The 117,500-nt window shown below is 40.5% G+C and overlaps 4 protein-coding genes across 8 annotated transcripts in view; 1 reads left to right on the top strand and 3 right to left on the bottom strand.

Annotated features, from left to right (window-relative positions):
* Positions 1 to 38,759: 38,759 nt before the first annotated feature.
* On the top strand, positions 38,760 to 55,993 carry LOC133553506 (integral membrane protein 2A-like). Its single transcript, XM_061901777.1, has 6 exons — positions 38,760 to 38,971; positions 39,173 to 39,310; positions 47,369 to 47,554; positions 47,635 to 47,745; positions 52,086 to 52,230; positions 54,458 to 55,993. The coding sequence occupies exons 1-6, from the start codon at positions 38,903 to 38,905 to the stop codon at positions 54,550 to 54,552; spliced, it is 744 nt and encodes a 247-aa protein (XP_061757761.1). The 5' UTR covers positions 38,760 to 38,902; the 3' UTR covers positions 54,553 to 55,993.
* gpr174 (G protein-coupled receptor 174) lies at positions 49,433 to 85,079 on the bottom strand. 3 transcript variants are annotated; one of them, XR_009806928.1, is made up of 5 exons: positions 83,793 to 85,079; positions 72,171 to 72,222; positions 71,668 to 72,086; positions 61,818 to 62,798; positions 49,433 to 51,455 (listed from the first exon to the last, which is right to left on the bottom strand). XR_009806928.1 is itself a non-coding variant. In XM_061901775.1 (4 exons), the coding sequence occupies exons 3-4, from the start codon at positions 71,860 to 71,862 to the stop codon at positions 61,998 to 62,000; spliced, it is 996 nt and encodes a 331-aa protein (XP_061757759.1). In that variant the 5' UTR covers positions 71,863 to 72,086; positions 72,171 to 72,222; positions 83,793 to 85,079; the 3' UTR covers positions 54,490 to 61,997. The 3 variants fall into 3 exon arrangements, 2 of the variants coding, with proteins under 2 accessions (XP_061757759.1, XP_061757760.1); XM_061901775.1 differs by lacking the exon at positions 49,433 to 51,455 and having other exon boundaries at positions 54,490 to 62,798; XM_061901776.1 differs by lacking the exons at positions 49,433 to 51,455; positions 72,171 to 72,222 and having other exon boundaries at positions 54,490 to 62,798.
* A 776-nt stretch (positions 85,080 to 85,855) lies between these two features.
* p2ry10 (P2Y receptor family member 10) lies at positions 85,856 to 103,803 on the bottom strand. Its single transcript, XM_061901770.1, has 4 exons — positions 103,531 to 103,803; positions 94,389 to 94,575; positions 94,117 to 94,297; positions 85,856 to 90,291 (listed from the first exon to the last, which is right to left on the bottom strand). Exons 2-4 carry the CDS (start codon positions 94,568 to 94,570, stop codon positions 89,509 to 89,511), a joined length of 1,146 nt encoding a protein of 381 aa, XP_061757754.1. The 5' UTR covers positions 94,571 to 94,575; positions 103,531 to 103,803; the 3' UTR covers positions 85,856 to 89,508.
* Positions 103,804 to 109,673: 5,870 nt separating this feature from the next.
* The window catches only part of lpar4 (lysophosphatidic acid receptor 4), a 50,332-nt gene continuing 42,505 nt past the window's right edge, over positions 109,674 to 117,500 (bottom strand). For all 3 annotated transcript variants that reach the window (XM_061901774.1, XM_061901773.1, XM_061901772.1), the window contains 2 exons: positions 114,034 to 114,779; positions 109,674 to 110,624 (listed from right to left, as the gene is read on the bottom strand). In XM_061901774.1, coding sequence (XP_061757758.1) covers positions 110,136 to 110,624; positions 114,034 to 114,609 — 1,065 coding nt within the window. In that variant the 5' untranslated portion in view covers positions 114,610 to 114,779 and the 3' untranslated portion in view covers positions 109,674 to 110,135. The remainder of the gene's footprint in view (positions 110,625 to 114,033; positions 114,780 to 117,500) is intronic.

The raw sequence follows: 117,500 nt of genomic DNA on the forward strand, positions 1-117,500 counted from the left end.
TATATATATATATATATGTAACAGGGTCCATTACGTCTTGTAAATAATGTATTTTTTATGTTTTATTATTGTTATAATTACACAACATATGTAAGTTACATGTAAATACCTGAATATTGTTTGATGTTTTGTCAATGTAGAACCATTGTCTCGTTGTCCCTCCTACTGCAATAATTACTGTGACACCTGTCTTTTTATATGCGTTGGACACGCCCTCCAACTTCCCTTTTTGTCTACGATAAGGGGAGAGGGGCTCGACAATGGCAGGAAGTTTTTGATGACAATTGTATTCTGTTTTATCAGGTATGTTTTCATTTTACTGTGTATGTAACTACAATAAATACACTACATACTTTCTTGGCAAAGAAAACATCAAATATTGTTGTGGCTTCATAAGATTAAGATTAACAATAGTTTATTTCAAAGGGGACAATGCAATTTCATAAAACACATGACTACACACGTTTAAAAAAGCCAGAATTAGCCAGAAGGCTAGTTTTTATCTGTAGTCCTCTCAGCCATGATGTAAAAAAGATAGTAAAATTACAATAAAAAAAAAAAAGAAAACAAAGACGGCGGTCCGCTCCCTGTACGATCAGTGTCAGAGCTTGGTCCGCATTGCCGGCAGTAAGTCGAACACATTTCCAGTGAGGGTTGGACTCCGCCAAGGCTGTCCTTTGTCACCGATTCTGTTCATAACTTTTATGGACAGAATTTCTAGGCGCAGTCAAGGCGTTGAGGGGTTCCGGTTTGGTGACCGCGGGATTAGGTCTCTGCTTTTTGCAGATGATGTGGTCCTGATGGCTCCATCTGACCGGGATCTTCAGCTCTCGCTGGATCGGTTCGCAGCCGAGTGTGAAGCGACCGGAATGACAATCAGCACCTCCAAATCCGAGTCCATGGTTCTCGCCCGGAAAAGGGTGGAATGCCATCTCCGGGTTGGGGAGGAGACCCTGCCCCAAGTGGAGGAGTTCAAGTACCTAGAAGTCTTGTTCCCGAGTGAGGGAAGAGTGGATCATGAGATCGACAGGCGGATCGGTGCGGCGTCTTCAGTAATGCGGACGTCGTACCGATCCGTTGTTGTGAAGGAGCAGCTGAGCCGGAAGGCAAAGCTCTCAATTTACCGGTCGATCTACGTCCCCATCCTCACCTATGGTCATGAGCTTTGGGTCATGACCGAAAGGATAAGATCACGGGTACAAGCGGCCAAAATGAGTTTCCTCCGCCGGGTGGCGGGGCTCTCCCTTAGAGATAGGGTGAGAAGCTCTGCCATCCGGGAGGAACTCAAAGTAAAGCCGCTGCTCCTTCACATCGAGAGGAGCCAGATGAGGTGGTTCGGGCATCTGGTCAGGATGCCACCCGAACGCCTCCCTAGGGAGGTGTTTAGGGCACGTCCAACCGGTAGGAGGCCACGGGGAAGACCCAGGACACGTTGGGAAGACTATGTCTCCCGGCTGGCCTGGGAACGCCTCGGGATCCCCCGGGAAGAGCTGAACGAAGTGGCTGGGGAGAGGGAAGTCTGGGCTTCCCTGCTTAGGCTGTTGCCCCCGCGACCTGACCTCGGATAAGCGGAGGAAGATGGATGGATGGAAAACAAAGAGAGAGAAAAAGAAAAAAGCACACAATACATATACGATATGATACAAAATAAAATACAACATGATAACATAACATTTATCTTAATATCAGAAGAGGCTCATCTTTTACTGCTGGCAGCTGAAGGCATTCATAAGCCACATTTTACATTTTTTTGTGAAGGCCTTGTAAGTTGTGACCAGTTTAACTTCCTCAGGTACTGAGTTCCACACATTTGCCTTCCTTACTGACCTTAGTGAAAGTAGTGCTTCTGCGCAGAAGAATATACAGTCGCCTCTGACAGAGCCTCGAGTGACACCTTCACGGCTGTTTCTCTGGCTGATGAACTCTACCAGAGGATCTGGAGCCAATTCATGCAGTACTTTATAGGTCACTTTTAAGTCTGCAAATGTGTGAAGACGGCCCCAGTTTAAAATACTGTATTTTTTTTTAGAAAGGCACAGTGGTGATAGTGCTTAGGCTTTTTTTATACATGACCTTAATTGCTTGTTTGTACAAGATTTCCAATGTTTTTTGTTTTTTTTAACTCCGACCAACCTGAGACCAGCTGGTAAGGCAATAGTTGAAGTGGCTGAAAATCATCAAATGCAAATACAATTTTGCAGCTTCAGTTGACATTTCATTTCGAATTGCACAAACATGTGCGAGATTAAACTTGACTATTTTACACAATTTGTCAATATGGGCTTTAAAGGAAAGATCAGAATCTATTATTAACCCAATCTCAGGACTCGGACTATGGAGCGGTTTGTTTTCCCGTGGTGCAAAGCGACTGGACTGGACAAGGCGTGAAGGTAAAGACATCTTTTAATTAATCTATGAAAAAGTCAATCAATCAATCCATCAATGTTTATTTATATAGCCCTAAATCACTTGTGTCTCGAAAGGCTGCACAAACCACAACGACATTCTCGGTAGAGCCCACATAAGGGCAAGGAAAACTCACACCCAGTGGGACGTTGGTGACAGTGACAATGATGACTATGAGAAACCTTGGAGAGGACTGCATATGTGGGCAACACCCCCCCCCCTTTCCCCCCCAGGGGACCAAAGGTAATGGATGTCGACCGGGTCGAACATGATACTGTGAAAGTTCAATCCATAGTGGATCCAACACAACCGTGAGAGTCCAGTCCAAAGTGGATCCAACACAGTAGCGAGAGTCTCGTCCATAGTGGAGCCAACAAGAAACCATCCCAAGCGGAGGCGGATCAGCAGCGGATCAGCAGCGCAGAGATGTCCCCAGTCAATACACAGGCGAGCGGTCCATCCTGGGTTCCGACTAAAACAAAAGGGGCTCACAGCGGAGTTACAAAACTTGGCTAAGAAAACAAAAACTATTACTATAACGTAAACTATGGGCATGAAACATCAACTAAAAAACTCACTAAACTGTGGCTTGAATAAACAAAAAAGCTTACGTGGCAAGAAAAGAGCAGCATAAACTATGACCTGGACAGAGTACTCAGAGTGTCAAGAGTGCAGAGCATGAATGTGATGTCGCCAGGCTGACTGCCTGGCAACTGCAGGCTTAAATAGTGGTGATGTGATTAATGACAGGTGCGTGAGTCCAAATGAATCAGGTGTGTGACATGAGGACAGGTGAAAACTAATGGGTTGTCATGGAAACAAAACAGGGAGTGAAAAAACAGGAACTGACAGAGTGCAAAAACCCATCCATTTTCTACCGCTTGTCCCTTTTGAGGTCGCGGGGGGCCGCTGGCGCCTATCTCAGCTACAATCGGGCGGAAGGCGGGGTACACCCTGGACAAGTCGCCACCTCATCGCAGGGCCAACACAGATAGACAGACAACATTCACACTCACATTCACACACTAGGGCCAATTTAGTGTTGTCAATCAACCTAACCCCAGGTGAATGTCTTTGGAGGTGGGAGGAAGCCGGAGTACCCGGAGGGAACCTACGCATTCACTGGGAGAACATGAAAACTCCACACAGAAAGATCCCTAGCCCGGGATTGAACCCACGACTACCAGGACCTTTGTATTGTGAGGCAGATGCACTAACCCCTCTGCCACCGTGCTTCCCGAGTGCAAGAACCAAACAGAACATAGCCAAACTAAACATGATCACCAAGACATGACACCCTAGATATTTATATTCGCTGACAATTTGTATTCTTTCTCCATTAATACGTATGTCGGGGTCAGATGATACTTTTTTTTTGTTTTAGTTACATACATGCCCAATGTTTTAGAAACGTCTAGCTGCAGACAGCAACCAAGTTGTAACATAGGATATTGTTTTAGTGAGTTTAGCAGCAACAATGTATTTGACATGACCATGAATTTTTATTTTAAATTGTGAAGTGGGAACAGTTTTTCACTTCCGGTTTATGTGACGTTGCGCGAGTTCACTTCTTGTTGAACGGAGTCAGTTTGTTTTAACTTAACACTGTCAAGTTTATTGATCACTTAGTGCAATAAAAGCACATCCTTCATGTTTATTGTGATTACTGTCGCTCACTCCATTAAACAGTAATGTGGTTGTGTCATGTCTTGGTGATCATGTTTGTTTTGGCTATGTTCTGTTTGGTTTTTGCACTCTGTCAGTTCCTGTTTTTTCACTCCCTGCTTTGTTTCCATGTTAACCCATTAGTTTTCACCTGTCCTCATTTCACGCACCTGATTCATTTAGACTCGCACACCTGTTGTTAATCACGTCACCTCTATTTAAGCCTGTAGTTGCCAGGCAGTCAGCCAGGTGACATCACCCTCTACACACCCTTGTTATTCATGCTGATGATCAATACTGAGCTTTTTCATGCTCTTTTCTCGTTCTAAGTAAGTTTTCTTTATTCATGCCATTGTTTGCAAGTTTTGTTTTAATGTCCATAGTTTTGCCTTTGGGGTAGTTTTGTTTTCTTAGCCAAGTTTTGAACCTTTGCTGAGAGCGCCTTTTGTTTGTTCCTTTTTTTCGAGTTAAGATAAAAATCATGTTTTTACCTTCACGCCATGTCCAATCCAGCCGCCTTGCACCATGGGAAAACAAATCATACCATAGTCCACGTCTTGACAGGTTGTACAAGTTAGAGAAGGATGTTTTGTAACGAGGAAAGACGAAAGTGCAGTTAGGAATGACGGTTCTTCGATCATTTTAATTTAATACGGTAATACTAACCGTCTGGAAAACTTACGCCTGTACTGGCTCACCTGCACTGGCTTCCTGTGCACTTAAGATGTGACTTTCAGGTTTTACTACTTACGCATAAAATACAACACGGTCTAGCTCCATCCTATCTTGCCGATTGTATTGTACCATATGTCCCGGCAAGAAATCTGCGTTCAAAGGACTCCGGCTTATTAGTGATTCCCAAAGCCCAAAAAAAGTCTGCGGGCTATAGAGCTTTTTCATTTCGGGCTCCAGTACTCTGGAATGCCCTCAGTTCGAGATGCCACCACAGTAGAAGCATTTAAATCTCACCTTAAAACTCATTTGTATACTCTAGCCTTTAAATAGACACCCTTTTTAGATCAGTTGATCTGCCGTTTCTTTTCTTTTTCTCCTATGTCCCACTCTCCCTTGTGGAGGGGGTCCGGTCCGATCCGGTGGCCATGTACTGCTTGCCTGTGTATCGGCTAGGGACATCTCTGCGCTGCTGATCCACCTCCGCTTGGGATGTTTTCCTGCTGGCTCCGCTGTGAACGGGACTCTCGCTGCTGTGTTGGATCCGCTTTGGACTGGACTCTCGCGACTGTGTTGGATCCATTATGGATTGAACTTTCACAGTATTATGTTAGACCCGCTCGACATCCATTGCTTTCCTCCTCTCCAAGGTTCTTATAGTCATCATTGTCACCGACGTCCCACTGGGTGTGAGATTTCCTTGCCCTTATGTGGGCCTACCGAGGATGTCGTAGTGGTTTGTGCAGCCCTTTGAGACACTAGTGATTTAGGGCTATATAAGTAAACATTGATTGATTGATTGATAATACTAACCGTCTGGAAAATTTACCGACTTAATTTTTATTTATCGTAATTCAATGCCTACTCATTGCCTAAGTCTGTACCAGCTCCGACGTAGCCCAAAATATTTCCTTGTGCAACAAATCAGTAGGGAACAACTTCACACAAACGTTCAAAAAGCCTCTGCAACATAATCCTAATCTACATGCTGACGTCCCTCCCTTCCGACCACCAACACTGGCGATCCTTCAGCGTAGTATCATTGCATCTCCCTGAGGGATGCCAAGCACTGAAGATGAAAAGAAGGAGACAGGCAGTGCTAGAAGAGAGCGAAGGTAGCTTTTGAAGCTGATACTTACAGGAAAGACTCATTTGTCACCCTTGTCTGAGAGCCATATGTGATGTCCAACAGTGTGTGTGTGTGTGTGTGTGTGTGTGTGTGTGGTGGGGCCATCACATGCGCACAAAGATCTGTCCATCTATGCAACCACAGCATCTTCTCCGCAAAGAAGCATGCAGTTTATAGTGGTTCCACATGAAGACATGTCAGTGATGTCATTCAGCACCGAGCACTTTCCAACATGTTTGGCCTGCATCCCGCTTTAGCATGTAAAGCATGTGCTTCATGTGTGTGTGAGGAATGTCACGCACAAAATATTTTTTCCGCGCATGCTGCGTGTGTTGGTACGTTGGCACAAATGTGTGTGTCCTGTGGATTTGATTGCTTTCATTGAACTTTTACTGCAGACCACATAGATATCAATCAATCAATCAATGTTTACTTATATAGCCCTAAATCACTAGTGTCTCAAAGGGCTGCACAAACCACTACGACATCCTCGGTAGGCCCACATAAGGGCAAGGAGAAATTCACACCCAGTGGGACGTCGGTGACAATGATGACTATGAGAACCTTTGAGAGGAGGAAAGCAATGGATGTCGAGCGGGTCTAACATGATACTGTGAAAGTTCAATCCATAATGGATCCAACACAGTCGCAAGAGTCCAGTCCAAAGCGGATCCAACACAGCAGCGAGAGTCCCGTTCACAGCGGAGCCAGCAGGAAAACATCCCAAGCGGAGGCGGATCAGCAGCGCAGAGATGTCCCCAGCCGATACACAGGCGAGCAGTACATGGCCACTGGATCGGACCAGACCCCCTCCACAAGGGAGAGTGGGACATAGGAGAAAAAGAAAAGAAGCGGCAGATCAACTGGTCCAAAAAGGGAGTCTATTTAAAGGCTAGAGTAAACAAATGAGTTTTAAGGTGAGACTTAAATGCTTGTACTGAGGTGGCATCTCGAACTTTTACCGGGAGGGCATTCCAGAGTACTGGAGCCTGAAATGAAAACGCTCTATAGCCCGCAGACTTTTTTTGGGCTTTGGGAATCACTAATAAGCCGGAGTCCTTTGAACGCAGATTTCTTGCCGGGACATATGGTACAATACAATCGGCAAGATAGGCTGGAGCTAGACCGTGTAGTATTTTATACGTAATTAGTAAACCTTAAAGTCACATCTTAAGTGCACAGGAAGCCAGTGCAGGTGAGCCAGTACAGGCGTAATGTGATCAAACTTTCTTGTTCTTGTCAAAAGTCTAGCAGCCGCATTCTGTACAAACTGTAATCTTTTAATGCTAGACATGGGGAGACCCGAAAATAGTACGTTACAGTAATCGAGACGAGACGTAACAAACGCATGGATAATGATCTCGGCGTCTTTAGTGGACAGAATGGAGCGAATTTTAGCGATATTACGGAGATGATATATTGGTATTGAAGCCAATAATCGTAACGCACACTGCCGTTCCAGAGAGCGCACCGGTATATAAGCCACACCCACTAAATACAATTTTAAAAAGTTTTCCATATATTAGCCGCACTGCAATTGACCCTAGTGTGCAAATGTGAGTGTGAATGTTGTCTGTCTATATGTGTTGGCCCTGTGATCCCATCCCCCCCCCCCCTCCCCCCCCCCTGGTTACCTGTATCTTGTCTATTTTGTAAGGGGCGCCGTCAGCAATCCTGTTCTGTCTTCCTGTAATGTTTGTCTGATCTTGAATGGGATTGTGCTAAAAGTTTTAATTTTCCTGAAGGAACTCTCCTGAAGAAATAAATAAACTACGATCTAATCTAATCTAATCTAATCTAATAAAAGCAGTACATTGTAAAATACATAATATTACAAGACGGGACATTACAGGACACAGAACACTAATCACTGGTTAAAAGCAGATCGGGATAGGTGTGTTTTGAGAAGGCTTTTGAAGGTGGGAAGGTCCGAGCAGTCACGGATGGGTTTTGGAAGACAGCTCCAGAGTGTGGGAGCAGCGATGGAGAAGGCTTTATCACCCCAGGTCGGGAGCTCGGTTCTGAGTGATGGGGAGAGGAGGTTCGCATCAGAGGAGCGTAGCAGGTTGGTGAGGTAGCAGGAGGCCTGGTTGTGGAGGGCTTTGTGGGTGAGGAGGAGGATTTTAAAGTGTATCTATTGAGGATATATAAACATAATTTAAAAAATATATTTAAAAAATCCATTAATTAGCCGCACAGTTGAATAAGCCGCTGGGTACGAAGCGTCTTAAAAAAGAGTAACTGTTTATAGTCCCAAATGTACGGTACTTTTGAGTGTGTCTGTAGGAATTATGTTTCGATTTTAGTCTGTGAAACAAAGTGCATCAAAGACGTCATGTGGAGGGATGAGGAGTTTAATCTGCTGTTAGTCAGCTCCTCGGAAAACCCATCCGAGCATGAGACTGTGTCCTGGCCAGTCATCACTCCCATACCGCACTCCCATCCAAACTCCATCTTCTCCTCAGCTTCCGCCTCCTCTTCCCTTCCTCTGTTGTGTGTGATGCTGAGAAGCCCTCAGGATTAAATCTAAGTCTTTTGTTTATCATCTCAGCTATTACTGTTAATGTTGGCTTTCCCTCTGTCCTGCGGCGTATGCGTGTGTGTGCATGTGTGTGTGTGCGTGTGTGTGTGTGTGTGTGTGTGTATGTGTGTGTGTGTCCATGCATGCATGTGTGGGCAAGCTCACAGATCAAACACGGCGTAAGACGAGCCCATAAACAAACCTTCGGGATCATTTAGGCTTTTCAGAAAGAGTGGTGAGGGCGAAGTGGAGAGGGAATTTGGTACAGAAATCAGCTGCACTGTTTATGTACCTTTCAGTGGTGATTACCGGTCCAATCTGTCTGCTTAGCAGAGGAAATGTCACAGCCTGGCGGAGTGCGTGTGTGCTTTATGCTTATGGTTGAATTTCATAGAGACCTGGAGAGGTGCCACAATATTGCATGGAACTGGAGCGTAGATGCAGCAATAAGTGTTTATTTATTCGTACGTACAAGCCTAACTGAGTCAAGAGAGTGGAAGCGGAGGACCACCACCGCCTAGAGGATTGAGGATATGTGTCAGGCGTACTGCGTCACGGCTCTGACCAGCACTTCCACGCAGTGCAGTGAAGACCGTGTGTTTGTGTGGGCAGGGACGCTGGCAGGTAGCGCACAGCCAGCTGGATGCAGCACTTTTGCAGAGTGGAATATTCATTCCGAAGATGAATAGGCTGTATTATGCTCGCTAAGTGGTTGTTTAAATTCATTACAGAGTACAAGATTGAATCGTTTTTACGTACAGCTGCTTTCAGGAGACAGAAAGTGCAACACAGCCTTAGTTTTGTGGATGGTATAGGGATGCGTACCTTTCACATTGTAATCGATACGGTACCAATACCTGGTACTTTTCTCATAGTCATTCACATTGACATCCCACTGGGTTGTGAATTTTTCCTTGCCCTTATGTGGGATCTGAACTGAGGATGTCGTTGTGGCTTGTGCAGCCCTTTGAGACACTTGTGCCATAGGGCTATATAAATAAACATTGATTGATTGATGACTTGAGACTCAATGGTACCAATTGTTGGTACTTTTGTGTGTGTTGAAATGTGTTAATAAATGTTCATTATTTAGAAAAAAATCTGCTGCCTCTGTGTTGACTTGTGCCTTTACACTTCTGTGTCTCATTTGCAATACTGTACTGCAGTGGTTCTCAAAGCTTTTCCACCAAGTGCCACCTGGCTCCCCAAGTACCACCTTAATGACCAACAATATGTCAAGCCTGTAAATCAGGTTTATGTTTGGTCATGCTATGTTTTGTTTTTTGGACGTTCAGTTCTTGCTTTTACACTTCCTGGTTTTGTTTGTTTCCATAGATACTCATTAGTTTCCACCTGGCCTCCAAGTCACGGCCTTGTCCTCAGCCTCACACCTGTTTCTAATCATCATCATAGTCACTATTTAAGTCATTTGTTTTCTGTTCCTCGGCCTTGGAACTTTGCTACTTGCCTGCCTGCCTACCTACCTACCTACCTACCTACCTACCTACCTACCTACCTACCTACCTACCTACCTACCTACCTATGCTGCACATCCTTCATGCCCTCGATCACCTGCCACGCACCTTGCTATTCATGCCCCTTGTTTTTGGTCACGGTAGGTGTTTTGTTTTAGTTGTTCATAGCCATGCCATCGTGCTGCTTTTGTTTATAGTTCATTATTATTCATGCCATTGAGCAAGTGTTTTGGTTTCATGTTTATAGTTATAGCCTCAGTTCTAGTCTTTTGTTTCATAGCCCTGTTTGTAATCTGCCACTGAGCGCGCCCTTTGTTTTCCCTGTTTGTGGATTATAGTGTGTAAATAAATTAATCATGTACCTTAATTTAATATATTAAAGATGGCGGCGCCCGGACGGGCTGCGACACTGCGGTGCTCTTGCTAAAGATGGAACATTTGGCGGAAATGCCGGACAGTTCTGCAGACTTCATGGCTGGCTCGCATCGTGGTCACTCCGTGATCACGTACGACCGCCAGACACTTCTGGATATGGACATATTGGGCCGTTTTGGACTGATAGACGCGGGCGTGCTAAACATGCTAACTAGCATGGGGATTCGTCGGCGGCTACGTCCAGCGGCCTGTGAAGCAGCGGAGTCTAGTAGCAGCGGGGGCCGTCTACGGAGCAGACGCCAGCGGTGTGATCGGAAACGCGGATGTCGAGCGGGGCTAAAAACAAAGCAGAAGGCTAATCCCCACAGAACACCACTTTCCTCCATCCCGAAGACGGATTTAGATGGAAAATGCGAGACTACTGGTCTGGGTAAGGAGTCTGTTAAATTAGAACAAGTTTTTTCTGCTTTGAGTGTTTCAGAGTTGGACATGTGTTTTACTGAGGTGGCTAACTATGATGCGTGCAGTTTATCAAAGCAACAAACAAACAATCGGAAAATCCCCGTTACTGAGGTGGCTAACCATGATGCGTGCAGTTTATCAAAGCAACAAACAAACAATCGGAACATTCCCGTCGTATCAATTCCTAGATATGGTCGTAATTATACTGAATGCACTGGGCATAATAAACACAACATTATTAATATTGCTACTACGGATAATTTGATCAAAAATTCCCTAAAACAGCCCACTACCTATAATATAGGTTTTTTAAACATAAGATCATTGTCTCCCAAAACGTTGTTAGTTAATGATATTATCAGAGACAACAATCTTAACGTCATCGGTCTCAGTGAAACCTGGCTTAAACCAAACGACTTTTTTGCGCTAAATGAGGCATGTCCTCCTAACTTTACACATGCGCATATTGCCCGTCCGCTTAAAAGGGGTGGGGGGGTCGCACTAATATACAACGAAAACTTTAACCTTAGTCCTAACATAAATAATAAATATAAATCGTTTGAGGTGCTTACTATGAGGTCTGTCACACCGCTGCCTCTACACCTGGCTGTTATCTACCGCCCCCCAGGGCCCTGTTCGGACTTTATCAATGAATTCTCAGAGTTCGTTGCTGATCTAGTGACACACGCCGATAATATAATCATAATGGGGGACTTTAATATCCATATGAATACCCCATCGGACCCACCGTGCGTAGCGCTCCAGACTATAATTGATAGCTGTGGTCTCACACAAATAATAAATGAACCCACGCATCGCAACGGTAATACGATAGACCTAGTGCTTGTCAGGGGTATCACCGCTTCCAAAGTTACGATACTCCCGTATACTAAAGTATTGTCCGATCATTACCTTATAAAATTCGAGGTTCAGACGCATGTTCGTCAAACTAATAATAATAATAACTGCTATAGCAGCCGCAACATTAATACGGCCACAACGACAACTCTTGCTGACCTACTGCCCTCGGTAATGGCACCATTCCCAAAGTATGTGGGCTCTATTGATAACCTCACTAACAACTTTAACGACGCCCTGCGCGAAACCATTGATAACATAGCACCGCTAAAGTTAAAAAAGGCTCCAAAAAAGCGCACCCCGTGGTTTACAGAAGAAACTAGAGCTCAGAAATTATTATGCAGAAAGCTGGAACGCAAATGGCGCACGACTAAACTTGAGGTGCACCATCAAGCATTTAGTGATGGTTTAATAACTTATAAACGCATGCTTACCTTAGCTAAAGCTAATTATTACTCAAATCTCATCCACCGTAATAAAAACGATCCTAAATTTTTGTTTAGTACGGTAGCATCGCTTACCCAACAAGGGACTCCTTCCAGTAGCTCCACCCACTCAGCTGATGACTTTATGCAATTCTTTAGTAAGAAAATTGAAGTCATTAGAAAGGAGATTAAAGACAATGCGTCCCAGCTACAACGGGGTTCTATTAACACTGACACGATTGTATATACGGCGGATACTGCCCTCCAAAATAGTTTCTCTCGTTTTGAGGAAATAACATTAGAGGAATTGTTACAACGTGTAAATGGAATAAAACAAACAACATGTTTACTTGACCCTCTTCCTGGGAAACTGATCAAGGAGCTCTTTGTATTATTAGGTCCATCAGTGCTAAATATTATAAACTTATCACTTTCCTCGGGCACTGTTCCCCTAGCATTCAAAAAAGCGGTTATTCATCCTCTTCTTAAAAGACCTAACCTCGATCCTGACCTCATGGTAAACTACCGACCGGTGTCTCACCTTCCCTTTATTTCAAAAATCCTCGAAAAAATTGTTGCGGAGCAGTTAAATGAACACTTAGCGTCTAACAATCTATGTGAAACCTTTCAATCCGGTTTCAGGGCAAATCACTCGACGGAGACAGCCCTCGCAAAAATGACTAATGATCTATTGCTAACGATGGATTCTGATGCGTCATCTATGTTGCTGCTCCTCGATCTTAGCGCTGCTTTCGATACCGTCGATCATAATATTTTATTAGAACGTATCAAAACACGAATTGGTATGTCAGACTTAGCCCTGTCTTGGTTTAACTCTTATCTTACTGATAGAATGCAGTGTGTCTCCCATAACAATGTGACCTCGGACTACGTTAAGGTAACGTGTGGAGTTCCCCAGGGTTCGGTCCTTGGCCCTGCACTCTTCAGCATCTACATGCTGCCGCTAGGTGACATCATACGCAAATACGGTGTTAGCTTTCACTGTTATGCTGATGACACCCAACTCTACATGCCCCTAAAGCTGACCAACACGCCGGATTGTAGTCAGCTGGAGGCGTGTCTTAATGAAATTAAACAATGGATGTCCGCTAACTTTTTGCAACTCAATGCCAAAAAAACGGAAATGCTGATTATCGGTCCTGCTAGACACCGAACTCTATTTAATAATACAACTCTAACATTTGACAACCAAACAATTAAACAAGGCGACACGGTAAAGAATCTGGGTATTATCTTCGACCCAACTCTCTCCTTTGAGGCACACATTAAAAGCGTTACTAGAACGGCCTTCTTTCATCTCCGTAATATCGCTAAAATTCGCTCCATTCTGTCCACTAAGGACGCTGAGATCATTATCCATGCGTTTGTTACGTCTCGCCTCGACTACTGTAACGTATTATTTTCGGGTCTCCCCATGTCTAGCATTAAAAGATTACAGTTGGTACAAAATGCGGCTGCTAGACTTTTGACAAGAACAAGAAAGTTTGATCACATTACGCCTGTACTGGCTCACCTGCACTGGCTTCCTGTGCACTTAAGATGTGACTTTAAGGTTTTACTACTTACGTATAAAATACTACACGGTCTAGCTCCATCCTATCTTGCCGATTGTATTGTACCATATGTCCCGGCAAGAAATCTGCGTTCAAAGGATTCCGGCTTGTTAGTGATTCCCAAAGCCCAAAAAAAGTCTGCGGGCTATAGAGCGTTTTCCGTTCGGGCTCCAGTACTCTGGAATGCCCTCCCGGTAACAGTTCGAGATGCCACCTCAGTAGAAGCATTTAAGTCTCACCTTAAAACTCATTTGTATACTGTAGCCTTTAAATAGACTCCCTTTTTAGACCAGTTGATCTGCTGTTTCTTTTCTTTTTCTTCTATGTCCCACTCTCCCCTGTGGAGGGGGTCCGGTCCGATCCGGTGGCCATGTACTGCTTGCCTGTGTATCGGCTGGGGACATCTCTGCGCTGCTGATCCGCCTCCGCTTGGGATGGTTTCCTGCTGGCTCCGCTGTGAACGGGACTCTCGCTGCTGAGTTGGAACCGCTTTGGACTGGACTCTCGCGACTGTGTTGGATCCATTGTGGATTGAACTTTCACAGTATCATGTTAGACCCGCTCGACATCCATTGCTTTCCTCCTCTCTAAGGTTCTCATAATCATTATTGTCACAGACGTCCCACTGGATCGTTATTGTCACCGATGTCCCACTGGGTGTGAGTTTTCCTTGCCCTTATGTGGGCCTACCGAGGATGTCGTGGTGGTTTGTGCAGCCCTTTGAGACACTAGTGATTTAGGGCTATATAAGTAAACATTGATTGATTGATTGATTAATTCACGCCTGGCTCGTCCCAAATTCCCTCTGCGTCGAAGAAGCAAAACAAATCCAAGTCAAAGTCCTGACACAATAAAATACAATAGCGTAGTAGGCCTAAGTATTCAATAAAAACGAAGCAAAGTTTTAGTACATGTAACATTGCACAACGATTGAACAGTAACACTGTTTGAATGTAGGAAAAACTGATGCACGCATCTGTGCGATAGCTGGGGACCTCTCTGTGCTGCTGACTTGTCTCCACTCAAGATGATCCCCTGCTGGCCCAACTATGGACTGGACTCTCACACTATTAACTAGATTCACTCGACGTCCATTGCACCGGTCGGCCAGGGGGGTACAGGGTCCCTACATCTATGGTCCCCTCCAAGGTTTGTCATTGTATCCCATTGAGTTGAGTTTGTTCTTGCCCTGATGTGGGATCTCAGCCGAGGATGTCGTTGTGGCCTGTGCAGCCCTTTGAGACACTTTTGATTTAGGGCTACATAAATAAACTTTGATTAATTGATTGATTGACTGGGTCCTATGTTACGTTACGTTCCACATATAGTTTATTCACTGTTCAACAGGTGTGTTACATGCAGCTTTCTCTGCCAATGTTTGTCTTTGTTTACATGTGTTCTGCATGTTGACTGGCTGGGAGGCTGGGGAAGGGCAGACGTGAGCGGAGAATGTGGACAACATTCAGTTGCCACGCGAGTTGAAGTATAGAAATGACGGAGGGGGACTGTTCTGTTTGTGACCTAAATGTTTATTTTGGTCTTGACTGGCGACTACGGTAGTCAGATTGTAACAACTTCCCATCTTCCCATCTTGAACAAATCACTACAACGAGCAGGACCAGAAAACATTGGCTGTCTCAACCCTGAATGATCAGTTGCTTTGACTCCGGTAATCATGAAATGCATGGAGAGACTGTTACGGTCACTTATCAAATCCTGCATTTCTGCTGGTTTTGATCAGCACCAATTTGCTTATAAAGCCAACAGATCTGCGGACGACGCCATCTCACTAGAGCGGCACATGACTGCCCTCACCCACCCATGGAACAACCAAGCACCTACGTCAGAATGTTGTTGGTTGACTTTGGCTTCGCATTCAACTCCATCCAGTCCAGCACGTGCTGCCACCAGGAACCTCCCTCTGCTTGTGGATCCAGGATTTCCTCTCCCACAGATCCTAGCAGGTCAGGCTGGGAGACAGGACCTCTCTCCACCATCATCCTAAGCACCCGGGTACCCCTGGGCTGCATCCTCAGCCCAATGGCTGTCATCATCATCGGCGGTCACTCGAACGAGTATGACGATCCTCCTTTGATTGATTGATTGATTGATACATTTATTAGTAGATTGCACAGTACAGTACATATTCCGTACAATTGACCACTAAATGGTAACACCCGAATAAGTTTTTCAACTTGTTTAAGTCGGGGTCCACGTTAATCAATTCATGGTAGGGGTGTATCCCTTCATGGAGGATGCCTGTGCGTGACTTTGTTTTACGTGGGGAGACTGGTGCACAGACAGTCACCACACAATCCTTGACAGAATCAGGTCAGGGTCCAGTGGCATGGAGTCCAAGACGACTGGGGAGCCTTTTCTGCTGCAGCCTTCTTACACCATCGCAGCCATTGTGGTAGTTCTTAAATCTACCGTCTTCCGTCTGCTCCGCCTTTGAGGTCTTCACCATATCCCTGGCTAGGGGGCAGTCAGGTACTAGGCCTTTGCAAAGGGCCACCTGGGGTAACAGTAGTAAAGGGGTTAACCTCCTACTGCCCCAAGACCCCATAGAGGAGCCTCGACTGCCGGATGCACTTTAAAGGGGAACATTATCACCAGACCTATGTAAGTGTCAATATATACCTTGATGTTGCAGAAAAAAGACCATATATTTTTTTAACCGATTTCTGAACTCTAAATGGGTGAATTTTGGTGAATTAAATGCCTTTTTTTTATTGCTCTAGTAGCGATGACGTCAGAACGTGACGTCACCTAGGTAATAAAGCCGCCATTTTCTCAAACACATTACAAACACCGCGTCTCAACTCTGTTATTTTCCGTTTTTTCGACTATTTTCTGGAACCTTGGACACATCATGCCTCGTCGGTGTGTTGTCGGAGGGTGTAACAACACTAACAGGGAGGGATTCAAGTTGCACCACTGGCCCAAAGATGCGAAAGTGGCAAGAAATTGGACGAAATTTGTTTAAAATACGAGGGTGTGGGGAAAGCCGACAAAATGGTCAGTCGTTTGTTCCGCACACTTTACCGACGAAAGCTATGCTACTAAAGAGATGGCAAGATTGTGTGGATATCCTGCGACACTCAAAGCAGATGCATTTCCAACGATAAAGTCAAAGAAATCTGCCGCCAGACCCCCATTGAATGTGCCGGAGTGTCCGCACATTTTACCAGCGGTGCTAAGGCAGACATGGCACAGAGATGTATGGATAACCTGCAGATGCATTTCCAACGATAAAGTCAACTAAATCACAAAGGTGAGTTTTGTTAATGTTGTTGACTTATGTTCTAATCAGACATATTTGGTCGCGGCATGACTGCCAGCTAATCGATGCTAACATGCTATTTAGGCTAGCTGTATGTACATTTGAAACTATATTTGCATCCAGTGTTTCCCTCCACCCACATTTAATGCCAAACAAACACTTACCAATCGATTGATTTAAGTTGATCCAGTGTCACAAGAAGCGAAACTACCGATCGTTGGCCTACACATTTTACCGGCGATGCTAAGGCAGACATGGCGGAATAGCATCAATAGCTATTCGCTCAATAGCTTCAGTTTCTTCTTCAATTTTGTTTTCGCTATCTGCCTCCATACTCCAACCATCCGTTTCAATACATGCGTAATCTGTTGAATCTTTTAAGCCGCTGAACTCCGAGGCTGAATCCGAACTAATGTCTCTATATCTTGCTGTGCTATCCGTATTGGCATCACCGGATGACGTTACAGGAAAATGGACGATGGCTTAACAGATAGCGAAAATCAGGCACTTTAAAGCTTTTTTAGGGATATTCCGGGATGGGTAAAATTTGGAAAAAAATTTCAAAAAATAAAATAAGCCACTGGGAACTGATTTTTATTGGTTTTAAACCTTCTGAAATTGTGATAATGTTCCCCTTTAACGTCATGCCTAGGACAACTCCCAGCACACCTTTGACTGCACACTCACCCACAGCTCCAACACCTTCTTCAAATTTTGCAGATGACACCACCATTGCAGGACTGATCTACAACGATAACAAGGCGGCTTACAGAGAAGAAGTCCAAACATTCCCTGTGTAGTGTAAAAACAACAACCTGCATCTGAATACTAAGAAAACCAAGGAAATAATAGTAAAGTACAGGACAAAAAACCAAACAGTCTACACATAAAACCAGGAAAAGGTGGAACACGTCTCCATCTTTAAATTTAGGTTAAAGAATGTTAATTTTGTTGACAACATTTTATTGACTTAGTTATCGTCAACGACCCATTTTCCCCTGACTAAAATAAGACGATAACGAGTCAAAACAAATGTGTGTTGAAAAAAAAAAACAATGAAAAAGTTAATTGGTGAAATCCAATCATATTTAATTTCATCTTTAGGTAGGTTGGACAAGTTAGGAACTGCCAACAACAATCTGTTCACATTTTGTGACATGAATATTATTAGTTAAATTGTTATTATAAGCATTATTGCAGACAAACTATTTATAGTGGTGCCATTCTAACATTACCCAGAGGCAAAATAGCTGAGTCTGCTACGAGTGCTTTGTTTCCCGGCCAAATGCTTGAGCCTCTGCCGGGTTTGACACTGGACGTGTTATGCAACAAATGTATCGAAATATGGCACAGTTTGATTTTGTGTCATTTTTTTGACTTCATCCACTTCATATAAAAGTACCTAATTTTGTGCCCGTCCCTCAGGCTAAGTGGTGGCAAGTAGTGGTCATGCTGTAATCCTAAATGTTTATTAAAAATTCAAAAAGCTTTTATTTCCTTACATTTTTGAACTGTGTGTCATTTCTTCTCATATTTAGTGGCTGGAACAACTAAAAAAAATTGAAGCAAAAGCTCTCACCGCAGTGCTTACACTTAATGAAACATGATTATTTGAGATGGTTTCGGAAAGTACAGGCTCAGCCGGTAAAAACAATCACAGCAGAGTGAATGAGCGAGCCAATTCTAGGTTTTCGTTTGAGGACAAAGAGGCAATGAGGCACACAAGCGATGAGTTGTTTCTAATCAGACATCTTCTTCCCTTTTTTGTTTACATTTTCTTCACTTGGTGGAGCAGGGTGTAGTTTAATGCAGCACTGTAAATACAATAAATTATATTAATGTCTACATTTTGTTCATTATAGGCAAGGGAGGGGCACCGAATCGGTTCCTTTTTTTTGGCACTGACCGAATCCCGCCTGTTTTACAGGGCATTGATTCATGGAAAATCCAACTGTGCCATGTTACCAAACCGAGGTAGCGCAGGCGTCAGGAATAGTACTTTAGCAGAGTCAGTCGGCTCTAACTAGGAATACAGCGATAAACAGTAACAATTAACTTAATAAGACAACTTCAGCCGGTAATATTACAATTTTAAATCAGTTTGAACGCTTTAAACCGTGACTGATAACCACAACTTTGATAAACTCACGGACCAATGAGCACTAGCCCGCTATCTGAAATGCTAGCATGAAAGCAAGAGACATTAATGTCTTTCCCCAATGAAAAACAACACACCTCAATCCAAACTTGTATCAATCAATCAATCAATGTTTACTTATATAGCCCTAAATCACTAGTGTCTCAAAGGGCTGCACAAACCACCACGACATCCTCGGTAGGAAAACTCACACCCAGTGGGACATTGGTGACAATAATGACCCAGTGGGACGTCGGTGACAATGATGACTATGAGAACCTTAGAGAGGAGGAAAGCAATGGATGTCGAGCGGATCTAACATGATACTGTGAAAGTTCAATCCACAATGGATACAACACAGTCGGGAGAGTCCAGTCCAAAGAGGATCCAAGACACAGCAGCGAGAGTCCCGTTCACAGCGGAGCCAGCAGGAAACCATCCCAAGCGTAGGCGGACCAGCAGCGCAGAGATGTCCCCAGCCGATACACAGGCGAGCAGTACATGGCCACCGGATCGGACCGGACCCCCTCCACACGGGAGGGTGGGACATAGAAGAAAAAGAAAAGAAACGGCAGATCAACTGGTCTAAAAAGGGAGTCTATTTAAAGGCTAGAGTATACAAATGAGTTTTAAGGTGAGACTTAAATGCTTCTACTGAGGTGGCATCGCGAACCGTTACCGGGAGGGCATTCCACAGTACTGGAGCCCGAACGGAAAATGCTCTATAGCCCGCAGACTTTTTTTGGGCTTTGGGAATCACTAATAAGCCGGAGTCCTTTGAACGCAGATTTCTTGCCGGGACATATGGTACAATACAATCGGCAAGATAAGATGGAGCTAGACCGTGTAGTATTTTATACGTAAGTAGTAAAACCTTAAAGTCACATCTTAAGTGCACAGGAGAGAAGTTAAGTCCCTACCTTTAGTCAAAAGTGATTTATGACCCCCCATAAATCAATGATTTATGACCCTCAAGGTCAAAGGTCAATGATTTATGAGGGGTCAAGTTCAAAGGTTAATGATTTATGAGGGGGTCAAGGTTAAAGGTCAAAGTCAAAGGTCAGGTTCAAATGTCAAGGTCAAGTGGGTGTGGCTTACCCGGAAGAGGGTGGAGTTAAGACCTGCGGTGGGAGTGGTTAAACCAGGAAGAGGGTGGAGTTTTAAACAGAAAGAGGGCAGAGTTAAGACCTGCGGTGGGAGTGGTTAAACCAGGAAGAGGGTGGAGTTAAGACCTGACAGGGAACAGAGGAGGGTTCAGTTTTTTTAAGAAAGCAATGTCATCTGAGCAGCATGTGACCATATATTTGATAGTTTAAATGTTTACGATCGTTTGAAACAACTTCCAGATTTCGATGTATTGATGGCTGGGAATGTTACGTGTGGAGATGTGGACACGCACGCACTTCACACACACACACACACACACACACGCAGAGGAGGGGTACAAAAGGGCGGTGTAAGGCTTAGTCATTATTTGGAGCTTTATACGTTAGCGTAAAGACTTTGTTCGATTCGGTCATGATTAGTGAAACGCCTGTTCGATTTATAAAAATAATAAAACTTACATTGACGCTCCGCAAAAAAGTCGAGTGTTTCTAAATCGTATTCAGATGCCGCCGACCGAGTCTTTGCGTGAGAAATGGGACTTGGATGCGTACGGGATGGAGGGATCTTTTGGATTTGTATTCAGATACGAAATGGGTGATATCTGCTTATTTCAGCTAAAAGAAAGAAGAGACGGAAGCCCTTTCTCGATATTTTCATCGTTATCTACCGTGGATTGGGAAGTTTTTGGTGGACACGCACACACACACACGCACACACACACACACACACTTCACACACACACACACACACACGCACACACACACACACACACACACACACACACACACACACACACACACACACACACACACACACACACACGCACACACGCACACACGCACACACACACACACGCACACACACACACACACACACACATTCATACGCACTGAAACAACTTCCATACCTCACGAAAACATATTTAAACAGATGGAAAAAACTATCGCAGAACACAGTGTCACGTAACAACTGGTCTTTACGGTCGTTTGAATCAACAGGTCAGTTTGGGGTACAAAGGAGGGTTCAGTTTTTATGGGAGCTTGAGAATGTCGTATGAATAGCAACTGGCCACCCATTTGACAGTTTAAATGTTTACGATCGTCTGAAACAACAGGACACGCACGCACGCACGCACGCACGCACGCACGCACGCACACACACACACATACACACACACACGCACACACACACACACACACACACACACACCATTACCTCCGTTTTTACCATGTTATTAGACATTGGTTTAACTCCATTTAAGCATTTAAACGTTAAAAGCATTGCACTTGTACGACGTTGTAATACTTTTTTTTTTACCAGCCGATGACGACGAAGTGAAAGACGATGAACTTTGCTTAAACGGTCTTACAAAGTTGGAAGATGATTATCGAGGTGTGTTTAAACCTTCGAATTATTTAATATTGTGTGTATTCATTATTTTGTTTTATAGAGGATTTGCCGTAAGATCCTAACGCGATCGTTTTAACACAATCGCAGTCTGGTGAGTCAAATGATTCTCATTTTACAAGAAAAAAAACATGCGGTATACGATACATATATACATATATTTACTTACATCTCTTGCTCACTGGTCTCCCTTAAAGCTGGCGGGTCCGTCAACGGCCGTTCCAGGCAGAGGAGAAGGCTTGATTGCGCCAAAGACTCCAGACATCGAATCCTTGCTCCGAGGGGAAATCATCGAAAACGACGGTGAATGTCCGACAGGCACCCGCTGTAAGTTTTTCTCGTTTTCTGTAAGCTTTTTAAGATTCTCAGGAGCTTTAAAGAGCTCCTCTCATTCCAATGTCTTTCGCTCAAATGAATTTCGCGCCTAAGGGGAATGGGCGGGGACTGATTCCGGAGGTGGGCGGTTGTTTCCGCCAAGCAACCTTCTGGTTGAAATGGAGTGTGGATCAAGATGGATCCCTACTCTATATTCTTTTATTTAACCCAATGTTTTTTAAATACGTGTATAATGCTTTATATCCTATGTGTTGTGAATTCCATCCTACAATATCTTCCAAGGAACCCAAAGAAATGTTACCACACCTCCCGCTTTATTTATTCTATAGATTACCTGAACTATTTCATAAACTAAATCTTGTCTTGTTTCTGATGCTATGTTTTTTTATGCTCATCAATGCACTGTTGGACTGCGAGCACACAACTACTTTCCTTGCTTTGTTTTCCTCTATCCAGTTAACTGCCATATAAATTGCTACCAATTCCCCCGTAAAAACAGATAGTTTATCACTGATTATTTTATTTAATACTATGTTTCCTTGTGGGATAACTGCTACAGCTCTTACCTTTTTTTTTTTTTATATATAGTTTTTGATGCATCCGTATATATCATATCTCAATCCATTTTTCTATCCGGTAACTATTTAAATTTCTATTCTTTAGTAATTGCATGTTTTCTTTTGGGTTATCAAACATCCACGGTGGTATTGCAGGCATTGGTACCGTAGGACTAACTTTAATATTGTCAATTTTAACTTTATTACATATGTCTCCTATAATCCACCCAAAACTATTCTTTTTTGTTTTCTCTTTTTCTTGGCAGATTGGTAACACTGGACAAGTCGGATATCCTTGCTTGGATCCTTTTAAAGTTGCCCGATAAACTGCTGAGAGTTGATCTCTCCTCTTGTCCAAAGGTTTTTCGTTCATTTTTACTTGTAATACTGCCACTAGGGTTGATGTAGTAGCTCCACAACATAACCTTAAAGCCTGTGACTGGATCCGGTCTATTTTCCCAAGTCATGTTTTTGAAGCAGATTGGTAAATAATGCATCCGTAATCAATAACAGATGGAATTAAAGTTATAAATATATACATGTATTGTTTTCAACGTTAACCTATCAGCCCCCCAATCATTACCCCTCAAAGACCTCATTATATTTAACACCTTTTTACTTTTTCCCCTATTTTTTTATTTTCCGGAAGGAACACTCCTGAAGGAATAAATAAAGTACTATCTAATCTAATCTAATCAAATCTATTTTGCTGATGTGGGTTGACTAGTTCATATTTTTATCAAACCATATTCCTAAATATTTAAATACTTGTACCTCTTCTATATTTTCACCTTAGAGTTTTTATTTGGAGCTTGTTTGGTACTTTTGTCTTTGTAAAATGTATGACTTTTGTCTTTCCAACAGAGAATCTTAAACCTCAAGCCGTTCCCCAGTCTTGAACATTATTTACCACTTTGTTAGTTTTTTGATTATTTCTTTTGACTCTAAATAATATACTAGTCTTTCATTAATCTTTTTTTTTTTTTCCATTACTTTTCCCCAAATTTATAATTTCCTGCCTCTTCCGGGTCTTACCCTGACTTGCATATTGGAATTGTTACCGCTAATTTTCCCCTCTGCCGGTCATTCTCCTTCTTCATATATCCTGTCATATCATTTCAAGACCACTTCTTTGACGATGCCACCTAAGTTTTTGATCATTTGATAACCCGCTAGGTCTTTCCCCGGTGACGTATTTTTAACCTTTTTCAAAATTCGAACCATTTCATTCAAAGAAAATGTCATATCCATAGTGTTGGTAAAGCTATTAACGTTGTCTTCCATCATTTCCCCAATATTTAAACTCATTGTTTTTTCTCTCTTTTGTTTTTCCACATTTCTCAAATTATCATTACTGTGCACTTCAACAAATGTTTTTGCTAAAGGTTCTGCTGTTTCTTTACCCGTGACTACATCTTCTTTGATAAATGTGGCACATCATCCTCTTTACCCTTCATTCCTATCTTTACGAATCGTTATATATCCTTTTATTATAAAGTTTAATTTTGGCTTCAGCCCTGTTTCTTGAATACAAATTATACGTGGTTTAGTTTTCATATTTTTAATATATCCCTTTAATTCATGTTCGGTTGCTATCAAACTTCTGGCATTCCACCGGACAATTAACAGGGTGTTGGAATGTGGTAACATGACTCCGTCACGTCTACTCTCCGTAGTACAGCTTGCACCCGGTACCAAGATAGTTCTTTCAACAACTTTGATGCTGCTTTGACAATTATTTTGATCTTCTCAGTCTTATTTTTACTTTCATTTTGTATCAAAGCTGAGTTGTGCTCTCTGGTTTATTTTGCAAATGAACCGACAGAACATGATCATGTACAAGACTCGCCTACCCACAATGCACTGCAACCCAACGCTCCTGGTCGGATGTTTTTTTCGGGGTTCATGGAAAGATGCGGTAAAGAGTGGTAGCCAAGACACACGGTCACACACGGTCACACACGGTCACACACGGTCACACTCGGCAATTATTTTGACCTGGGGAGCAGATATAGAGGAAAAAATGTGTCTGGGGGGCCGGGATATCTGATTTTCAGGTACAAAAAACTTCACAATGACCCAAAATAAACACAACAGTTAAACCTCACACTAAAAACAAGACATTGACTTGTACGTTCAAAAGACAGAATAGAACAAGTCAAGACATGCAATGCCATCTACAAAATGTTATGTAAATGTTAGTCATTACACACGCGGCTATGGTTTTGATGTATTTGTTACAGACATGTTTACGTCAAGTAACATCACATGGTTCCATTTGCACCTTTCAACAAATCTGAAAAGGAATATTAAGAAGTAAAACTTATATTTAATCCTACCTCTTCTCCGAGCACACGGTGACTGTACATACGGGTCGAAAAATGTTGACCTAATTCAGCATTTCTCAAAGTGTGGGGAATAGAGACATGACAGGTGGGGCGCGAGGAAAGGGAGGAAATTTTTATTTTTGATTTTTTTTTACTATGCTTTCATTTTCTATACACACTGTAAATCACTTTGTGATTCTGTCTGTGAAATCCGCCGTATAAATAAATGTAAATTACTTATTTTTCCTGTAGGCTTTAAATTTCTCGGCAGGAGCGAAAGTTTGACAGACATAGCAACAGTAACTTTTGCAGGCAGGGCTAAGAGGAACAAACTTTCGCGCGGATGGGTAGCAGGCTAATGTGCGGACCACAATTACACAAAATGGATACATTTGCAACTCGCACCTCAAAGGTCTGCGGAGAAACAAAAATATGACGGGTCTAATCAACCAAAAAGTCAACCTAAAAGAAAATATGGCGAAGGGTATCTTGCTCTTGGATTCACGGCAGCGGAGGTGGGGGCAGAGGAGAGACCCCTGTGTGTTCTTTGTCTAAAACGGCTAGCAGCAGACAGCATGAGGCCCAACAAAGTAAAGAGACAACTCGAGACCACACATGATGTCCAATAAATTGTTTTGTTGGGGCGATGGGGTTAGGTGGGCCTTGAGTCTAAAGTGGGGATGGCAGAAAAAAAAAAAAGTTTGAGAAGCCCTGACCTAATTGTACGGATCTCACTTTAAACGGCAAACCGATCATTTAAATGTTTTCACTTTGAATATGAAACGAGGAGTAAAATGTACAATGTACAATATTATCAATTATTTCACAAGGACATGTTTTAAGGATATTGTACAGTATAATTAAATCTAAAATGAATGTGATCACTTTCAGGATCATTTTATTTTTAGCCAGTAAACAACTGTTATGTACTTTTGAATCGGGTTTTCAAAAAAAAAAAAAAAGGGAGGGACAATCAAGGATCAACAATGGCACGACTTTCACTAACTTGCGTGAAATCAAAAGACAAGAGATTTTAGACCAATGCTGCTTTGGATCTGTTCCTGCTAAACTAGTAAGTGACTTTCAATGCTCAAATCAGAATAATAATACTAATTTTAGCTACTGGAAATTTGTGTGGTAGCAATAAATACCCACCAGCGCGATACTTTGCAGTTCCACACTGACCAACCACGCAACAAACTCAAAAGAACTGTACAAGGAAAAAACAATGCAGTGACTTCAAACTGCAAATATAAGGTTTGAGTAAAATATGTAGGTTGGTGTGAATGTTGTCCGTCTATCTATGTTGACCCTGCAATGAGGGGGCGACTTGTCCAGGGTGTACACCTCCTTCCACCCGATTGTAGCTGAGATAGGCGCCAGCGACCCCCACGTCCCCAAAAGGGAATAAGTGGTAGAAAACTGTGGAAAGTTCAGTAATACAGAATCATTGTGGCATTATCGTGTCAGTTGGACGCTATATGCGCTAGTCCTCATGGTAAATGTCGTTTTCCTTTTGGGAAAACGCCATCGCTTTGGTTCACTGGTGCGGCCAATATAAACCAAAACTGAAAGTTCTTAAGTGGGGGTTTAAGTAGACTTTATAAATCTTGTATCTGTGCCACATATAGCCTTATTTCAGTGTCAACAGTCTCCAGCTTACTTGCTACACATGTTTTGGCTCTGCCCATCCCTGTGCAGTTATTGGACCGATATTTTTAATACTTTGTCTGTTGTTGTAATTACCTACTAGGCCTTCTTTGCCTTTATTTGTTGTTGTATCTTTATGTTAGCAATTGGGACTTTTTGAATGAAATTGTCTGTGGCTCCATGTTAACGAAGTTGCCTGTACTATTTGACTGATGCATTTTATTGATTGATTTATTAGCAGTAATTGCACAAAGGCATTCTTCTTCTTTTAGTTTTCTGACAGCACGTAGGCGTTCGCATCAACTTTCGTCTTTTTAACAAATGGGTAAAGGGGGGATGATGTATGCCGTAAAACTAGTTGGCACATTTAATATTTAATAATAATGAATATTGTAAAATTCTATAATTTTTGTTATTTAAAGGGGAAAACCCGATTCAAAAGTACATAACAGTTGTTTACTGGCTAAAAATAAAATGATCCTGAAAGTGATCACATTCATTTTAGATTTAATTATACTGTACAATATCCTTAAAACATGTCCTTGTGAAATAATTGATAATATTGTACATTGTACATTTTACTCCTCGTTTCATATTCAAAGTGAAAACATTTAAATGATCGGTTTGCCGTTTAAAGTGAGATCCGTACAATTAGGTCAGGGCTTCTCAAACTTTTTTTTTTTTCTGCCATCCCCACTTTAGACTCAAGGCCCACCTACCCCCATCGCCCCAACAAAACAATTTATTGGACATCATGTGTGGTCTCGAGTTGTCTCTTTACTTTGTTGGGCCTCATGCTGTCTGCTGCTAGCCGTTTTAGACAAAGAACACACAGGGGTCTCTCCTCTGCCCCCACCTCCGCTGCCGTGAATCCAAGAGCAAGATACCCTTCGCCATATTTTCTTTTAGGTTGACTTTTTGGTTGATTAGACCCGTCATATTTTTGTTTCTCCGCAGACCTTTGAGGTGCGAGTTGCAAATGTATCCATTTTGTGTAATTGTGGTCCGCACATTAGCCTGCTACCCATCCGCGCGAAAGTTTGTTCCTCTTAGCCCTGCCTGCAAAAGTTACTGTTGCTATGTCTGTCAAACTTTCGCTCCTGCCGAGAAATTTAAAGCCTACAGGAAAAATAAGTAATTTACATTTATTTATACGGCGGATTTCACAGACAGAATCACAAAGTGATTTACAGTGTGTATAGAAAATGAAAGCATAGTAAAAAAAAATCAAAAATAAAAATTTCCTCCCTTTCCTCGCGCCCCACCTGTCATGTCTCTATTCCCCACACTTTGAGAAATGCTGAATTAGGTCAACATTTTTCGACCCGTATGTACAGTCACCGTGTGCTCGGAGAAGAGGTAGGATTAAATATAAGTTTTACTTCTTAATATTCCTTTTCAGATTTGTTGAAAGGTGCAAATGGAACCATGTGATGTTACTTGACGTAAACATGTCTGTAACAAATACATCAAAACCATAGCCGCGTGTGTAATGACTAACATTTACATAACATTTTGTAGATGGCATTGCATGTCTTGACTTGTTCTATTCTGTCTTTTGAACGTACAAGTCAATGTCTTGTTTTTAGTGTGAGGTTTAACTGTTGTGTTTATTTTGGGTCATTGTGAAGTTTTTTGTACCTGAAAATCAGATATCCCGGCCCCCCAGACACATTTTTTCCTCTATATCTGCTCCCCAGGTCAAAATAATTGCCGAGTGTGACCGTGTGTGACCGTGTGTGACCGTGTGTGACCGTGTGTCTTGGCTACCACTCTTTACCGCATCTCTCCATGAACCCCGAAAAAAACATCCGACCAGGAGCGTTGGGTTGCAGTGCATTGTGGGTAGGCGAGTCTTGTACATGATCATGTTCTGTCGGTTCATTTGCAAAATAAACCAGAGAGCACAACTCAGCTTTGATACAAAATGAAAGTAAAAATAAGACTGAGAAGATCAAAATAATTGTCAAAGCAGCATCAAAGTTGTTGAAAGAACTATCTTGGTACCGGGTGCAAGCTGTACTACGGAGAGTAGACGTGACGGAGTCATGTTACCACATTCCAACACCCTGTTAATTGTCCGGTGGAATGCCAGAAGTTTGATAGCAACCGAACATGAATTAAAGGGATATATTAAAAATATGAAAACTAAACCACGTATAATTTGTATTCAAGAAACAGGGCTGAAGCCAAAATTAAACTTTATAATAAAAGGATATATAACGATTCATAAAGATAGGAATGAAGGGTAAAGAGGATGATGTGCCACATTTATCAAAGAAGATGTAGTCACGGGTAAAGAAACAGCAGAACCTTTAGCAAAAACATTTGTTGAAGTGCACAGTAATGATAATTTGAGAAATGTGGAAAAACAAAAGAGAGAAAAAACAATGAGTTTAAATATTGGGGAAATGATGGAAGACAACGTTAATAGCTTTACCAACACTATGGATATGACATTTTCTTTGAATGAAATGGTTCGAATTTTGAAAAAGGTTAAAAATACGTCACCGGGGAAAGACCTAGCGGGTTATCAAATGATCAAAAACTTAGGTGGCATCGTCAAAGAAGTGGTCTTGAAATGATATGACAGGATATATGAAGAAGGAGAATGACCGGCAGAGGGGAAAATTAGCGGTAACAATTCCAATATGCAAGTCAGGGTAAGACCCGGAAGAGGCAGGAAATTATAAATTTGGGGAAAAGTAATGGAAAAAAAAAAAAAGATTAATGAAAGACTAGTATATTATTTAGAGTCAAAAGAAATAATCAAAAAACTAACAAAGTGGTAAATAATGTTCAAGACTGGGGAACGGCTTGAGGTTTAAGATTCTCTGTTGGAAAGACAAAAGTCATACATTTTACAAAGACAAAAGTACCAAACAAGCTCCAAATAAAAACTCTAAGGTGAAAATATAGAAGAGGTACAAGTATTTAAATATTTAGGAATATGGTTTGATAAAAATATGAACTAGTCAACCCACATCAGCAAAATAGATTTGATTAGATTAGATTAGATAGTACTTTATTTATTCCTTCAGGAGTGTTCCTTCCGGAAAATAAAAAAATAGGGGAAAAAGTAAAAAGGTGTTAAATATAATGAGGTCTTTGAGGGGTAATGATTGGGGGGCTGATAGGTTAACGTTGAAAACAATACATGTATATATTTATAACTTTAATTCCATCTGTTATTGATTACGGATGCATTATTTACCAATCTGCTTCAAAAACATGACTTGGGAAAATAGACCGGATCCAGTCACAGGCTTTAAGGTTATGTTGTGGAGCTACTACATCAACCCTAGTGGCAGTATTACAAGTAAAAATGAACGAAAAACCTTTGGACAAGAGGAGAGATCAACTCTCAGCAGTTTATCGGGCAACTTTAAAAGGATCCAAGCAAGGATATCCGACTTGTCCAGTGTTACCAATCTGCCAAGAAAAAGAGAAAACAAAAAAGAATAGTTTTGGGTGGATTATAGGAGACATATGTAATAAAGTTAAAATTGACAATATTAAAGTTAGTCCTACGGTACCAATGCCTGCAATACCACCGTGGATGTTTGATAACCCAAAAGAAAACATGCAATTACTAAAGAATAGAAATTTAAATAGTTACCGGATAGAAAAATGGATTGAGATATGATATATACGGATGCATCAAAAACTATATATAAAAAAAAAAAAAGGTAAGAGCTGTAGCAGTTATCCCACAAGGAAACATAGTATTAAATAAAATAATCAGTGATAAACTATCTGTTTTTACGGGGGAATTGGTAGCAATTTATATGGCAGTTAACTGGATAGAGGAAAACAAAGCAAGGAAAGTAGTTGTGTGCTCGCAGTCCAACAGTGCATTGATGAGCATAAAAAAACATAGCATCAGAAACAAGACAAGATTTAGTTTATGAAATAGTTCAGGTAATCTATAGAATAAATAAAGCGGGAGGTGTGGTAACATTTCTTTGGGTTCCTTGGAAGATATTGTAGGATGGAATTCACAACACATAGGATATAAAGCATTATACACGTATTTAAAAAACATTGGGTTAAATAAAAGAATATAGAGTAGGGATCCATCTTGATCCACACTCCATTTCAACCAGAAGGTTGCTTGGCGGAAACAACCGCCCACCTCCGGAATCAGTCCCCGCCCATTCCCCTTAGGCGCGAAATTCATTTGAGCGAAAGACATTGGAATGAGAGGAGCTCTTTAAAGCTCCTGAGAATCTTAAAAAGCTTACAGAAAACGAGAAAAACTTACAGCGGGTGCCTGTCGGACATTCACCGTCGTTTTCGATGATTTCCCCTCGGAGCAAGGATTCGATGTCTGGAGTCTTTGGCGCAATCAAGCCTTCTCCTCTGCCTGGAACGGCCGTTGACGGACCCGCCAGCTTTAAGGGAGACCAGTGAGCAAGAGATGTAAGTAAATATATGTATATATGTATCGTATACCGCATGTTTTTTTTCTTGTAAAATGAGAATCATTTGACTCACCAGACTGCGATTGTGTTAAAACGATCGCGTTAGGATCTTACGGCAAATCCTCTATAAAACAAAATAATGAATACACACAATATTAAATAATTCGAAGGTTTAAACACACCTCGATAATCATCTTCCAACTTTGTAAGACCGTTTAAGCAAAGTTCATCGTCTTTCACTTCGTCGTCATCGGCTGGTAAAAAAAAAAGTATTACAACGTCGTACAAGTGCAATGCTTTTAACGTTTAAATGCTTAAATGGAGTTAAACCAATGTCTAATAACATGGTAAAAACGGAGGTAATGGTGTGTGTGTGTGTGTGTGTGTGTGTGCGTGTGTGTGTGTATGTGTGTGTGTGTGCGTGCGTGCGTGCGTGCGTGCGTGCGTGCGTGTCCTGTTGTTTCAGACGATCGTAAACATTTAAACTGTCAAATGGGTGGCCAGTTGCTATTCATACGACATTCTCAAGCTCCCATAAAAACTGAACCCTCCTTTGTACCCCAAACTGACCTGTTGATTCAAACGACCGTAAAGACCAGTTGTTACGTGACACTGTGTTCTGCGATAGTTTTTTCCATCTGTTTAAATATGTTTTCGTGAGGTATGGAAGTTGTTTCAGTGCGTATGAATGTGTGTGTGTGTGTGTGTGTGTGCGTGTGTGTGTGTGTGCGTGTGTGCGTGTGTGCGTGTGTGTGTGTGTGTGTGTGTGTGTGTGTGTGTGTGTGTGTGTGTGTGTGTGTGTGTGTGCGTGTGTGTGTGTGTGTGTGTGAAGTGTGTGTGTGTGTGTGTGCGTGTGTGTGTGTGCGTGTCCACCAAAAACTTCCCAATCCACGGTAGATAACGATGAAAATATCGAGAAAGGGCTTCCGTCTCTTCTTTCTTTTAGCTGAAATAAGCAGATATCACCCATTTCGTATCTGAATACAAATCCAAAAGATCCCTCCATCCCGTACGCATCCAAGTCCCATTTCTCACGCAAAGACTCGGTCGGCGGCATCTGAATACGATTTAGAAACACTCGACTTTTTTGCGGAGCGTCAATGTAAGTTTTATTATTTTTATAAATCGAAACAGGCGTTTCACTAATCATGACCGAATCGAACAAAGTCTTTACGCTAACGTATAAAGCTCCAAATAATGACTAAGCCTTACACCGCCCTTTTGTACCCCTCCTCTGCGGTGTGTGTGTGTGTGTGTGTGTGTGTGTGTGTGTGTGTGTGTGTGTGTGTGTGTGTGTGTGTGTGTGTGTGTGTGTGTGTGTGTGTGTGTGTGTGTGTGAAGTGCGTGCGTGTCCACATCTCCACACGTAACATTCCCAGCCATCAATACATCGAAATCTGGAAGTTGTTTCAAACGATCGTAAACATTTAAACTATCAAATATATGGTCACATGCTGCTCAGATGACATTGCTTTCTTAAAAAAACTGAACCCTCCTCTGTTCCCTGTCAGGTCTTAACTCCACCCTCTTCCTGGTTTAACCACTCCCACCGCAGGTCTTAACTCTGCCCTCTTTCTGTTTAAAACTCCACCCTCTTCCTGGTTTAACCACTCCCACCGCAGGTCTTAACTCCACCCTCTTCCGGGTAAGCCACACCCACTTGACCTTGACATTTGAACCTGACCTTTGACTTTGACCTTTAACCTTGACCCCCTCATAAATCATTAACCTTTGAACTTGACCCCTCATAAATCATTGACCTTTGACCTTGAGGGTCATAAATCATTGATTTATGGGGGGTCATAAATCACTTTTGACTAAAGGTAGGGACTTAACTTCTCTCACAGGAAGCCAGTGCAGGTGAGCCAGTACAGGCGTAATGTGATCAAACTTTCTTGTTCTTGTCAAAAGTCTAGCAGCCGCATTTTGTACCAACTGTAATCTTTTAATGCTAGACATGGGGGGACCCGAAAATAATACGTTACAGTAGTCGAGGCGAGACGTAACAAACGCATGGATAATGATCTCAGCGTCTTTAGTGGACAGAATGGAGCGAATTTTAGCGATATTAAGCTATTCAATTGTGCACATTGAATCTAAGAACTGTGCTGTTATGGCACAGAATTACTGGGCTGAGATATATGCTATATGCAGGTGGTTATACGGTCTGTTCAAAGACCGCTAAAAAGAGTAGGACAACCTAAGAGAAGATTAATCACCAGAAATAATAATAAATGAAATTGCAGCGCAATTTTCCTTTGTAAAAAAGTGCCCAAGTACATACCACTATTCAAAACATTAAAAGTTTAGCCATTAAAAAATATACAAAATACTAAAATACTAATACTAATAAAACATGAAAAATAGTGTGACTTTTGACAGTTTGTCTTTTTATTGTAGATTTTTTTTTTTTTTAAATCGAATGATTTCAGTGTCTATATGAGTACTTTTTTTTTCAGCACATTCAACAATATTGCAATTTTGGTCACATTAACCCTGATATAAAATATTCACATTGTTATATCTTAAACACCAGCACATGGACATCACTCCAGCAGCACTGAGAGCTAAACTCGGTTAAACTGCAACCTCTGTAATGTTGTAATCACCAATAGCAACAAAAAAATGGACTCAGAAATGTAATGAAATAACAAGTTATAATAACTAAACAGCAGCTATCATAATCAGTATTTTGTTAAATGTTCCAATAAAAAAAATTGTATAATTGAAAAAAATTAATATTTTTTTAGTACCAAAAATTGGTACTGTTGATTACTAGTATGCATTTTCTGGTAAAGGGAATTAGTACCATATCTGTTCAAATCCCTAACAGGCATATTAATTTCCAATAAAAATTGGTTTCATAATATATCCATCCATCCGTCCATTTTCTACCGCGTATTCCCTTTGGGGTCGCGGGGGGCGTTGGTGCCTATCTCAGCTACAATCGGGCCGAAGGCGAGGTACACCCTGGACAAGTCGCCACCTCATCGCAGGGCCAACACAGATAGACAGACAACATCCACACTCACATTCACACACTAGGGCAGACATGGGCTAACTACGTATACGGCCCGTTGAACGTTTTAAGCCGGCCCGCGGAACTTGTCCAAATTATTGGAAAAAAAATAAATAAATATACATATATTTTTTTTAAATAAAAAACTCATCAATTTTAAGGCTTCTGCCTCCCATATGTGTTTTCAGCACTTGACTATCATTAAGGAGGAGCCACCCATTAAATTATATTATTAAATTACATTTTGTATTATTATCGTCGGTAAACCTCGTTCATTTCACCATATCCCTGTAATACCGCGTTTCCCCACTACATGGCGCTCATTGACCTTTTTGGCCTTTGGATATTACCCCCTTCTTCTCTTTAGCTTTGTCCTGTGAGCCCCTCTGAAAAAATGAGCTTATCAAAGCAAAGAAAAGTGGACAGTGAGTGCCGAGTATTTAATGCAGAGTGGACAACGACATTTTTTTTACTGAAGTCCGATCAAAGGCTGTGTGTCTGATATGCCAAGAAACTGTCGCGGTTTACAAAGAGTACAATATCAGCCGCCACTTTGATACAGAAGATGCTAACTTTGTTTGGCTCGACCTACGTCTGTGAGCAGACATTCAGCGTCATGAACATCAACAAATCCCATCACAGATCCAGGTTAAATGACCATCATCTCGAAACTATCCTGAGAATTGCCACAACCAAACTCACTCCAGACTTTGATGCATAGGCCAAAAAGGGAGATCAACAACACTGTTCCCACTGAAACTGTGAGTTTCTCTTCTGTTATTCTGTTATTTTGTGAGTTCTTCCGAGGATGTTGTAGTCGTAATGATTTGTGCAGTCCTTTGAGACATTTGTGATTTGGGGCTATATAAATAAACATTGATTGATTGATTGATTCTGTGATAATCAAATGTAAATAATTCAAGAAAATATAATGTATACTTTGAATCTCTCAACTGTTTATTCTTAATCAAATGCATTTGAAAAAAAAACTGTACAATGAGCTTTGCCGCCTACTTATGATATGAAACTTACATGTTTGTAGGCCAAATCCTCTCACTTAATGGCTTTTACATGTAATTTATATTATTTCACACAAACACTCCATCCATCTGTTCCTGGCCCGGCCCCCCTGTCAAATCTTAGAACCCAATGTGGGCCTCCTGGCAAGAAGTTTGCCCACTCCTGCACGAGGGCCAATTTAGCGTTGCCAACCAATTTATCCCCAGGTGCATGTCTTTGGAAGTGGGAGGAAGCCGGAGTACCAAAAGGGAACCCACGCATTCACAGGGAGAACATGCAAACTCCACACAGAAATATCCCGAGCCCGGGATTGAACCCCAGACTACTCAGGGCCTTCGTATTTTGAGGCAGACGCACTAACCCCTGTTCCACCGAGAAGCCCTGCATAATATATAACAACAGAAAATGACCACTGAAAACTTCTGTAAGTCAAAGGTTAAAAGTCCTGCTTTGTCTGTAAAGATGCATGTTTTGGCCGCTAAAATTGTATGCACTTCTTGTCAGATGTGGTTTTCAAATACTGTATATCTCCATGATTGAAAAGTGGTTTTGAATATGTACTGTTTTCTGTTCATCTCTAAATTCCTTCAAAACCGCTCTAAAACAACACCTCCAGGCAACTTCAACCCTTTACTAATACCCTCCTCCATTCACATCCCATCTCCCTGGATTATAAATAACCTAATGTAAATAATCAAATGTACTTCTAATGTATTTACTTGCTCTTATGCTATCTGAACTCACTATGTTCTCTGCTGGCTGTACATATCCTACTAAATAAGACCTACACTGTTTCAATGTCCACATTTCTCTGTTGATGCAATTGTTGATGACTGAAGTACTGATATCAACCAAAGCTCCTCATCCCACCCCCCGGATTGTAAATAATGTAAATAATTCAATGTATATACTATGATGATTAACCTGTGTGATGACTGTATTATGCTGATAGTATATATTTGTACCATGAATTGATTAACGTGGACCCCGACTTAAACAAGTTGAAAAACTTATTCGGGTGTTACCATTTAGTGGTCAATTGTACGGAATATGTACTGAACTATGCAATCTACTAATAAAAGTATCAATCAATCAATCAATCATCTTCATTATATATATGCGGGTGAGTAGATCAATCCAAATATCGATAACGTAGCCTCCGAAGCGTCCGTAATCACTCTTTGTCAGACAATAACTTTTTCAGAGGGAACATGCTGACGTTTATTTAACACACATCTTAACATACAACAGTCGCTTTAACCTGACGTCATCCTTGTGCCTCACTCTCCAGGCTTATCAACATCTGCTTTATCAAAAAATATTGATGTGAAGGGTAGTGATCAGTTTCGGATTGATACCAGCTGATGAGATCGATGTTTTTCAGTTCCCATCTCAGTTTATGTTCCCAAACATCTGTGTGGTTATTGGGTTGTTAATTGTTACATTGTTGATATTGTTACACAGTGGTACCTCGGCTTTGTAGTTTTTCAGGACACAGGCTGTCTCTCTGCTAATTGTTATGCTTCCGGCTGAGACCAAAAATTCCAATTCCGTAGTGAATGCTACAGTGAACCCTGTATGATCCAACCAAAGAATCCTGTGTTTTACTCAAAAATATTAGCATATAGCTAGAGCTTGGCACACGAATGGATGATATTCATTGAATTTAGGACAGCACTGCTCGCCTGCACCGTTCTAAAGCAGAAGGAGGATGGAAAATGAATAGTTAAACCGTGGACATGAACATATGGAGAAGCAAACGGAAGTAGATACCATGGAAGTTGACTCTCCATAGATGTGAAGTGAAGTGAATTATATTTATATAGCGCTTTTTCTCAAGTGACTCAAAGCGCTTTACATAGTGACACCCAATATCTAAGTTACATTTAAATCAGTGTGGGTGGCACTGGAAGCAGGTGGGTAAAGTGTCTTGCACAAGGACACAACAGCAGTGACTAGGTTGGCAGAAGCGGGAATCGAACCTGCAACCCTCAAGTTGCTGGCACGGCCACTCTACCGACCGAGCTAAACCGCCCCATTATTATTACATGACTTTGCAGTACATTCTATTAAAATATGTTAATACACCATTTAATGGATTTTTTTATTTTTAAAACACAAGCTGCAAGTTAAATTGGTTCTATTTTGTGGGGGCCGATCACGTTGGTACTGTAATTAATTTCAATGCGCAACTTTGTTTCGCCATGAAAGTTTTTCAGGATAAGCGTTGCATCACAGTACCAATCAAACTCCTATGCTGAGATGCCATTGAACTTAACATTATTAGATTGTTTGCAAACAGAGAATAAATTTAAAAAAAAAAATAATAAAAAAAAATAAAATAAATATATATATATATATATATATATATATATATATATATATATATATTACAATTAGAGCTATTAATAGTGTTTTCTCTATTGTTGAAGTTGCTTACATTTTTTTGACTTTCATTTCTAAAACTAATGTATGCAGCCTAATAAAAACAATGCTTGTATGATGGTGTTGATATTGTAGCACTGTAAATTGTATAGGTATTTATTGTATTTATTCATTGTTAGAATGTTCACAATTAAGTACCATCCCTGTTGTTTGATTTTTTTTAATCATCTCTCTTAGAAGGTTAATTTCTGTTACAAAAGCTTTTCTGACAGTGAATGTGTGTCAATAAATTGTTTTGTCTTTTAATTGTTTTAACTTTTTTTTTTTGTATATTGTATATTAAATTATGCTGACAATCGCATTGACTTTTTGTGCAAAATGTGTGTGTTTAAATCTGCGATCTCCTCCAAGGTTTCTCATTGAATCTCATTGGGTTGAGTTTTTCTTTGCCCTGATATGAGATCTGAGCCTATTGGCTCAGAATGTCATTGTGGCTTGTGCAGCCCATTGAAACACTCGTGATTTAGGGCTATATAAATAAACTTGGATTGATTGATGATTTAAATATTCAGTTAGTTAAAATACAGTTTTTTTAATTATTTGTACAAAAAAAAATCAGTGTAAGAAAACAATTGTGTAAAATTTCAGTGCATAAAAATGCAGGCTAAAACTTTCTGTATGTAAAAATTCAGACTCGCTTCTGGTAAATTAACACTGAAGCAATCAATCCCATCTCAGAACCAGTCGAAGAGATTATTTAGTCTTAATTTACTGCAATTGGGTGTTTGTTTGTTTTTTTTTTAATTACATTGATTTGTTTTTTACAAAGAATTTTTCTTCACGGAAATTTTAGCACTGATTTTTTTTCACAGAATTTTTAACACTACATTTTGTGGACTGAATTTTTACACACATATTTATTTTAACTGAACACTAAATTGGCCCTAGTGTGTGAATGTGAGTGTGAATGTTGTCTGTCTATCTGTGTTGGCCCTGATATCAGAGGGTGACTTGTCCAGAGTGTATAGCGCCTTCCGCCCGAATGCAGCTGAGATTGGCTCCAGCGCCCCCCGTGATCCCAAAAAGGGAATAAGCGGTAGAAATGGATGGATGGATGAATTTTTATACACAATTTTTTTACACTGACCTTTTTATTCAATTCAAGTGTCATCCAAATTTAATGTGCAAAATTCAGTCCACAAAATACAAACGAAAAAAATGTAGTTGCATAAATTCAGTGTCTAAAAAAAGGTAAAAAAAAAAAAAAAAAAGTAAATTAGCCTTCATATTTCTACCATTTTCTCCACATAATGTTGGTAGTGTCCACTAGCAGCCAGTAGATGGCGCCAAACACAGTTTATGTTTATTAAGAACACGAAAAACTAAAAGCAACTAATAGTAAGTAACTTATTTGAGTGGAACTATAAATATCACCAGGGTTGCAAAAATAAAAAATAAAAATATACCATACATGCAGTTTTACGCGTATAGATTTTTTTAAGGGTTTTGTTTTGGCTGCCATCTTTAATCCCTCGGCCACCGGAAGTTGTCGCTAAACCGAGGCTGCAAAGTGCGTCACAACGAGGATCTTGCAGATAACACTGAGCCGGACAGCGTCGCGTGCAGACATCTCCGCTTCCCTTTTTTTTTCCTACGTTTGGAAATAAAACCATTTTCTTCGCGGAAATATGGTGAAGATTGCTTTTAACCCGGCGTTGGCGCAGAAAGCTATCGGAAAGGAGCCCGTCGCGGTGAAGGTGAGCACACGTCTAACGGCTGATACTAAAACTGCTAGCGGGCCTGCACCGGCTGCAGGGACGAGATGCGGTCAGCTTGGCGGCTTTGCACTTTCATGCAATGTGCACGAATGTGCAAATGTCGAGCATTGGGCTGTGAACAGAGATGCATGCATGGAACGTGTTTGATTACAAAATGTGTGTGTGTGTGTGTGTGTGCAGGACCCGGAGCTGGGTGCAGCTCCAATAGGCATCGCAGGTTCCACAGGTCGCTGCTTGGTAACACTGCTGGGCATCGCCTTCATCCTTAGTGGACTCATCGTGGGGGGAGCTTGTCTCTATCGCTATTTCACCCCCAAGGTACATTTGTATTTCTCTATACCTGTATTCTCTACCTATCCCATACTCATACTTGCCAACCTTGAGACCTCCGAATTCAGGAGATTTGGGCTGGGGGTGTATATAGTTTCAAGTATTTCTTATACATATATATCAGGGGTCGGCAACATGCGCCACCGGAGCCGCATTCGGCTTTTTGGTCACTCTAATGTGGCTCAGCTGCATAATCAACGACCCCCCGATTATTTCGAGAGGTTTCCGGAGTTTGGTGCCTCTCCCGGGAATCATTTGGGGACAACATTCTCCGGTCTACATTATTGAGTGCGTGCTGGATATACTTTTAACTTCCTCTTTAACATGTTGTCGCGCACGCTTTTACACGTGATATACGCAGCTCATGTCAACGCACGCACATACCTGCAAGGCATTCTTGTTCAACAGCCATACAGGTTACACTGAGGGTTGTAATATTAACAACTTTAACACTCCTACTAATATGCGCCACACTGTGAACCCACACCATACAGGAATGACAAACACATTTTGGGAGAACATCCGCACTGTAAGACAACATAAACACAACAGTACAAATACCCACAATCCCATGCATCCCTGAGTCTTCCTGGCTACGTTATACACACCCGCTAGCATCAAACCCCAGGGTTTGAGTCAGGGATGCATGGGATTGTGGGTATTTGTACTGTTGTGTTTATGTTGTCTTACAGTGCGGATGTTCTCCCAAAATGTGTTTGTCATTCTTGTATGGTGTGGGTTCACAATGTGACGCATATTAGTAAGAGTGTTAAAGTTGTTTATATTACAACCCTCAGTGTAACCTGTATGGCTGTTGAACAAGTATGTCTTGCAGCGTTGAGCGTGCGTCTGCAGGAGCCACATACAACGTGTAACTGGGCTGGTAAGCTGTTTGTGCATGTTGTAGAGGGCGTTAAAGGCAACGCTTTCATAGCACGCCCTTATTATTAATGTGTGGATGAACATCATCAGATATTCGCGAGAATAGATACTTTGAGAATTCGGGAACCTCCGGAAAATATGGGAGGGTTGCCAAGTGTAATGCTTTTATTTATAAATGGTTGATTTTATAAAGGCTAGTAAGGTACCTTACTAGCCTTTTTAAAATCAACCATTTATAAATACATGTCAGTAGGCTAAATGAACCTCTTCAACGTAAGTGTAATGCTGTCAAGCGGCATTCATGTAAAACTCGCGGGCCGCACTAACATTAAATTTTCTCATTAAAGTGTGGGCCGCGTGTCTGAAACCCCTGGTTTATACACAGCACAAATAAAAATAAAAAAATCTGTATGCAGCATTATTTAATTTTAAATTTCAAAAGAGTTTTGCGGCTCCCATTGTTTTCTTTATTTTGTGAAATGGGTCAACATGGCTCTTTGAGTGGTAAAGGTTGCCGACCGACCCATATATATATATATATATAACAGTCACTGTTCTGCGTTGTCTTTTTTCGTGATGAACACACAGGATTCGAGTTGAGGATTTATTCACCAGCTTTTTTATAGGGACAAAAAGAAAAGGGTGTCACATACAGTCCACACTATCTCTCTCCACAGCTGCAAGAGTCAGTGCTCACTCACGCTCAAACTCAACTTATGCTTACATATGGAAACAACAATAATAATAAAATAATAACAATAATAAAAAGGCAAACAAAGCAAAAAATTGTCCAAAAACAAATTAATTGAAATAAAAAACAGTATATAAAGTATATACATCAGCAGACAGCAAAAATATACATTAGGAAAAAAAAAAGGTCCTCACCTCTTTTTTCCCCAACTCACATTAACTCATTTTATATTTTTTTACTACAAAAAACAATGCCAAAACTTATTAAAAGACATACCTTTTTCATAGGGAGAAAAAGAAAAGGGCGTCACATACAGTCCACAGTATCACTCTCCACTACAGAATAAAGAAAGATGAAAAAAACACACACACATTAATGGCACAGCAGCACACATGTCCACACAAACTCAGCAGAGTCCCCTCGACCCGTGCACAAACTCACATGACCAGGAAACCCCGCAGCAACTGCTGCTAGCATTAAGCTAATCCACACATCATTTAGCAAATAAGTCCGTTTTTTACAACACTTTAATAAAACGAAAATTTGGGAATTTAACCCGCATGCTTAACAGCATGCCACAAAACAGTGTGCACTTTAAAAATACTTTAAAAGTGACAAGCAAAAAGTTTATAAAAAAATAAAATGAGAGAGACATAAACATGAATTACCAGCTGCAGGAGTCAGTGCTCACTGAAGCTGGTCACACAGGTGCAACGCCAAATCACCCCCCCGGGAAACAAAATAGAGCGGAACCTATTTACAATGACAGACACTTTTGGGGAAGTCAATGGATAAGTCTGATCTACAAAAGTTGCAGGCAGCATACCCCTTCTCCTTAGAGCTGTCCTGGGTGAACTGAAATTATTTTTTTCCAATCATTTTGGAACTTGCAAGCTACTTCTTCTTCTTACTCGTCGTCGCCATGTCTCTTCTTCGTTTTTCTGCTTCGTCTCTGTTATGTTTTTGGACATTACTACTTGCCGTAGTTTTGAAGCAATGCGCAATGGGAGTCAGATTGTTGTGTGTCAGTGTATTAACGTGCCGGCTGGAATAAACACACGCTGAGAAATAGCTCTGTGCCTGCCTGCTTTATGGGTTATAGATACACCTATGGATAAGGCAGACATATATAATAGACTCTTTTTCAGGTGAGAGATGATGCTAAATGAAGGCCTTTAGGCACGCCCCCAATATTGTTTTCCGGGTGGAAATCGGGAGAAATTTGGGAGAATGGTTGCCCCGGGAGATTTTTGGGAGGGGCACTGAAATTCGTGAGTCTCCCGGCAAAATCGGGAGGGTTGGCAAGTATGACCTAACTCCCTCCTGTCCATCATATCACTCAATTAGTATGTGTATTAGACCAGTGGTCCCCCAACCGCCGGTCAGTGACGCATTATCTACTTTCTACTATACATTAGTATCGCGGTATTATACTAATACCGGTATAGCGTACAACCCTAATGTGATGTATCACCTATAACCCATTAGACACTAAAGCCCCAAATAAACTACCACTTCTAGCAAAACTGAGTAAAATCTAAAGTCTATGGAGAGCTTTTTTTGCAAAGGGAAAAGGCCAGGGGCTCCCACTAATTCAACAGTATGGTGAATTTTTTTCTGTATTATTTTTTCATGCACTTATTGGCTATATTTATCTGGCACAAGTGGAAGGCCGGTCCGTGAAAATAATGCCTACAATAAACCGGTCCCCGGTGCCTAAAGGTTGGGGGCCCCTGTATTAGACTATAAGGGTGTTAAATGAAGATAATATCAATGCAAAATGATAAAGAGAATTTATATTACATTTCCTTGGAAAAGTGTTTCCTATTTTAAATACATGTATTGTTGCCTGCAGCAAAAGCATCTTAGTCACAACTACTTTTTAGGTTTATTAGTTGTTTTTTTTTGTTTAATTAGTTAAGCTGTCTAACAAGGGAATGGGGAATGCACAACAATAACTAAATATGAAATAACGTTTTTTTAATTGGCATTTTTTTCAAAGATAATATTTTCTTTTATTTGTTGATCCCTTTTATTGATCCTTTTCGGGAAATTAAGGTCCCAAAATTAGCAACACCAAAACATTACACAGGACAGTGGACATATCAGAATAGCACAGAGTTAACAAATAATGAAAAATAGAATGATAAAAAATGTATACATTTTATTTCCGTGTTGGGCAGAATATCTTAATATTGCACATTGTATTACATTGTCTCTGTGCCCCGATTAATTATAATTCAAAAACAGAGGACAGATTTTCGGCACACATAAAACACAAAAAATATCACAATTAACATATTTGTGAACAATTCAAGGATTTTTATTTTTAATTTTTCAATGATATTTGTAACAACATTACAGTATAAGACAATGTCACAATATCAACAGAATACTTTATACTTTAATGCAGTTAGTGCCTTTTATGGCCTACTAAAAAATAAGGTAAAATAGTGCCAAATAAGTAAGCACAAGTCAAAATACTACTGCCATTTAAATCCATAGTCCTTTTGTCCCCCAAGCCCTACTTTGCCTAATAACCCTTTCTAAACAAGATTAGATTAGATTACATGCTTTTATTGTAATTGCACACGAAACACAATGAAACTTAGTTCAGAGTTTCATTTCTATTTGTCGCAGCATTGGGACATGCTTAAAGAAATGCTATACACATATATATATATATATATATATATATATATATATTAGGGGTGTTGGAAAAAATCGAATCGAATACGAATCGGATCGAATACGTTGTGCGATTCAGAATCGGTTCTCATTTTTAAAAATTTGATTAAAAAAAAATATATATATTTTATTTTATTATTATTTTTAATCAATCCAACATAACAATACACAGCAATACCATAACAATGGAATCCAATTCCAAAACCAAACCTGACCCAGCAACACTCAGAACTGAAAATAAACAGAGCAATTGAGGAGACACAAACACGACACAGAACAAACCAAAAGTAATGAAACAAAAATTAATATCATCAACAACAGTATCAATATTAGTTATAATTTCAGCATAGCAGTGATTAAAAATCCCTCATTGACATTATCATTAGACATTTATAAAAATAAAAAAAAGAACAATAGTGTCACAGTGGCTTACACTTGCATCGCATCTCATAAGCTTGACAACACACTGTGTCCAATATTTTCACCAAGATAAAATAAGTAATATTTTTGGTTCGTTTAATAGTTAAAACAAATTTACATTATTGCAATCAGTTGATAAAACATTGTCCTTTACAATTATAAAAGCTTTTAAAAAAAAATCTACTACTCTGCTAGCATGTCAGCAGACTGGGGTAGATCCTGCTGAAATCCTATGTATTGAATGAATACAGAATCGTTTTGAATCGGAAAAATATCGTTTTTGAAACGATAATCGAATCAAATCGAAAAAATCGATATATTATCGAATCGTGAACCCAAGAATCGATATTGAATCGAATCGTGGGACACAAAAAGATTCACAGCCCTAATATATATATATATATATATATATACATATATATATATATATATATATATATATACACACACACACACACACACACACACTGTTGGCGTTAACACACTTTTTGTGTCTTTTTACGCATTGAAATCAGATAGGACGTGCATTTCCGGAAGTCCACGCGTGCCAGGATGCAGATTTGTAACTTTTTTTTACCGAAGTTGCCTTCTCTGTGTCAAAACTCCGTTTTAATTTTTTATTGATTATCGCGTTCCGCCGGTGCTTTGTTTATATTTGCCGGGTCAAATTTCCGAACCTGTTTATTGCGTTTTTATTGGTCGGCTTCAAAGTAATGAACGTTCCGGTTTAATTTCCGAAATCTTGGTTTGCCAATAGTTTTATCAATTACCTCAGTTTGCACTTGGACAACTTTACCGTGAGGGTCTGTCAAAAGAAAGACTTCCTGGTAACCACTGAAGTGAGTGTTAAGTCAACCTTTTTAACTTTATCCTGTGCCATGTCTCCAGTAAATTACTTGTTTTAGTTTTCGTGAGTCCAAGGAAACTTCATCTTTATCTCCCGCTGGATCGACATTGTTCGAGGATGGAGACAGGCTAGCTGTTAGCTTCAAGCTCACCAGCACCAGACCAGACTTCTCCACCCCAAAAACATTCTTTGAAGGTCAACAAACGGGGCAAATATGTGTCTTTTGAAGTGTTAATGTGGGAGTGTTCAAAAGGAGTATCTTGGACAAGTGGCTGACAAGTTAGCAAGTGTCTCTGGCATCGCTGACAGTGATGTCATCATCGTCATTGTTTACTGAAGCAAAGATGCGGACTGTGGGTTATGACGAACGCGCATGCGTCGCCAGGCTGCTTTTTATCGATAGACTTATTAGATAACATTTTTTATTATCTATAATAGGATGTGTCAAAAGTGTGGCCCGAAAGCCATTTGCGGCCCGTAGCTAATTTTTTAAAGGCCCATGGCGCATTCTAAAAATACTATTTAAAATAAATAAAAACATTACAAAAGTTGAATGAAAAAGCTTAAAGGTGAAATGTAATTTAGAAAAAGTTTCAATGTTGACTAATAAAACAAAGCTGTTTTTTTCTTTAAAACTGGCATTGCTCATAACATAATATATATAATCAAAATCAATGTTTTTATCAATTATTGACCTCTGATTACTTCACATAAAATATGTGAAGTAAGTCGAGAAAATAAGTATTTGAACACCCTGCTATTTTGCAAGTTCTCCCACTTAGAAATCATGGAGGGGTCTGAAATTTTCACGGTAGGTGCATGTCCACTGTATGAGAGATAGCCTAAAAAGAAAAATCCAGAAATCACAATCTATGGTTTATTAACAATTTATTTGTGCGATACAGCTGAAAAAAAGTACTTGAAGACCAACATTAATATTTGGTAGGGTAGCCTTTGTTTGCAATTACAGAGGTCAAACATTTCCTGTAGTTCTTCACCAGGTTTGCACAGACTGCCCACTCCTCCACACAGATCTTCTCTAGATCAGTCAGGTTTCTGCGCTGTCGCTGAGTAACACAGACCCCACCATGATTTCTAAGTGCGAAAACTAGCAAAATAGCAGGGTGTTCAAATACTTATTTTCTTCACTGTGTGTATGTATATATATATATATATATATATATATATATATATATATATATATATATATATATATATATATATATATACATACACATACACGGGACGGCGTGGCGCAGTGGAAGAGTGGCCGTGCGCAACCCGAGGGTCCCTAGTTCAAATCCCACCTAGTACCAACCTCGTCACGTCCGTTGTGTCCTGAGCAAGACACTTCACCCTTGCTCCTGATGGGTGCTGGTTGGCGCCTTGCATGGCAGCTCCCTCCATCAGTGTGTGAATGTGTGTGTGAATGGGTAAATGTGGAAGTAGTGTCAAAGTGCTTTGAGTACCTTGAAGGTAGAAAAGCGCTATACAAGTACAACCCATTTATATATATATATATATATATATATATATATATATATGTATATATATATATGTGTGTATATATATATATATATATATATATATATATATATATATATATATATATATATATATATATATGTATGTATGTATGTATGCAAAATATGAAATGTGTGTATATATATATCATATTTTGCATATGTTGTGTGTTTGCCATAAAAAAAAACAAAGTTTTGTTTAACAAAAAGGGCAGAAAACTAAAAAATAAACAGCATAAAAAAAATAATGATAAAAACTTAGAATTGACAGATCTGAAGTTGATGTAGACCAGGGGTGTCAAACTCATTTTAGCTCAGGGGCCGGATGGAGGAAAATCTGTGGACACGGGCTGGACTAATAAAATCATGGAATTAAACCAAAAAAATAAGGAAAACTTCTTTGTCTTATTTGGCCAAAAATAGAACAAACACAGTATGAAACTATGACAATAAAAATATAGACCAAAAATACTGGCAGCGGTAAAGTTTAGATGCATGAAGGAAAGAAGAAAGTGAATGAATGTTTCTAACTGAATACATTTAACACATATGCATTTAATACAAAAGACAACACACATGCATATGTGTTGTCTTTTGTATTATTTTTTTAAATAAATTAACGTTTTCCATAACATAATATATGATGTGAGATATAACAGGATAATGCATACATTTATGATTTGTTTTCAAAATGCTTACAAAAAATTGGGACCCCATTTTTTGCGCCAAGTTAAACAGTTTATGAAGCAACCACCCAATAAGCATGTTGGGGTCAATTAGGCCTTATTTAGAGCACTCTGGCTCCCCCTAGTGGCCTAAATAATACATGCTGTAAACACATTTGAGTTAATGCGTAGACTCCCTGCCACTGTGCATACTTACTGACACACACTTGAAGAACCCCATCAGTACCCAATGATTGATACCTCTTAACCTAAATCTGCTGTCTTTTATGCACTCAAAGATGCTATTTTTCTCTCACCTGTGTCGTCCAGAGGCTGTATCACGGGGCTATGCAGTTCAGTGACGTGTCTGCTGGGGGCGATGTCGAGAGCCGGCCATACTATCTCCCAAGGGTGGAGGAGGAGGTGGAGATTTCGGACAGCATGGCCGTCATCAGCGTCCCTCCGCCCCGCTTCAGGGCCGGAGACCCCGCCTACATCCTCCACGACTTCAACAGGGTGAGGGAGGGAGGGAGGGCCACACCTGTCAATGTAATGCTCCAATATGGTCCTGATGTGTGTGCGTGTGTCTTGTGCAGAAGCTGACCGCGTATCTGGACCTGACTCTGAGGACCTGCTTTGTGATCCCACTGAACACATCGGTGGTGCTGCCCCCACAGGATCTCATCGACCTCTTCTCACAGTTGATGGCGAGTACAGACATGAACACACCGCCTGAAACTCAATCTTACCTGCGCTAATCCAGAGATTTAAAATCATTTCAGATAGTGTGCTTTAATCCCGGCATGTCTGTCTGTAACAAAATACAAATGAAGCACAAATGACACGTCTCTATGCCCAGGCTGCACTTGTATTAATGTTGTGTTCAAATGCTCCGTGTCGTGATCGGCCATCTGGCCGTCATGGGTCTGCCGAGAAAAAATCCTGCCCTTTGGCAAGTCAAAAGTAATTGAGGACGTCTGCATGGAGCATATTTGCCAACCTTGAGACCTCCGATTTCGGGATTTGGGGGGTGGGGGGCGTGGTCAGGGGTGGAGGCGGAGGTGTGGTTTAGGGGCGGGGCTGGGGTGGAGGGCGTGGTTAAGAGGAGAGTATATTTACAGCCGAAATTTTTATATTGGCTGTAATTAATATATATATATATATATATATATGTATATATATATATATATATATATATATATATATATATATATATATATATGTGTATATATATGTGTATATATATATATATATGTATATGTATGAAATACGTAACTTTCAGTGAATTCTAGCTGTATATATTTATTTTATTCTATATATAAGTAAAATAAATACTTGAATTTCAGACGGCACCTATCAAATACACAGTAATAAAAAAACAGTACTAACTGTACTGTGCTTGCTGTTTACTAAAAAAAACAACAACAACAACACTTACCTTTCACTATTTGAGTAACGTCACTTGAGTTTCCAGAAGATGGCGCCAGTATGTGCTTTGCCCCTTTCCCACTGATATGATCAACTTCGACGTTGGTTTTTCGACGTCCCAGTCAGCTTTTTCACCTGGTCGGATTCCTGCCTTCCTTTCCCGCCTCGTGGCTCCTCTACCCCGCCGCCTGCGGGCTGTGTGTCGGGCCCCACCTGGATTAGCTGCGCCCTTGGACGTGCTGGCCCCAGCCAGGTTCGGTCTTGTGAACGCAAGATCTTTGACAAACAAAACGTTTATCCTGAAGGCGGACTTGACTTCCTCTGTGTGACGGAAACATGGCTGACAGCCGGTGAGTCCGTCCCTCTTAATGAACTTCTGCCTCCGGAGTGTTCCTACTTTAATTCTCCGCGGTTGTCCGGTCGAAAAGGAGGAGAATTAGCAGTCGTTTTTAAAAATGACTTTAAATGCCTTCAGATCCGCCTGCAATCCTCCTTTTCAAGCATCGAATTGTGCATGTTTGGGCTGGAGAGGGCGTGGCCTCCAGCTCCTGCTGAATTTCGGGAGATTTTCGGGTGGTTTTTGGGAGAGGCGCTGAATTTCGGGAGTCTCCCGGAAAATCCGGGAGGGTTGGCAAGTATGGCATCGAGGGACCCTCTAATCCTGACATTTATACATATTTCATAGTTTTGCACCTAAAAGTTTACAGGTAGAATAGACACAGTAGTGACTCTAGTTTGGTTTTCTAACGAGTTTCAGCACATTTTGGAACGCCCACTTTTATCTCCCAAATGCATCAGCCGGCTGACGTCATTTACAGCAGTGGTCCCCAACCACCGGTCCGGGGACCGTGACGCTACCGGGCCGCGCAGAAACATTTATTAACTTCTAAACTACCCCATTTGGTCCAACTTGTCTTTCGCCTGTCCCACTAAACACACCAATAATATTCTTAATGGATGTATATTACAACTCCTCTCTGGGAAAATGCACTTTAATGGACATAACCAAATGTTAATGTGCCAGATTGTAGCCAAAGGCTAACTTTTCTTGCAACTTTTTTTGGGGGGTTTTTATGTGCCGCAAGTAGAAAGCCGTGTAAACGATGCATATATTAAACAGGTCTCTTGTGGAAAAAAGTTTGGGGAACCCTGATTTACAGAAGACTGTAGGCAAGTTCATATGTGTTTTGGTAGCATCTTGATCCCAAATTAATGACTTTGTGCGCAGGATTATTGACAAATGGCGGGGCGGTATAGCTTTGTTGGTAGAGTCGCCGTGCCAGCAACTTGAGGATTCCAGGTTCGATCCCCGCTTCTGCCGTTGTATCCTTGAGCAAGACACTTTACCCACCTGGTCCCAGTGCCACCCACACTGGTTTAAAGGCCTACTGAAATGATATTTTCTTATTTAAAGGGGATAGCAGGTCCATTCTATGTGTCATACTTGATCATTTCGCAATATTGCCATATTTTTGCTGAAAGGATTTAGTAGAAAACATTGACGATAAGGTTCGCAACTTTTGGTCGCTAATAAAAAAGCCTTGCCATTACCGGAAGTCGCAGAAGATGACGTCACCCGTGTGAGGGCTCCTCACATCTTCACATTGTTTATAATGGGAGCCTCCAACAAAAAGAGCTATTCGGACCGAGAAAACAACAATTTCCCCATTAATTTGAGCGAGGATTAAAGATTTGTGGCTGAGGATAATGATAGCAAAGGACTAGAAAAAAAAAAATAAAGTAAAAAAAAAAAAAAAAAAGGCGATTGCATTGTGAGCGATTCAGAAGTATTTAGACACATTTACTAAGATAATTATAGGAAATCCCTTATCTTTCTATTGTGTTGCTAGTGTTTTAGTGAGATTATATAGTACCGTAAAGTCGGAGGGGTGTGTCCACGGGTGTCTTGACGCCCGTCTCTGAGGGAATTAGTCATGGCGGCATCAGCACGACAGAAGTTCCGCTGATCTCCGGTAAGAGGCGACATTTTACCACAATTTTCTCACCAAGTGGTCGGGATCCGTGTTCGTTTCACCGGTCTGATCCATAGTAAAGCTTCACCTCCGGGAATTTTAAACAAGGAAACACTGTGTGTTTGTGTGGCTAAAGGCTAAAGCTTCTCACCTCCATCTTTCTACTTTGACTTCTTCATTATTAATTGAACAAAGTGCAAAAGATTCAGAAACACAGATGTCCAGAATACTGTGTAATTGCGCGATGAAAAGAGATTACTTTTAGCCGCTAGTGGTGCTGCGCTAACATGCCCCCTCCAACTTGAGACATTAAGCGCACACATCATCATTCCGTGACAGTTTTAACAAGAAACTCCGCGGGAAATTTAAAATTTTAATTTAGTAAACTAAACTGTCCGTATTGGCATGTGTTGCAATGTTGATATTTCATCATTGATGTATAAACTATCAGACTGTGTGGTCGGTAGTAGTGGGTTTCAGTAGGCCTTTAAATGTAACTTAGATATTGGGTTTCACTATGTAAAAGCGCTTTGAGTCACTAGAGAAAAGCGCTCTATAAATATAATTCACTTCACTTCACAAATATGTCTCCTAGCTGCATTGTTGGAGGTTGTAGCAAAACAAGAAAAGAAGGGATCAGCCTGCATACATTACCAAATGATAGAAATATGAGAAAAGTATGGACCTCTCCATTCAATGGTTGGATGGATTTTAATGATCCTGACTTCAACGAAGGAGGTTTGGGATGGAAAAATAAATGATAAATGGGTTGTACTTGTATAGCGCTTTTCTACCTTTCAAGGTACTCAAAGCGCTTTGACACTACTTCCGCATTTACCAATTCACACACTGATGGAGGGAGCTGCCATGCAAGGCACCAACCAGCACCCATCAGGAGCAAGGGTGAAGTGTCTTGCTCAGGACACAACGGACGTGACGAGGTTGGTACTAGGTGGGGATTGAACCAGTGACCCTCGGGTTGCGCACGGCCACTCTCCCACTGCGCCACGCCGTCCCTAACAAGAGGAGAAAGACTAAGTCAGAACCTACAGAGAAAGAAGGGCAGACCTGGCACTCAAAAACGCCAGTATTCTTTTTTGTGTCCTCTTCTGCTGATGTTTTCCCTCAAGATGCTTGAGGAAATGCTAAAAGAGCATGAGGGAACACAGGCTATGGTGTCTATGGAATGGCAGGAAAGTCCAAAAAATAATATATTTATTTCCTGCTCAAAATGTCAACCATATCAGTTATGAAGTATGGACTTGATCCACACTGTCTACGTGGATAAATGGGTTCTCGTTCTGTTGATGACGTCACAACAAAAGGGGGGCGGCATTTTAAATTTGACAATGGAAAGGGGGTGTGTACAGGTATTTATTAATATTAAAAACATAATTTATATTATGGGAAATCATTGCCAGATTTATTTTTAGACACATAAGATACATAAAGAGAACTTGTTAGTGAAATGTTGATTATCCAGACGCCATGGATCCCAAGTACGAGAAAAATCAAGGTATATAGATGTAGGGTGAGACTGATTGTCGTTGTCTACACCATCTAGAAATGTAAGAACTGTAGTTTTTTCGTATTAAATTGGAGTGTGTGCATCAGCTGTTAGTACAATCTCCTGTACTTCTGTCCAGTCTGGCTCGTACCGCAGCTACCTGGTGCACGAGGACCTGGTGGTGACCGAGCGCATCGACGACATCAAACCTCTGGGCTTCTACATTCGCCGACTGTGCAACGGCAAGGACACCTACAAGATGGAGCGCCGTGCCAGCCTCCCAGGTCTGCATGTGACCGTTTCTTTTGACTTGTTTTGACAGTTGCGTAACTACAGTGGTGCCTCGGTTCTAAGTCAGTGATCCTCGACTCCTTGGTAGCTATTAAACTGTGTGACATTATCACTGGAGGACGAGGAACAGCTAGAAATGCTACACTACACAGCATAGGAGGATACATAAAGCATAGTTAACCGCTAAACTAGAACTCTTGAATGTAAACAGGGTTGAGCGGAGCCATACCAATTTTAACAAAAAATGTATTGTATAGTGTAAGTATTGTATCAGTATGTGTTTGCTTAATGATCACATATGTTTTTATTGCCCTTGTTGTTAACAAACTCAAGAAATAAGAGCCAATAGTATTGTTTGCTTTTGTTTAATAATATTCTAATGAATTTTAAAAAATGCGTACGTAATAAAACAATTTAAATATTTGATATTGTTACATCACCATTCTGTGATTTTTCAGATTACAGCTGTCATAAAAAGTCAAATAATTTATTGATCCGGAAAAATTTGTATGTGATCGGTATGACCAATACTGCCCTTGTAACTACTTGGTATTGGATCGATACCCACATGTGTGGTGTCGCACAAAACTAATGTAAAGTATTGATACAGAAGGATAAGTGCTTATTGCATTTTAACAGGAGTGCAGGAAACCATGTTACAACAAAACATAACCAGCTATGAACAGTAAATTATCAAGTAGATTGATAATACATTTTAGAAAGTAATCCAACTGCAGATGACGCATCATGTTCCTGCATCCTGTACGTCAGAAGCCATATAAGGAGCCAGTGTGAAATGCTTCTTCACTATTTGTCTGCCAGACACAGTCATTTTCAGCTGTATTGATTATACAACGTATACAGAAATATGGATTTCAGGCCGTATCAATGTGGCCAAACATAGTTAAACATTAAAAACATAAATATTGATAAAATATGATGTTGTTGCAGGTACCGAACCACACCAGTTTCATAAGCTTATTCACCGAACCCTTCTTTAGTGAAAAATAAAATGCCATCCATCCATCCATCTTCTTCCGCTTATCCGAGGTCGGGTCGCGGGGGCAGCAGCCTAAGCAGGGAAGCCCAGACTTCCCTCTCTCCAGCCACTTCGTCTAGCTCTTCCCGGGGGATCCCGAGGCGTTCCCAGGCCAGCCGGGAGACATAGTCTTCCCAACGTGTCCTGGGTCTTCCCCGTGGCCTCCTACCGGTTGGACGTGCCCTAAACACCTCCCTAGGGAGGTGTTCGGGTGGCATCCTGACCAGATGCCCGAACCACCTCATCTGGCTCCTCTCGATGTGAAGGAGCAGCGGCTTTACTTTGAGTTCCTCCCGGATGACAGAGCTTCTCACCCTATCTCTAAGGGAGAGCCTTGCCACACGGCGGAGGAAACTCATTTCGGCCGCTTGTACCCGTGATCTTATCCTTTCGGTCATGACCCAAAGCTCATGACCCTAGGTGAGGATGGGAATGTAGATCGACCGGTAAATTGAGAGCGTTGCCTTCCGGCTCAGCTCCTTCTTCACCACAACAGATCGGTACAACGTCCGCATTACTGAAGACGCCGCACCGATCCGCCTGTCGATCTCACGATCCACTCTTCCCCCACTCGTGAACAAGACTCCTAGGTACTTGAACTCCTCCACTTAAAATAAAATAAAATAAAATAAAATGTGTTTTTTTTTTTTCAAATTCAAGACAAAGTTATATGTTTTTGGTACAATGTGGCTATACCGCGGGGCGGTATAGCTCGGTTGGTAGAGTGGCCTTGCCAGCAACTTGAGGGTTCCAGGTTCGATTCCCGCCATCCTAGTCACTGCCGTTGTGCTCTTGGGCAAAACACTTTACCCACCTGCTCCCAGTGCCACCCACACTGGTTTAAATATAACTTAGATATTGGGTTTCACTATGTAAAGCGCTTTGAGTCACTAGAGAAAAGCGCTATATAAATATAATTCACTTCACTTCACTTATTGTCAGTTAAATAGTCAAAGAGAGAATCACACGCTCAACCCCAACAAAAAGCTCCTAAAATACTCCTCAAATGTCTTCCAAGCCAGCAGGTCAGATAATCATTGTTGAAAATAAATTTGACCGCATGTCTGCTGTTAGCAAACAAATATTGCACTCCGTTTTGTCTCAGTTGCTTATAATCCCCACATTGAGACAGAAACATCCAATCAGCTTCATCTCACTAACTGACTTGTTGTCTCCGCCAGGTGGAGGCATCCATAAGCGCTCCGCAGAAGAGTGTTTCACCATCCATCACTTTGAAAACAAGTTCGTAACCGAGACCCAGATCTGCAAGGCTTGAAGGGAAAAGTGTCTCCGAGTGTGACGGGCGTGCGAGCAAGAGGGAGAGAGTTGGCATAGGATGAAAGTGGAGGAGGAAACCCCGTTGAGCCGAGATTTCTGTTTTTATTTGCATTCCCCTGCTTCATCCCCCAGTGACTTGTGGATTTCAGTTCTAGCCTCCTCTGCTACGTTCTCCTCAACCCGTATTGGTCTTAGCTCTCAAGTATTAGTCTCGTGCTAACAAACGGCATTCCTCCTGTTAGCTGGGGATTTACTTAGGTTTCATTTCCTCTGTTGTGTTGCTGTACTTTCCTGCAGACTCAACTCATCGTTATGCATCTGGTGTTCAACATCTGACATTACAGCAGTGTGTGTGTGCGCGCGCGCCCTTGTGTGTGTGTGTGTGTGTGTGTGTGTGTACGTGTTATTTCGAGCAGCTTTGCAAACTTACAAGGAGATGTACAGAATTCTACTATGTATTCTATTCTTATGTTATACTACAATAGCACTAATCACCGTGGAAATGTCAGTTGCTGTCGTACGCTGTCCTTTCCTGGAAGTCTGCTGTCCTGCTGTATGATGTGTTTCTAATGATGAAGTATAGCTCCCTCTAGGACTAAGTGCTTGTGTTCAACCTCTTTTTTTGTCCAAATGCTCACTTAAAAAGTGTGATATTGTTTTCTTTTAGTCAGATCATTTGAACTACTGTATCGTGTCCCGGCAGTCCTCACAAGGCGTAATAAATAAGTTTGTGTATATTCAGTATTCCCTGTACGCAGGGCCGCCCCTCCCTAAACGCAGATAGCCAACTGTGCTTAGGGCCCCGCGATCCATGCAAGCGTGAGTGAGTAAGCTCATGTAAAATGTCAGGTAATGACTGACAAATATTCCGAGCCACTTCCTGCTCTGTCACCGGTGAGAGTATGTTGGCAAATTACCCCAGATAATCTCATTGACCCCAAGTGGTGCACAGAGTTTAAAGTGCTGGGCTGGTAAACAGGGGAGCTGTTTTAATCATGTTATATTTTGCACTTTAGAAAAATAATAATTGAACAACTTATTTCCCATAAATTAATTTTAGTATTAAACAGCTTTCAAGTGAAATTTAAGTTTGATTAAGGAAAGTATAAAGATGGTTTCACATGAATAAACCAGTGAAACATTTTTGTATTTGGGGGCCCCCAATTTAGGTAGGAGCGGCCTTGCCTGTATAGATATTGGAACCTCCTATTTGCATTGAGTTGTGTCAGAAATGTAATAATTTGGACTTTAATAAGAATACTTATCGGTGTTTGGCAGTGACAAACGAAGAGACCCATCACAGGAAGACAATCACACAGGAAGTGTGCGTTTTATCCCAACTTTGTAACAGGAGTGATTACATGAATATTAGATACAACACAGATGTGTAGATATGATCTCACTTTGTTTGGTGAATAAAGTAGAATTGACCTACTTAATTCCGTGTTTTCTTGTCGTCATTGTGCACATGAAAGATGCATGTTGGGAAGCTGACACTAACTTTGGCGAAGTGGGCTCTAAATGCTGCTTCAGTGACTGTTTCCTCGCCAACTTTTACTTTACTTTTTGGAGCCAGTCGGGATGTAAAAACCTTTTTAAAGGCCTACTAAAATGAGATTTTCTTATTTATAATGGGATAGCAGGTCCATTCTATGTGTCATACTTGATCATTTCGCGTCATTGCCATATTTTTGCCGAAAGGATTTAATAGAGAACATCCACGATAAAGTTCGCAACTTTTGGTCGCTAACAGAAAAGCCCTGCCTTTACCGGATGTCGCAGACGATGACGTCACCCGTGTGAGGGCTCCTCACATCCTCACATTGTTTATAATGGGAGCCTCCAACAAAAAGAGCTATTTGGACCGAGAAAACAACAATTTCCCCATTAATTTGAGTGAGGATGAAAGATTCGTGTTTGAGGATATTGATAGCGACAGACTAGAAAAAAAATAAATCAAGTTAAAAAAAAAAAAAAAAAACCCGATTGCTGGGACGGATTCAGATGTTTTTAGACACATTTACCAGGACAATTCTGGGAAATCCCTTACCTTTCTATTGTGTTGCTAGTGTTTTAGTGAGTTTAATAGTACCTGATAGTCGGAAGGGTGTGTCCATGGGTGTCTTGTGGCCAGTGTCTGATGGAAGTCGACGGCAGCTGTACGGACGGCGCAAGCTCAGCTGATCTCCGGTAAGAAGCGACTTTTTACCACAATTTTCTCACCAAAAACTGCTGGTTGACATTTGGTCGGGATCCATGTTCGCTTGACCACTCTAATCCATATTCACCTCTGGGAATTTTAAACAATGAATCACCGTGTGTTTGTGTGGCTAAAGGATAAAGCTTCCCACCTTCATCTTTCTACTTTGACTTCTCCATTATTAATTGAACAAATTGCAAAAGATTCAGCAACACAGATGTCCAAAATACTGAGTAATTATGCGGTTAAAGCTGACGACTTTTAGCTGTGTGTGTGCGCAGCGCTAATATTTCCTGACAGTCCGTGACGTCACGCGTACACGTCAGCATTCCGCGAGGTTTTCAACAAGAAACTTCCAGGAAATTTAAAATTGCAATTTAGTAGACATGTGTTGCAATGTTAATATTTCATCATTGATGTATAAACATATCAGACTGCGTGGTGGGTAGTAGTGGGTTTCAGTAGGCCTTTAAATGCAGTCTCACATTAAGTTTTGCATGAAAATTGCTTGTGCAGATGTATTTATTTATTTGATAGTCTGTGTTGTGGTGCATCTGCACTCATCCGATGGTGAGCGAATCTAATGTCAGGAAGATTACATTTAACAGTTTTAGAAACAGATTATGCTCCATGATGTTTTGTGTGTGTGTGTGTGTGTGTGTGTGTGTGTGTGTGTGTGTGTGTGTGTGTGTGTGTGTGTGTGTGTGTGTGTGTGTGTGTGTGTGTGTGTGTGTGTGTGTGTGTGTGTGTGTGTGTGTGTGTGTGTGTGTGTGTGTGTGGCTTCATGGTGGAAGAGGGGTTAGTGCGTCTGCCTCACAATGCGAAGTTCCTGCAGTCCTGGGTTCAAATCCAGGCTCGGGATCTTTCTGTGTGGAGTTTGCATGTTCTCCCCGTGACTGCGTGGGTTCCCTCCGGGTACTCCGGCTTCCTCCCACTTCCAAAGACATGCACCTGGGGATAGGTTGGTTGGCAACACTAAATTGGCCCTAGTGTGTGAATGTTGTCTATCTGTGTTGGCCCTGCGATGAGGTGGCGACTTGTCCAGGGTGTACCCCGCCTTCCGCCCGATTGTAGCTGAGATAGGCGCCAGCGACCCCGAAAGGGAATAAGCGGTAGAAAATGGATGGATGATTTCAGCATGGTTTAAAGTGGACCTATGACTTTAATCTACATTTAAAACACTTACTTCTTTGTGGTCAAGATTAAATATATTGGATATTCTTTGGTGTAAATTTAGCTTCTTTTTTTTTTTTTTTAAACACACTTTTATTGGAAGTTATTTCACAGGTTACAACAGTGGTTCTCAAACTTTGTTCAGTGATGTACCCCCTGTGAACATTTTTTTAATTCAAGTACCCCCTAATCAGAGCGAAGCATTTTTGGTTGAAAAAAAGATGTAAAGAAGTAAAATACAGCACTATGTCATCAGTTTCTGATTTATTAAATTTCTGTATAACAGTGCAAAGTATTGCTCATGTGTAGTGGTCTTTCTTGAACTATTTGGGGAAAAAAAGATATACAAATAACTAAAAACTTGTTGAAAAATAAACAAGTGATTCAATTATAAAGATTTCTACACATAGAAGTAATCATCAACTTAAAGTGCCCTCTTTGGGGATTGTAATAGAGATCCATCTGGATTCATGAACTCAATTCTAAAAAATTTTTCACAAAAAAAGAAATCTTTAACATCAATATTTATGGAACATGTCCACAAAAAATCTGGCCGTCAAAACTGAATATTGCATTGTTGCATTTCTTTTCACAGTTTATGAACTTACATTCATATTTTGTTAAAGTATTATTCAATAAATATATTTATAAAAGATTTTTTCAATATTTAAAAAAAATCTCACATACCCCTTGGCATACCTTCAAGTACCTCCAGGGGTACGCATACCCCCATTTGAGAACCACTGCTCTAAATCACTCCAAAAATGTATGCAACAACAGCCAACCATACTTCATTTACCTTCCAAGACCTGTATAACAACCAAAATATTGTGACATTATTGTAAGAGCAAACACATAGGAACTGTTTTTGTTGCGAAGTAACTCATTGACATACTTTTGAGTTTTTAACACACAACACAATGCCATAGGACACCAAATTTGTCAACACTGAATATTTCATTGTTGCATTTCTTTTCACAGTTTATGAACTTACATTCATATTTTGTTGAAGTGTTATTCAATAAATATATTTATAAAAGATTTTTGAAATGTTGCTATTTTTAGAATATTTAAAAAAAAATCTCTCGCACCCTTTGGTATACCTTCAAGTACCCCCAGGGGTACGCGTACCACCATTTGAGAACCACTGTGTTACGACATACCATTGTGACTTCCATTGTAATGTTTTCCGCCTTTTTTCGACCTCACCACCAATAAGAAACAAAATGTGAGGCAGCACGGTGGAAGAGGGGTTAGTGCGTCTGCCTCACAATACGAAGGTCCTGCAGTCCTGGGTTCAAATCCAGGCTCGGGATCTTTCTGTGTGGAGTTTGCATGTCCTCCCCGTGAATGCGTGGGTTCCCTCCGGGTACTCCGGCTTCCTCCCACTTCCAAAGACATGCACCTGGGGATAGGTTGATTGGCAACACTAAATTGGCCCTAGTGTGTGAATGTGAGTGTGAATGTTGTCTGTCTATCTGTGTTGGCCCTGCGATGAGGTGGCGACTTGTCCAGGGTGTACCCCGCCTTCCGCCCGATTGTAGCTGAGATAGGCGCCAGCGCCCCCCGCGACCCCGAAAGGGAATAAGCGGTAGAAAATGGATGGATGGATGGATGGAAACCACTTCCCACCCTTTCCAAAGTACACTGTTTAAATACCTTGAAATCGTCACCGCTATATTTTTTCAGACACGGTCGAAAATAAACTTCATAAACATTATATAGATTCACCTGATCAGTGGTCACAACATTAGGTACACTTGCCAATGGATTTACACTTGGTATTTACAGTATGTCACTGCATCCGTGTTGTACGCACGTCAAGATTTTTTGAAAAATAATTGTACAATTTCGGTTATTTCTCATAACCTGAATTGATGGGGGGGGGGTTTTCTTTCTGTCTGGCTAAGAGTTTGACTTACCGTATTTTTCGGACTATAAGTAGCAGTTTTTTTCATAGTTTGGCCGGGGGTGCGACATATACTCAGGAGCGACTTATGTGTGAAATTATTAACTCATTACCGTAAAATATCAAATAATATTATTTAGCTCATTCACGTAAGAGACAAGACCAGGGGTCGGGAACCTTTTTGGCTGAGAGAGCCATATATTAATTTTTTTTAACAGTGAATACAACTATATGCATGCATTTTTAAAAAAGACCAACAAGTACAATAAGTCTCTTATTCTTTTTAGTAACATTGTTATTCTGAGGCTAACCAAAAATAAATAAAATACTTCTTACCATTGGTCTGACTTCTTGAACAGGTGCGGTAGAAACCAGATGGATGGATGAAAATGCATGAGAAGGTTTTGTATTTTGAATGTTATTTTTGACACGATAAGTAATGAATAATCCCAGCGGAATTATTCATTACTTATCGTGTTAAGCAATGTCAGCTAAGATTTATCTGAGAGCCAGGTGCAGTCATCAAAAGAGCCACATCTGGCTCTAGAGCCATAGGTTCCCTACCCCAGGACTAGACGTATAAGATTTCATAGGATTTAGCAATTTAGTTCAAGTAGCTAGGAGTCTTGTTCAGGAGTGGGGGAAGAGTGGATCGTGAGATCGACAGGTGGATCGGTGCGGCGTCTTCAGTAATGCGGACGTTGTACCGATCCGTTGTGGTGAAGGAGGAGCTGAGCCGGAAGGCAAAGCTCTCAATTTACCGGTCAATCTACGTTCCCCTCCTCACCTATGGTCATGAGCTTTGGGTCATGACCGAAAGGATAAGATCACGGGTACAAGCGGCCGAAATGAGTTTCCTCCGCCGTGTGGCGGGGCTCTCCCTTAGAGATAGGGTGAGAAGCTCTGCCATCCCGGAGGAACTCAAAGTAAAGCCGCTGCTCCTCCACATCGAGAGGAGCCAGATGAGGTGGTTCGGGCATCTGGTCAGGAGGTCACCCGAACGCCTCCCGAGGGAGATGTTTAGGGCACGGGGAAGACCCAGGACACGTTGGGAAGACTGTCTCCCGGCTGGCCTGGGAACGCCTCGGGATCCCCCAGGAAGAGCTAGACGAAGTGGCTGGGGAGAGGGAAGTCTGGGCTTCCCTACTTGGGCTGAAGATGGATGGATGGATGGATGGATGGATGGATGGGATTTAACAATTAGGAGTGACAGATTGTCTGGTAAACGTATAGCATGTTCTATATGTTATAGTTATTTGAATGACTCTTACCATAATATGTTACGTTAACATACCAGGCACTTTCTCAGTTGGTTATCCGCTCGACATCCATTGCTTTCGGTCCCCTAGAGGGGAGGGGTTGCCCACATATGCAGTCCTCTCCAAGGTTTCTCATAGTCATCATTGTCACTGTCACCGACGTACCACTGGGGGGAGTTTTTCCTTGCCCTTATGTGGGCTCTACCGAGGATGTCGAGGTTTGTGCAGCCCTTTGAGACGCTAGTGATTTAGGGCTATATAAATAAGCATCGATTGATTATTTATGCGTCATATAACGTGCACTTGTTCAGCCTGTTTTTCACTATTCTTTATTTATTTTAAATTGCCTTTCAAATGTCTATTCTTAGTGTTGGGTTTTATCAAATACATTTCCCCAAAACATGCAACTTATACTCCAGTGCGACTTATGTTTTTTTTCCCTCTTTATTATGCATTTTCGGCAGGTGTGACTTATACTCCGAAAAATACGATAATGCCTCGATAAGTACGTCCACCTCGCAGTGACGTCACAACAGAGCCAGACTGCAAAACTCTGTGAACAGAGGCATCCAAAACCGTATGCAAGCTCATGTCAAAATGCATGAACATTAGGATTTTTAAGCTTTGTTTTAAATCAAAATCCAACAATTTTAGCATTTGTGAGTCAGAAAAGGTATAGGTTTAGGTTCTCTATAGGAGAATGGACAATGGACATAACATACCTTCTTTGTGTTTGCTGTGTTATTCCAAAAGTTCTGCTATGAACTGATGGATTCTTCTGCACTCATGCTCCATGGAGTCCTTTAATATCTCAGGGTTTAGTGGCTTGAAACACTCATGAAGTCTTCCACTCGTGGCAATCTTACTAGGCTTACTAGTCACTCCTGAAGTCCTTCGATCCGTCAAGAGTCATGCCTGCTGGCAGTCAAACTCTCCGGAACCAATATGTCTGGCTTGCTCAGTCGCTTCCAGAATTCATTAGTGGTGAAATAATACATGATGGGATCCAGGCAGCAGTTGAGGCTGGCCAAACAGAGTGTGACAGGGTGACATCTGAGAATCAGGTCCCTGAGGGCACAGCTGCTCAACACATTGGCCTTGGCCAAGAAATCCAGTGGCATGGTGAGGTGGTAAGGCGCAAAGCACACCAAGAAGACGGCGGCACAGCTCAGCACCATCCTCAACGCCCTGCGCTTCTCCCCTCTGTCGGGAACGGCACCAGCTTCGGCCCGGCGAAGGCTCCCGGCGGTCAGGCAGGTGCAGGCCAACACCAGAGTGAAGGGGATGATGAAGCCTAAGAGCTCCGCTATGAACAAGATACCCCAGGACGCTGATGCACCGACCATCTGCATGGGCAGCTCCGAAAAACACACCCTGTCAGGCCCAAGCATGGGAGCGCCCACCTCCGGGGGCAATAGAGCAGGGTTAGCGTCCGAGTGTCTCAGCAAGGGGAAGGCCAGGCAGCCCAGGTAGACCGAGAGCCAGCCCAAGGTGCATAGGACCACGTCCACCTTTCTCCTCGATGTGTTGTACCTCAGCGGCCGCATGATGAGCTCGCAGCGACGCAAGCTCACGCACACCAGGAAGAAGATGGAGGCGTACATGTTGACGTACTTCAGATAGAAGCAGATCATGCAGAGGGGGCGACCAAAGGGCCAGCTGTTGTTCAGGTAGTAGTAGATCCTCAGAGGCAGAGAAAGGACCTGAAGAGAGTGTTAGGAGTTGTCAGACCTGCATCATTCATCAAGCAATCATTCATTAAAGGGGAACATTATCACCAGCCCTATGTAAGCGTCAATATATACCTTGATGTTGCAGAAAAAAAGACCATATATTTTTTTAACCGATTTCCGAACTCTAAATGGGTGAATTTTGGCGAATTAAACGCCTTTCTATTATTCGCTCTCAGAGCGAATCACCTAGGTAGTCAGTCCGCCATTTTCTCAAACACATTACAAACATCGAGTCTAATCAGCTCTGTTATTTTCCGTTTTTTCCACTGTTTTCCGTACCTTGGAGACATCATGGCTCGTCGGTGTGTTGTCGGAGGCCGTAACAACACGATCAGGGATGGATTCAAGTTGACTAACGTGGAGTGTTCTTCGATTAGCACGGCATGCTAATCGATGCTAACATGGTATTTAGGCTAGCTGTATATACATTTGTAGCTATATTTGCATCCAGCCTTTCTCTCCACCCACATTTAATGCCAAACAAACACTTACCAATCGACGGATTTAAGTTGCTCCAGTGTCACAAGATGCGAAAGTCCCAATCGTTTGGTCTGCACATTTTACCGGCGATGCTAAGGCAGACATGGCACAGAGATGTATCGATATCCTGCAGATGCATTTCCAACGATTAAGTCAACGAAATCACAAAGGTGAGTTTTGTTCATGTTATTGACTTATGTGCTAATCAGACATATTTGGTCACAGCATGACTGCCAGCTAATCGATTGCAACATGATATTTAGGCTAGCTGTATGTACATTTGTAGCTATATTTGCATCCAGCCTTTCTCTCCACCCGCATTTAATGTCAAACAAACACTTACCAATCGACGGATTTAAGTTGCTCCAGTGTTATAAAATGCGAAAGTCCCGATCGTTTGCCCTGCACATTTTACTGGCGATGCTAAGGCAGACATGGCACAGAGATGTATGGATATCCTGCGACACTCAATCGAAGGCGATAGCCGAATAGCGTCAATAGCTATTTACTCAATAGCTTCATTTTCTTCTTCAATTTCCTTTTCGCTATCTGGCTCCATACTCCAACCATCCGTTTCAATACATGCGTAATCTGTTGAATCGCTTAAGCCGCTGAAATCTGAGTCTGAATTCGACTTAATGTCGCTATATCTTGCTGTGCTATCCGCCATGTTGGCATCACTAAATGACGTCACAGCAAAATGGACGATGGATTTAAAGATAGCGAAAATCAGGCACTTTAAAGCCTTTTTTCGGGATATTCCATATTGGGTAAGATTTTGAAAAAAACTTTGAAAAATAAAATAAGCCACTGGGAACTGATTTTTATTGGTTTTAACCATTCTGAAATTGTGATAATGTTCCCCTTTAAGGATAGGGATGTTACGATCAGGGTTTTAAGCTGACGATTTTAATAGTGTTCATCCATTAATGGGAGTGGACGATACCGATCACATGACTTAACTTTAGGGGTTTTTGCTATACCAATTCTATCAGTGAGATCGGCCGATACCAATACTGGTCACATGTATGAACTGTGCATTTGTTGAGCGCTAGTGACAGTTTAACAATATGGACACAATATTTCAACAAAGTCCCTGATTTTCTTCTACTGGATACAATAAATTAAGCAAAATAAAGTAAATAATTAAAAAGAAGTGAAAACTATTATCTACTAATTCAAATCCTTCAATGTCCTACTGTGTCTAGGGAATTATTAACTGTGTTTGTGAAGTTAAAAACCCCCACAAAAAATGATTTGGACAAAATAAAAATATTGACCTAATCACTCTAGTATCGATCACTACCCTTGGTATTCACACCACCAATTGATGGATCAAACCGCCCTCCTCTTACATGTTGTGTAAACATTATCCTCTCTCGACTCTTTTTAATCTATGTGTGAATTTCCTACTATACAGCAGGGAAGGGATTAGCTGGGCCCCATTCCAGAGTGCGTCTCGCATGAGAGAAAGGTGAGGGGTTACTCATTTTGTAATGCAGTCTGCTGAAAATGATGGAAAGTGCCACACTGTGAAGTTGGAATTGCCACAAAACACATTTTAAGCCATCTAACACTCTACTTCCATCTGGCAACTAAAGTGGATGGTGCTCTCATAATTCGTCACATTTCATGTGTCAGGTAAAATGTGACAAATGGGGCCATATGAATCCCCTTCCTCCTGTATGCTACTTTCTTTCTGCTGTAACGTGGTTCCATCTACATTGCTTAAGCTTTACCAAGCACTTACTGTGGGGCAAAAAAGTATTTAGTCAGCCACAGATTGTGCAAGTTCTCCCACTTAAAATGATGACAGAGGTCTGTAATTTTCATCATAGGTACACTTCAACTGTGAGAGACAGAATGTGGGGAAAAAATCCAGGAATTCACATTGTAGGAATTTTAAAGAATTCATTTGTAAATTATGGTGGGAAATAAGTATTTGGTCAACCATTCAAAGCTCTCACTGATGGAAGGGGGTTTTGGCTCAAAATCTCACGATACATGGCCCCTTTCATTCTTTCCTTAACACGGATCAATCGTCCTGTCCTCTTATCAGAAAAACAGCCCCAAAGCATGATGTTTCCACCCCCATGCTTCACAGTAGGTGTGGTGTTCTTGGGATGCAACTCAGTATTCTTCTTCCTCCAAACACGACGAGTTGAGTTTATACCAAAATGGATACATGGATGATACAGCAGAGGATTGGGAGAATGTCATGTGGTCAGATGAAACCAAAATAGAACTTTTTGGTCGTGTTTGGAGGAAGAAGAATACTGGGTTGCATCCCAAGAACACCATATCCACTGAGAAGCATGGGGGTGGAAACATCATGCTTTGGGGCTGTTTTTCTGCTAAGGAGACAGGACAATTGATCCATGTTAAGGAAAGAATGGGCCATGTATCGGGAGATTTTGAGCCAAAACCTCCTTCCATCAGTGAGAACTTTGAATGGTTGACCAAATACTTATTTTCCACCATAATTTACTAATACATTCTTTAAAATTCTTACCATGTGAATTCCTGGATTTTTTCCCCCTTATTCTGTCTCTCACATTTGAAGTGTACCTATGATGAAAATTACAGACATCTGTCCTCATTTTAAGTTGGAGAACTTGCACAATCTGTGGCTGACTAAATACTTTTTTGTCCCACTGTATGTCTTGGTGTTGTTCAAAGCGAGCTTTGTAGTTAGCTTAGCTCTTAGCATCCCTGCTCCTGGCTTGCATCTGGTGTGCAACATGTTTAGCCTCATCCTCCAATGATAATATTAGTCAATAATGATACTTAAGACACTAAGAAAATCAGTTTATTTGCCATAATGGAGGTGATTAGGATTAACGAAGGGCAGAGACTCCACATTTGAGACACATAATTAGCTGCGAGCTGCTTGTCAGCTGGGGGACTAAAAGTTAAAAGTTAAAGTACCAATGATTGTCACACACACAGTAAGTGTGGTGAGATTATCCTCTGCATTTGATCTATTACCATTGATCACCCCTTGGGAGGTGAGGAGAGCAGTGAGCAGCGCTCGGGAATCATTTTGGTGATTTGACCCCCAGTTCCAACCCTTAATGCTGAGTGCCAAGCAGGTAGTGGGGGCCCTTAGGGAGATTTTAGGGTGTGTTCGTTCACTTTTGTCTAAAAGCGCCAAATTTGGCACAGGTGTAGCTCAGGGTGTACTTAAATGATTTGGCTAGGGCGATGTCACGCCAAATTTCTTCTCTTTACAAAAACCTCCCCTCCGCCCCATTTACTTCCGGGGTCATGATTAATACAGACGTTTTGTTAACGCTATATTATAAAAATATAAAGCTATATTATAAAAATAGAGACGTTTTGTTAACGCTATATTATGAAAACATTTCAAAAACAATTTACCAACACAAGCTATGGGATGACATAAGAGGAAACGTGACCCCAGAAGTAAATGCGTCATCCCATAGCTTGTGTTTGTAAATTGTTTTTAAATTTTTTTTATAATATATCCATCCATCCATTTCCTACCGCTTATTCCCTTTTGGGGTTGCGGGGGGCGCTGGCGCCTATCTCAGCTACAATCAGGCGGAAGGCGGCGTACACCCTGGACAAGTCGCCACCTCATCGCAGTTTTTATAATATACCGTTAACAAAACATCTGTATTTTTATAATATAGCGTTATATTTTTATAATATAGCGTTATATTTTTATAATATAGTGTTATATTTTTATAATATAGCGTTATATTTTTATAATATAGCGTTAACAAAACGTCTGTATCAATCATGACCCCGGAAGTAAATGGGGGGGGTTTGTAGGGGGGGAAGAAATTTGGCGTGACAGCGCCCGCGCTAGTGACCTTTGGGGTCGCCACAGCGACTGATCCAATATGGCTACCACCTGAACACGCTTTTGCCTTTACATTTGAATCAAATGAGCTACAAATCCAAACTTGGTGTCTATTTCATGTTTTTTTGACAATTAAAATATGATGGAAAAATCATCTTTATGATTGGGTGTGTCTGGACTCCTAATTAGCATATTTCCAAGATGGCGGCTATGTAAAAATTAGGTGTACCTTAACTTTTGGTACCTTTGGCAAACTATTTTAGGTTTATTGAGCATCTGAAACACACTGGAATGATCAGATTTATGATCATTTATTTATTAGAGCACTTTAATTTCCATATTAACAACGTAGCCTTTATCTACCAAAATGTTTTGCACATATATTTCAAAACAGATAGAATGTAAAGATAAAGATATATTTCATTGTAACATTCGTAAAAGTAGAGCAAGTCAATGTTCTTTCTCTACTTTTAGGTTTCTGTTTCTGTTGAAACAGAAACCTAAAAGTAGAGAAAGTCAGTGTCTCCCCACCCCCCTGTATTATTGGTTTCTTTTTCAACAAAAACAAAAACCTATATTACGGAGAAGGCTCTGACACTGTTATCCACACAGTGTGATAATAGTTTGGTCCCTCGACAGGCTACTCTTGTGTCTCCTGACTTCTCCTGATGTGAAAATCATACAGAAGAGCTTATCTATGTACAGTCATTCTACTGCATAATCTAACATTGTGAAAATCATCAACTTTATTTTCATGTAATGCATTTTTCAGTGTAGCTATTAGAGATGCACGGTTTGCGGTCCCAGCCGCGGAGTCCGCGGATAAACCGCGGGTCGGGCGGGTGACATGACAAAAAAATTGATTTTAAATAGATTCGGGCGGGTGGCGGTTGAACCATTCGGAAATATTTAATATACATAGTTCAGGGAACGGTAACCTTTACCACTCAAAGAGCCATTATGACCTGTGTCACAAAGGAAGACAATAGGAGCCGCAAACATTCTCGGGAATATCTGTTGGCGGTCACCCAGATAATAAGAATAAGGGCGTGCTATGAAGCCATTGCCTTTGACGCCTTCTACAACATGAACAAACTGCTTGCCAGTCCAGCAACATGTTGTATATGGCTTCCGCAGACAGACGTAAACAAATGCAAGGCATACTGGGTGATACAGAGTACACTGATGGTTGTGATATAAACAACTTTAACACTCTTACTAATATGCGCCACACTGAGAAGCCACACCATACAAGAATGAGAAACACAATTCGGGAGAACATCCTCACAGTAACACAACATAAACGCAAGACAACAAATACCCAGAATCCTTTGCATCTATGACACTTCCTGACTATATTATACACCCCGCTAGCACCAACCCATAACCCCCCCCCCCCCCCACACACCCGTGCGTCGGTAAGGTGGGCAGTGTTGGGGGCGCGGGGGTGTAAAATATAGTCAGGAATAGTCATGGATGCAAAGGATTCTGGGTATTTGTTGTGTTGCGTTTATGTTGTGTTACTGTGAGGATGTTCTCCCGAAATGTGTCATTCATGTTTGGTGTGGCTTCACAGTGTGGCGCATATTAGTAAGAGTGTTAAAGTTGTTTATGTCACAACTATCAGTGTACTCTGTATCCCCTACTATGCCTTTCAATCTTGTACGTGTATCTGCGGAAGCTGCATACAACATGTTGTTGGACTGGCAAGCAGTTTGTACATGTTGTAGAAGGCGCCAAAGGCAATGGCTTAATAGCCCGCCGTTATTCTCGTTATCTGGATGAGCACCAGCAAATATTCGCGAGAACGGTTGCGGTTCCCATTGTCTTCTTTACTCTGTGAAACGGGTCAAAACAGCTCTTTGAGTGGTAAAGGTTGCCGACCCCTGATATATAACAACGGGCGGGTGGCGGGCGGTTGCGGTTTTGATAAAATGTTGGTTCTGGTGGATGACGGGTGGATGACGACTTTAGTGATGCGGTTGCGGATGATATAATTGCCTATCCGCGCAGCTTTAGTAGCTTTTATCAAACAATATGGCCTCCACATCATCTGATAGTAATAGTAACAGCAACAGCATCAATTGGGACTTATGTTGTCTCTGCCAATTACGGTCTGATGACCCCTTACACACAACCAAAAGCGAAGGACCTTTGTTGCTAAAAAGGATCTCAAAGATTTAATTGAAATTGCGAATGCTTTACCTTCATGTACAGTATACATGGCACAATTGATTAATTGAATGACGGTTCAGGTATTGCATCAACACTTGTCTTAAATAAGACCTAATACCACTAACGCTGCAAACGCTACTGTAGTAGTTCTTGTGTTAAAAGGGCTCGAAAGCATGAGGATCATTTTGTCCCCTCCTTATTAAGTCCTAAAAAGTTTTGATCAGGTCATCCCCAAACCAGTGGTATTCATTATTTGATATGTGAAGGGGAGGATATGAAAGATCTCCCTCCGCAAGGCATTAACAAATATTGTTGATTCCAAAATGGAAAGCTGGGCAGAGTCTAGTTAAGATTTTAAACTTCTTGGGAGATCAAGCATCTGATGTGAACGCAGCAGATGTGTACTATCATACCAAATGTTATCTGAACTTGAGATATGCAGCACAAGTTGCAAAACATAAAACATCTTCCAGCATATCAGAAGAAGAAGGGTCTACCAGTGAATCCAGGGAAACCTTTGACCCTCTGACTATATCACAAATTGTTGGGATTCAGATTGCTCTTTCACATTTTCAAATTTAAGGCAACTCTATAGATCCCTTATGAATGAACGTGGGCCTGTCTGTTGTTATTATGAAACTCACAAAACAAGATTCAAGACACATCACCTCTCTTTTCTGCCTGCCTGGAGTGAACACCAGAAAGGGAGGGAGACGTACATTGCAAGCAAGTAAAAAGTGTCAGACAGTGTAGCTAGAGGCCATGATCCCAAACATATTGATCAAGATGAGGCACTTTTGTTAACAAGGTTTGCCTTGGTTTTACACAAGTATTGTTTACAACCAGGGCGGCACGGTGGGAGAGGGGTTAGTGCGTCTGCCTCACGATACGAAGGTCCTGGGTAGTCCTGGGTTCAATCCCGGGCTTGGGATCTTTCTGTGTGGAGTTTGCATGTCCTCCCCGTGACTGCGTGGGATCCCTCCAGGTACTCCGGCTTCTTCCCACCTCCAAAGACATGCACCTGGGGATAGGTTGATTGGCAACACTAAATTGGGCCTAGTGTGTGAATGTGAGTGTGAATGTTGTCTGTCTATCTGTGTTGGCCCTGCGATGAGGTGGTGACTTGTCCAGGGTGTAGCCCACCTTCCGCCCGATTGTAGCTGAGATAGGCACCAGCGCCCCCCCGCGACCCCAAAGGGAATAAGTGGTAGAAAATGGATGGATGGATTGATGTTTACAACCAGGACACACACATTTGATGGTACCTTGCCTTCCAACAGTCTTATGGTATCTTTTCCTGAACCTTTAAGAGTATTCAATGACATTGTCCTTCAAGGACCAGGACTCCTTAAAGCCTTCAAGGCTTTGAGGAGTCCTGGTCCAGATGCCAGTACAGCCTGGGCCATCCTTCTTCACTGCGGGTGCAAGACGTCTTGTAGTGGGCACTATGCTTTAAATCTGGGGTCTGTTGCACCTCATTGTGTGGATGTGAGGGTGCATGCACCAACAATGAGGGTCCAGCACACTAACCTGGGTGCGCACACTCGGTGCAGCTTTTGTCAAATAATCGGGGAACAAAAACAACAACAACCACCCCCTCCCCCCCGACATTTCATATAAACATCAGAATGGAATCATGCCTGTTGCACCAGGTTTTACTCATAATAATGCCCAAGTTACGTCCAATGTCTTCAAAATAGCAAAACTCAACTTGGAAATATGCAATTTAGGGGTCTGGACACATCCAAAAACAAAAATTAGCATTTCTAATTATGAAAACATATGAAATAGACACCAAGTTTACATTTGTAGCTCATCCCTTTCAAATGTTAGAGACAAAAGTTATTACAGGTGGCGGCCATATTTGATTGGCCGCTGTGGTTACCCCAAAGGTCACCGGTGCGGGCGCCATAGCTGAATCATTTAAGTATGCCCTGAGCTACACCTGTGCCAAATTTGGTGCTTTTAGACAAAAGTGAACGAAAATATCTCTAAGGGCCTCCAATAAGATAGGTCATTTTTATAGTCTTTGGTATGACTCGGCAGGGGTTTGAGCTCACGACCGACCGATTTCAGGGCGGACACTCTAACCACAAGGCCACTGAGCATTAAAAAAGCCACTGAAAAGGCATTAATTAAATTAAATGATTCCCGAGCGTGGCCACCGCTGCTGCTCACTGCTCCCCTCAACAAGGGGATGGGTCAAATGCAGAGGGTAATTTCACCACTACTAGCGTGTGCTTGACTCTTAGTGGTACTTTAACTTTTAACTTTAATCGAAAATGGCGATCACGTAAGTTTGCACAGAAGTCGGTAAACACTGATTGGCACATCCCTAGTTTAGAACATTTGTACCTGCATCAAGTCAGCCACAGCCAGGTTCATCATGAACACCACCGCCTTCTTGGTTTCCCGGACGTAAACCCTGAACACCCACAGTGCCAGGATGTTCCCCAGCAGGCCCGGGACTAGGATGACACTGTACACCACTGCATACAAGTGGTGCTGGTACATCCTCAGCTCCCCTGTGTTATTGCAGCTGTCGTTCATGGTAAACCACACGCAGCAAAGAACTGTACGAAGACGATGCACTCCGAGCTTGTATCAGGAACCTTGTCCCTAGTCCTGTGATGGCTGGCGTGTACGGTCTGCATGTCCATGGCAGCTGTCCATCATGGTGAGGAAGAGCACATACTTGGACTCGTGGCTTTTAGCCTCAGCAGCATCCCAGCAGGATATACGTATATCGTATTTCAGTGACGAGGAAAGGGTTCCTGGATAGAGGAGAAGAAATATTGTTTGAAAGATTTCTCCTTAGGTTTGCATGATCAGAAACTCAACTTTTCCGTGTGACTTACCTATAAAAACTCTAAATGACGCTGAGTCAGCCTGCTTTGCTCCGAAGACAACCTGTAGTGATGCGAAAGAAAACTTACATGATCTCAGCAAATGGTGCGTGTGGTCATAAACATACGTAATGACAGCGTTTGCGGAGGCAGTTGCAAAATATATGCAAAGCCGCACTCTTCCACATAATGCATGCAAGTCAGCCAACAATGAGCTAGTGACAAAGCTCTCGGCACAAAGCATCAGTGAAACCACAGCAAGGCCTACAAGTTATGATTGTGTTTACGCAGTGGTGTGCAAGGCCTTCTCTGCTGGCCTAACAAAACCAGAAATCATGATCATAATTAAAGACAAAATTATTTTTTTATTTACTTTCCCTAAATATCTAAAAGTATTCATATTCTCCTCATGTCATACTATGGTCCTTCCAGCGCAGTTGTTTTTAGGTTATAGAGTTTTTATCCAATTAGAATTCAGCTTGCTTATGTTGCCATGCTGTACCAAATCCGCCTAGAGACTTAAGAATCAACAATGCAGGCGTCTGTACCATATTTGCCAACACTCCCGGATTTTCCTGGAGACTCCCAAAATTCAACGCCTCTCCCGAAAACCTCCCGGGACAAATTTTCTCCCAAAATCTCCCGAAATTCAGGCCGAGCGGGAGGCCACGCCCCCTCCAGCTCCATGCGGATGTTGTGAACTTGTGACACTCTTAAACAGGACAATACAGCCATCTACTGTACATAGAATGTAGAATGGAATGTACTTTATTGATCCCTGGGGGAAATTCAGCACCACAGTTTGCTCACAATAAACAATGATAATAATAAATAATATATGAATAATATAAATATATTCTACATATATTCTACATTTAAGTGCAGTCAAGGAACATATGCATTATACAGTCTGATGGCTGTCGGTATGAAGGACCGCCTGTGTCGTTCCTTGTCACATTAGGGGAGTCTGAGCCTTCCACTGAACGTGCTCATTCTCTCCGCAAGGTCCGAGTGTAGTTGTTGGGAGGTGTTGTCCATAATGGCTAGGAGTTTTGCTAGGAGTTTTGCTAGACTTCTACTCTCTGACACCACCGCCAGAGAGTCTAGCTGTGCATGCATATGGTTAGAAAAATAGTGACAGAGAATAGAACAAAGATGGACAATTCAACCCTTAACTCAACAATGAGTAGATGAGTGTTATGTGTGTGTATATCTGTAAATAAATGAACACTGAATCTCAAGGCAATGCAAATCAAACAATAAAAAAAAAACAAATAAGGGTTTGAATTGGTCCAGATTATCGGGGACCAGGGCTGTGAATTTTTGGTTGTCCCACGATTCGATTCAATATCGATTCTTGGGGTCACGATTCGATAATATATTGATTTTTTCGATTCGATTCGATTCTCGATTCAAAAACGATATTTTTCCGATTCAAAACGATTCAGTATTCATTCAATACATAGGATTTCAGCAGGACCTACCCCAGTCTGCTGACATGCTAGCAGAGTCGTAGATTTTTTTTTTAAAAAACCTTTTATAATTGCAAAGGACAATTTTTTATCAACTGATTGCAATAATGTAAATTTGTTTTAACTATTAAACGAACCAAAATATGACTTATTTTATCTTTGTGAAAACATTGGACACAGTGTGTTGTCAAGCTTATGAGATGTGATGCAAGTGTAAGCCACTGTGACACTATTGTTCTTTTTTATTATTTTTATAAATGTCTAATGATAATGTCAGTGAGGGATTTTTAATCACTGCTATGCTGAAATTATAATTAATATTGATACTGTTGTTGATAATATTAATTTTTGTTTCATTACTTTTGGTTTGTTCTGTGTCGTGTTTGTGTCTCCTCTCAATTGCTCTGTTTATTGCAGTTCTGAGTGTTGCTGGGTCAGGTTTGGTTTTGGAATTGGATTGCATTGTTATGGTATTGCTGTGTAGTGGTTTGTTGGATTGATAAAAAAAAAAAAATTAAATAAAAAAAAAAACCCAGATTTTTTAAAAATGAGAATCGATTTTGAATCGCACAATGTAAACGATTCGATTCGTATTCGAATCGATTTTGTCCCACACCCCTATCGGGGACTGTTATTACTGATGGACAGGTGTCGTGGTGTGACTGCAGCCAGGCACGTAAGAAAACCCTCGTCTCCATGGCAGCGTTTCTGTCGCTTTCACTCATTTGCCGCTTTTCCACCAATGCAGGGGCAGGCAACGCAAAACGTTGACAGAGCCATTTCGGACCCAAATAACACATTGCTGTCAAGCGCCATTCATATAAAACTCGCGGGCCGCACTAACATTAACATTACTTATCAAGGTGGGGGCCGCAAAATAACGTCTAGCGGGCCGCAATTGGCCCGCGGGCCGTATGTCCGAGACCCCTGCTGTAAGTGAACGGACACAGACATTTGACAGACGGTTGCAATAGCCAATCAGATTACGAGTTGTTGTCAGTAAGGCCTTCCAGATGACCTAAGGCAGATACTGTATATATTGTAATGTTAATAGCTAGGTAACAAAATAACTCCATTACCCAGCATGCCACACTAATGAAGACCATGCTCAGTAGCCCCGTTTAGGTTATTGAATGGAGCCATGCCGGCATCTGGAGGTTTTTGACGGGAACATTGTGGAGTAAAATTTAAGAACTCAGCCAACACGCCTCGTCAACATCTTTTATGATTAGACCAGATATATTTGCAAAGCCATTTTCAAGAAGGATAAATAAAGAGAAACTATATCTTGTGAGACAGTGTCGGCCAATCCCGGAAGCTAGCTCAGCTGTCACAGCGATGAAATGTGTGAGTTCATGTATTTTATTTTTTCACGATTAATATATTTTTTGCAATTTTAATTTTGACAGTACCACATAAGATATGTTTTATTGATTTGTAAATGCGCCGTAAAATAACCAGTTTTGTACAATACCCATTAGTGCGTAAATGTGTTCCTGTATAGTATTTCTCCAGCAATGGTCATGTAGTGACATAAATGATGGTATTTTGAGAGGTAATCATTGAAATCCAACATCACTGAAGGCCTAGGTGGGAAACGCACGGCCTGCCACTGTGGTTATGGTATGTCGAACCCGCATACAGTTACAATACGATACATCATTGATTGATTGATTGATTGAAACTTTTATTAGTAGATTGTACAGTTCAGTACATATTCCGTACAGTTGACCATTAAATGGTAACACCCGAATACGTTTTTCAACTTGTTTAACTCGGGGTCCACGTAAATCAATTCATGGTAAATCATCACATGATCAACTTTCAAAGACAGTAAGAAGAAGCAGAGCTTAGACCCCCTTCCATTTCACAGCAATTTCTAACACATTTGTTTGTACTCAATCTGTATCACAAACGGTGGATAAATAAATAAATGAGCAATTAAATAAATAAATAAGGTTCTCATAAGTTAATAGGTAAGTTATGATTCACATAATGAGAGGAAAGAGATCATCTAACATTTTAAAAACACTTCTTAATTGTACTTTGTAAACATTTTTAGTATAATTCAGTTTCCAAACCGGATCATATTCGTGCATTGTTTGACTTTTTTACTTAATCCATTCAATAGTTAAATTTCACATACTAATATACAAAAGGTATTAAGTGTTGTACGTGCATACAAATGTTTTAAGTAACAATATTTCCTTAAGGTTATATTTCTCCTCTTTGGTTGAGAATAATTGTCGTATGTTCTTGGGTAGCAGGTTCTAGTTTGTTTTGTGCATTATTTTAACTGTTTGCAAATGCACCAAATTATTGAATTTTGATCAATTTGATTCTAAAAATAAATGGTTTGAATGTTCTTCAATATTGTGTATTATTCAAACAGACCTCTTTTGTAACACAAGTGTAAGTGGAAGCAAATGTGTTGCTGATTGGCCAGAATGTCTTAAGAGCAAGGCTTTGCATCAAAACCTGCTTTTTGAGTGCAGATGTACAAATATTTTCTTAGAACTTTTCAGTTATGGTGAACAAACATGAAACATGCTTGTTTAGTTAAAATCCAAAACAGGTTTATGCATTATTTAAAATCTACATGATTAAATGTTGTTACCATAAACAAATAGAAATTGAGGACATTAAAGATTAAAGTGAAATTAGTGTGTAAATATTTTGATTAAAAAAAGGTGTTTGCACTAAATATTCTCATCAAAGTGAAAAGCATTCAATTTTATTTTCATTTTAAGGCCGCATACAGACATACTTGCCAACCTTGAGACCTCCGATTTCAGGAAGTGGGGTGTGTGTGTGTATGTGTGTTTGTGTGTGTGTACGTGTGTGTGTGTGTGTGTGGGGGGGGTTGGGGGCGTGGTTAAGAGGGGAGGAGTATATTTACAGCTAGAATTTACCAAGTCAAGTATTTCATATATATACATATATATATATATACATATATATATATATATAAGAAATACTTGACTTTCAGCGAATTCTAGCAATACATATGTATATATTTATTATATATATATGTATATATATACATATATATATATATATATATATATATATATATATATATATATATATATATATATATATATATATATATATATGTATAAGATAAATACTTGAATTTCAGTGTTCATTTATTTACACATATGCACACACATAACACTCATCTACTCATTGATGAGTTAAGAGTTGAATTGTCCTTCCTTGTTCTAATCTCTTGTCACTATTTTCTTAACCATGCTGGGTCTCCAATGATGCATTGCTGTGTGGCACGCACAAAAGTGCTTTCATCAAATTGAATCTTCCATCTCTCCCTTGCATGGCCCAAAACGTACAGTAGATGGCAGTATTGTCCTGTTTAAGAGTGTCACAGCATTGCTGTTTACGGCAGACGAACTGCTTTGCGGTAGACGAAAATGTGACTGCTGTTGTTGTGTGTTGTTACCGCGCTGGGAGGACGTTAATGAAACTGCCTATCAATAAACCCACATAAGAAACAAAGAACTCGCCCTCGATCATTCTACAGTTATAACGTCATTGGGCAGGCACGCAGTTTATATTGTTGGGAAGCAGACGTGAAAACAGGCTGTTGACACGTCACTCAGGTTCGCATGGAGCTGGAGGGGGCGTGGCCTCCAGCTCCGCCTGAATTTCGGGAGATTTTCGGGAGAAAATTTTTCCGGGGAGGTTTTCGGAAGAGGCGCTGAATTTCGGGAGTCTCCTGGAAAATCCGGGAGGGTTAGCAAGTATGCATGCAGAAATGTTAAACCATTCCGGGGCCATTTTGATATTTTTTTTCATTTTGTAATAAAAAAACAAAGAAAATGCTAAACAAATGGTTAAAACATTCATTCTACGTACAATATGTGTGTATAGGACAAAACGTTGTTCCGCTTTGTGTTACAGGAGACAAAGAGTCATCCAAATGTCATCTTTTTCTCATTAAGTTACGCCTGTTTGCTTTTTTTCCTAAATTTTTTACCTGGTGTACTTCTTACTTATTCCAGTTAAGTGACCTACAGTAACCTAACCAAACCTATTCTAAATCGATTCATTTTTTTTTTAATGATAAAAACATATAGAATAATAATTCGGCCATCTCCACCCTTACACGTATGGAGGTCATACAGTAGCAAAGAGAAGCTTTTGCAACCTGTAGCAGGTTCTAAAAAGGTGTTAACATCATTTTTATACCAAATATTATATTATGAGGATCGGTTTGAGTCGAGAATCGTGTTGGATCAAGAATAGATTCTGAAGTGAATCAGTCTATTAAATGTAATGTTTATCGCCCTAAATCACGAGTGCCTTAAAGGGCTTCACAAACTCACAATGCCAACCTGTTATCTAAACCCACATTTGGGCAAGGAAAAACTAAAACAAAACAAAACAGATGAAATCCTTACCCCAAGAATGGGAACTGAATCAAATTGTGAGTTGTTGAAATATTCACATACTTACTTTTAAAATTAAATTTTTTGGGGTTGCTTTTTTTGCTTGATTTTATTTCGACAAGCTGCTGTGGGCCAACAAAACTTGAGCTGCGGGCCACACTGAAATGAAATTAAAATTATTATTTTGTAATGGAAATAAATAAGAATAGCAATTCGGACGTGAATAGATTTTTTTTTGTAAAATTTGTTTGTAAAAATAAAAATTTATTTGTAAAAATCTTCTTGATCAAATAATCAATTGCATACATTAGGCAATTGTGTAGTAATATGAGGCCATTATTCACACATTCATGTTCATACATTCACTGTTTCAAGGTGCCGTTTGAAGCAGCCATAACTGCAATGTGGCCCTTGATGAAAACAAGTTTGACACCTCTTCTCTAAGCCATGACAAGTTAAATTTCTTTTGGTATTATTTTATAAGGTTTACATAGTGATGGTTTTAAAGGGGAACATTATCACAATTTCAAAAGGGTTAAAAACAATAAAAATCAGTTCCCAGTGGCTTGTTGTATTTTTTGAAGTTTTTTTCAAAATTTCACCGGTCTCGGATTATCCCTAAATAAAGCTTTAAAGTGCCTTATTTTCGCTCTTTGCAAAGACACTGGCCATTTCCCTGTGACGTCATACAGTGCCGCCAATGTAAACAAACAATGGGAATACCACAGCAAGATATAGTGACATTAGCTCGGATTCAAACTCGGATTTCAGCGACTTAAGCGATTCAACAGATTACACATGTATTGAAACGGATGGTTGGACTATGAAAGTATTGAAGAAGAAACTGAAGCTATTGAGCGAATAGCTATTGACGCTATTCATAGCCATAGCATGGGCGAATAGCTGCATTAGCATTGCCGGTAAAATGTGCGGACTAAACGATCAGGACTTTCGCATCTTTTGACACTGGAGCAACTTAAATCCGTCGATTGGTAAGTGTTTTTTTCGCATTAAATGTGGGTGGGAGGAAACGTAATATAGTTGCAAATGCATTTGCAGGTTATCCATACATCTCTGTACCATGTCTGCTTTGGGCACTGCCGGTAAATAGCATGTTAGCATCGATTAGCGTAGCATGTTAGCATCGATTAGCTGGCAGTCAACATCAACAAAACTCACCTTTGTGATTTCGTTGACTATCGTTGCAAATGCATTTGCAGGTTATCCATACATCTCTGTGCCATGTCTGCCTTAACATCGCCGGTAAATGTGGAGACACTCTGGCCCATTCAATGGGGGTCTGGCGATAGACACTTTCGCATCTTCGGGCCAGTGGTGCAACTTGAATCCCTCCCTGTTAGTGTTGTTACACCCTCCGACAACACACCGTCGAGGCATGATGTCTCCAAGATTCCAAAAAATAGTCAGAAAAACGGAAAATAACAAAGCTGAGACCCAATGTTTACAATGTGTTGAAAATGAAAATGGCGGGTGTGTTTCCTCGGCGACGTCACATTCAGACGTCATCGCCTCCAGCGCGATAAACAGAAAGGTGTTTAATTCGCCCAAATTCACCCATATAGAGTTCGGAATTCGGTTTAAAAAATAGATGGTCTTTTTTCGGCACCATCAAGGTATATATTGACGCTTACATAGGTCTGGTGATAATGTTCCCCTTTATGATGTCACAATTACCCAGTTTTGGGAGCATAGGTATTCATTGTAAATATTATGAATAAACTAGGCTCCAGCACCCCCCGCATCCCTGAAAGGGTCAAGCAGTAGAAAATGGATGTATGGATTTACACTCCAAAAAAGAGCTGACAAATAATAATATAAAACGACTCGATTTCAGGAAAATAAATTTAAAAAACTAGTGCAATTACCGTCCATTCAGCTTCCTACTTTTACTTGATAGGACTTTATTAAATTAAGATTTGTATAGCCAGCAATTACCTGGACTTTCAAGATAGAAAATAGGTATTTTATATTGAAAACAAGATTTATTCAACTTGCAATTTTTGAATTAAGTATCCTCGGGATGTTGCAGAATCTTTCAACAAGATTTTCTAAGTTGGAACAAAACAAAATAACTTTTTTGAATAGATAATTCTTTGATTTTATGATTTTAAAACTAGAATAGACCAAATAAAATATCCATGCTAAAATTAAGATTTTGATGCAAAGTCAATGACTAAAAATAAGTAAATAACTCTTAAAACTAGGGACATTTCCAGAAATAAAAGGTTAAATCTTGGCAAGTGGCAAAACACTTGCAGTGCAAATATTGTATTAATGGAACAGACAGGCTCGTGGGTAAGCATAAACAATATAAAATATGTTCATTTTTTTCCTGCTGCTCTTATTCTCATGGTAATGTAGAAAACACGGATGGAAAGTTACTATTTTTGAGCACCTGCAAATGTGTGAAAGCCCCCGCAGGGATACAGCATGGTGACTTCTGCCTCACCACTAACAGGTCAAACAAGCCACAATAGAAATGCTCTATTCCCCTTTATGTTTCATATTTTGTAATAGTTTCAAAGTGGTTTAGGGGGTTTTCATTGTCCTCACGGTACAAGACCCATTTCCACTGATTGCAATTTTATTTCATATGATAAACTGATCTACAACCTCTGCATCAGAAGGAACTTTGTTTAATGGCCTTGTTCTGAATAATAATACATACATGCAGCTGCACAGGCTGTGCAATAAACTATTCTTAAGTACATAGTCATATCCATAATGCTGTTCGTTGTAAATAAATAGTTATAAACATGCCTGCTTTTGTGTGATAGTGTCAGTCCGCAACATTATAATCACTTAAATAAAATATTTGGGTATGCTTGTTATGAGGCAGACCACCGATGGTTTCTTCCTCTACCTCCATCAGGGTTTGCGGTGGGACATGGAAAATGCATATTTTTCTATTTGATACACATCCGATACCTAAATATAAATCAACGATCAAAAATTCAACCCCCTTAGTAAATTACACCCATTTTCTGACAGTTTGTAATATTTGTGTTGCGATACAGCAGGGGTCGGGAACCTTTTTGGCTGAGAGAGCCATACAAGCCAAATATTTTAAAAAGTACTTCCGTGAGAGCCATATAATATATTTTTAAGACTGAACACAACTCAATGCGTGCATTTTTAAGTAAAACCAACATTTTTAGAGTATAATAAAATAAGTCTCTTATTCTTTTTGATAACAATTATTCTGAAGCGAACCAACAATAAATAAAATACTTCTTACCATTAATGCGACTTCTTGAACAGGTGCGTTAGAAACCAGATGGATGGATTAAAATGCATGAGAATGTTTTATATTTTGAACGTTATTTTTGACACTGTGACTACCAGCAGAATTATTCATTACTTATTGTGTTAAGCAATGTCAGCTAAGATTTATCTGAGAGCCAGGTGCAGTCATCAAAAGAGCCACATCTGGCTCGAGAGCCATAGGTTCCCTACCCCTGCGATACAGTAATACTGTACCTCAATTTACGAGCTAAACTGCTTCTGTTAGAGCGCTCTTAAGTCAAAACATTTGAAACTCAAATCAAATTCGCCCATTGAAATAAATTACAATTAAAAAACATGCAAAAATATACCTTTTAAAAAGAAAAACAAACTTTCAGTTAATAAATAATGTATAAAAACAATAAAATTGAATGTAATACTAACAAACAACTACAGTAGTTTTATTAAGTAATATACTATTATTGGATAATGTTTACCTTGGATAATATATATCTACTGTACCTCCTTCAAGCTGCTTCTCTATCAAACGCACTATCAGCAGCTCTTTAATATTTTCATGGATAAATATCCAATGTTTGTATGTCATTTCAACATTCTTGGCTGGTGTTATTGGCTCATTCTGCTTCAGTATGGTGCAGGCGAGCAGCGATACGCTCCAATTGCTTTGCCAAGTAAGCAAGCGACACATCTGTCGTGTTTTTGATGATTTAATTCTTTAATTCAATGCATAAAATCTGAATCTTGCGCTCAACTCTCTCCTTCACTCAGTTTCTCCCTTCCCATGGTTGGAAAAAAAAGTTATGTCGATCTCCGGCTATAATAATAATAATGGACCGTATGTTTTGGGTGAAATGTACAGAGTTGACTGTGACATTTTCTACGCCAACTAACTGTGTGAATGTTTGTAATTCAACTTTTAGCCAAGTCACAGCTCTTATTTCAAAGCTCTCTTAAGTTGGGGGCACTCTCAAGTTGAGGTACCGCTGCATTTATTTGGTTTTGGCTTTGATGAACCTACCCAGGTTTCATTCTAGAGGCTAATCTTTTCTGTGATAAAATGTCAACCAAGGTGATCAAAAAGGTCAACCAAAGAACGAGATTCCTCTACAGAATCTCCTCTCTGGTCAACAAAAGCACCTTGAGGATTCTAGCGGGAACTCTCATTCAACCCTTCTTCGATTACGCTTGCACCTCCTGGTACCCCAGCACCTCCAAAACCCTCAAATCTAGACTCCAAACATCCCAGAATAAGCTAATCCGGTTACTTTTAGACCTCCACCCCAGATCACACCTCAATCCAACCCACTTCTCCAAAGTGGGCTGGCTCAGGGTGGAGGACAGAGTAAAACAACTTGCACTGAGCCTAGTCTATAAAATCCGCTACACCTTGATACCAAAGTACATGTCAAATTACTTCCTTAACGTAAATGACCGCCGTAACCACCACACCAGGGGGAGCTCCACAAACCAGGTTAAACTCAGATTTCGATCTAACAAAGGTCTTAACTCATTCTCTTTCTATGCCACATCAATGTGGAATGCACTCCCAACAGGTATAAAAGTAAGTGCATCTCTATATTCCTTCAAAACCGCTCTAAAACAACACCTCCAGGCAACTTCAACACTTTAGTAATACCCTCCTCCATTCACATCCCATCTCCCCGGATTCTAAACAACTCAAATGTACCTCTAATGTATATACTTGTTCTTATGCTATCTGAACTCACTATGTTCTCTGCTGGCTGTACATATCCTACTAAATAAGACCTACACTGTTTCAATGTCCACATTTCTCTGTTGATGCAATTGTTGATGACTGAAGTTCTGATATCAACCAAAGCTCCTCATCCCACCCCCCGGATTGTAAATAATGTAAATAATTCAATGTATATACTATGATGATTAACCTGTGTGATGACTGTATTATGTTGATAGTATATATTTGTACCATGAATTGATTAACGTGGACCCCGACTTAAACAAGTTAAAAAACTTATTTGGGTGTTACCATTTAGTGGTCAATTGTACGGAATATGTACTGTACTGTGCAATCTACTAATAACCGTGTACACAGAATGCGTCAGATAATTGTAAGGCAGACAATATTTTAGGACTTCAACGTCAGTCTTAAAAATGACTCTTCTAACACAGCTGGGACAAGAAAAGGATCTTGCTCATTGTTGGCAGGAGGAAGTGGGCACCCCATACCCTTATTTTTGCACGTGTACTGTACCTACACACACACACACACACACACACAGACACACACACACACCCACACACACACACACGCACCACATAACTCTCATTCCTCACAGCACATGCAGTAAACCCCATGAGGCATGGCTCCACATTCCCAGCACCCACCAAACCTTACACTTTTGCAAATATCAAAATAAGTTATGATTCGATAGATAGATAGTACTTTATTTATTCCTTCAGGAGAGTTCTTTCAGGAAGATTAATAGTTATCTACAAGATCTCACCTTTGTCTTCAGCCTCAGGAGGGAAGGAAGCAGAACCATCAGTCATCTTATCACCACTTCTCTGTTTCAAACTCGGCCATAAAGCCGATTGTTGTTGTTATGTGTCTATTTCCGCACATTAATACCCTCTTTATGTCTCTCTGCCTTTGTTTCACTTGTCTGTCTGCTGCAGAGGCTTTCCAGCCCACTGAGTTTCCTGTGAGTAAAGGGGTGTGGTTTACAAGACTTTTTAACACAGCTGGTATTTTGTTCAAATTTTTTTCCGATGAGGACAACTAACTGCAAAAAAAAAAAAAGATATGATTATTTTGCAATATAGTGACAAAAAACACATTTCAGAAGATGCAACTGTGCTGCAATTCGAGTCAATGAGGGGGAATATCTGACATCTGGCAGATCTAGAGGGCGCCCGTTGAGCTGGAGAATAATCAACGTTGTCCCAGACCGAGCAGGTGTTTTGTGGTTTGGAAAACAACTGCTGCCAACTGTCATCAAGTTCAAAATGCACTCACAGCTGTTTTGTTCAGCAGTTGGAAAGATAAAAACACAACATTTGAGATCAACTCTAATAATACAACAACAACAACAAAATACAGATGCACAATCTAAGATAAATTAAAAACTATACCAAAAACCTGCAGGCCTTTGAAAAGATAGTAATTCTTAAATGCTTTATTTAAACAGCATGTTTATTGAGGGCTGGTTTTAATATGTTGTTCACCCCCACAGGTGGGTAGCAATGTGTTACATTAAAGTTAAAAAATTAAAGTACCAGTGATTGTCACACACACACACAAGGTGTGGTGAGATTATCCTCTGCATTTGACCCATCGTGTTGCGATCCGCTACTTGGATCACCACATATGGTTTATACTTCCAATTGTTGTATCACTGTTGTTCTACACTCTTACTTCCTGTTTAGTCAGTCACCATGGTTGCTCATGCTACCTCAGTAGAAGCATTTAAGTGTCACCTTAAAACTCATCTGTATACTCTAGCCTTTAAATAGACCTCCTTTTTAGACCAGTTGATCTGCCGCTTCTTTTCTTTCTCCTATGTCCCCCCCTCCCTTGTGGAGGGGGTCCGGTCCGATGACCATGGATGAAGTACTGGCTGTCCACAGTCGAGACCCAGGATGGACCGCTCGTCGGGACCCAGGATGGACCGCTCGCCTGTATCGGTTGGGGACATCTCTACACTGCTGATCCGCCTCCGCTTGAGATGGTTTCCTGTGGACGGGACTATCGCTGCTGTCTTGGATCCGCTTGAACTGGACTCTCGCGGCTGTGTTGGCGCCACTATGGATTGAACTTTCACAGTATCATGTTAGACCCGCTCGACATCCATTGCTTTCGGTCCCCTAGAGGGGGGGGGGGGGGGTTCTCATAGTCAGCATTGTCACTGGCGTCCCACTGGATGTGAATTCTCCCTGCCCACTGGGTGTGAGTTTTCCTTGCCCTTTTGTGGGTTCTTCCGAGGATGTTGTAGACGTAATGATTTGTGCAGTCCTTTGAGACATTTGTGATTTGGGGCTATATAAATAAACATTGATTGATTGATTGATTGATCCCACCTGCTAATCACGGTTTCTGCACACCTGTCACTTTTTGATTACTCCCCTATTTAAGCCCGTCCCTTTTCGTTATTCTTTCTGGGACTCTAATTTGCCTTCGAGCAACATTCACGACTGTCTACTACCCGTATGTATTTTCTCGCTAGCTCTTACGCTAAGCCACTCGATATTCCAGCTTTCATGCTGAATGTTTTTTGTTTACTCCTTCGTGTGCTTCGTGCCAAGTATAGTTTTTGTATTTTCTATTCCTAGCTTTCATGCTAGCGCCCTTGGTTTATTTTTGTCTGTTAGCTCCAGTGTTTTTGTTCATAGTCTGATTTTGTTAAGTGTAATAAATCATTTAAACTTACCGTTGCTGTGTTCATGCCGACGCATCCACGAAGGGACCAATTTGGCATCACTATGCCAACCAGTCGTATCACATCGCCCTCAACCCCTGGGAGATGAGGGGAGCAGTGAGCACCATGAACTGATTAACGTGGACCCCGACTTAAACAAGTTGAAAAACTTTATTCGGGTGGTAAAATTTAGTGGTCAATTGTACGGAATATGTACTGAACTGTGCAATCTACTAATAAAAGTATCAGTAAATCAAAAAAAGCGGTGGCCACGCCCGGGAATCAATAATCAATTATAAACTCTACTTGTCAGAGCAGTTCCAATCCACATACTTTTTAAACTTTTACTTTAAAGGCCTACTGAAATTAGATTTTCTTATTCAAACAGGGATAGCAGGTCCATTCTATTTGATCACTTCGCGATATTGCCATATTTTTGCTGAAAGGATTAAGTAGAGAAAATCGACGATAAAGTTCGCAACTTTTGGTCGCTCTTAAAAAAGCCCTGCCTTTCCCAGAAGTAGTGCGCGTGACGTCACAGACTGTCGGACTTTTCACATCCACCCATTGATTACAATCATGGACACCAGCAGCGTGAGCGATTCTGACCGAGAAACCGACAATTTCCCCATTAATTTGAGCGAGGATGAAAGATTCGTGTTTGAGGATATTGACGGACGAGAAAAAAAAAAAAAAGCGACAGCTCCGGGCGACGGCAGTGTGAGTGTTTCAGATGTAATTAGACACATGTACTAGGAAAATTCTGGAAGATCCCTTATCTGCTTATTGTTTTAATAGTGTTTTAGTGAGATTTAAAAAATTGTAAAGTAAAGATTGTAAAGACATACCTCGAGGTCGGATGGCTGCGTTGAACACACTGTGTCTCAGAGAGAAGCCGAGGAGCCAAGCTCACAGCTGCTGCAGAACGACGAATAATCCACGGATGTCTTCGGTAAGATATATATCACAATTTCCCCATCCAAAAACATGCTGGTTGACGCAGAGAAAACATGTTCGCTTGACCGCTCTGCTTTCACAACAAACAAAGAAACGCCAGCTGGGTCTCGGTGCTAAAGACAGCTGCAATCCACCACTTTCCACCAACAGCATTGTTTTTTATATTCTCCATTATTAAATGAACACATTGCAAAAGATTCAGCTACCCAGATGTCTAAACTACTGTGTAATTATGCGGTTAAATCGGACGACTTTTAGCTGTGTGAGTGCGCTGCGCTAATATTTCCTCACAGTCCGTGACGTCACGCGTACACGTCATCATTCCGCGACGTTTTCAACAAGAAACTCCCGGGGAAATTTAAAATTGCAATTTAGTAAACTAAAAAGGCCGTATTGGCATGTGTTGCAATGTTAATATTTCATCATTGATATATAAACTATCAGACTGCGTGGTCGGTAGTAGTGGGTTTTGTAGGCCTTTAATCATGTAAGTAATTAATTTATCATAATTGCAGCGTAATTAATACAATAAATAAAAAAAGAATGGTTCTAAAGTCGTGCGCTCAAACCAGTGTTTACCATACATAGGTTTTGGACCGCCACAGAAAGATTTACATTGATAAGTCAATAACTTCATGTTCTGTGAAAAAACATTTAAAAAATTAAAACATTAGAGTAATGGCCCGTCGTGTTCCTATGACACAAATCACAAACATGTTTTATCATCCTCACGGAACCGCACAATACGCACACTATTCTGCGTTTCATTTATCACACACGGCTGCAAGATCAGTGCCTGCGACGCATTGACGAACGATGGACAGACGAGAGTGTCAACATATTTGGACAGTTAGAAATTAAAAAATATTGGACATATCATCTATTTGGCAACATTGTTTTACAATTTTATAGCTGCCAAGGGATTTCAGGGCTTATGTAAAGACAAATGTGTTTTACGCATTTATGTGTCATTTCATATATTTTAATGACGCGTGTTTATTTCACATAGAATATATATAATAAAATGTTTCTTATACGAGAAAAAACTCCCCTAAGTATGCATTTTTTGCGCCTTGAACTGGAGCAAGTGAAGCTTCTCTAAAATGAGCGCAGCTTTGGCGATATAACAAAAATATATATCTTAAACTTTGGAATTTATTACATGTCTCCTGCATGTTTGAAATTATAGCAAAATGCAGCAGGTAAAAATTGTCATTCAGACCAGTGGTCCCCAAACACCGGGCCGTGGCCCGATTGTTTCCGGGCTGCAGAATAATTTTTTATTCATTTTTATTTAAAAAAAATAAAAAATAAATAAATACAATTATTTATTTATTTTTTAAATTAAATCAACATAAAAACACAATATACACTTACAATTAGTGCACCAACCACAAAAACATCCCTTTTTCATGACAAAGAAAAAAATAAATAAATAAAGGATTCCCCCCACCCCCGGGCTGCGGGACGAATTATTAAGCGTTGACCGGTCCGCAGATACAAAATGGTTGGGGACCACTGATTTAGACAATTTGCACCACTTTTCAGTTTTACAAGCAGTCTTAGTAAATTGCAGGCAACACGCCCACTAATGTACACGCTGTATTATATATAGCGTACGGCCTTGAGCGCGTGGTGTTTGGATCTTAGTAAACCATTAGTGTTTTAGAAGATAATTGCAAGTCACACGCCAAGAGGTATAACCAGGGATTTCAACTGGATGCATAATGGCGTTGCCACAGAACGGTGCCTCCATCAGCCGTCCTGCAATCCGCACCGCCATTCTGTTGCAGTTTCGCCGTGCAGGGAAATAGCAGAGACTTTTACGAGATCTTATTTTTCTTTTTTTTTTTCTTTTTTCTTTGTTTAACCGGGTAAAACTCACTGGGATTCAAATGTCTTCTACAAAAGCGATCTCGCTACGAGGCCAGCAAAAACAGGTTTCATAAATACATATAAAAACAATAAAAACAGTAGTAGTAAAACATCATAGTTCAATGCACAAATTACTTACATGATGAACATAAGAACATGCAATTGGTAAAAATGTAAATGTTTCAATAAAAAAATATATTCCAAAACAAGTTAAAACAAGTACAGTGCCTGATGTGAACAGCTTTTTCGATCTTTTAAAATAGCCTAAAATGCCCCCATTGTGATCAGTACAGGTAGCCTCAGATCAATTTGTAATTTGTTCCATGGCCATGGAACAAAAATAAAATAAATAAGAGGAAACCAGACCAAGAAATAATAATGAATAAAAAACATCCATAGAGAAAATCTTCGAATTGACAAATATGGACAGTTGCATTTGCATACAGAGAAGTGTCAACAACGCTGTGGATACTTTCGGAATATTTCAAACCACACATCAATTTCTTTGGGCTCAAATTGACAAAAAATAGAAACACGTTGTGAAAAGGCTAAAAACCACTTGAAACGCTTACAAAGCAGCAAATAGGACAGACGCTATAATGAAATAACTGCTTTGCTGAATAAACGAGCACCGGAGATCAATCGGCTCGCTAACAATTGATTGTTCATACGCGGAGATTAAGTTTGTACAACTAAGTTTATTTTATATCTGTTCGCGGTTCGTAAATGGAAAAATTCCTACAATGAGGGGCTCATAAATTGAGGTTCCACTCTTATGTTCATCTCTAGTTTCTTTAGGTTTTTTTTAGTACCGATGCTTTAAAACTGGCATGTTAAAAACAAATAGTGATATTGAGATCCAAGGATAGGATGAAATGAATCATGATTGTTTTTTCGCCGTTTTCACCCTGTTTAGCCTCCTCACTATTTGGCGTTCTACTTTCAAATGAAGACTGACAGGCTGAAGACCACTCTACCTTCTGTGTGGAGAGCTACTATCATAATTCGTCAGTCTGCTCGACAGCAGAGAGTGGGAGTTGGTCGACGATAAGGTGCGCCTGCCAAGGTGCAACTTGAATTCTGCGGTGAGGAAGTAGTAGAGTAGAGGGTTGAGGCAGCAGCTTAGGTTGGCCAGACACAGAGAAACTGGGTGGAAGTGGCGTACGGCCAGCCTGAAGGCACAATGTGATACAAGACCTTGCTGTACCATTAGGTAAAGAAGGAAGTTGATGTGGTACGGGGCAAAGCACAACAGGAACACGATGGAGCAGCTCAGCACCATCCGCAAGGCATGCCGCTTCTCCCTAATAGTTTGGTTGACATCAGCCGAGGTTAATGAGGGGAGGCGACGTAAGGAGGAGTTGTCTGAAGCCTGCGAGTAGTTCTGGTAGAGCAAGCGGCTGATGCAGACAGAGCTGTAACTAATGCAGACCAAAGGAATCAAGAAACCAAACAGCTCGCAGATCACCATCAAGGTGACACCAAGTGGGAGGGGCACCTGACGCATGGGCAAGTCTTTGAAACAGCGGGCTGGCTCCTGGGTGACGTGCAGAAAAGCGGACATGTTTAAGACATGCTGAGAAGTTATGGAGGGGTTCGAGGTGCTGCTGCTGACTCGCATGACGATGAAAAGTGAGCAGGCCAGACCGACCAGCACCCACACCACCACGCTGATGGCAAGGTCATAGCGGCTTCTCCACCTTCGTGTGGAGAAGGGGTCAAGCAGGAACACACACCTCTGCACACTGATGCACGTCTGGAAAACAAACCAAAAAAAAATCCATTTAGGGCCTGGTCTACTAACGGTTTGCACGTGCAAACTTGATAACAACTTGCCAACCCTCCCGGATTTTCCGGGAGACTCCCGAAATTCAGCGCCTCTCCCGAAAACCTCCCGGGGACAAATTTTCTCCCGAAATTCAGGCGAAGCTGGAGGCCACGCCTCCTCCAGCTCAATGCGGACTTGAGTGACGTGTACAAAAAGCGTGTCTGCCCAATGACGTTATAACTGTAGAATGATCGAGGGTGAGTTCTTGGATTCTTATGTGGGTTTATTGTTAGGCAGTTTCATTATCGTCATCCCAGCGCGGTAAAACAACACACAACAAAAACAGTCCAAATTCGTCTACCTAAAGCAGTTTGTCTGCCAAACAGCAATGTGTTTTGACACTCTTAAACAGGACAATACTGTCATTTAGTGTACATGCATATGGTTAGAAAAACAAGGATGGAATATTCAACCCTAGAAAAACAAGGATGGAATATTCAACCCTCAACTCAACAATGAGTAGATGAGTGTTATGTGTGTAAATGTGTAAATAAATGAACACTGAAATTGAAGTATTTCTTATATATATATATATATATATATATATACATATATATATAGCTAGAATTCACTGAAAATCAAGTATTTCATATATATATATATATATATATACTTATATATATATATATATATATATACAGTATATATATATATATATATATATATATATATATATATATATGTGTGAAGTGAAGTGAATTATATTTATATAGCGCTTTTTCTCTAGTGACTCAAAGCGCTTTACATAGTGAAACCCAATATCTAAGTTACATTTAAACCAGAGTGGGTGGCAGTGGGAGCAGGTGGGTAACGTGTTTTGCCCAAGGACACAACAGCAGTGACTAGGATGGCGGAAGCGGGGATCGAACCTGCAACCCTCAAGTTGCTGGCACAGCCGCTCTACCAACCGAGCTATACCTGCATATATATATATATATATATATATATATATATATATATATATATATATATATATATATATATATATATATATATATATATATATATGTATATGTAAATATGTCTTGATTGGATTATCCAGAGAATAGGGCTCGATACCGTGGTAGAGCGCAATATGTAGGTGTGGGAAAAATCACAAGACTACTTCATCTCTACAGAACTGTTTCATGAGGGGTTCCCTCAATCATCAGGAGATTTTAATGGAAGCATTCACATACAATGGTTTATATAGGGCACAGAGTGGGTGGGTACAGGCAGGCGTAGGGTGTGGTGATTGGCTCATGTGTTACCTAGGAGGTCTTTCCGTCTGTGGCGGCATGTTGAAATGATTTCACTGCGCTTGTTGAGGGATGATAGAACTTCGCCTCGGACTACGACTCAATCACAGGCAACAAAAGAAACATCATCATCCACGCAAAGAACTCCATACTCATCCACAACAGTACACCATGGCAAAAAAAGAACAATTCAACATTTGACGTTACTATGGGGAGTTTTGACGGAGCAGAAACGTGCGAACTCGTTGGGAGTTTCCTCCTCTCCCAGCTTGCTAGCCTCAACCTGAACCTTGGTATTTACCGTGATGACGGACTGGCAGTGTGCCGCGCCTCGCCAAGGAGCAGCGAGAACACCAAGAAGCGCATATGCCAAATCTTCAAAGAAAACGGCCTACGGATCACGATTGAAGCCAACAAGCAAACCGTCAACTTCCTCGACGTCACTTTCAACCTGAGAAATAACAGCTACCAACCATTCACGAAACCCAACACAACACTCCAATACGTGCACCATGACAGCAAACACCCACCCACCACCACGAAAAGAATACCTACCGGAATTAATAAAAGGCTATCGATGCTGTCATCTAGCAAAGCTGAATTCGACCAAGCAACCCCCCCGTACCAGAAAGCACTTGATGAAAGCGGATATAACTTCACCCTCACCTATGAACCACTCCAGGAAACCAACCAAAAAAGAGTAGAAAACGAAACAACATCATCTGGTACAATCCGCCATTCAGCAAAATCGTCTCAACCAACATCGGCCGCAAGTTCCTCACTCTGATCGACAAACACTTCCCCAAAGGCAAAACCCTAAGAAAAATATTCAACAAGAACAACATTAAATTGAGCTACAGCTGTATGAATAACATACAACAAATCATTTCAAACCACAACAAAGCAATTGCAAAAGGACTGCCTACCCCCAGACTTAACAACTCTGAAACCAATAAGGAATGTAACTGTCGCAAGAAACCTGATTGCCCTCTCAACGGAGGGTGCTTACAGACATCAGTCGTTTACCAAGCAAAGGTAACACGCAAGGACATTAACACATCCGACACGTTCGTAGGATTAACCGAAGGAGCGTTCAAAACAAGATGGAATAATCACAACGCCTCCTTTAGAAACCAGACTTTGCGGAATTCTACAGAACTCAGCAAACACATTTGGAACCTCAAAGACAATAATGTTGAATATTCAATAACATGGCAAATTCTTGCATCCAGCACACCTTTCAACAGTGGTAATAAAAGATGCAACCTATGCTTAAAAGAGAAACTGTTTATTATATATCATCCAGATCTATCATCCCTCAACAAGCGCGGTGAAATCATTTCAACATGCCGCCACAGACGGAAACACCTCCTAGGTAACACATGAGCCAATCACCACATCCTACGCCTGCTTGTACCCACCCACTCTGTGCCCTATATAAACCATTGTATGTGAATGCTTCCATTAAAATCTCCTGATGATTGAGGGAACCCCTCATGAAACAGATCTGTAGAGATGAAGTAGTCTTGTGATTTTTCCCACACCTACATATATATGTAAATATATATATATATATATATATATATATATATATATATATATATATATATATATATATATATATATATATATGAAATACTTGACTTGGTGAACCTATGAATCTAGCGGTAAATATACTCCTCACCTCTTAACCACGCCCCCAACCACGCCCCCCAATCACCACCTACCGAATTTGGAGGTCTCAAGGTTGGCAAGTATGCTATACCATGAGTTGATTAACGTGGACCCCGACTTAAAAAAGTTGAAAAAATTATTCAGGTGTTACTATTTAGTGGTCAATTGTACGGATTATGTACTGTACTGTGCAATCTACTAATCAAAGTTTTAATCAATCAATACTAGGTTTGTGCACAGATGATTGCGTATCTTAAGTAAGGGGCGCAATTATTTGGCGTGTCTGTTTTCATGAATATGCACATTATATGGTCATCAGAACACAGAGGATACTAGGAGAGGGAGGGGCTTATTTAATCATTAGCACACATGGTGTGATTTATCAAGGCTAATCGGTCACCATGTTTCCATGCACTAAATTGGTCGCATACTATAAATCCGAATAAGTAAGCACAACTCCAAAAAAGTGAGGCAATCAGTTGCCACATATTTTTTGAGTTCATAAACTCGAATATTTGAGTACATCAGATCGTAAATATTTGGAGTTTATGTTAAATGTACTTTTTAAATGATAATTAGTTTAAACTTACCAATTGAGCCCACTTAAAAATGTTCCTCCTCCTGTCTGCTGCCTGAAGAGGAAGTGCACGCAAATGCTACAATGCTTATTGTCACTTCAGCATTATTTTTATCTGCATGCATCATTTTTTTCTTTCCCTAGTGTGGGATCTGAACCGAGAATGTCGCTGTGGCTTGTGCAGCCCTTTGAGACACTTGTGATTTAGGGCAATATAGATGAACATTGATTGATTGATAGGTCATTCTCACAGTTGTTGCTTACCAAGAATCCAATAGCCGCGTACATGTTGAGGTACTTCAAGTAGAAGCAGAGCAAGCAGACAGTGTGTCCAAAGGGCCACGTATGTGTCAAGTAATAATAGATCCTTAGTGGCAGAGAGAGGATGTGGACCAGGTCGGCCAAGGCCAAGTTCACCATGAAGATCACCGTCTTGGTCTTCTTTCTGTCACACACAAAATACTGTGAAGAGTACTGTAAAACATATGTCCAACACAATTATGTGTGTGTGTGTGTGTGTGTGTGTGTGTGTCTACCTATTCTGTCTGCAGAAGAACCACAAAGCAATGGTATTGAGCAGCAGTCCTGGTATGAAGAGCAGCAGGTAGAAGTATGTGTACATTTTGTCCATAAGCTCCTCCCACTCTGTCATATTGTGGCCGCATGAGGAGTTGGCCATGAGGGACCCGTGCTCTGATCTGGACGCATTCAGCGTCATTCTCACTGTCACATACAAAATAGCACAAATGTATGTTTTTGCAAATGTATTTGATGCCGAAAATATTCCTATCATGAATGATTATTTTTCAGAGCAGTAATTACAGCAGAACGTATCAGTGCAGCATATCATCCACCCTTCCTCTCAGGCCCCATGAGGATTTTTACCCAAAGAGATGTTGGCCTGATTCACTGCTACGCCATTTGTATTCACACATTTCAAGTGAGTGACAAGAGGTGGACTTTTGACATTTCAATGCACCTCCACAATAGTGCCAAGCAGAATCCAGAACAGAAAGCCCCTATTCCGTCGTTAAATTATCTTGTTTTTGAACACTTCACACACAAATAGATAAGACAAAAAGCTGTGTTATTGCAGTGTTCATTAGAAATGGAGGCTTAGGGTACAAGCTGGAAATGTTAATGCACATCAACCTACTGTATAATAAACTTTTATTTCCTAGAAATAGGATAGGATAGGATAGGATAGGATAGGATAGGATAGGATAGGATAGGATAGGATAAGACAGGATAGGATAGGATAGATCTTTATTTTCATTGCACAAGTACAACGAAATTTCATTTCTTAAAACTCATTTGTATACTCTAGCCTTTAAATAGACTCCCTTTTTAGACCAGTTGATCTGCCGTTTCTTTTCTTTTTCTTCTATGTCCCACTCTCCCTTGTGGAGGGGGTCCGGTCCGATCCGGTGGCCATGTACTGCTTGCCTGTGTATCGGCTGGGGACATCTCTGTGCTGCTGATCCGCCTCCGCTTGGGATGGTTTCCTGCTGGCTCCGCTGTGAACGGGACTCTCGCTGTTGTGTTGGATCCGCTTTGGACTGGACTCTCGCGACTGTGTTGGATCCATTATGGATTGAACTTTCACAGTATCATGTTAGACCCGCTCGACATCCATTGCTTTCCTCCTCTCCAAGGTTCTCATAGTCATCATTGTCACCGACGTCCCACTGGGTCATTATTGTCACCGATGTCCCACTGGGTGTGAGTTTTCCTTGCCCTTATGTGGGCCTACCGAGGATGTCGTAGTGGTTTGTGCAGCCCTTTGAGACACTAGTGATTTAGGGCTATATAAGTAAACATTGATTGATTGATTGATTTTCGGCACAGTCCCGCTAAAAGCAGACATATGTTACAGGGAGGGACAAGACAACACCGCCAACGAATCAGCCACTTACGGCGCTCCTTAAAAAAGTGAGTAAAGTGTGACATTGGGAGAGAGGGGGGGGTAAAAATAAATATCAGTCTAAGGCTAGACCCTCAGTAGGGCTCCAGACTGAGTCCAAGGAAAAAACCTCACATAGCATGGCACACATTAAACATGGTACGTATCAGTGTTAATTTTGACAGCAACATTTGATTTAGTTTTAGTCGTAGTCCTTTGACTAAAATGTAATTTAGTTTTAGTCATAATTTAGTTATTTAAATTGTTTTAGTGTCAGTCTAGTTTTAGTTGACGAAATATCATAAGATTATAGTCGACGAAAACTACAGTAGATTTAGTCGACTAATGGGTAATATGTAAACCTTCCCTTCAATTTCCGAAAGTCAAAGCAACACAGCGGAAAAATCACCGATACAAGTCGTATTTTGATGAAAATCATGTCTCAAATTTAGTATTTCACGAGTTAGCCGTGTAATAAACGGGATAACGTCGAGTGAGTTGTATGTTGTGGAAAATGCTTACCTGTGTGGATTTCGGCGTGATTCGACTGTAAATGTCTCTTCAAGTTTGTTGTGTTTTTCACCGTAATCCTCGCGCTGCATTTCTTACACTGCGTCTTATTATCTTTGACGTCAAATATAAAATTTCCCCATATGTCCTCTCTCCTTTTCCTCCCTGGCGTTGACATGTTGTCTTCTACAGCGCATTCCCGGGTCAGTCTCAAACGCAAACTACGTTTACGTAACTTCCTTACCACGTCGCTCTGATTGGTTCTCTTCCCAACTCCTCCCGCCTCTTCCTAACGAAATGAGTTCCGATTGGATCTCGTCTCTGGCTGACATTTTCGTCTTGTTTTTATTCGTTGACGAATATGTCAATAAACATCGTCATTGTCTTAGTCCGCATAAATTATTTTTTATTTAGTTATTGTCTCGTTTTAGTCGGAAAAAAAAGGTCATTGACCATAACTATGACGAAAATTTTTCGTCAACAAAATTAACACTGGTACGTACATCACACCAACTTGCAATAGAGGGAGGGGGTGCGTTTGAGGAGACACCGCTGCCGCTATATAGCGCTGGTAAATCATCCACAGGCCCAGAGGGCGGTGGTGAAGGCGTTGAAGGTCAAAAGCATCCATCTTTGAGGAGTCCTCGAAATTAAGTAATACTTCACACTGTTCAAACCTACCTCTCTAATTTCCGAAAAAGAAACATTGTAAATTATGCAAGCCCAGTGGCTTTTATGTAAAAAAAATGACATTGGGTATGTTGCGGGTCATTTTTACCCGTTCTGTCTAAATGCACTCAAAACAGTCAAGAAAACAGGTTAAACCAATAAAAACTTTATTTTAGGTTATATAAACATTTAGAAAAGTGACATACAATACATTTTTAATTCCAATTGTATTATGTTAAGGGCCAATTTGACCCATTTCAGTTTTGTGTTGACGAAAGTACTGTTATCCTTTCATTTTCTTGCTGAAATTTTGTGACTTTTCCTCATCTAGGGTCATGAACTGGTGTGTTAATCTGGACATTTTGATGTGTAGTGGAATGTCTGTGCAGAGTTTGTATACAAAGATGATGTTGCGAGTCATTTTTACCTAGGATCTTTTATGTGGGTAAATAGCTGTTCAGATCCAAAAATAAACATGTCTCCTTGATGTACTTTTTACTTTGATGTACAATTGTTTGTATTTTGATTGTCTCTGAGACCCAGAGCCAGGTGTGTGAAGAGAGGGAACTTTCTCACACTTGTCCTTGTCAATGTTCTCATGTCATCTCTTTGACAAACTCACCAAAAATGAGCTCCAGAAGGATGACATCTGAGGAGGCTTTATCAAAGGATTGTACACCAAAGGTACACTTTTAACCCATTTATCCCACAAATCTCTGATCGCAGCTAGTTTGTCTCTTTCACGTCGACCAGTTCTGGTGTCGCGGTTGTCAAAGCGGATCACACGAGATATCATGTGGAATGTATCCAGAGACATTGTTGCACGAAAGATTGGCCTTCCATTCTCTTCATTCCATAGACTTGCAGTGGCTTCTCCCTGTGACCTGTACACTCCAGCTAATAACAGAACTCCAATGTAAACATGCAAGTCAGTCTGATCCAGTGGCTTTCATTTCTCTTGAAACACACGTCTCCCCTCTAAATTGGTCATTTCCAGTATAATCCTCTCTATTGGTGGGGATATGAAGAGCTGAAATGCTGATTGAATCTCATCAACCCGTGTGACAGCAAATCGTGTAGGACCGGGAGTCATTTTGATCACATTGGATAGATGATAGTCTAACTCGGCTTGGGTGTGGTGATGTTGACCATTTTATATTACCGTCCTTAGATGCCCATGTCCCCTCTGTGGATGATGATTGCTGCATTCCTTGGTTTTCATCTGTTGGAGGAACAACGGCAGACTCGTCCTCTGAATCCTCCTCATCGTAGGAAAATTGACAATCTGGATCAGCAATAACATTGTCTCTGAAAAATCCTCTGTTTCTGAAATCTCTTCCTCTACATCACTATCCCAGTTAAAAATCTGTGATAAAGTCTCCTCAGATGTCATCCTTCTGGATCTCATTTTTGGTGAGTTTGTCAAAGAGATGACATGAGAACAGTGACAAGGACAAGTGTGAGAAAGTTCCCTCTCTTCACACACCTGGCTCTGGGTCTCAGAGGCAATCAAAATACAAACAATTGTACATCAAAGTAAAAAGTACATCAAAGAGACATGTTTATTTTGGATCTGAAAAGCTATTTACCCTCATTAAAGTGTCTGGATCAAAATGACCCGCAACATCATCTTTGTATACTAACTGCAAGACATTCCACTACAAAGTGTCCAGATTTTACACACCAGTTCATGACCCTAGATGAGGAAAAGTCACCAAATTTCAGCAAGAAAAAGACAGGATAACCAGTACTTTGATCAACACAAAAACTGAAATGGGTCAAACTGACCCTTAACATAATAGAATAGTTATGAAAAAAAAAATAAAAAAAACATTTTCTTCCGAAGTATATACAGTCATGGTCAAAAGTTCTTACCACATAACTTTCCTCCGGAATGTCTTATCTTTGTTTGTAATCAATTGGTTGGTAATGGACAGCTTTAGATGACATTTTCAGAAAATGTCAGAAATACAGTAGGTGCTTGAACAAGTGCTTTTTATTTTTCAACTATCATTATTTATACCGTATTTCAAACTAATTAATTTAAAACCTCTTCTCACTCAAACGCTTATCAAAGACATGTGGTAAAAGTAAGCAAGCGCTAATTATTTTAAAACATCTTCTCACTCCGGCACTTACCAAAGGCATGCATTAAAAATTTGAGTGTGATGTAAGCTTGGAACCTTAAATCCTACTGAATAGCTCTTAATCTTCTTCCCTTTATGTGATTTCAAATTACCGGTATTGAAATCAGCCTCCTCCATTTTGAAAATGATGACAGGGGAAGTATCACTCGTGACGTCACGAGTTTGACCAGGCGGTAATACTAAGCATCCATCCATCCATCCATTTTCTACCGCTTCTTCCCTTTTTGGGGTCGCGGGGAGGCGGTGTACACCCTGGACAAGTCGCCACCTCATCGCAGGCACAACACAGATAGACAGACAACATTCACATGCGCTAATTATTTTGGGAAGCGAGTTTGACCCGGCAGTAATTCAAGGCAGGCGCATACTATATGCCCTGTGGCAATTCAAGGAAATACGGTATATCAACTAGTCAAAAGACTTTTTGTTGATATTCATTCTGAAGCTTTTTCAAAAATATATGAAAATGGAAAAAAGGGGAGAGGGGATGTTTTGTTTTAATATTGTTTCTGTAGGAAGACAAACATGACACAAACATTACTAATTGTTAGAAATACCACTGTTTATTTTAAACATGCTTCACTGATGAGAGTATTTGGCAAACACCGTTTTGTCCTAATTTAAACATTCTTTGAATGCACCATAGTTTGTTTACATGTACAGCTTTCTCTGATGCTGCCACAGAAAGATATGTTTTATGCCACTCCTTCTTTGTCTCATTTTGTCCCCTAAACTTTTTATGCTGTGCGTGAATGCACAAACATGATCTTTGTTGATGTTATTGACTAGACTGGAGTGCAAATCAGACATATTTGGTCACTGCGTGACTGCAAGCTTATCAATGCTAACATGCTATTTAGGCTAGCTGTATGTACATATTGCATCATTATGCCTTGTTTGTGGGTATATTTGGGCTCATTTAATTTAATTTACTTATGTCCTCTGTGTATTTAATTCACATTTGCATGTCTCATGACACATTATATAAAAAGTTAAAGTTAATGTATCCATGTATCCACTAGGTGTGGTGAATATGTATGTATTATTGCCTGCATTTCTGTTTGTGTGCCATGTTGTTCCAGACCACAGCAAACGTTACCCAGCTTGCAAAGCTTGTAATTGTCAGGCTTGCCCAAAGGTTGGTTGTGTTTTAGTTTTTCCTGTGTGTGTGTGTGTACTATTTCCTGTCTTTAGTTCCTGTCAGCACTCTTATCTTGTTTCTGTTTCCTGTTTGTCTCCCTGAGTGCTGTGTCCCTTCAGCTGTGGCTAATTAGCGGCCGGCCACACCTGGTGTCAATCAGCCAGCCAATATTAGAGCCTGTTTTGTCCTCCAGTCAGATGCTGGATTATTGTATGGCTGCCCCTGTCGTGTCGTGTCGTGTTGTGTCATGTCTTTGCAGTGTAGCGGTAAGCTATATTTCGGTAGCTGTTTGTAGCTTACTGTTTTTTGTTCCCTGCTTCCAGTTTGTTTTCATACTACAAGTAACAACTTCTGTTTCCTGCTCATTATCTTCTAGCTCTCATGCTAGCTCTTTTAGTTTGTTATCCAGCTCGTGCGCGCCTTTTGTTAGTACCCTTTTTGTTTGTTGTTGTGCTTGTATTTTAATTAAATCATGTTTCCTTACTCAATGCCTGCCTCCTTCTCTGCATCTTGGGGTTCATCAAAAACAAACTCTGACAGTAATAAATCCATTAGAAGAAAACAGCCTGACCTTTCCTCTAGTTTATACACACACATCTGTACATTTGGTCATTCTAAGTTAGTAATTTCCAGGAGATATCTCACCCTCTGAGAAGCCTCGGTTTTACTAATATTTTCCAATGTTGTACAAATGTGTAAAATACATATTACATTTCAACATCTCTATCAATGAAGATTTGCGTCAGCCTGCGACACGTAATCGTTTTTCATAGCTAATATCGCTGCTATCGACACTTATATCGTGTGTTGACTTTGTTTATAAGACTTATATATGGATTTGTATTTTTTGTAGTTTGGCTCCGATATTGCTCTTTTAACTTTTTGAAATGCCAACCCTTGTATAGAAAAACAACCATGCAGCCATGGAATTTTGGTTAATTAAAGGTTTGTACTTTTTTTTTTGTTTTAACTTGTTTCCTGGTATGTAACCGATTGCTAAAAATAACCACAATATAGCAACGTTTTTTTTTTTACCTTACTGTAATACTATGGTTATTTTGTTTGAGGAAACCTTCAGCGTTGAATCGCATGCTCAGGGGCGTTGGGTAGAAATTTTTTTACGGGTAGAAAATGTTCTCAGAACACCTGATAACTGTCTGGATTCAGGACTTTCTTGTACTATTGGGAGGTCTGGCCTGGCAGAGGTCTGCGTTCTGAAGTCCTTTCCTTTTATGTGGCCTTAAAAAGAAAAATAAATCTTCCTTTAAGGACTCCACTTCATACAATTACACGTTAAAACCCCTCCAAAAACAACACTAGTATTTATTGTATCCTAAAAATCATGCAAGAGAGAAAGTGAGATTTACAAGTAATTAACTGCCAGCCACACAGCATGACCCAGGAACGTGATCTCAATCAATGCAATAGATAGTAAAAAATGTGCGGCAGCAGTGTTTATGGATCTAACTAAAGCATTTGACACAATTATTCAAAATATTTTAACAAAAAAACAAGAACGATATGGCATCAGAGAGTTAGTCTTAAATTGGATAAGAAGTTATCTAACGAACAGGAAACAATACATGAAGCTCGGCGAACACACTTCTACAATGCTAAATATATCCTGTGGTGTACCTCAGGGATCAATACTACAACCTAAATTATTCAATCTCTATATAAATGACATTTGTAAAGTTACAAGATATTTAAAGTTAGTATTATTTGCAGATGATACAACAGCGTTTTGTTCAGTAGAGAACACCATCCATCCATCCATTTTCTACCGCTTATTCCCTGTTTTGGGGTCGCAGGGGGCGCTGGCGCCTATCTCAGCTACAATCGGGCGGAAGGCGGGGTACACCCTGGACAAGTCGCCACACACAGAGGATAATACAAATAATAACAGAAGAAATGAACACATTAAAAAAATGGTTTGACAAAAACAGACTATCATTGAATCTCAGTAAAACTAAAATAATGCTATTTGGTAATAGTAGAAAAGAAAGACGAACACAAATACAAATAGACGGAATAGAAATTGAAAGAGTAAATGAAACCAAATTTCTAGGTATAATGATTGATGATAAATTGAACTGGCAATCTCATGTAAAAAATATACAACGTAAAGTAGCAAGAAATACGTCAATAATGAATAAAGCCAAGTATGTTCTAGACCAAAAATCACTTTATATTCTCTACTGCTCACTTGTGTTACCATATCTGAGTAACTGTGTAGAAATATGGGGAAAAAATTACAAAAGTACACTTCATTCACTAAGTGTTACAAAAAAGATCAGTTAGAATAATACATAATGTTGGATATAGAGAACATACTAACCCTTTATTTATTGAATCAAAGATACTGAAATTCCACGACATAGTGAAATTGCAAACAGCTAAAATTATACACAAAGCAAACTATAACCTGCTTCCCAGGAATATACAACAATTCTTCTCAACAAAAGAAGAGAAATATATAGCGGTATAGCTCGGTTGGTAGAGTGGCCGTGCCAGCAACTTAAGGGTTGCAGGTTCGATTCCCGCTTCCGCCATCCTAGTCACTGCCGTTGTGTCCTTGGGCAAGACGCTTTACCCACCTGCTCCCAGTGCCACCCACACTGGTTTAAATGTAACTTAGATATTGGGTTTCACTATGTAAAGCGCTTTGAGTCACTTGAGAAAAGCGCTATATAAATATAATTCAGTTCACTAAATATATAATTCACAAATACAATCTTAGAGAAAAATTTAATTTAAAACATTTGTATGCACGTACGACACTTAAGACCTTCAGTATATCTGTATGTGGAATTCAATTATGGAATGGATTAAGCAAAGCAATCAAACAATGTACTAATATGACCCACTTCCAGAAACTCTTCAAACTGGAAGCGTTTACAAAGTACAAAAAAAGAACCATGATAAACATTCTGATTTTATTCACCCATTCATTCTCAAAATAATCTTACTTATCTCATCGTATGGAATACAACTTACTTCACCAATTATTTATTTATTTTTATTGTGATTACTTATTACTTATGGAGTATATATTGTGAATACATTGAGAACAGGAAGTGAACAAAAGAACAAAAGTTTTAGAAAATGTTATGTAAAGAAAAGGGGTAGGATTAAATAAGCTCTGCTTCTTCCTACTCCTTTTCGAACATGTTGAAAAGAGAAACTGGAAATTGTGATGTATCATGTTGTATGCTTGCATGTTCCAAATAAACTCCAACTCAAACTCAAACATGCATCCTGTAATTACTTTGCAAAGAATAAAAATACTAGAATTTTAAGGTCATTACCTTGTGCTCTGTCTTTTTCCTAGGACTGAATGTGCATGAGGAGGGCAAGTGTAGGCCAAATTCTGACCTCCAGCAGCAACATGTTCTGTGACGAAGAGTAACGGCTTCACACTCTTCTGTAAACAACAAACTGTAGTTTCAATGCGCCCCACGAAATCACAAAAAAAACCCCACCAAAGAGCATCCGTGAGCATGCAGTGTTGGTGGAGGTTTTTAGTGTACATCTGCCACTCCCATGCTCAAGTAAAGGCATTCAGTTGGTAGTGTGGTGTGAAAAAGGGGAAGTGATTGCTTCACTCACAATTTAATGACACACAGAACCTGCATCAGTAGAGCAAAAACATGCCTACAGAAAAGGAGTGATCTACATGAACATGACATATGTTGGTGAAAATATGACACAGCATTATGTATAAACTATCTAATACTGTAACTGTATCAAACATTCGACATGACAAATATAATAACACACTTTTTTGACTGGCGATGTAAGAGAGTTGATCATTTCAATGTATATTAATTATTGTGGCTGTATAGTATGCAGGAGTGCATGTTTTAAAGGCCTACTGAAATGAGATTTTCTTATTCAAACGGGGATAGCAGGTCCATTCTATGTGTCATACTTGATCATTTTGCGATATTGCCATATTTTTGCTGAAAGGATTTAGTAGAGAACATCCACGATAAAGTTTGCAACTGGAGAAAAGCCCTGCCTCTACCGGAAGTCGCAGAAGATGACGTCACAGAAGATGAAGTCACATGTTGATGGCTCCTCACATCCTCACATTGATTTTAATGGGAGCCTCCAACAAAAACAGCTATTCGGACTGAGAAAACGACAATTTCCCCATTAATTTGAGCGAGGATGAAAGATTCGTGTTTGAGGATATTGATAGCGACGGACTAGAAAAAACAATACAACAAAAACACGATTGCGATCGCGTTGCATTGAGACGGATTCATATGTTTTTAGACACATTTACTAGGATAATTCTGGGAAATCCCTTATCTTTCTATTGTGTTGCTATTGTTTTAGTGAGTTTAACAGTACCTGATAGTCGGAAGTGTACGTCCACGGCCGTGTGTCGACGCGCAGTGTCTCGGGGAAGTCGACGGCAGCTGTACGGGAGGCACAAGCTCAGCTGATAACCGGTAAGTGCCGACTTTTTAACCACAATTTTCTCACCGAAACCTGCTGGTTGACTTTCGGATCCATGTTCGCTGTGATCCATAGGAAAGCTTCACCTCTGTGAATTTCAAACAAGGAATCACCGTGTGTTTGTGTAGCTAAAGGCTAAAGCTTCCCAACTCCATCGTTCTACTTTGACTTCTCCAATATTAATTGAACAAATTGCAAAAGATTCAGCAACACAGATCTCCAAAATACTGTGTAATTATGCGGTTAAATCAGACGACTTTTAGCTGTGTGTGTGTGCAGCGCTCATATTCATAACAGCCCGTGACGTCACGCGTACACGTCATCATTACGTGACGTTTTCAACAAGAAACTCTCGGGAAATTTAAAATTGCAATTTAGTAAACTAAAAAGGCCGTATTGGCATGTGTTGCAATGTTAATATTTCATCATTGATATATAAACTATCAGACTGCGTGGTGGGTAGTAGTGGGTTTCAGTAGGCCTTTAAATACACCTCATTACAGTGTAAATGTGTCTGCAAAGGTGGTTCTGCAATATGCACATTGTCCTCTGGAGGTAAGTGTTGCACAACATTCATCATGACAATGTTCAGCCAAAATCTCACCTTGAACCATACAATGAGAATGCATGTTTTTTTTCCTGAACTCCAATTCCTCTTCCTTACTTTCTGCACATTTTTATCATTCTGGCTGCTACCGTTGGCCCCAAAATCTACTGTTCTACTGTGTGATACTTCCTCAGGGAATGATAACATTGCACTGTCATTGCTTCACAACACTAAAACAAACCCACAGACAACGTGGCTACCTTTTCAAGCCTCATTTCCAACACCTCTTTACAGTGAGATAAATCAAGATCAAGCAAGCTCTTGGGCGTGCGTGTGCGATTTTGTTTCTTTTTAGCAGAGCTCCAGAGAGGAAGGTTCAGGGGCCGTTTCCATTCCCAAGTAAGACCATGATTCAGTTCTATGCATGAGTGCATGTTCAAAGTACCTCAGTGCAGCTTGTGTACACATACTATACTGTAAAGCAGGGGTCCCCACACACTATATATATATATATATATAAATATACATATATATATATATATATATATATATATATATATATATATATATATGTATATATATATATATATATATATATATATATATATATATATATATATATATATATATATATATATATATATATATATATATATATATTACCCCGAAAACAGGTTTTATCCGGCCCGTGTGATGGGTTTGCCAAGTATAAAAATGAGCTGCATTTATTTTTATGACAGAAACTGCTCTTCTAAATGTGTCCACTTGATGTCACAATAGTAATTCTGTTAGGACTGGTAAGATGTACAAAGTAAAGAGTGGCTGCTGTTCCTCTCCCTCGACCTGAATGAAAATGTGTTGTCTTCTGCTTCGAACACGTCATTATGTGGCACCCTTACTACCCCATAATGTCTCTTGTCAATTACGAGAAAACTTAACCATTTTGAATGCTTTTTACCTCCGTTTCTGGACATGACAAAGTAAGTATTTGATACTGAGAAGAGTTCACATTTTGTGTTTTTTGTTCAACCCCAGAAAGACTGTGACTTAAAACTTCATCCTGGCTTTGTAGCTACATTGAGACAAAATCTAAGCTCACTGTTTTTGAAACTGCACCGATTTCCTCAGACTTTTTAACAAACCTGAAGTGTTTTGTCTAGAGGATTATTTGTGATTTGTATATTTTCAGAATGTGCTTGTTCTTTTATTGACCAAAGTAAAACAAAGAAAACAACCTGGAGTTTTCTTTATTTTTAAAGGCCTACTGAAACCCACTACTACCGACCACGCAGTCTGATAGTTTATATATCAATGATGAAATATTAACATTGCAAAACATGCCAATACGGCCTTTTTAGTTTACTAAATTGCAATTTTACATTTCCTGCAAGTTTCTGGTTGAAAACGTTGCGGAATGATGACGCATGCGCGTGACGTCACGGACTGTCTGGTAATATTAGCGCTGCACCACTAGCAGCTAAAACTCGTCTGCTCTAATGGCATAATTACACAGTATTCTGCACATCTGTGTTGCTGAATTTTTTGCAATTCGTTCATTTAATAATGGAGACTATAAAGAACAATGCTGTTGATGGAAAGCGGTGTATTGCAGCTGTCTTTGGCACCGAGACACAGCCGGTATTTCTTTGTTTGTTGTGAAGCTTTAACACAGCGCGGTCAAGCGAACATGTTTTCTCTATATCAACCAGCATGTTTTTGAATGGGAAAATTGTGATGTATATCTTACCGGAGACATCATTGGATTATTCGTCGTCCTGCAGCAGCTGTCAAAAAAGGCAGCTGTAAGCTTGGCTCCTCGGCTGCTCTCTGAGACACTGCGTGTTCACCGCAGCCATCCGACCTCGAGGTATTTTTTTACAATCTTTACAAACTCACTAAAACACTATTAAAACAATAAACAGATAAGGGATCTTCCAGAATTATCCTAGTAAATGTGTCTAATTACATCTGAAACACTCACACTGCCGCCGCCCGGAGCCGTCGCTTTTTTTTTCTAGTCCTTTACTATCAATATCCTAAGTCACAAATCTTTCATCCTCGCTCAAATTAATGGGGAAATTGTTGTTTTCTCGGTCCGAATTGCTCTTACTGCTGGTGGCTCCCATTAAAAACAATGTGAATATGTGTGGAGCCCTGCAACTCATGACGTCCGGGAAAGGCAGGGCTTTTTTATTAGCGACCAAAAGTTGCGAACTTTATCGTGGATGTTCTCTACTAAATCCTTTCAGCAAAAATATGGCAATATCGCGAAATGATCAAGTATGACACAGAATGGATCTGCTATTCCAGTTTAAATAAGAAAATCTCATTTCAGTAGGCCTTTAAGTTATCATGCCATGATTTTACCTTTCAGGCCCACTTGGGAATAGATTTTCCTCGATGCGGCAGCTGAGGTAAATTGAGTTTGACACCCCTGACCTACTGGTACATCTCATGTCTTGTCTTTTGACATTGCTCACGTCAAAGGCTCACTGATGTGGAGCTGTGTTATTAATGAGGGAGTGGTGTGTCAAAAACTTGGTCAACCTGATTGTTGCAGTGAAGATAGTGCCAAGATTAGCCGCCATGTTGTTGTTAGTATTGTCACTCATAACCCGAAAAACGGAACTCTCGCTTGATGATTATCTTTATCGATTGCCACAACATAATATAGAATAAGACAAATGATAAATTAACATTTAAAATAATCAAACACTTAATTAAAGCCTACATTTTGAAGCGTGACAAGGATGTGATGACTAAAACTGGATTTGTGACCTGTGACTTTTGTACAAGACCGTGTATACGTTATTTCAATAAAACACGTTAACTGTCCTCCAGGCATGTGAAATGTGTTTTTAAACATTTGTTTTCTCGTCAAAATATCACTTCCACCTTTAAAAAACAAACAAAAAAAACAAAACGACAAACAACATATTTTGAACCCTCGCCTAACCGCAGGTATTCGCTGTTCTTCGTGGACGGCATGGCGTAGTTGGGAGAGTGGCCGTGCCTGCAACCTGAGGGTTCCTGGTTCAAACCCCATCTACCAACCTCACCACGTCCATTGTGTCCTTGAGCAAGACACTTCACCCTTGCTCCTGATGTCCCTTGGTTAGGGCCTTGCATGGCAGCTCCCGCCATGAATGAGTGAATGTGGAAATAGTGTCAAAGCACTGAATACTTTAAAGGTTGACAAGCGCTATACAAGTATAACATATTTACCATTCACATTCTTGTTGCTAAAGCGTTGCCGGACGGGGAGACGATCAGGATCGCCGAAACAAGCTAGCTAGGTCGCGGATCATCTTGTTAGCTCACTTGTTGTTGCCTCTGTTTGCTCATAGAGCCACAACGTTGACGGCTGTCCACTTTGCTGCTAATCACATTTTGATGATTACAATCCAAACACTGTTATTTCCAAATCATTCGTAGTTCTAGGGTATTAATTAGTAGCCGGTGAGAAGGTATGTTTTTGACGTGACAAAATGTAAACAGGTCACAACGCCCTAAGTTAATTTTCCCGAGGAGGCGAGGCTACAAGGTAGAGTTGCCGAATGGGAAACATTTATTGAGTTCTTTGCATGCATGTTATATAAATTTACATTGTACTTTCAGTGATATTAGTAAATTGTTTACTAATAAGAACTAAAATCTTTGGTACATTACATAGTACATGTATCTGTCAAAAAGCCATACGTGGTTAGTAGATGAGAATAAAAAAGTAAATTGCAGGAAAGGTAGTCTTGATTTTCAAAATATTCTATCGAGGCTTGCGTTGCAGCACTTGGTGCTGATAGAAATTTTCCTATTTTTTTTTCCAAATTTTAAATTTTTTTTTTCTTGAAAGGATTCTCACATCCCTAGTTCACCGATCAATAAAAGCTTTGCTTCAACCTTCAAAACAACCACTTCTCCCTTTTGTTTGTTCGACAAACTGGAAGTGAAGGCGAGTGGAAGCAGTACATTCATCATGATAAGACTTAATACATTGCAATCCATGTCGTCTCAGCAATAGGAAACGCAATCACGGCAAACTGCTGAATCATGCCTTCACTGTTTTTCAACCTTATTATTTGTACTTTCGGGTGATTATTTAGTCAACACTGTTCAGCCGTACTTTGGAGTGTGTACACATTGTTGTGAGACTTTGAGCAGCTCTCCGGTCTACAGCCAGATTAGGACCGAGAGACCTCATTCAGGAGCGAACAATGGACCATTGCTTCGATCGTAATAAGCATTCGGCCTATGACACGCAAACTGGCCAAGGTCCTCAACGGGATCACACGGACAAGAGCACACAGTCTGCCTGCTGAAAACAAGGAGACAACTTCTGAGTTCAAACGTACAACTGTGCTGTTAGAGTTTAGCCACGGTGGGTTTGACCAAACCAACAAACAGAGAGAAACAGGATACTGAAATAATACCGCAATGAAAGCAAATCAAAACAATGATTTAATGGCTCTTAACCTCAGCACAAGAAATATTGTGTCTTCCCACCCCAGATGTAATGTATTGTGTTAATAATGGGTGCCACCTCAATAAACACTGACAGCAATGTACTGTATTTCGTTGCAATTTAAACAATAACATGTAAGTCAGTAAGTTATAAACGTTTAATATACAGTAGTTAAACATCCAGTGCATTACTGTTGTGCCTGAGTTATTCGAAGAAATTCCTTGTGTCTGTGTCCGGTTGCAGATTGTTATTAACAAACAGATACATTCCTTTGTTTCCAAGAGATGGATTAATTGGTAAAGCCCAGACCATACTTCAGGATTTACACTAGGATTTAGTTAATCTGCTCAGTTATGCATTTGTCATTTCCAGAACAAACAATTTTTCAAATCCAAGGTCTCTTAAACCCATTTGTCCTTGTTCAACTCTTCTTCCTTTCATCAAAATTGACTTTCTGACACTTTAATGTCTTTTCCATTCCTGGCCAAAGTGTGCGTGTCTCTTGGGAGTGTGTTTGCCGTGTCCTGGGTCTCAGCGTCGCTGCGGGGAATACTCTCAGGTCGGGAACCGGACCCTTTGCTTCCCAGGGTCAAACTTTTTTGGAAGCTCTCTGAGGTAAAGTAGTAGACCACAGGGTCTAAGCAGCAGTTAAGGCTAGCCAGACACAAAGTGATAGGATACAGAGTTCGGGCGAAGCGCTCTACAGAGCAGTTAACCAAGGCCTGAGTTCTCACCAGGGCATAGAGGAAGAGGTTAGAGTTATACGGAACAAAACAGATGATGAAGATGCCAAGATGGACCAGAATCATCCTCAGGACACGTCGCTTGCTGTCACAGCCATGGCCAACTGTCACTGGACGACGTAGCGTTCTCAGGACCAGTGAAGAACAAACCAAGTTGGCCAGGAGAGGAAGCAGGAATCCAACAATCTGGAAAGACAGTAAAACATGTAATCATATTGAATATTCGAGATAGCATTACTAAAACTTTTAAAGACATATGTAGATTTTTCCCCAAACTGTTAAAAAATCCTCAATCAGACAGGAAATTTCAACTCAAAAATCGATTCAATTTGATTCCGAAACTTGGGGTGACTATTCGATTCAGAAACCATTCTTGATTCAACATGATTCATTATTCAAACTTATTCTCGCTCTATATTACTTGGAATACAAATTTTAATACAACCATTTCAAAACAGGCTACAGGTTACAAAAGCTCCTCAAGGTTGCTGATGTATGATGTGTACCCGCAGCTATTCAGCGCTAAGGTGGCCTAAATAATGCCATCCATGCATTTTTTAACGCTTGTCCCTCTTCGGGTGCTGGAGCCTGTCTTTTGAAAAATGTAGTCCTTAAAAAAAAAAAAGATTGACAATGCTAAATCGATTTAGAATCAGATTAAATAATCATTTTTAGGGTGACAATCGTTATTTTTCAGCACCCCCTACAAAGCATACCGAATAGGTGTATTTTTAGATGCTTGAATAGTTAGGATAGTGCATGGTAGGTAGCTAGGTAGGTGATGGTTTCCATGGTTAGTTGCCCGAGGTTAGGGATGTGCCAATACAACTTTTGCACGTCCAATGAGATACCGATATCCCGATACCGATATGATATAAGTAAAAATCATGTATACATTTACTATTATGTGGTGTCGAGACTTCATCAAGTGCAATTACCGAGCGAGCAATGGTAGGTATGATAAATCAATACATAATACTGTTATGTTTGGGTCGCATTGCTGCAACGGTTGGGTCCTCACAGATGGAGGACAGCTGTACGAGGAGCGTGCAGGGAAGAATTTATTTCATTTCTTGTAGGAAGAGGACAAAAAAATACCAAAGCTCAAAAACAATGTTAGCATGGAGCCAATAAATCAAAACGTTGTCTGAGACGATGAAAAATCTCCAAAGTGTGGCGAAAACAGGAAAAAGTAATTGTTGTGTAAAGTGAACATTGACCGAGCAACTAAAAGCTGGAAAACACCAGAATTTAAGGGAACTGATTAGGGGCTAAAACAGGTGAGGATACTCAACAAACCGAAGGCAGGTGCAAACAATTAGTGTCCATGGCAACCAAAAGTAAACGAAAGGAAAGAAGGTAGAGCACCTAAACAGACTTAAACATGGGAAATAAGCTACTAAGCATAAATCAAGACATGACCCGGGTGAAGGGTCATGACAAATACTTTAAGTTAAAGTGGAGTGGTAATTGTTTTTTTCTTTTTTTGGCAACACTTGCTAATTTCAATAATTCTCCAAGTTAACCTCATGACACTGTTGAATGATGGGGACAACTTTTAACACACGTCTGTGTTGGAAACTTTGAATAATACTATAATGATTGTATTATTATTACTTGGTTGGATTGACAAATGTCATGTTTTGGACAGCAGTATTGTTCAATTAAGCACACCTATTATGTCTAGCTTGTGTGCTATTTTGTGCTTAGCCGCTCTGTAGCTGCTCGCTCCGAGTAGCACATAGCCTACCATGTTTAGTTTTTGTAAATGACTTCACTAAAATACATGAAAAGACCAATCTCGTGCTTATTGGAAGAAATGTAGATGTTTAACTGGCTGTCGAACTTTTTACACGTCTGCTTTTACAAACCCAGTTTCCATATGAGTTGGGAAATTGTTTTTGGATGTAAATATAAACGGAATACAATGATTTGCAAATTATTTTCAACCCATATTCAATTGAATGCCCTACAAAGACAAGATATTTGATGTTCAACTCATAAACTTTATTTTTTTTGCAAATAATAATTAACTTAGAATTTCATGGTTGCAACACGTGACAAAGTAGTTGGGAAAGGGCATGTTCACCACTGTGTTACATCACCTTTTCTTTTAACAACACTCAATAAACGTTTGGGAACTGAGGAAACTAATTGTTGAAGCTTTGAAAGTGGAATTCTTTCCCATTCTTGTTTTATGTAGAGCTTCAGTCGTTCAACAGTCCGGGGTCTCCGCTGTCGTAATTTATGCTTCATAATGCGCCACACATTTTCGATGGGAGACAGGTCTGGACTGTGGGCGGGCCAGGAAAGTACCCGCACTCTTTCTTACAAAGCCACGCTGTTGTAACACATGCTGATGGTGGTTTGGCATTGTCTTGCTGAAATAAGCAGGGGCGTCCATGAAAAAGACGGCACTTATATGGCAGCATATGTTGTTCCAAAAGCTGTATGTACCTTTCAGCATTAATGGTGCCTTCACAGATGTGTAAGTTACCCATGCCTTGGGCAATAATGCACCCCCATACCATCACAGATGCTGGCTTTTGAACTTTGCGTCGATAACAGTCTGGATGGTTCACTTTCCCTTTGGTCCGGATGACACGATGTCGAATATTTCCAAAAACAATTTCAAATGTGGACTCGTCAGACCATAGAACATTTTTCCACTTTGCATCAGTCCATCTCAAACGAGAGAAGCATCCAGAAGCCGTTGGCGTTTCTGGATGTTGTTGATAAATGGCTGTCGCTTTGCATAGTAGAGCTTTAACTTGCACTTACAGATGTAGCGACGAACTGTATTTAGTGACAGTGGTTTTCTGAAGTGTTCTTAAGCCCATTTAGTGATATCCTTTAGAAATTGATGTCGGTTTTTGATACAGTGCCGTCCGAGGGATCGAAGGTCACGGTCATTCAATGTTGGTTTCCAACCATGCCGCTTACGTGGAGTGATTTCTCCAGATTCTCTGTAACTTTTGATGATAGTACGGACCGTAGATGTTGAAATCCCTGAATTTCTTGCAATTGCACTTTGAGAAACATTGTTCTTAAACTATTTGCACACCAAGTTGTGCAAAAGGGGTGTACCTCGCCCCATCCTTTCTTGTGAAAGACTGAGCATTTTTTGGGAAGCTGTTTTAATACCCAATCATGGCACCCACCTGTTCCCAACTACCCTGCACACCTGTGAGATGTTCCAAATAAGTGCTTGATGAGCATTCCTCAACTTTATCAGTATTTATTCCCGCCTTTCCCAACTTCTTTGTCACGTGTTGCTGGCATAAATTTCTAAAGTTAATGATTATTTGCAAAACAAAAAAAAATGTTTATGAGTTTGAACATCAAAAATGTTGTCTTTGTAGCATATTCAACTGAATATGGGTTGAAAATGATTTGCAAATCATTGTATTCCGTTTATATTTACATCTAACACAATTTCCCAACTATTATGTACCTGTGATTTTAAATACATGTCTATATCCGATATTTGTTTTGCTGATATCTGATAAATATCGATTCTAAACAACCCTACCAATAAAGTACGAGTACAAATGACAAAAACGAAATGTTGCGCTAGTGTCATTACAACCTTCACCTCAATGAAGATGGTGATTTTTGAAAGGTAGGTCCTCCAGGTGCTCTTAGAGAAGCCCTCAAAACAGGTTGTAGCTCTGTTTGTGCTGTTGATGGTAGAGAAGAAGGTGACGGATATCCCTCCTCCTACAATGGTCAGCCACACAGCCGCGCACACCATTGCGGCGTTCCTGCGCGTGCGGATGGAGCGGGAGCGGAAAGGGTAGACTATTGCTAAAAAGCGGTCCACGCTGATGCAGGTGAGAAAGAGCATGCTACCATAGATGTTAGTGATGAAGGCTGTTCCTGATATCTTACACAGTCCATCTCCAAAGGGCCAGTGTCGGTTCACATTGTAGAAGACCTTGAACGGCAGCGTAAAAACAAAAACTAAATCAGATAGCGCTAAATTAGTCATGAACATTGTCGTTTCGTTGCGCATCTTCATGCGGAAGCAGAAGACAAACAGTGCGGCGCAGTTGGTGATGAGACCTAAGACGAAGACCACGCTGTAGACCACCGAATACAAGTTGTACTTGAAGGAGTCGTCAATGCCACAGTCCTCCATCCCGGTCTCATTAAGCACCAAACTCGCCATGATGACGGTGAGGAGGTCTTGGAGGAACAAGCTCACACCAGGATGTCGTGGTCCGGAGGACAGAAGCTGGATATGTCTGGATCGGAAGTGTCAGCAGGGGATCCCCCAGGCAAGCCTTCTCCAAGCCATGGCGGACACATAAATGGAGGCAGTCAGGATGCTCGGCGCTCCTGTGGAGGGAAGAGGAAGACGCCCACGTCATTTCCTCACAATAAATGTTCGGACCGCAAAATGCAACAATAACTTATCTGACAGAGTACACCTCTAAAACACATCAAGTGTAGCTACAGTAACTCATGTTAGTGTAAACCACATCAGTATTACATTGTAAACTATTCACCTTACATGTTGTGTGGCTCCCATTGCAGAGTTTAGAGGGTTTTTTTTTACAATTTAAGTTAAAACATTTCAATGTCCAATTCTTTCATCTTTGAATGAATGAATGGTTTATTTTGAGCCATGCAAACAAACAAGAGAATGAAATAAAATACAAAAGAAATATATAGATACATTATTTTTACACCTACATTGAAAACATTACATGTGACTAATCTTTTGTAGATGTCAAGATTGGCTCAAAAGGGAGTGGGAAGAAGTAAACTTATTAGGTCCCACCCCTATACATATACAATATATATATATACAATATATAATACAATAATATATATAATATAATTCAATTCAGTGGTTGCTGCTATATATTGTCTATATATATAACATTTAAATTCACACATACTTACATATATACATATGTACACACACATATATACACACACACATATACAATTTATATATATATATACACACATATCCACACACAATCACATACATACACACATGCATATACCCAAAATACACACATATCCATCACACACACACACACACACACACACACACACACCTATATAAATACTATATATATAATAGTATACATAATATACACTTTTGTCTAAACATTATTATTATCTTTAGGTCTTTTACCAATACAGTTGTGATCAAAAGTCTACATACACTTGTAAAGAACATAATGTCATGTCTTGAGTTTCCAATAATTTCTACAACTCTTATTTTTTTATGATAGAGTGATTGGAGCACATACTTGTTGGTCACAAAAAACATTCATGAAGTTTGGTTATTTTATGAAGTTATTATGAGTCTGCTGTAAATGTGAGCAAAACTGCTTGTTCAAAAGTATACATACAGCAATGTTAATATTTGGTTACATGTCCCTTGGCAAGTTTCACTGCAATAAGGCGCTTTTGGTAGTCATCTACAAGCTTTTGGCTGAATTTTTGACCACTACTCTTGACCGCTTATTTAATTTACGCATTACTTCAGTGATCCAGCCCCATAAGCTCTTGTAAATCATCCATCCATCCATTTTCTACCGTTTGTCCCTTTTGGGGTCGCTAGAGCCTATCTTAGCTGCATTTGAGCGGTAGGCGGGGTACACCCTGGACAAGTCGCCACATCATCACAGGGCCAACACAGATGGACAGATAACATTCACACTCACATTCACACACTTGGGCCAATTTAGTGTTGCCAATCAACCTATCCCCAGGTGCATGTCTTTGGCGGTGCGAGGAAACCGGAGTAAACCCACGCAGTCACGGGGAGAACATGCAAACTCCACACAGAAAGATCCCGAGCCCGGGATTGAACTCAGGACTACTCAAGACCATCGTATTGTGAAGCAGATGCACTAACACGTCTTCCACCGTGCTGCCCTTGTAAATCATTCCTGGGGCAAAACATATTTGTGTGGTTTGCAAAAAGAACCGATTTCAATATGATTAGAATATGAGGGGAAAACAGCAGCTATACAGCTATAAGAGGATAGACGTTAAACACACCTCAGCTAAATCCACTCAGCTTAGTGCAGGTCCTCTCACAACCATAAAAGTACATGCAGACATGCTTTAGTTCTGAAACAACAACAACCGCTTGGATGCCTTGCAGTTTGGGAATGTTCCTTATTCTCTCCCTGCATAACACATTACCAAGTTTTGAAAATAAATGGATGAGTTTGGTATGGAATAAATTGAGCACAATCAAACACTTTTGAATGAACTAAAACAAGGATGGTGAGCTAGTAAGCCTTCTCTCAGATCCATAATCGTTAAATTGTGATTCACCAATGTCCTTATGAATAAATACACAAACTCTGATTAACCACACGTGAAGACATGGGGTCTGTAAACAATTTGTACAGATTTAGTCAAGACATGTATTTAACCAGTACAAACTTGATAGCGCAGGCAAAGCTGATCTACCAAGCTTGTGCGCAGAGAATTGCGTCTCTTAAGTCGCCAAAATAAAAAGCGCAATCCATTTAGCGTGCCTGTCTTCATAAATATGCAGAATATATGCTTATTCTCAGAATGCACACAAATATAATAATAAAAATAAAACTGTACTTTGTCCATTGTTCTGTCTTTATTCAGTCGGTCAAAAAAGAATGTGCAAACTGGAAATTGCACATAAATAGCTGTGGGAAAGGTGGCGATCGTCCTGCAACTCTGTATGCTTGTCAACATATATAGACTGTCAAAAATAAAACTGATAAGCACATCAGTATCAATTACAATTTCGAATTTTAAAACTGACTTAAAGGGGAACGGTTCTTGTTTTGGAATTTTGCTTATCTTCACAATCATAACATAAGAAGACAAAGGTTTTTTTTCACCTGTAAAACTCAGCTCATTCTGGGTAGCTAGCATTTCAATGAGTAATCCATTCTCTCTCTTAATCTCTGAAAAAATTTATTCAAAAACCGTCACTGCTCCTTAATTTACGGTGCGTAACCTGTACAATAACCAAGTTGTAGTAACATTGTTATTGTAACAACTGAGGAAAAAAATGTTCTATCGCAGTAACACATCGGCGTG

Source organism: Nerophis ophidion, linkage group LG05 (assembly GCF_033978795.1).
Source record: "Nerophis ophidion isolate RoL-2023_Sa linkage group LG05, RoL_Noph_v1.0, whole genome shotgun sequence".
Taxonomy (NCBI): Eukaryota; Metazoa; Chordata; class Actinopteri; order Syngnathiformes; family Syngnathidae; genus Nerophis; species Nerophis ophidion.

What these genes read in the sequence shown, in the direction of transcription:
- LOC133553506 (XM_061901777.1), top strand. Translation starts at nt 38,903, where the DNA reads ATGGTGAAGATTGCTTTTAACCCGGCGTTGGCGCAGAAAGCTATCGGA. An exon ending in TCCTCCACGACTTCAACAGG is followed by an intron (nt 47,555 to 47,634) that starts GTGAGGGAGGGA and finishes TGTCTTGTGCAG; the next exon opens with AAGCTGACCGCGTATCTGGA. An exon ending in ACCTCTTCTCACAGTTGATG is followed by an intron (nt 47,746 to 52,085) that starts GCGAGTACAGAC and finishes ACTTCTGTCCAG; the next exon opens with TCTGGCTCGTACCGCAGCTA.
- gpr174 (XM_061901776.1), bottom strand. Translation starts at nt 71,862, where the DNA reads ATGAACGACAGCTGCAATAACACAGGGGAGCTGAGGATGTACCAGCAC. An exon ending in CTGTGGCTGACTTGATGCAG is followed by an intron (nt 62,799 to 71,667) that starts GTACAAATGTTC and finishes CACTCTCTTCAG; the next exon opens with GTCCTTTCTCTGCCTCTGAG.
- p2ry10 (XM_061901770.1), bottom strand. Translation starts at nt 94,570, where the DNA reads ATGACGCTGAATGCGTCCAGATCAGAGCACGGGTCCCTCATGGCCAAC. An exon ending in TTCTTCTGCAGACAGAATAG is followed by an intron (nt 94,298 to 94,388) that starts GTAGACACACAC and finishes TGTGTGTGACAG; the next exon opens with AAAGAAGACCAAGACGGTGA. An exon ending in ACGCGGCTATTGGATTCTTG is followed by an intron (nt 90,292 to 94,116) that starts GTAAGCAACAAC and finishes TTTGTTTTCCAG; the next exon opens with ACGTGCATCAGTGTGCAGAG.